At 45.7% G+C, this 144,179-nt stretch overlaps 3 protein-coding genes across 4 annotated transcripts; 1 reads left to right on the top strand and 2 right to left on the bottom strand.

Annotated features, from left to right (window-relative positions):
• Positions 1 to 4,564: 4,564 nt before the first annotated feature.
• Positions 4,565 to 11,616, top strand: cdca7l (cell division cycle associated 7 like). The gene is made up of 10 exons (XM_088600399.1): positions 4,565 to 4,892; positions 5,566 to 5,688; positions 6,890 to 7,024; positions 7,894 to 8,172; positions 8,270 to 8,332; positions 9,045 to 9,227; positions 9,598 to 9,744; positions 9,991 to 10,140; positions 10,330 to 10,466; positions 10,844 to 11,616. Exons 1-10 carry the CDS (start codon positions 4,875 to 4,877, stop codon positions 10,872 to 10,874), a joined length of 1,266 nt encoding a protein of 421 aa, XP_088456525.1. The 5' UTR covers positions 4,565 to 4,874; the 3' UTR covers positions 10,875 to 11,616.
• Positions 11,569 to 89,584, bottom strand: LOC148650830 (dynein axonemal heavy chain 11). Of its 2 annotated transcripts, XM_088600396.1 has the most exons (82): positions 88,847 to 89,584; positions 88,418 to 88,561; positions 87,426 to 87,622; positions 86,937 to 87,126; positions 86,307 to 86,406; positions 85,685 to 85,896; positions 84,892 to 85,125; positions 84,295 to 84,462; positions 80,772 to 80,888; positions 79,628 to 79,765; positions 79,036 to 79,160; positions 78,413 to 78,605; positions 77,523 to 77,627; positions 76,634 to 77,029; positions 75,934 to 76,266; positions 74,942 to 75,196; positions 74,458 to 74,627; positions 73,789 to 74,011; positions 72,757 to 72,873; positions 72,571 to 72,657; positions 72,038 to 72,196; positions 71,562 to 71,645; positions 70,204 to 70,362; positions 69,229 to 69,351; positions 66,421 to 66,543; positions 65,217 to 65,441; positions 64,530 to 64,621; positions 64,296 to 64,422; positions 63,721 to 63,867; positions 62,826 to 63,059; positions 61,432 to 61,563; positions 60,024 to 60,184; positions 59,765 to 59,921; positions 58,444 to 58,589; positions 58,244 to 58,360; positions 57,834 to 57,972; positions 56,219 to 56,311; positions 55,701 to 55,895; positions 54,709 to 54,786; positions 53,274 to 53,406; positions 53,034 to 53,161; positions 52,590 to 52,738; positions 51,200 to 51,350; positions 50,131 to 50,262; positions 49,593 to 49,766; positions 48,687 to 48,891; positions 48,432 to 48,597; positions 47,980 to 48,082; positions 47,659 to 47,898; positions 47,022 to 47,183; positions 46,275 to 46,468; positions 45,602 to 45,764; positions 43,843 to 43,966; positions 43,185 to 43,327; positions 41,006 to 41,167; positions 38,584 to 38,817; positions 37,405 to 37,551; positions 36,289 to 36,402; positions 35,259 to 35,402; positions 34,696 to 34,878; positions 34,373 to 34,474; positions 33,531 to 33,665; positions 31,995 to 32,165; positions 31,666 to 31,901; positions 30,589 to 30,711; positions 28,022 to 28,226; positions 27,484 to 27,648; positions 27,057 to 27,197; positions 26,445 to 26,615; positions 25,748 to 25,870; positions 24,054 to 24,247; positions 22,681 to 22,829; positions 22,344 to 22,471; positions 21,206 to 21,433; positions 19,857 to 20,048; positions 17,066 to 17,185; positions 15,308 to 15,550; positions 14,657 to 14,843; positions 13,787 to 13,898; positions 12,819 to 12,931; positions 12,413 to 12,553; positions 11,569 to 11,945 (listed from the first exon to the last, which is right to left on the bottom strand). In XM_088600396.1, exons 1-82 carry the CDS (start codon positions 89,078 to 89,080, stop codon positions 11,698 to 11,700), a joined length of 13,407 nt encoding a protein of 4,468 aa, XP_088456522.1. In that variant the 5' UTR covers positions 89,081 to 89,584; the 3' UTR covers positions 11,569 to 11,697. The 2 variants fall into 2 exon arrangements, with proteins under 2 accessions (XP_088456522.1, XP_088456523.1); XM_088600397.1 differs by lacking the exons at positions 88,418 to 88,561; positions 88,847 to 89,584 and adding an exon at positions 88,002 to 88,102.
• Positions 89,585 to 91,568: 1,984 nt separating this feature from the next.
• Positions 91,569 to 106,523, bottom strand: sp4 (sp4 transcription factor). Its single transcript, XM_088600398.1, has 6 exons — positions 105,867 to 106,523; positions 105,384 to 105,469; positions 103,261 to 104,803; positions 94,964 to 95,183; positions 94,315 to 94,514; positions 91,569 to 93,773 (listed from the first exon to the last, which is right to left on the bottom strand). Exons 1-6 carry the CDS (start codon positions 105,871 to 105,873, stop codon positions 93,529 to 93,531), a joined length of 2,301 nt encoding a protein of 766 aa, XP_088456524.1. The 5' UTR covers positions 105,874 to 106,523; the 3' UTR covers positions 91,569 to 93,528.
• Positions 106,524 to 144,179: the final 37,656 nt, after the last annotated feature.

The raw sequence follows: 144,179 nt of genomic DNA on the forward strand, positions 1-144,179 counted from the left end.
GAAGCTGTGCGAAACATCTAAATCTTAGTTCATGAGCAACTGCTGTTCTCCTGTTCTGCACGAGTAGCAAAAAAGCCTGTCTGTTCAGCGGAACAGATTGTAGAATGCATGCAGATAAATGAATGCACGTTGTTAAAATGCAGTATATGTATATGATTTCACCTGTCTAAAATCTATATACTGTATTTGGTGGTGACCTGTGAGACTGATAATGGTTCTGTGCGGAGCTGCATGTGACTGGTGCTGTGATAACTGTGAGCCAAGGCAGTGTGAGGACCACTGTTTATTCTCAGATTACCACTGAAGGACGTTTTCATTCAAGCACAGGGGAGTTTAAATGGGTTATATTTAGAAATCCGTTTGTGTATTTAAACAATCGAGAAAACTGTAGAAATCTCTGAACCAGCCCACCTTCACATTTTGCCGAATTGTAAGAGAGCAGCACAGCAGAGGAAGCTGCAGCCTGGGGTTTCTGCCTCTGCGGTGCAGTTTCTATAACGCACAGTAGATGGCAGTCACGTCCTCTTTAAAGACAGAATCTCCGGCTGCTGCTCCTGCGTCAGAGACGTCTCAAACACCGGCCTTCTGAAAGAGGGGTCTGCACAGACAGGCAGAGAAATAGAGGATTAGACTGATAGCGAGCCCCCAGTCCTTGCAGGGGAGTGGGAGAAATCTCAATGGAGCTGCGACCCAGTACATGAACCTCTGAGCCTGAGGTACAGAGAGGGAGCCTGTCTCTCAGTGATGTTTTAGGTAGAGGTATGTAAATGTCCAATAATATGTTTGTACTGTAGACGATGTGGTAATTGTATCTGTTTTGGCAACACTGTAATTCATTAGACATGCAAATAAAGCCCTTTGAATTGAACTGAAATTGACACACAGCTAGTTCAGGCAGGGAGCAGTGTAGGACCATGAGCCAGAGAGAGTTTAATCTCAGAGGCTCCAGTTACTCAAATCACAGTGATTGAAGACAATTTTTCTTTACCCCGGGGGTGTGGTGCGCTAGGAGCCCTGACCTTGAAAACCTGTGTAATATTTCAGAGTGAAACTGATGAATGAGAGTTTCCTTGACATGAATCATCCTTTGCAGCCTGATGTCGAGGGACTTTACATCGCATGTCTGTATCTGAAGTGTTTTTCAATCCGGCATTTCTATACAACATCTACATTTCTAGATTGCACTTGTAGTGGGGTACAGAACACCCTCAGCACCTGCGGTGAATAGATGAAGCCACGCCACCAGCTGGCCTTCTCTCTTCAGGTGGTAAGATGACGTCACAGCTGCACTGCCGCCCTCAGCACTGTGAGCCAGCTGCCAGTCTGCTCAGATACGACAACATTGCAGATTTGTGACAATGTAGCTGTCCATTTCAACGTACCTAATGTACCTGCATCTCCTTTCTGGAACCCTCTGTTAATTATCCTCCTGAGTGACTGTCTCTAAAACACAAACGTGCTGCACATTCTGCTGAGGGAGAAACCTTCTTATGAGGGAGGAGTAACTTCAACCTCTTCTCCTTTCATGGAGAGAGAGAGAAAAAACACACTGCAGTGCAAAACACTGATGGACCTGCTGTGCCCTTGATCAGATTGCCTCTGTCTGTGCTGGACACTGAATACCCTAGGAATTAGCATAGCTCTGTTGGCGTCCAGTGTGGTCTGTGCTGGACAATGCTTTAAACTGTACCATCTATTAAATGGGTTTCTCCAGTAGCATACTGCCTGCTATAGCGGAGTGTATTATTATTCAGCTGTACAAAAGGTCAATGTCAGGCCTACCTCATTTAAAAGTCAATAGTCAGATGTACACACAGTCCCTAAGGAATAACAAATGTATCTCTTCTTCAGCATGTTTGATATCATTCTATTAGCAGACCGAGTGCATCTCCCTTTAATCTCAAACCTGCTTAATATATACAGTACATCTCCCCCTACCCCACTTGCTCTCACACAGACCCCAAACTCAGGCACGAACAATTCCAGACTGAAATACTCCCTCTGAAATAATAAAAACAGTAAAATAAGGAGGGTTAAAGAGCTGTTGTATTTGAAAACACAAATAGAGGATATGTAGTGGTTGGAGTAGAAGGAGTGACTGCTGGGTGGAAGAGTGTGAGAGTGATATCTGTGCACAGGTTAGTCACACCGGGAGAAGGCAGCAGCAGCTCTCTCAGGACAGTAACACTGTGTGCCTGTGCATGAGTGCACCAGTGTGTGTGCATGTGTCTGGGGTGTAGACATGCCTGCCCTCTCCGGCTCTGGCTGACCCGATAGCCACAGCCCTCTAAGGACGATGCCATGGGGTGGGCGGACCTCGTTCACGGACAGTAGGAGCGGTGCAGTGGTCAGGGAAGGTTGTGGGTTCGAATCCCACGTGAGGCACCGCACACCGTACCCTTGAGCAGTCTCCTTCACTGCAACTGCCCCAGTCAAATACAAACCTGCTGGGAGCACACGTCAGTCTCTTCGAGTGGAAACGTCCGCCGAGTAACGCGAGTGAAAGGTCACAGCGCTCCGGGTCCTTAGACACACACAAGCCCCGTTAAACACGTCCATTCCCGTCTGAACCCGCCCCTCTGCCACGGCTCACGGGGCGGGAAGGGGTTGCATTCCTTTAGGTTATAAAAACCGCTTTCAGAGCTGCTCGTTTTGTATGGCGACGGGGGTTTTTAAAAATGTATAAGCAGCATTGTAAAATTGAGTATAATTAAAAATGCCGGGACCGCGACACCGCTGTCAAATCGCGTATACCGCACAACTGTGGTCGTGATAATAGTAGGCCTGACAAAATATTCATATTTAATTAGTGATGTGGGATTTTTTTTTGTAGCTGGGAATATGTTAAAGTCGCTGTTAATTTTCATTTAACGGATAATAAAAACGACCGCGGCGATCATATCAACTATTCAAAGATATCAAGAGTGGCACTTCAGCCAATCGTACGGTTTAAGAAGCATTTTCAAAATCGTCTCGGAATTAATACAGAATAAGGCGATAGAACGAAATAAAGCTACAGCATCCTCATCAGCTCAGTTAAGCGTTTCTTTTGACTTGAAAAGTGCATCCGATAAGCGTTTATAAATTTATAAAGCATTCAGGTCCCGTCTGGATGAACGATTTTCACACACACATACGCACACGGTGACTAACGACGGGTAAAGCTATATTAAAAAAATACTCGTTTATCCTCAGCTTATTGAACAAGCTACCTAACTCAAACATTGAAAGGATTTTGGTCTACATCTGAACTACAGGATAGATGTGCAATGGTATCCATGTCTTCATTTGCGGTTATTCACAGCTTTGAAAGTCGGAAAGTTAGAAAGAAGAGCCTAGCCCTAGGGCATAAGAACAGTTTGTTTTCAACCCCTTTCCTCTGTCCAAAGTCAGAATTTTAAAGCAAAGTGTATTTGTGGACCGGTATTTTATGCGAGACAGTAACAACAGTGTCACCACACAGTTCACGGTGAAAGGCTGTGCTTCCTTGTCCCAGGACAGATCATAATTCAAAAGATTTGTTGTTGTTGATTTCTCCGAATGTCTCTTATTTACCGGCCCCCTAATCAAAATCGGCGATACTGACCAAGAGGCACCCTGTTCCAAAACTTTCATACTGATTTCATATGGTAGAAATAAGCCTAATGGAGGCTTGAAGGAGACATTTATGAAGAGTTACTATATAAACAGCCTCCACCCCAACACAGCGCGTTTCCCTACTCTGTACTGTACTACTGTATATCTGCATTCAGATTCGACTGTGTCACGCTGTTCGCTGAGAAACTGCCTTCATTGTGCAGCTGTAACAGCAGGCAAACCGCACGGCGGGTTGATACAGGACCAAAACTGAAACTGTGCGCAGCTCACAGACTCGTATGCCGCCTAGTTACACACTGACATGCATGCACACGCACACACGTGTGTCTACAATCGCCTTCAGGCATGCGTAGGCGGCAAAGGAGCGAGACGAGGTTTGTTCCCCGCTGAAGAGAGAAGAAAAGACAACACAACGTTTCGGTGGTGGAGCCTCCTTCAGGTTCTCCATACCCGAAGGAGGCTCCACCGCCGAAACGTTGCTTTTCTTCTCTTTTCAGCAGGCAATAAACCTCGCCTTGCTCCTTGATAGGCAATAAAACTGCTAAATAGCCAACCTGCAGCTCCTTTAGCAAATCACCTGTAATGGCTACATGAACACAGTTTTCACTGCACTGTGCATACTTGGACATAACATATTGCATACACCATGGAGACATAGCATTTATACTGAGTTTCGTCTGTGTTTATTTTATTTCTATTACATTATTATCCATTATTATGAAACCTTATTTTTTGTAACATTAATTTTGTGATTTTTTTTACCCTCCGCTGAACTCGCAGAAAAGACATTTCATGGCCAGCAACTACAGCTGCGTGCTGTATTGCTGTGCATCTGATAAATAAACTTCGATTGACTGATCGATGATCTCCTATTCCACGTGTTACTAGTAGCGAACCCGCAGTTCACGCTGCTGCAGTTCGCTCACTTTCCCGCGAAACCGCGGCTCCCCGCCTCCTGGCCGAGTGCGGACCGGCCCACTCTCCACACGCGTCGAGGGGGAGGGTCATAGCACTACTTTCGTGCCCGAGAGGGTAGCGCCGTCCACGTTCGCAAACGCGTTTCGTGCCCCCCGGGACAGAACCGAGAAATACACCAAAAAAAAGAAAAAGGAGGAAATGGAAGCGGGTCTCGCACAGGTTTTCGGAGGCTGACGACACGCCCGAACCCGCTCCCCCCCCTGCTCCCGCCGGGCGTGCGGCGGCCCGCCGTGTGTGTGTGTGTGAGAGAGAGACGCGTGTCTGGGGCGCTGCGACCGTGTCCGTCTTTAAAGTTTAAAATGCCGGTGTCCGCAACGGTGAGTTTCCTCTTGTACTCCAGCACGGTTAGCTGGCTAAAACGCCCTTGTCTTGTTCTCCTCCGCTTTCGCCGGCTCCAGCCGCGTGTGGCCCGGGTTCACAGAAACTTTCCGTGGGCGCGAAACAGCCCCTCTGCAGAGCGGGTCCGGGTCTGGGTTCGGATCCGGATCAGCTCGGTTTTCGGAGGTTGTTTTTTTTAAATATATATATATACACACGAGCAAGTATGCGCAAAGTGGAAACAAAGGGGGTTGTGGGTTTAGGAAGCATTTTTTTTCCTACCCGTTAAAAAAAAAAACGAATGATTGTACTGTACCTCGATAACAATACATTCCCGCACAGGCACAATTGTAAAGAAAGAAAATGTCTGTAACCGAGCCTGTTGCATTGCTGTCCGAGCGCGTTTGCAGGGCACTTTTGTATCTTTCCAGGAACCCGAGCTGCTGCAATTGCAGAAAGTTTCTCTCTCCCCCCCGTGTGAACGCTTGGACTTTCTTTTAAACTCTCGTACAGCCACAAAAACGCAAAGACCGAGCCGACCGGGCAGCGGGACGCGCGGTACCGTGCGTGCCCGGCGGGCTTTGGAGAGGCGAGCCGGCGTGCCCCTCCCCATCTCTGGGCGAGCCCGGGTTCACGGCCCCGCGGTCTGTTCTCGTCTCCCGCCGACACCAGGTCCCGAGAGCGCTGGCTGACATCTTTGAGACCCCCAGCGACGAGGAGGACTTCGAGGGCTTCCGGGGGTCCCTGCCGAGGGACACCGCCTGCTCCGAGGCCAGCAGGGACAGCCTCCGGGCGGTGAGTGGCGGAGCCCGCTAGCGCAGGGGTGTCCGTGTCCGGTGTCCGGTGTCCGGTCCTGGGGTGGGGGGGCGGTGAGTCTGCAGCTGTAGGGCTGGGAGAAGCTGGTCCAGCTCGTTAAGGGGTGAGATGGAATGGAAGCCCACACCAGTCCTCCAGGACTGGACGCCCCTGGACAAACACCCCACGTCCATTTAAACCTGTTGGTGGAGACAGTCCAAGCTTTCAGTACCCTGACATGCGGCTGATCCGCTCACTGGCTGAGGGTAGGTACCTGCTCGGTCAGTAGGCGAGGGCTGGCCGGTGTCTTGTCCGGATCTAGTGGCCCGGTGCTGCTGAAGCCCGTTCTCTAGGACCTTCAGAGCAGCAGCTGGCTGGCTGGCTGGCATCCTCATGACGGTTAGAGCAGTGGCGCGCCCTTCTCACTCTGGAGCTCGGTTCAGGGTTTTATAATGGGAGAAGCGAGGACGCTGGTAAAAGACAAGAGTCTGGTGGTGAGCGTTTCTCAGGAAGCTCCTGAGCGCTGTTCCGTCTACACGAAAGGCAGCAGAAGCAAAAAAATAAATAATCTTGCAGCGAAGATAAAGGAAGGTCTTTAGGAATGCCTTGAAGTGGGTGACAGTCGGGGAGTCTGCGCTGGCCCTGGGCAGTGAGCCCCACAGACACGGCCCTGCGCAGGACAGGCTCCAGTGCCGCTGTGCGCAGTCGGCTCTTCACAGGGGGAGAGCACCGGAAAGGCACTGGAATGGGAACCAGCCGTCCAGACTCTCAGACACTTAACCCCTCACCTGCCAGGGCGGCGAGCGTCGCTCGTGAAAGTGGAGCAGCGGGGTATCGGGGTATCGGTGTCCGGGGCGCTGCGTTAGTGCAGACCTCTCCAGCACAGCGAAGCCCAGGTCCGTCCACCCCCACCGGTCCGCTTGTCCAGCCCGTTTGTCGGGGTTTTCCGTCCGCGGATTATTGTTTTCCAGAAAGTTGGGGTATCTGTTTCTCGCTTGGAGCTGGTGTGCAACGATGTGTAAACGAAGATGAAATCTCTGTCGGCTGCGTCTCGATCTCGGGCTTTTTCATGAGACTGCAGAACCTGCTGCTGTGGAAAGGCTGTGTCGGCTTTCTGGGGGCTCCGTGTGGAGCGGAGGCAGACCGCCGGAGTCGGGCGCGCGGCTCAGGCCTGGTCTTGACTCGTGACTCTGCTCCCCAGGCCCTGCGGTTCCGGTCCAAGTACATCACCGAGGAGCTGGCGAAGATCTTCGCGGAGGACACCGACCCCGAGGAGGAGGAGTTTGAGGGCTTCACGGAGGCGGAGCTGGAGCTCAACCACAGGATGAAGTCCATGGTACGGAGGTGCTCTCCGGCTTCCCCTGTCCACGCGTGAGGACGGAATGAGGGCCGCTCGCTGTTCTTAAGTCTATGATCTGGCACGTCTGTCCAAAGTGACTCGCGTTTGTACCCGTTTCGACAGCGGGAACAGTCTGCGTGAGGTGCCATGCTCTGGGGGGTACGAGAGCTGTGCCGCGCCTGAGACTCGAACCCGCAACCTCTCAGTTGCAAGTCCAGAGTCCCGACCCCCTCCTCCTCACTGTTGTCGCAGCTCTTATGGGTTGGAGTATTTATGTAAGGACAAAAATGAATGGTGTGCTTTAACCCGTTAAATGTTCTGCTGGCCCCAATTTATTATTTCCTTGAGAAAGCGCCAGATGAGGAATACCGCTTGCGTCATGCTGTCTGTCTGTGGACCGTGTGTGACACGACAGAGGTGCAGGTGGCTGGATTTAACGGTTGAACTCTTCTAGGCCTCTAGCGTAGGGAAAAGGGCCTCTTGCACACCACCCAGGTGTTCACTTATTTACTTATGGTTTTAAAAAAGACGCCCGGCCTTGAGACGGCTGTAGTCCTTTGGCATTCCAGGGGTGATCATGGGAGTTGTAGTTTCTCCTGCTCTCGGCTCGCCAGGCGCCTCTTTCAGTGCAGATTGGATGAAACGTCGATCTTTCTCTTTTCCTTGCTGGAGTTACTTGCCTGGTCCACTGAAGCGCCATCGCGCTCGTGCTGCCCTCCCTGCGCGCAGGGGGGGGGTCTCCTTCAGCTCCCTCCGCTGGCTCCCTGCTGCGTGACGCCGGAGACCCGGGTTCAAGCCCCGGTGTTGCGGGATGAACCGTGGTGGTCAGGACTCGAGAAGCGTGAGCAGGGTGCTGTGTCTTGCAGTCCATGGACTCCAGCGAGGAAGAGGAGGAGGAGGAGGGATTCTGCTCCGAGGGCGAGGTGGAAGCAGAGGCCCCGGCGAGGAGGAGGAGTTCCGGCCTCTGCGTGGCCTTCCGCTTCCCCGTGAAGAAGAGCCGCCCCGGCCGGAAGCCGGCGGAGGGGCGGGGGCGCCGGGACCGGGCTGCGTCGGGCTCCGAGTCCGAGGACGAGGGGGGCCCCGCCGGGGCCCAGCCCAGCGCCTTGCAGAGACGGGCCAAGAACATCAAAGAGAACAAAGAGATGGTAACGCGCCCCCTGAAGCCGCCCCTCCGGCTCGCCCGTCTGTCCCGTGTCGAGCGCCGGCAGCATTCGCACTCTCTCTGTGGTCTCTTTCCTGCAGCTGGCCAAGCTGCTGGCGGAGCTGAACGCGATGCCTGACCTGTTCCCGGTGAAGACGCCCACGGTGAGTGCCCTGGGTCTGACTGCGCCCCTCCTCGGGCGTTATCGCGTGTGGGGTGGTAAACTGTGGTCTGCGAAAGAGGAGGGGAATCCCAGGTTTGAAACTTCCCAAATCTGGGGTCCCCAAGGCCCGGCACCAGGCTCTCATGTACCTGTGGAGCAGCGCCCTGGTGCCCCGCGGTGTGCTCGGGGCTGCGGCGCTCCTGTCCTCTGTCCTCAGCTGTGCTGAGACGGTCCGTCCGTCCCCTTCGAGAGACGTGCAGCAGGCAGCCCTGTTTCCCAGCCTGCAGCACGGACAGGAAGCGTGAAATATCGGAGGACTGTTCGGGAGGACGGGGTGCTCAGATAAGATCAGATCACTTTATTGGTCATATACCAATTTCTTGTATTAGGAATTTGTGTTGTCACAGACCCCAGCTTGCTCGCCATGAGACGCACAGACGGGGAGAGAGAAGCTTGGGGTCAGAGCGCAGGGGCAGATATTTATACGGCGCCCCTGGAGCAGCTGGGGTGAAGGGCCTTGCTCAGGGGCCCAACAGAGTAGGATTCCTCTGCCGGCCGCGGGATACGAACTGATCACCTTCCTGACACAGGCGCAGATCCTGAGCCACAGGGCCACCGTCCCCCCCCCCATCTACTATTGTACTGTTATACTCTTGTTCCCCCCCCCCCCCCCGCCCAAGCAACCTCAGAGTCGTTTCTTCCCTCTTGCCCAGAAAAAAAGGAAGTCTCCGAAGAAGCCGTGCTCGGAGGCGCCCAGCGGCCGGAGGAACCCCTCCCGCAGCGCGCGCCCCCCCGAGCACTTCGGGATCGAGCGCCTCCCCGTGTCCCCGAGCAAGATCCTGGAGCAGCTGCGGGGCGCCAGCCGGGGGGCCGGCCTGCGGAAGAGGCTGCTGGAGGTGAGGGGGCGCTTCTCCGCGGCCTGCGGGCCGAGCCGGGCACGGGTGACCTCGGCTGCTCCTCTTAAGTCGAGGTGTTGGCTTCGCCGACGCAGCGGGGCGGTTTGTTCCACTCTCCCACCAGCCTTTGCGTAGAGACACGCCTCCCGTTCTCGGCTCGAGATGCCCTGCCCCACAGTTCCCACTTGCGTCCCTGTTGGTGGTGAGTAGGTGCCCCTGGGGGCCCAGTGCAGCCAGACGGGCTTCATGGCCTCGGAGGGTCTTGCTTTTTCTGGAGTGCGCGATACGGCACCGCGTTGCGCCCGGCCTCGTGAGGATCAATAGGCACGCGAGTGGCGCCTGATGGGAGCCGTGTTGTTCTGCGCCGCAGGTGAGCGAGGAGCCGGAGCACAGCGGCGGCGCCCCCCGGCGGCGGTCTTCCAAGCACGGCGAGGCCCGCCCCGTGGAGGACATCACGGAGGAGGAGCTGGAGAACGTGGCTTACTCCAGCAAGGACAAAGTCTACGACAAAGAGCACGTGCGTCTCTTAACCGCCCCGTTAATCTGTTCGGCTCACAACGGTTAGAACAGATATCACTCGTTTCCTGCTGGAGGGCGCCGATGGAGTTTCCACGTTCGGTGTGACCGCAGAGCGAGGCGCTGCGTTTCTGTAGGCGTGGCCGTGAACGCGCTTGGGCTGCTGTGATCTGGGACTGGGCTGTCGAATGATTCGGGGGGGCTGTTCCCGAGTGACCCCCCCCCGTGGTCTGTCTGCCGCTCGCAGGGCAGCACCTGCCACCAGTGCAGGCAGAAGACGCTGGACACCAAGACTGTCTGCAGGAACCCGAACTGCTGGGGCGTGAGGGGGCAGTTCTGCGGGCCGTGCCTGCGCAACCGCTACGGGGAGGACGTGCGCGGCGCACTGCGGGACCCGGTGAGTCGCCCCTCCGCCCCGCGCTCCCGGAGCCGGTGGGCGAGTCGCATCCCAGAGGGGCACTCTTTCCATCCGGGATGGAAATTCCAAGCTGGCGTCCCGGCGGGGTGGGGTTCTGAAAGCGACCCGGGGATCAGGAGGGCAGGTTGGTGACCGAGGGTCATGGCCTCCTCTCTCTCTCTCCTGTAGCTCTGGGTGTGTCCTCCCTGCCGGGGGATCTGCAACTGCAGCTTCTGTCGCAAGAGGGATGGGCGCTGTGCCACGGGCATCCTGATCCACATGGCCAAGTTCTACGGGCACAACAACGTGAGGGAGTACCTGGAGAGGTTAGTGACTGTCCCCGTGTTTCCGCACATAAAAGCAGGAACGTGCCCTCAGCCAGTGAACGGATCAGCCTCATGTCAGGGTACTGAAAGCTTGGACTGTCTCCACCAACATGTTTAAATGGACGTGGGGTGTTTGTCCAGGGGCGTCCAGTCCTGGGCCCGGTCCTGGAGGACTGGTGTGGGCATCCATTCCATCTCACCCCTTAACGAGCTGGACCACTGGCCACCGGCTCAGCTGGACCAGCTGGCCAGCTTCTCCCAGCCCTACAGCTACAGCTGTTAAGAGGTCTGGAACGGCTGCCCCCCCCAGGACTGGGACTGGACACCCTTGATGTTTTGCTGCTACTGACATGCTTGCCTACAATTTTGTTTTTCAGTCTTCAGAAACACCTGACAGATGAAAACTGACGATTCTGAAGCACAAGTGGGTGTGACCGGGATGCCACAGCCCAGCAGACTGCTCCACCTGCTGCTCTTGCCTGGCGCCGACTGTCGGAGCAGCGTTCCGTTAGACACAGACAGTCAGCTGCTCTGAGCGTTTCTTTCAAGAGTTCGTTTGCTTTTTTCCCATGTATAGAAAGAACAAACAGTAGGATTCCAATCATTAGCATTTAAAAGCCCAGCAGATGCTATCAAACAGTAGGCAAGTTGTGAATTGATTCTTGTTTTATATACTGTATCTGTGAGTAGAGCCAAGAGCCTATTGCACTTTTATTTTGTTTGGCAAATGTATGACCAGATTCCTGTTATTTCCCTCTGACTTTTGCACTTTAAAACTATAATGCTTCAAGGCTGCGTTTTCCTCCTACTAGGACTGCTAAGTGCTCAAATTTGTTATGGAACAAGTAATAGGTTTATTCCATGCTGAAAAGAGAAGAAAGAGAACACAACGTTTCGGCCGTGGAGCCTTCTTCAGGTGGCTCACACACTGTTTTCTTTCTTCTCTTTTCAGCCTGGAATAAACCCATTACTTGTTCCTTTGCAGCCTGCGCATGCTGATGCAGTTACCCACCTAAAATTTGTTATGGCAGCTTCAGTGGTCCTGAGGATTGTAAATTTATGTGGTCGGACTGTTAGGTAATGTTAATTAAAGACCGCCGTGTTTCTTTGTAAACTTCATTTTATTTCAATAAAAGTCTCTTTAATTCTCCCGGATTTCTCCTGTTTTCTTCACGAAACTGCTTTTCCCCGGCGCCACTGGGATTCCTGCTGCAGGGATGTCCCGCCGGTGTCACACAGACAGCAGCAGCGCCACGCCTCCCAGCACCCACTTGGCGGGCTTCTCTTTGGTCTTGAGGGGGAAGGTCCAGACGTAGGTGGGCCCGCGGGCCCTGGTCCTGTAGACGGGACACTCGTAGGCGGCGGCCGGCTCCTGCCGGTCAGCTGGGCCGGCCCGCAGGAGGAGCACGGGCAGGGCGGGGGCCCGGTCCTTGAGGTGGGCCTCCGCCATCAGGCCGCTCTGACTGTCCCAGCGAGCACCTGGAAGGGCAGCAGGTAACCAGAGCTGTAACAGCCTGCGCTCACAGGACGTTTCAATCAATCAATCACTCGAGGTTTATTCATGAACGCACGAACAGGACAGCGTGCAGCATCGTTGTCGGCAATGAAATGCTTTGGCCGCAAGCTCGTCGAGAGGGTTAGGTGAGTAGAAGGACAGAAGTTTAGGATACAATAAATTCTCATCAAGCGAGCGCTACGTGCAGGTAAGAGTAAGAAAGGCAGCATAAAGTAAAGGAAGAGACAAAGGCGGGCGGGTGTCCTGTTCGCTGAGGCAGTCATTCTTAACTCCTCGCGCTGCGAGTTCAGGCGAGCTTGCCATTGAAGTTCATCAAGGTCAGGATAAGACTGTCCCTGCAGGCTGTAACAAGGTGCTCACGTGCTGCCTTGTGACAACGAGCCCTATCCCCCCCCCCCAGCAGAAGACAGAAAGAGCAGGCCGGACCCACCCTCCATGTACAGGCCGTGAACGTAGGATCCTTCACGCGGCGGGTGGCCGTAGTCTTCCTTCGTCTTCTTGGTCACGTCTACGGTCAGTCGCATCTTATCCAAAGGCCACTCGTTCTTCCGAGCGATGCTCTGCATTATTGCTGCAAGGCAAAGACAAGACAATCTGGCCGGAGCTCTCTTGAACCTCCTCCACCCTTGTCTAAAGCTCTGGAGGGGCCAATCTGAACGGGCGCAGAAACCCTGCTGGACAGTGACCTCGAGTCTGACGCGGTCATCAGTCCACTACCGCACCATGCACTGACCCGTGAAGAGGAAACGGAAGCACTGTGGTCGAACGGCGCTGGCTTCTGGGAGAGTGGCCATGACTTACGTTTAACAGGAAGGAGGCGAAGTGCCGAGACTCACCCGTGAGGAAGGACTGGGGATTGAAGAGACCAGACAGCCACACCACCGCCGGGAGGACCAGGTCCTGCGTCCAGGTGTCCAGCTCTCGGCAGCGCTGCAGGAGGTCACTGAACCTGCGCGACAGCGTCTGTTAGAGCTTCACCTGTGCGACAGCGCCTCCTATAGGTTCACCTGTGCAGGTACGGACTGACCTGCACGCACACGGCCAAACAGCTGCTGAAGGGCTTTCTAGTTAAGACAGATGGCATTTTGCAACTTACCTTTACATGAAAAATTAGGATTCTATACACTGACAGGTACAGTATATACTCAAGGACATGAACACTCCAAAAAAGTGACTAAAATTATGGTTAATTCTGCCCAGATGACTTTACTCTGTACACATGCTAGCTGCTGTCTACTGTTTAAAGTGTAGGGCTCCTGTCAGGGCCTGTTCTTATTAGAGCTCAGATACAGCAAGGCTGGGCCTGGTCAGTACTGGAAGGCAAGAGCTGTAAGGAAACCAGGCTGTAAGTGGCCACTAGGTGGAGCTCTTATCTCTGGAGCAGAATTTCCAGTCCAGTGCCCCAGTAGGGTGACAGGAGACGCTGTGCTGTAGGATGAGCTGTCCTTTGGCTGATGCTTTCCGCTGAGGTCTTGACTATTTGCTTGTTAAATATCCAGTGGGCTTGACTGTAAAGGCGAGAGGGTTTTTCCCTGGGGTTCTCAGGTAAATTTCATTTCAGGATTGCACAGTCTGGCCTCTCTAAACCCTTCCCTTAATGCAGCTGGTGCAGTCATACCTCACTCCTCCACGTGCCCTACTGCAGGAGCAGGGGGGTGACAAGCGACATTTATTAATTACTGTGCATAAAGGTGATCTGTACAACAGAGTAAACAATTTTCGAAACTACATTTTGTTCAAAGCCCGCGCAAGACTTTTTGTACCGACTGGGGCTGGTGGGATTAGGGGAGATGCTGGACGTTACCACTGTGCCAGGCTGTAGGTGGAAGGGTAAGCCAGCCTGGTCCAGGACTCGGGCACATTGTCATAGTACAAGGCCAACTGCAGAACTTCCATCTTGGAGGAAATGGTCAGCTCTCCCTGAAAAGTCAAATAAAATATATTGTGAATATCGTGAGGTCCTGCTTCGACGTGGACAGAGAGTTTAAGACAGCTGCAGGAAGGTTAACCCAGACTGTATCCATACGATGGGTATATATATATATTCCTATCATACAAAAAAAGTTTGGAGCAGCAGCAGTGTGGCTCAGGATCTGCGCCCGTGGCTAGAAGGTTGCTGGTTCAAATCCCCCGGCCGGCAGAGGAATCCTACTGCATTGGCCCCCTGAGCAAGGCCCTTCACCCCAACTGCTCCAGGGGCGCCGTATAAATGGCTGACCCTGCACTCTGACCCCAAGCTTCTCTCTCCCCGTCTCCGAGCTGGGCATTACTGGGGTATGCAAAAAGATAAATTCTTCATGTAAGAAATTGTACATGGCCAATAAAGTGATCTTATCTTCCTATCTGATATCGCAGGGACTGGATACTGGATTGAATAGCAGGTTATTTGCAGGCTGACTGCTAGAGCTGCGCATCTACAGTAAGTGTCCCTGAGCCGCCACAGAAACCACACAGAAGCCTAAGAGCTGCCTGTCTTGAAGGCAAAACATGATTATCTGGCTTTACTTTGGAGTGTGGGGCATTGCTGAACACCCCTACTGTATGATGTAAAAAGCAATACTCTCCTCCTACTTTGACAAGACAGAAAAAAAACGTTCCAGCCCGGTTCCACAAACGGCGCGATACATGATTGATCGAAAGTGCTCATTTCCTGCTCTGGGAATTGTGGAATAACCTGCCTTCAGTCCCAGGTCCAGCTCTTTAAGTGACCTCCTGACCTCCTCGATCAGCAGGTTCATGCGCTCACACTCCTGAAGGCACACCAGGATGTATGGACTGCGCTCCGGTGTCTTCTGCATGATCTCCTGCAGGTTGAATTCTTCCGGGAGCTGCTCCAAAATCCCGTCAAGGGTGTTTTTAACCTGAAAAAAACACAAGGAAGGCATTAAGGCATTTCATGGATTTTAACAACAACAAGCGACAGTTCGATATTAAGCCCATCACAGATACTGTTTATACCCTATTCCACCAGTACGCTGCAACCAATTGGGAGAAGCATTAATTACACCTCAAGTGTGATCTGATCTTCTGAGTCATAATAATAGATAGACACAATCTGATTAAACTAATACACACAGAACTGAGCTTTTTCTCAGCTGTATTGAACACATTAAACATTCCCTGTCTGTGCTGGAAGAAGCATCTGAACCTTTAGATTCAGTAACTCCTTCAGCAGCTGTGTCCTGTAGCACAGGGGCAGGGGGAGTATTTTGGCCCGTTCCTCTTCGGTGAGGGCTCTGCATCAGTGCTGGGGGTCAGTCCAGCCTTTTTACAGGTTACGCAAGCTGCCGGGGAGCCCCCCGCTCTGGAGGGGGTGCGGCCTGACCTGCTCCTCGGCGCTGGGCGCGGCCACCTCGCTGTCCGCGGAGCCAGGGGGCCGCAGCCCCAGCAGGGTCCGGAGCAGCGCGTCCGAGGTCGCGGTCAGGAACTCGATCTCGGCGTTGGGGTGCAGGCCGTACAGCGCTGGGCTCTCGGGGGGCAGCGAGTCGTCGATGTATTCGTGGTAACCGAGGTAATCCAGGTTTGGGGGAGCTGGGAAGCCGGGGCAGAGAAACAGCCCCCCCTCCAGCTGGAAATGGAGGACAGAGACTGTCTACAGGTGCAGCACACAGGCCACCCCGCCACCCTTGTGGAAACAGGCAGGTCAGCGTTCTCAATAATTACACCACAGCAAGTCCTGGCTACTACATGGAAAACAGGACCTTCCCAAGAAGGATTTTTTTATCTACGCACCTGTCTTTAGACTGGGATTAGGCATTAGGCATACTCATAGGTGCACGAGATTAATGTTGTTGTGCTCGACGCTGAGCACATTGATAGATGGCTGCTCAGCTCCTAATCCTTAATGAGATTCTCTGAAGCCTAAACCGAATACCTTGGTATTTAAGGCAATCCTCAAAAGAGGATTCATTCCTTCTGAAGTAGAATCGGACATCCACAGTAAAGTGTTTGAGCGTTTTCTTCATGACATGCTGTGTCCCACAAATACATACATAGGGTTACAATACACTCCTACTTTCCCTAATAAAATTAACAGGAAGGTGCCCGTAGTAAATTCCCAAGAGAAACAGGACGTTTCCATAGAAACTTATTTATAACATTTCCATGTATGATCCTCCAAAAATGATATATCAACCTTTTGTAACCCACAAAAAAAACAAAATAATTCAAATAGAGGAAACAGAAGACAGCCAGGACACAGAACACATCACAAGAGGAGTCTAATTAGTGAAATTAAATCCTAACTGTGTTCAGGCTAGTAGGGACACCAGCAGTACAGTAGCTGAGCCAGAGCACAGAAATCTACTAATACTATGGATCATGGCATGTATCAACCCATTTCAGTGAATGTTAAGGATACCATTATTAGAATAGGAAAGGCAAATTAAATATCAATTTGCTAAATTCAACATATTTGTAAAATATCTAATTTAAATATACAACATTTTATATAAACTAATTTCTGTAAAAGGTTTCCATAAAGGCATTGGTCAGCAGAGGGCGCTGTTATCCTTTGGGAAAACTTGCTGTTAATCATCTGTATTACACATTTTGGGTAAGGAACCTCAAGATATGAAGAGAGAGTATTTTCAGAATATCTGTGCAGTTTGTGCCGTTTGCTGGGTCCAAAATCGACTACTTTCTGATTAAAGCAGGTGGGCTTTCTCAACTCATCTGGGTCGCTGCTCCACCTGCAGGCAGTGGCTTGTAAGTGCAAATAAAGGTCCTTCACGACTGTGAAGTCCTCTGTAGACTGTGAACCTGTCTACAGAGGACACCAGCCCTAAACTCCACCCTGTATTACTGTGAACAGGCAGAGGGGAGACCAGCCTTCCTCTTCCAGACCCCCTCTCAGTTTAACACAGCTTTGTTATGTGGGCTCTCGGGATTGTTTTCTTCTTCCAGAGGCAAGAAAGCCTTTTAAATGACGTGTGATTCTGGTCATTTCTATCACGTTTAAATTATGTTTAAAGATCTTAAGATAAATCTGTTGGCACTGTCGTTAGGACTTCTAACGCAGGACTCAAGGGGAGAGTCTAGGGCTGCGGCCGACGCTCCTGGCTAGGACAGCTCTCATAGTCACCATTGCAGGGTTCATGAACTCCTCCAGATAGGTGCGGCACAGTCGTCTGTCCCAGTCATCCGTGATGTGTCCTCCATACATGATCTCACCAAACAGGTAGCGCAGATCCTCCCAGGGGACCTGCAGAGGCAGACAGGGAGAGCTGACATGTGACCACAGTCTTCTGCGCTTCTGGCCAAAATCTCCTGCTCACGACACTTATAATCACACACGATCGTAGAAGGCTACAAATGAGAGGAGGTTGGGATTTAGTCACCAGCAGCTAACCCATCCAAGGATTCTATCCCTTAGCAAAAAGAAGTGACTCCCGCTCTCAGTTTTAAACCCACATCCCCTTAGTTTGCTCTTGTGTTACTGATACTGAAAACATTGATTGGGTTGACCTTGCGAATGGTTGGATCAGGAAAACCATTCACCTCCTGCAGCCTGACAGTACAAGCCTGGGAATGTACAATATCTGCTTGCTCTTCATGGACTGAATCCACAGCAGCAACATCTATTGTGTTCTGTAGTGACCAAAATTGTACACAACATTATTAAAGGAGTCTGCTACCTAATGAGTGAATATTTATTGACAAATTGGAAGTTTTAAATTAAAAGGTCGAACTAAAATCATCCACTGCTGTAAAAAACCGCAGAACTATAGTCTATCAAAAGAGATAAGCAAATTCTGCACAGTAGGTCAAGCATGGAGCTGCATCGGCACTTGTAGGCTGCAAAGGAACAAGTAAAGCTTAATTCCATGCTGAAAAGAGAAGAAAACACCCGAAGAAGGCTCCACAGCTGAAACTTTGTGTTTCTTTTCTTCTCTTTTCAGCATGGAATAAGTTCTGCGCAGGTTCAGTTCAGTTCTCGCTAACCTTGGCTTCTCCTATATCTGGGCTGCTTTGCTTTCTAGACAGGGTGTTAAGGGAGGCCCAATGTTCATCCCTCTGGCTTTTGTAGAGAAGAGCTGTGATACAGCACACCCACACAGAGCGCCTTGCGTTCCAGAGCAATCCACAGCAAGGGACCGATTCCAGCTTCAGAGGAAAGGCAAATCCTTTCCTCCAAGGCATTTTGTAAACAGAGATACTATGATATTTTCACACAAAGCGCTGTCTTCAAAAGTAACCAAGCTTATTTGCTTGACCTTCATAATAATACCAAAAACATTTGAAAAAGCTGTCTGCTATCAAAATAAATGCTACCAATACATGCGTTTTAGAGGACTGTTGAATCCTTCTGGGTTTACTGGCATTGCAACAAGAATGTTAATTTTTCAGGTTTCAAGAGGAAGCAGGTACCTGAAAGTCAAAGCAATGCAACCGCCTGAATTCGTAACAGTGACAAATCCAAGAAGTCCACGCTCGTTTGTACCTGCATTGTTCTGTAAATTGCTTCCATCATCAACACTAATTGCAGTGATCATTTATGTAATGTTATGAACTGTCACATTTGCTGCATGTAATTACATCTGAGCAAATGCTTCATTGGCTGCCTAATGAATTCTCTGTATATGCACATGCAAGCTACTGTTTTGTTAACATAATGAAGGACATTTATTCTTTGGGAAAAAAATCCTACGTAAAATAATTGGTTGTGACCCAGGTTGTGTCAGTGCTTTGACATGCACACTATTGAATCTCCAGATTCAGGACATTCAGCGTTCTTTCCCAAAAAGTGTCCAGGAGTAACTGTTTTTAAGTGAGTCATTCGGATATTGTGGGTTTTTTTTTACATCGACAAAACATACTTTGATTTTGTAAAGTGTCCTTTGATTCTTATTTATCAAACAAATTGACAGTGATGAATACCAGTTACAGTCAGCTATAATCTAGCTCATCAATTCGCTGCGTCTCATCTCTCAGACGAGTCTTAATTCTCCACGTTCCATGTGATGCTCCTTTCATGTCAGACATTACCAGATCAATATCCGAGATGTTCCTTGCACTAATTATTAAAATCCATGAATTGTCTTAACTAAATTGCATGCGTTTATTTAAATCTAGGCATCCTGGAAATTCTGCAAGTGAGATTTTTTATCACGTCTGCACTATGTAACTGACTTTGGCTGCAGAGACTTTTTAACTATAATGTTTCATTTCATACTATAAATTACGTAGAAGGCCTGCCTGGTGCAGGCAGACACTCGGCCAGCCCGCCTCTGTCTTCTTGGGGAGCTGAGAAATAAGCTGAGAAGCAGTCTGAGTCAGAGGCCCTACAGCCTGACTACTGCAAGAGTAGAGGAAGGAAAATAAGCGACTGCGTGCAAGAAAGACTTTCATCTTCAAACTGACGGGCCATTTCCTTGCTGTGGTTGTTGTTCCAATAGTTCACACTGGAAAGTTTAGATTCAAGCTCACTGGGAGTGGGCTACACCAGCTGTGTCTACGCCCCGGCCCCCCAGAGACGGGGAGGAGGGTGGGGTTCAGACAGGCTCCTCCGGCCGGCTGGGTCTCGGGGGATACCCCACAGGCTCCACAGCGCTGCAGGAGGTGCTCACTGGAGCGCCTGTGGAGCAGGTGGGGCACCGTGCGGCCGGGCACCGAGAGAGCTGGCGGACTAATCTCATCCCAGCTCTGCCACAGCGCAGCTCAGCAGGCAACATCGCCCAGACTCGGACCCTCGCAGGGAGAGCCCTGACCGGTTCCGTCACCTGGGACCGCCCCACGGTGGGAGATCTTACACCAGTGTTCCCCACGTACAGGAAGTACTTTATTTCTCATTTCTTGTACTTGGCCCTTGGCCCCCAGTGCAGCGCTCGCAGTACGATAGTATGAAATGGTATGAAAGCCGGGGTGCAACCCACCTTGCTGTTGGCCTCCAGGTAGTTGTAGAGGACGTTGGCAGATATGGTGAGGTCCCCTGTGTTGAAGGGGTAGCTGAGGTTCCAGCCCTGGGGGCCAAACTTCCGCCTTTCAGCTACGCAGGCATGGAAGTAGCAGAGAGAGAACAGGATACTCTTGAACTCCTGCTCCCTGGCACACATTTCCAGTGTATCCTGCCAACAGGAAAACATTGCTTGTGTATTAAAGGTCATACTTACACTTGCCCTAGCCTGCTGTAGTGATGTAAATCTGAGTGCCTATAATTACATTCCTGTACAGAATGATGCATATAAAATTGCTTTTGACTTATCTGAAATAACATGAAAGGCCAGCAGAAGGATTTATTAAGCAGTTTTTGCTCTTGCACGAGTAATTAACTTTAAGCAATAAAAGCTGTGGGGTCACGAACATGAAAATACAATTGGCTGAGCTGCTTGTTCTGCAAAACTCTGGACACCTGTTCTACAGCAATCAACAGCTTGTGCACCCAGGGCACAATCCTAACAACCTTGTGTCTACACAGGAGCATATGCTGTAAATCGCTCACTTATTACGATTTGTTTGCAATTTTTAGGCAAACAATTATATTTTTTAACTTTAGACAAACATACATTCTCTGAATAAGCACATACCCAAACACCCCAATAGCGCAAAAAAACCTTCTGAAGTTGGTGTCTGAGAGCAATGTAACCCTTCTGTGGTGAATGCTTGTGAGACTGTTTTATTTTATTAGCTTGCTGGCATGTGGATTTATTTAGTTGACAAAACATCATCGATCAGTGAAGGACCACCAGATGGAATAACCGTTTGTTCATTAGAAAAATATCTGATGCCCAAATCATTGCAAGATTTCTGTTCCAAGTCTTTTAGTTCTGGTTATATAGAGTATACAATTCTCCAATAAATGTTGATTTTGTCAGGAATCTAAAGTTGAAGAATACTGACAAATACAGACAGGGACAGAGTTCTACAGCTCGTTAAACGCTAAGGCGTGGGACTGTGGACAAAAATATAAAAAACACAAAAATATGTGAACTGAAAAATATCAGATTGAAAAGAGAAAATGAGACTCTGGTAAAACATCAAATGGGGAAAAACAGGCTAATTCGTTCTCACTGGCTCATGGAACCATGTTTCTGAAGTACTGGTTGTTCTGGGAATAAGTTACCCTGAACACAGGGAGAGAGGCGGACCCTGTGCACCTGATCACGATTTACATGTTTAGGCTTGCTAAGCACATGTGCTTTCTACCTCCTTGCTGAATTTCAACTTCCCTTCTTGCTGCTGAGAAGTGTTTTTCAGATTGGTGTCAGATTCTTGCACTTCTCACCTGGTCAAAGTTGTACAAGGCAGCGTGCAGGTTAGCAAGCAGGCCGGCAGGTGGCTCGTTGGTGATTTTGATGGAGTTCTCCAGGATTCCCTGGGGGATGATGTGCTCCTCGGGGGTAGCTGCTGGCTCAGCACTGATAAACACCCTGTAGTCTGGGTGGCTGTCCTCACTGGTACTCGCCAGTAGTTTCTCCAGAGTCCCTAGCCACCCGGCCACCAAATGTACGTTCTGTTGACAGGTTGGAGTATGGAGAATGAGAATGGATAGTCCATGGGCCCTTAATCTCTTACAGCAATAACAGTAATTTTGCAATCTTAGTGGCTCATATAGTAAAATTGAAATTTAATAGTGACAATGATCTTTATATATAGTATACATTACATTGTTGTAATTCAGGAGTGATAGTGCTTTATAATACTGTCCTGTAGTTGCAATTCAGTATTGAAAGTGGTCATATTGCAGGTACAACTAAGTAGTGATTGGCAGTAATTCTTTACTGTGTGGCATTTTAATTGTAACTGAGTAATCACGGTGGTCTATATCACTGTATTGTGACCATAATTAATTAGTGGTAGAGGTCTGCAATGCTTTGCAGAGATAGCGATCTACACTGTATTGTAAAGTAACTGTAATTCAGTGGTGACAGTCGTTTATTATGTACTTACTGTATTTACAATTCAGTAGTGATAACAGTCTATAGTCTATAAGTATTATAATGCAGGGGTACATGTACTGTGGTGCTGAAGAATAAACCTATATAAAACAACATTTAAAAATATAAAATGTATAATCCAGACATTAAGAATAAAAACTTAAACTGGGTGATAATTATATTTGAGTCCATATCTGAGATGATGATGGATTTACTGAGATTTTCTTGGTAGTGAAATCTCCCAGGCTGTCCTGGGGACTGGGCTCTGGCTCCGAGGCTCCGCAGTGGACAGCAGGTTTTTCAATCGGTGGGATACACTGTTTCACTGGGGCAGGACGGGCATCTTTCTGTCACCTTCTAGTGACGTTTACAGTACGTACAGTTATGAACAGTACTCAACACATAAAATCCAGAAGGCTGAATGGCAACAGTTCTGGAACGACAGTCCCTGTCAGTCCTGTGCCGAGCGAAGATTCTCCGGAATACCTGCAGAATGACCCAGTGCCCCTCTCGGGAGGCCTTCAGCAGCGCCGCCTCTGCCACCACCTCCTGCCCTTGCCCGAGAGACACGTTGTGCAGCTTCCCCAGGTCTATCCTGAAGCCCAGCTTTTTACCTGGACAGGGGAAAGCACAGGCGGCAGCCTTATTCAGCAATCTCCGCCTCACAGAATTATTACAGAATCAACAAGTCCTAACGCCTGTCGCAAAGCAAAGCACAGCTAAGGTTACAGCAGCTGTATAACTAAGGCTGCAGCCCTTATTTCAGCAGGGCACTAGTGACTCACCGAGAGGCTCCACACCTGTCAAAGGGCCAGTGACTCACCGAGAGACTCCACATCGGTCAGAGGGTTGACTCCAGGGGACAGGATGAAGAACACAGGAGTGGCAGGGCTGCTTTCCTCAAAGGACTTCTCAAACTCCACCCGCATCCCCTCAACATACTTTGAGCCCATGCTTTCCTCCACGAAGTTTCTGTATGAGGAGGCAAGTGTAATCCCTGTCTCTTCATCTACAGTACAAATTTTACTAAACATCACAGTCTGTTAATATAGGAAAGCCATCAGTCAACAAAGTTAAAAGTAACTTTTTTTAAAATAGCTCTTAACATTTAACAGCTAGAGATGTGAGTTTATGCACAGCCTACAGAAGAAAAACAAGTTAAGTTAGTCTATAAGCACCCAGTATTGTAGTAATTTTTGTTAAATGGGCTCATGAATTCTTCCCACAGTTCAAACAAATACTGGCAGGTTTATTGGATTCTGGGAAAAGTGGCCTGGTGTGAGTTTGTGCGTCCGCCCGCCCCGTGTCCCGCCCCGTGTCCGCGTCCCGCTGTCACGGACGTCCAAAGGGACTAACCGTGGGGAGTAGGAGAGCGGAAAAAGACCCATATGCGTAGCGGCGAGACGGGAAAAAGGCCCGGGCTCATTAGTGCAAAGAGTTCAGGAATGCCGTATAGAAACCTATGCCCTCAGGGAGCGGACGTGGGGCGCCCTGGTGCTAGGCGGGTCTCAGGACATCCGAACGTCAATGCTGAGCGAGGGCAGAGTGCAAGACCCGGAAATATATAGCCCAAGGGAAAGAGAGGGACAGGAAGGACAGCAGACTGGAAACTAAGGACAGGACAGAGAAGGAGCGCCCTCTGGCTGCAGAGGGCGTGACACTCGCTCTGTGACCCGCCCCGGGTTCCACCCTGTGTCCCGCCCCGTGTCCGTGTCCCGCTCTGTGACCCACCCCGGGTTCCACCCTGTGTCCCGCCCCGTGTTCGTGTCCCGCTGTGTGACCCGCCCCGGGTTCCGCCCCGTGTCTGGATGTCCACCCCATCCAGGCTGTATCCTCCCTTGTGCCTAGTCCTTGCTGTGCTGGGATAGGTTCCAGCTCCCCCACAACCCAGTATTTATCATGTTTATAAGCAGAGAATCCTTTTCGGTCGTGTATCCTTTAATAACTCTCCCAGTTCAGTGGGTGAACGAGCCCTGGGTGTCACCTGTGCAAACCAGGATCTAACTTCATTCACAGGCTGCTGTGCCCCTCTGCTCAGCAACATCTGTTTCTTAGTGCTTTAGGAACTGGTAGTGTTGTTGGCATGCTGGTACTCTATTCATGTGTCTTGCCAAGGCAAACGCTCAGGTCCAGAGCTCTTTGCTTTGTAAATATGTTGTCCCACAGACCTCCCGCCCTCTGTGTGGTACAACTTGCCTGATCGCGTACGTCACTCTGTCCGGCCGCAGGGCTCTCAGCATGATCACCTTCTGCAGGGAGCTCTTATTTTTCCATTCCTGCGGAAACCTCTCCTTCTCCGGACACTCGGACTCCACCAGCTTCTTCCAGCGCTTTGCAGACCCCTCGATATCCTTGTCCAGGCCGCGAAACTCATCCATCGCTGACATCGTCTGCAACACAACAGGCAGTCACTAGCGCTGTATGTTGGAATGCGCCTGTGCTTCACTTTCAAGTACAGATTGTAGAATCAGCTCTGTCTCCTCTTTGGATCTGCTGCTCTTGTCCACTTCAGCTGAATGTTTTATTGTCTGTGGGCCTTGGTGAGGTCTAGGCCAGGTGTGGGCCAGCAAGGGCCGGTGCATCTGCAGGTTTTCATCCCACTCATCTCTTCATGACCAAAATCATTAATGGGATTTAGCAATCAGTTTAACTTCTCCCAGCTCTACAGGCGCTGGTGCTTTGCAGAGACAAGGAAAACCTACAGACACACCTGCCTTCCAGGATCAGGACTGTCCACTCCTGGTCAAACAGTCTTTGAGACACTCAGACCCTCCTTCATACTGCCTTTCTGACACCTCTGGCATATCATCTTCTACAGCTATCAGTGGCAGTTCTCAAACTCTGCAACCCTGGTCTCCTGAGAGAGCAGGCGACCCCTGGTTTGTGGTCACAGCATTGGATTGATTCTGTCTTTTCTTGACCCCTGGGGAGCAAGAGGTCATGCAAGGTCATGCCTTCTAAGCTGAGCTGACCTTGCCAGGCTGCTACAACATCCCACACTGCTGTCAGGGGCCGTTTTCAAATTGGAAATCTGATACAGCTGCTTAATCATCATCAAGCAATTAATGACAATACTCTTAAATATTGTTAATGTCTTCAAATATTATTAATGCTCATCTGTAGGAATTTAACCACTAATGGGGACTGGCATGGATTAACAACACTTCTGAAGCTTGGAACTGAAAATCAAATGGAGTAATGGGATCAGCACAAGCAGATGTCAATATATATTTATCACAAACACGATCACTATTATCATGATAATTAGCCAGGTATTTTCTGGTGGCAGTATTAATCATTAATATTACTACTGTTGTCATAAACAATTTTTCAAATCTTGGGTGGCTTACATCTGATGTTGTCCACAGCGCTTAAGGTGTTCCACCAGGATGTGTGCTAGGACCTTCTCTAGGTCAGCAAGGTCAAAATGGCCAAAATATCATCACCATCTCCCAAGTCAAAATTTAGAATGTTTTTATCAGGGTCTCCTGCTCATATATAAAGCACCGAATGGCCCGTAGCTGTGCTATTTTGAGAACATAGTGCATGAGTGTAGTCCAGCTCTTCAGCTGAGACTTGCTGAAGACCAGGCTGCACACAGTGGGTGATAGAGACTACTTGTGTTCAGCACGTCTGTGGAGCTCACTGCCCAAAGACCTGTAGCTTTTAGGGGCAGGGAAGACAATTGATTATATACTGAAATATTTTCAAGCCCCTGAAATAATATTCTTTTTTTTTTCAAGTTTTCAATACTGTGGAACATACAGACTACAGGCAGAAGAGTAATTTGTCAAAACAGAACAAAACGCCACTGCAAGTGGAAGTAGGACAGCGTTTGAGCAACAGGAGGAAAGAGCTCTGTCTGCACACAGCAGAGAACGAGGGGTCACCTTAATGCCCCCCCAGGACTGTGCGGACAAGAAGTCCACTGGGCTTCTGCTGCTCTGCTCCACGGGGAATCTCAGCAGGAAGTCCAGCTCCTGGGGATCTAGTGTCTTGTTGGTCAGAAGAATCTTGAGAAAAAGCAAAGCAGGAAAATGAAACAAATGCAGAACATTACCACCACCATTGACTAATGACTAATTTGGAAAGCCCACAACCAAAATCAACAATTCAGAAACATTAGGATCAAGGACTAACAGAGACTCATTCACAGGTATGAATGTACATGTTATGTATGCATATATAACCATACAGTGTATATATACTGTATAAGATGGTACATTAAGCTAAGTACAGTGGTCAAAGATACAACATGCTTCCATCATTCTGGAAATGAGAATTTAAATAGTTTTGCCTTTATTTCGAGTAGTTGTTTTTTATACAAAAGAACAAATTCCACAGCAGTCAAATTCATACAAGTTCTTCTGCCATGCAGTGACAGGAGGGTTTCCTTTAGGAATGCATGGTGAGGATTCACCCCAAGATATAGGAGCAGTGTGAAAGGCAAACCAAACATACACTGGCATGTATTACAGCTTTCAAAAACAACCTAAAACGACCAATAAAACCTTTGCTGCATGATGTCCAATACAGGTGAACAGCAGTTCGTCTCAACAGTTCTAAGTTAACAGCTTCGTCCCTCACCTGGAAGGCGGTCTGTGACAGGAAGGTGAGCCTGTCTCGCTCAAAGAGCCCTCGACTGGTGTAGAGGAAAATCGAGTAGGTGACGCACTCCGTCAGGCGGGCGACTCTCTCCGCCACCTCCTCCGACTCCCCGGCCCGCTCGATGGCTTTGTGAAAGACAGCACTGAAGGTCTGGCAGAAGACACACCAGTGGACACGTTACTAGAACTGTGGCTGATGTTGCACTACAGAGTGAAGGCTAACTCATCCAGCATGATGGTGCCTCCCGGGATTGGAGTCTTTCCTTGGAAAGACCGTGTACAATTCATGGTTCCCCTGGTCCTCATCTGTCTTCTCCCCACAGACAGCATGTGGAGCAGCAGGGCACTCGAGTGCGTTAATGACATCAAAGCGCAGAAGATCACAGCAAAGCTGAAGAATCGAGGGAGAAACCCAAAGAAGGCTCTGCAGAGGCATGTGCATAAACATGAAATGAGGTCTTCTTCACATGGACAGTCTGCACGATGTCTCCGGAAACTCTGTGTGCATGCAGACCTGCAAAAACACACAGCTGACAAAACCTCCAGTGGACTAACCAAGGGAAGCGTTACCCTTGTTTTCTCGTGGTCTGACCTTCAGGGAGAACTGGTACATCGGGTTGATCTTGCTCAGGTCGTTGATGATGAAGTAGAGGATTGAGGCTCGTCTTGCAGTTGGGCGGTAGAGTTCCCGTGCCTCGTTGATCTTTCTCTCATTCTCCTGAGATTCCAGCACCTATGGGAGGGACACGGCGAAGCTCCATCAGCTCTGTCTGAACCGAGGTCTTTTAGCTCCTCTGATGAACACAGCGTGGAGTTCACACACTTCTGCACACCGAAACACCAGCTTCAGAAATGCTGAAGGCAGGAAGATGAAAACGCTTTCTCCTATCTTAAAAATAACGGTAGAGCTATAAACCTCAATTACCCGTGCGTCTTGTACTTGGGTTGCCAGCGTTTGAAAGCCAGCAGCGCGAGAGAAATAACTCCAGCGGCCGGACGAGCAGGCCACCTGCGCTCACCTTGGCCTCGATCTCTGTGGCCGTCTGCTTGGTTCTCTCCAGCTTCTCCACCAACACGTTGTCCCCCAGGAAGCTGCCCTCAGCCGTGGACAGGCGGGTCAGAAGCTCGTCCTCCAGTCTCTTCAGCTCGATCTTGAAGTCGTTCTGCTGCTTGGTGAGCTCAGACTGACCCCCCCCACCCCCCACCGAAACACACAGTTTGTGAAGGCTGCTGGATTCTAGTGTTCACCGACGGACAACTACAGCCATCGCTCACCAACTGAACACAAGAAAGAAAAACTGAAGAGCTCAGCATACAATTATCACCTGTATAATTACTGTTTGTATTTTACTGGCAGCAGTAACTTCCTCAGGTAAGTTTGCAGCTGGTGTCCCAGCATTTACTCCTGCCTTCCTAAAGGCTGAAGGGGGAAAGTCATGGTACAGTTCACACACACACACAGCACAAGAGAAAGGAGAATTGTTTCGGACAGATGGAGCTAGGACGGCCAGCCTCTGCTTCTACCTGGGCTGGGCTGTGCGGAGTGCCCTGGCCTACCTTGAGCCTCTCCAGGTCGGGTCTCTCTGCGCTGACCACCCCGGCCAGCAGCTGCTCCTCCAGGCCGTCCCGGGTCACGGTGAAGTTGATGAGGGTGGTCTGGGCCTGCGTCTCCGGCTGAAAGTGGGGGTTGGCCAGCTTGGTGTGCAGAATGAGGCGGAACCCACTGCTGTATTCACACTCCTTGTCTCCTATTTTGATGTACCTGCGGATTCACACACACGACCCGCGTGAACGTCGCACCTCGGTCTCCTGCACACTGCCTGGACGTGACACCCGCCCCTGTCCGCTGAAGGACCTTCCCCTGGGCTCCACGTACAGTAAGCACCTAGAAGGGCCTTAGAGCTTCTTCAGGGCTCAACCCAGTATCCCCAGAAAGCAAGGCAGACACGAAAGAACAGCAAACCGCCGAAGAGGGGATGGAAGAGGGCAGGTGAGGTCTGCACCACATCAGCAAGGTGACCCGGTTCGAACTTTAACGAACAGCAGGTGAACTAACAGCCCATTTGAAATAACGCAGTCTGAAACTATTTGCACAAAGTCAATACTTATGCATTTCATTTGAATTAGGGTTGCCTGAATCCTGATGATTTTATTTTTTTCTAATTACCCGGCAATTGTCAGCAGATGCCCATTTTACGGCAGTGGTGGTTACAGAATGGGTCAGGTTCAACTCTATATCTTCACAACATGGAATTAATGTACTATTGATAGAACCATTACTAGACCAAATTAAAGTCTGTGCTGATGGATTAGCCCATGGGGTTCTGTCAGACATGAAAGGAATAATTAGTATTCATTACTTCACACTCTACAACATTCCAATTATTAATGAACTTCAGCTGTTGGGCTGCACCATATCCATCACTAGCAACTTAGCAGGCTGTATTAATCACAGGAAAAAACAAGGTACTAGGTCATCTACAAGGAATAAACTTATAATCAGATTTACCAGTAGGAATTGTCAAGGTTCGGGGACTATGACTAGTACAAATGCTCAATGAATGAGTGCAGATATTTAATACGCTAACTCATGCATGTCTTTAAGGGGTGCAGCATCAGACCATAATGCTTTTCTGTTACCATGATGAATCACCTATACAAACCAGCTGCATAGGAAGTGGAAGCCATTGGATTACATCAGTTCAGGGTGAGGAAGAAAAAATAAGAGGAATTCTCAGCTTTCCACCTCCCTGACAAAAATATGCACGTTATTTGCATGATCCACGACGAAAGGCACAGAACAGGCATGAAAAGGTACTCAACAGCACTACACCTGAAAACCGCTCCGCCTCGTTTGGCAGATCGGTCAGGTGACAGACAGCCAGGCAGGGTATCCTCAGTGTAAAAGTGTTTCTTGGTTTAGTGGGCTCTGTCTGTTGATGGGCTGTGGCACACAGGCCCCCAGAGGTGCCCAGGAGGCTGCTCCAGTGTCAGATGTGGCCACATGCTACAGGACACTGTGATCGCAGTGGAATGTGCCGAGCAGGAGGACCAAGCGAGTGCAATACTTGTGCAGCAGTGCTAGACGTTTTCTAGCATTTGTCATGATACCAAAACTGCAGAAACACTTACACTTATCACATGGATCTCAATATAAAACCAATAGCCCTACCCCTATGTTTCAGCTCATGTGTTACAAATTCCTCCATAATCTCAAATCTTCCAATCATCAAACCTTAAGTCAAGTGCCTTCGGCTCGACTGTGCTCAGATGCATATTCTCCTTAGCCTAAACAGGAATGGACTCAACCATATTTAACAACTGAAAAACAGCTTAGATTAACTCTGCCTGCAGGTCTGGGAAATTGCTCTACCACAAATGTGATTAGAAACAAATTCCTAGACATTTTAAAAATGTTGTGTGTGACATAAAACAGTCTGAACTGAAACAAGGCAAACTTCTGCTTGACCGAACCCCACAAGAGTCAAACAGGATTAAAGAATACTGTGACACCTCTAGCAGGTACAACAGTAATCTACAAAATGACAGCACGAGTCTCCAGATGCCCTTCTAATAGGGAACCAGTAAGCCAACTGCAGACAGTAAGAACAGAACCATAAACAGGAAAGCAAACAACTGCAGGCTATTCAGTCAATCACACTTGTGTGCTAGCTAGGCGATAGCAATACCTAAAGTTAAACCCGTCTGCAGGTCTAAAATTAATCCTGGCTTAATGATGACTCAACCTTAGTTTAGTTTATTTGTCATATGCACAAGCGCAATGAAACGCTAATTTGCATGTATGCTCCTATACCAAGACATTAAGAAAATACCATGAAACAAAAACACAGAATAGAAGCAGCAACAACAACAACAAGTTAAACAACATACAGTACAGCTTTAAAAAAGCAGTGAGTGACAAGACAAGCAGTGTGAGAAGAGAAAAAAAGAAAAAAACACATCAGTGTGAGTAGTAATGCAGGTGTAGTAAAGTACGGTAGATAAGTTTCCCGCTACACAAAACAGACAAAGGTGTACAGACAAGGAGCAGTATGCAATGCACCCTGCTGGAAACGCCCTGTTCAGGAAGGCCTAACCTGACCAGGAGGCAGGCGGATACTTACCTTCCTTTTTTAATAGTGTTTCTTCCCAGCAGGGGATCTAGAATGGGGTCCACAGTTTCCTCCAGATTTTCAATCAGGACGGTCTCGCCACAGGCCAGCGCTCTCTCAAGCGTATCTAAATACCTAAAAACAATCACGATGACTGCCACAAATTCTCTCATTGACAAGAGGACATAGTGTACTGTAACTGTGATCAACACACAAGGAAAAGGGCGAGTACGCCCCGCACTTAATAAAGATATGCAATATTTACAATATATCATTGACATATACTACTCAGGAAATATAAATATAAAGCTTGTATACAGTATATAAAGACAACCCACTATGAACAATACTAAAACATTAACCTAAAATAATAACCTAAATCTTTCAGTTGCTGGCACTTCATACTTAATGCAAATGCATGAATTATTTCTTGATTATAACTTATGGTTTTATGTTATGTTGTGCCTGACGTCTTTGTGTTACTGTTTTTATTGTTTTATTGTTTAACTGTCATGAGCACACTGAGGCAAATTCCTAACAACTAACAACTAAGTTGGTTTAACAATAAATCTTGTTGAGGCTGGACGGTGTTCAGGCTGTGGCCACTGGCACCCGCCACCCCCACACTCAGGCCCCTTCGGGGGTGAGATGTGGAAAGCAGCCATAGTATCAAAAAGGCAGATCAGATGTCAGTTATTGGTCATTTTTTGTCTTCTATTGGACATTCCTTTTAAGCTGAAAGCTTTATGTATAAAAAGTAAATAAGACCACTACAATATATCTTTTAATAACAGCTGGGATATACGTGGAAGCAATGGGACAGGAAGGGACAATGTACAATCCCCTCTGCTGTTTGACAAGCAGGACTTTCTCAAACACAAGAGCCTCTGACCGAGCGTCTCGGTGGAACAAGTGCTGGACCACTAAAGCAGAATCAACCAAGAAGACTCTCGCAAACATAAAAAGCAGTCAGCACAAGCAATGTGCATGCGGTTTTTTATCCACCTCATCACGCCACAGGTCACAGGCACGTTTGTATTTGCGATTTCTGTACTTGGGTCCTTCCAGGGATAACATGCAAACCCTTACCCTTTCTGGCCAAGACGAACGGCCTTCAGATCGGCGCCGTACTTATTCTGAACCCACTTGATCCCCTGCTGCTGGGGATCAATGAGCAGAGGCCAGCGGGCGCAGCTGGTCAGGATGGCGGCGTTCTCGGCCGACATGCGGTCACCGGGCAGCCCTTCGTTATTCCAGGCCGCCACGGTGGCGTCGTCCGTCAGCATGCCAATCGGATCTAGGCCCTCGGTCAGTGGGATGGGCACCTGAAGCGGGAAGAGTGACCCAGTTCAGCCCGGCAGGAAGGAGCTGGCCCGGAGCGCCGAGGCGGGAAACCGGAGGCGTGACGGGCGGCGTGCCTTCTGGGATTTTAAGAAAGGGATCCACATCCCCAGCAGATCCTCCCGGTAGCGCCTGGTGAAGGAGCCCACGTAGGAGACGAACGCCGCCGTCAGCAGAACGTCCCCACACAGGGTCTTCCGCTGGGCCTCAAGCTGCCCCACGGCCTGAGCCCAGCGAACGTCTTCAGCCTGCGGGACAAACACAGCAGACAGCACCCGCCACACGCGACATCTGGGCCACTTCCTGTACAGAGTCTTCCCGTAGATCAACACAAGAGCTCGGCAATGGCATGGCCTAGAGATCCAGACTTCGCCTCTGCCGTATCCAGCTGTAACTACACCCTCCTAACTTCCAGTTAAAGGCAAACCTGGGATACAGGCCATCCGGTAATGAAACAGCTAAAACTAATCAGGCACATTAGAAGTCATTCAGAAGGTAGTTGCTCGTTAAATACATTTCTCCCAATTTTTACATCATAAAGCATGAAGGAAGTTGTGCCAATGGACCCTCTGAGCAGTCGGAAGAGTATAAACTTGGACAACAAGAATTGCATTGCAAAAGAGAATGAAATCATAACCATTCACATCGAGCATCGTTTCAGATATTTAATGATTATGATAAGATTCAGCCCCCTTTTCTTCTCTTAAATTTGTTTTTGTTTCTTGGCACATGCCAGACAAAGTGCTGACAGGAGTACATCTGATTAATCTCTTTCCTCCCTGACAATCTGGGAACAGCAGGACATAAACAATGAAGTATACAAACACAATCCCCTAAAATCGCATTGAAAGTTTAAGTAAAATTTCAATTAATTTCAAAGCTTCAATTTAGCATCTATTTAAGTCTTCAATAATGTTACCACAACACCTCATGACAATAAATCACCAGTGACATTAGTGTACAAGGGTTTAAGAGCCTCAACTTGTAGCATAATAAATTTCAAGACAGTTAAAAATCACTATCATTTTATCCTAATGCATTATAGATTGCCTGTAATATCATTCTGTCTGGGGTGAACCGTTTTTAATTTTTAACAGCTGCTCAGGTTTTAGAGTAAGTTAATGATTAAATATAAACTGTCTGATTTATTAGTCTGAACACCACTGCTTCCAGGTCAGTGGCATATAGACAAAATCATTTGTCTTGATATGTTTTAGAGTCATACTTTACCACTCTGTGAACAGGAACAGTCTCGAGATTTAAAATGGAACTGTGTAAAGATACCATTCTCATTTGAATCCCTGGCGAACATTTTTATATTTTAACAATGAAAAAAAATATAAATCCTTTGAAAAATGCATTACTATGTATTTTACGGTTATATTTATAATTATTTTACCTAACTTGACGTGCAATTTTATGTTCTATATCTATATCATTTTCCAAGAGTTAAGAAATCGGTGCTCATCGTTCTCTGATATCACTGCATATTATGACACAGTGCGAATGATGTCAGATAATCTAGCTAAAGTAAATGTTAAACGTCAGGTTGGCTGCTGCTCAAGAGAGCAGTTTTTCCCTACGAGACCTGGACCGAGCCCTGTCCCGCGTACCTCCAGCCCCCTGACCAGCCTGTTGGCCAGCTCGATGGTGTGGGTGGTCCTGGTCACTCCCTCCTGGCACTGCAGCTTGTCCGCTGTGGCCTTCTCAAACTGAGCTGTGAGGCGACTCAGGCTGCCATCCAAATCCTTCACAGGCAGAGAACAAGACACACGCCGCATGGGTTCGCACCACTAATTCATCTTTTCTCTACTGTTGCAACTTAATTGTTACGAAGAATGCCAGCTTAACCCTGACCGTGAGATAAAGTACACCCATTTAAAATGAATATAATCGAACAAGGATACGATGGTAGGTGGGTTTCTTGAAAACTCTGAACTGACACCTGCTTGCACTGAAAATCAAGCCCGTCAACAACCTGAAACTGAAAGGCATAGGAACTGAACATAAACCTTAACTTACAGTACCTTCTGTATCTGTATAAATCCTTAGCTTATTTGAGATTTTGCTAGAAGATGTCTGCATCACTGTTACACTAAGTATACGAGTCAAAGTAAGAGCTCAGTTTCTGACTGCCCTGCTTTATTGACTGGCAAAGGCAAGTGAGTCTCCTGATCCACTTAAGTCATTACCACAGTGCCAGCTCTTTAGCTAGAGTACACTCTAAAAACACGGCTATTTCATGTAGTTTCACAAAGTAAACGCAGAAGAGCTTCAAGCCTTCCACTGATACATAAGCCTTGGGTTTTTTTTATTAGGTCATTTGTTAATATGAACAGTTTTGAAGACAGCTTTGACTCATCATCATTCATGGTGCGTGTATACGTCCTGTCTATATCACGGCCAGATTGATGCTCCCCTTGCTGGTTGGCGACAGATCAGGGAAAACCCTTACCAGCAGCCTCTTCCGGATCGCTCCCAGCCTCCCTGTCGCCGTCTCCAGCTCTGTGTTCGCCAGGGACAGGGCTCGTCTCTTGGGCTCCACGTCGCAGTAAACCTGTTCACAAGAGTAATTAACTCCAGGACGAACACGGCCGCGATGAAAGTTCAGACACTGCCGGCCAAGCCAAACACAGACTTGGACCCCGCGCGGAACTGGAGCGGCTTGCATCCTAAGCGACAGGCCTTGTCGCTACTTTCTTACAGAGTGCAGGTTAGAGGCGAGACTCTGCGCAGCTCACAGGAGGCGGATCGGCCCCTCCCTCGGGCGCACGGTACCTCGTAGTACTTGACAATGTTGATGACCCAGGCGCACAGCCCGGCTGCGGCGAAGGACTTGGCGCGGACCCGCTCGGGGCGGAAGTCGGGGCTGCTCAGGTACTCCCCCTTCACCACCCTCAGGCAGCTCTCAGGGATGTGCTCCTTGTCGTAGCTCACCAAGGCCTGCAGGAAGTCGTCCACCTAGGGGGGGGGGGGGGGGGGGGGCGGCGGACACAGGCGTGACGTTCCGCGAAGGAGCCGCGAACGCACCCGAAACAAGAGAGGCCACACACACGGTAACGGAAGGATCAAAAGCACACAGCGTCTGCCTGTGGCCTTATACGCAGACGGCCGAGACGCGTTGTAAGTATAGAGTGAAACTTGGAGTCTGTGTAAGCGGTCCCACCTCCCAACATTATAAAAATGGTAAGAGCCAATTAGCATTCATTCCCATGATTCACTGGCACGCCGCGCTCTCAACACCATCGCGGCACTAACGAGCGTTCCTATCGAAAGGACCCGTGCAGCAGCGAGACGGCGGTGCGCGAGCGGGCTGCGGAGACTCGGCCCCGCCAGCCTACCTTCCCCATGAAGGCCTTGGCGGCCCTCCAGCCGCGGTCCTTGGGCACGCGGCCGCGGGGAGCCAGCAGCACCATCACGGCGGCCGCCACGTCGGTCACGGCCGCCGGCGGGTTGGGGAACGTCTTGAGCTCCGTCAGGTTCACCTGCAACGACACGAGCCGCGGCGCGCGGGTTCAGCCCCGCGGCCCCAAAGGAACGAACCCCGCAGGACCGTGGGCTGGCCAGTGTAACGAACAGTTCTTTCCGGACCCTATGTGGACGACACAGTCCGACGGAGTGGGGAAACACTAGGGAAACGTCATGCAGGAAAACGGGGCTGAAGACAAGGGGGCGTGTCCAAGGTGCGCTGGTGCACGGGGGAGGTGTGGCCGAGGCGAACAATCCGAGAGTAGTCCTTAGGGAAAATCCAAAACGCAAGGGTAAGTCCAAAACCAGGAGATCCATCAGAGGAAGGAATTAAAAACCACGAAGGCCGGGTCGGAACCGGCGGACGGGGAACAGGAACGGGAACAGAGGTTAAAACCTTAACGGGAACAGGCGCTTCCTGGTCCCGGACTCACACGATATGGAAATCAGATGCAGAGCCCGGAAGAGCATCAGCGCCTGGCTTTTAAGGTGGGCAGGGAATAGGGAGCAGGTGCATGGAATAAAGTCTTGAGTGAAAGGGCTGGAGCACCCTTAAGGAGGGGGGACTATAATCGTGACAGCCAGGCTGAGCCGGAAGCAAGCAATGCTTAATACAGAGTGGCACCTGGTCCCAACACCTGTGCTAATCTCCCTGCTTGTGACACTGTACATCATCTAACCGCCTGTGGCCTTTTTAGGCTTCTCCTGACAGCGGTGGCTGAGTGGTCTTCTCTGAGCAGAAAGAACAGAAAACGCAACAAAATACTCACTACACGGGAATCTAGAGCCAGCTCGTCATTCCTTCCTGTACATGAGCACAAACCTCCACATGAATGTCTTTTGTGTGCTGTACTAGTCTCACTCACGGCTCCCATGGGACGACACCAGTCGCTTGAGCATCACCTTGTTCAGGGTGTTCAGTGCTGAGGTGGCCGCCACCAGGGCGGGCTCAGCTTTCGCCAGGTCCGTCTCGCAGTCTTTCTGCTTCGCGGAGACCTCAGCCTGGATCGCAGCCACCTGCAACCAGGCGAGTCAGAAACGACACTCACTGCGTGTTCAAGAGCAGAGTTACCACCCTGTGGCCTGAACTGGGCAGATGTCAGAGGCTCCGCAGGGCTGAGTTTACTCAGTACAGAGATGCAAGAGCTCTAAGAAATCCACGGTGCTGCTTTGAGTGGTATTGGTAGACCAGTAGGTGGTGCTATTCTCTCTGGACTAGCAGTGGTCTGTATGAAATGTTCTGTATGGTGACCCTAAGGATATGCCTAAAATTATGATGTATGAAGATAATGTATGTATGATGTATGGTGACATTGTCCTGAAGGAGGTGCCATTCTTTGGACAAGACATTAAACTGAGGTCCTGGCTACTTATGGTCATTAAAGATCCCACAGAGTAGGGGTATTGTCCATGATGTCCTGGATAAATGCCACCCTGGACATGAACAATCTGGCCTCCCTAAAGTTTCCCCTTGATTCAGGTGGTGAAGCAGTGCTGCAACATGTCCACCAGGTGGCGATGCACTTCAGTGGAGGATGAAGTGAATGTCCCCTCATATACATGAAGTGCTTTGGGGTCATTTTGGAATGGAAAGAGATCCACTAATTTAATCAATGCGCATTTGTTATGTTTGCACACCTCACATCGGCAGGTGGATGTGTGGTATATTTTAGACTTTTAACAGCATCCAGCACCTCTAACAAATGTATGCGAAACAACACCATCTCCTTTCCATTTGACAGCTTACATTTTTGTACGGTCTTTAACTCGCTCAAGGGGAAAATACAGCTTTCTCTAACTCTCTATGAAAAGCTTTTACCATAATACACGTCACTTAGTTGTAAATAGAAGCCTGTTGATATAGGAGAGAGCACATTTCACTGAATTTATCTCAGCATGATAGACATAATGTACATATTAAGAAATACCAATATCATGTTAATAGTCCATTAACTTGATACTCTGAGAAGTCTCTTTTTAAAAAACTCAGGACCCTTTCCTTCTCGTTGGGATTCTTACCCTCTGCTCTTCTGCATCTGCTATGCGTCTCTCTCGGCTCACTTTCTCAGTCTGACGCCCTATCTTACTAATCAAAGCTTCCGCATCTTGGTTCTTCAGATTTAACTCAACCTCCTGAGAAGCAAGTTTGGCCTTCAGGTCCTCCACCTGCGATAAAGAGTTAGAGTCACCTGACCGGTAGAACAGATACACCTCTGAGCAAGACCTTCGTTTCCAGCTGTTCAGCAGAACGGACTGACAGTCCTGAAGAGAGTGGTCAGCGGTCCATTCCTTGCTGTCCCCAGTAGGGGTCAACAAACAGTGCAGGAGGAGTGAATTAAAACAGTCGCACAGAGCATTAATATCGGAGTGACCCAATGACAAATGTGCTCAATTGTGTGAATTGAGGGAGAGTGACCCAGGTCGAAGGTGACCCTGCACATTCAATAGAACAATAATCAAGGCAAAGGTCACGTCAGGCGGTGCTTAATTGTGGCCGTGCTGCTGTCAATATATTCAGGCTGCCAGCAACTACTGGAAAACAGGAATGAGTAGGAAAACCTATTAGTAAAATGAATGAAAGTTCCCTAAAACCCGCTTTAGTTTTGACACTTCTGTCTTTTGAATATACACCTACTGTGGCAAATATGCAAATGAACTTGCTATGAAAGCTTCATATTTTCAGAAAAGAAAACACAAGCTAAACAGACTTTTTAAGTGTGGTGCTCATACATTCAGTTAAGGCCACCAAGAGCTTTTTCTTCTTGTTAGGACTTGCAGGCGAGGTGTGGCCTGATCTCGACTCCTGAACTACCACTAAGATACCAAGATACCGTTAAGATACTAAGACATGAGTGTCCAAAACAGCAAAAGAGCTCTAATTGTTTCTCATAACCAGCATAGTTCTTCTATAGTTCCATATCTGAAGAATGCATCTATTTAAAATGTTACCAATCACCTCTTGCTCATCAGCGCTGAAACCCAGGCACACTTTTTAAAAGAAACCTGGCATTTCCTACTTATTAATCCCAAATATGACTGCATAAACAGGAGTCTCAATCCGTCCTATTGATTAGTCTTGATATAATAAACTGTAATACAATTACCAGCCAGGAGGCAGTACAAAGTACTGTGCAAACAGTGAGCTCATACCAAAGCTCCTTAAAGAAGGGCCAAATGATTTCCAGCTGGGATATGTACCTGGGAAGCGGTTGTCTTTAATTTCTGGATGCCGTTGACAAGACGCTCCATTTGTTGAGAAAGTTCCTGCTGTTTCTTCTGCAGCAGGTTCCTGAAGAGGCTGATTTGCTCCAGAAAGCTCTTGGGGGTGGTGTAGTTGTACCTCTTCTCATTCCGCCAGTATTTTTCACTCATCTCGTTGACACTGGTGTGAACATGGGCCATGAAGAGACTAATGGAATCCTGGATGTGAGGCTGTAAAAGCAGGAGCCCAGCAGAGAGGCAGGATTAAGTGGAGTTTAACACTGGGAGCTGATGGGCCTTGAAATATTATCTTCATAAATTCTGATTTCATCTACAAGTTTTGCCATTTTATTCGGATAGCTTTGACTTACTCAATCTGAGATTTAGGCACTGCAACTAGAAATGATTATACTTTAAAGCCACTGTGAAAATAATGTATTTTAGCCATGACATGCAGATTGCCAAGCTGGGGAGCTGTTTACATTATCCTCTGTGTCCTCCAACTTTTTAAACTTTCCAAGCAGAAGCTCCTGGCATGCTAATGATTATTTATTGCGTGATGTTTAAGCGGAAGCATGTTTAATTAATCAGGAGCTGTTAGGGATCAATTGATAATACAAAAAACAACAACAAATGAACTACCGAAATGGGTATCAAAACCTGGACATAATTTACGAAACACGCAAAAAAAAAAAAGAATCAGGAAATCATTACTAATTAAGCATCGACACAATAGTTCACGAAAGTGCCGGCTTATTTGCCAGCAGCACAAGTACAGACTCTGCATCGACTTCTGCTTGAATCTCCAATTATTAATAACGTGTTTAAATTTCAGAATTAAATTCAGCAACGCGCAGGGGATCCATACATCGATTTGTTTTCACATATGAGCCAAATTAAAATGAACTTTATCTGAAACACTGACAAAGCATCTCATTATCTCCTTCAAGCGGCCCTCGCCGCTCCCCTCCGTGCTGCAGGGAGTGGTGACGGAGCACCGCTGATACGTCAGTGCCTTTATTGCCAGCTCCAGCCATTTGGGCCCTTGTGCTCCTGCATTGTGAAAAGGCTGAAAGTGGCCTGAAAAGGCACATCTCAGAGAGATAAAATAACTATTGTCACTGGGCACAGCATGGAAGAGGCACACTCCACCAGAGAGCAGCTGTCTGTAATTCACAGGGCTTTCAAGCAGTGCTGGAAGCCTTTGATGAGTGGGCTCCCCTTCCCTGGCAATTTGTCACTTCTCTTATGAGAAGGTCAACAGTGACAGCACTTCCTGACTTTAACAGCTGTGGCTTTTACAGGGTCAGCCTGCGATTACTAATTACAGTAATTTCATTAGCATAATTGATTTCTGCTCGAGACCAATCTGCTGCTGTGGAGAAATGAAATGACAACATGGGTTATTTTGCTATTTGTGTACCTAATTACACATTTGTCTCATCATAACGCAGAACTAATTATGAGGAATCTATCGAAAGTTAAAGCGACTAATTCAAACAAATGTTAATTAAAAGTCGAGATGAAGGCAGGGATATTTTTTTTCAGATGGAGCTCCTGCGACAAAAAAAAAAAAAAAAAAAGATTTTTTTTCCAGTACGTACAAAATCTAAAATGGTTCTGTCTTACGAGGCTGTACGGGGAAGGAGATCACCTTGGTGCTGCACGACTGCATTCCTTTGCAGAAATTGCTCTTGTGGGATGAAATAAAGCCAAGTCACACTGGGCAAACCCTGTGATAACCCTGTGCACCGAGAGAGCATTTTTTCAGAGCGTGTTTAGCGAAGTCAAAGCCATGTAGTTTGGGGGTCCTGTAACTGTTTGCCTACAGCATTACAGTATATTTTCAGGGTCCTAAGGTCAGCCCCAGGGAGATGATCTCCTTGTTGATGGGTGTTGAGTGAGATGGGTGAGGCGGGTTTCTGTTATAACATCTTATGTGTGTTGGGAAAAAAAAAAGAAATAAAATGTCACATAAAAAACATTTTAAGCCCCTGCTTTACTACGCGAGATGTGCTTTTGCATTTAGTGCGTTGTTGCATTCACCGTTTAAAACAAATATATTTATCAGCACCTCATGAAGCCATGATCCCCGTGTGAATGCTAAACCACTGACCGCTGACTGCTGACCGCTGACCGCCGGGGACAACAGTAAATCTGCGGAACTAAATGCTGCAATGCATCTGTAATTCCTGCAGATAGCTCCAAACACAAACTCTATTTCACAAACTCTATTTCATCTCAGCAAGACAGAGGGCCGTTTTCTTTCCATTGGAAATGCATGTGGTGAACCCTGGAGTCCAGGGATCCATACCACAGCCCTGACCCGACCAAACCGGGACCGACGAACCCGCTCTGTAAGCTGCAGCGGGCCTGAGGCCCTGCCGTTCGGACCTGCGCTGCTGCGAGTGATACAGACCTCGACCCCCTGGACCCCCTCCAGGAAGCGCCTGCTGACGGACTGCAGCGCCTCCTGTGGCCACTCGTGGAACCAGTCGACGGCTGTGCAGCTCACGATGGCGGGAAACCTACGGGCCCTGACTCGCAGAGTGCTGCCCACGGGGGAGAAGCACAGCGCCACCTGGTGGTCGGGGAAATGGAAACAGGGCTCAGGCAGGCCTACCGTTAGCAACCAGACCACAGAGCAAGTCGGGTGTTCAGCTGCATAAAGCTGAAATGAAGTCACAGCGAGGACAAGGCACCACCTTACAAGCTTTTGGGAAGTTTTTTTTCTTTTTCTTTTTTTGACTCAAGTCTGTTAGGAAAGCCTAAGAATCACAGTGTCTTTGAAAGCTGCCCCACGTTGTAACCAATAAACGGCACACAGAAAAGGTTACCAGCAGGAGGCCGTTCAGCTTGTCTAACTTGTTCAGTTTTCAACAGCTGACTGATCTGAGGATCTCACCCGTAGCCATGTCCTAAACGAAGCCAGCGTATCAGCTCCAGCAACACGGCAGGGCAGCCTGCTCCTCGGGCACCCCTTCCAGTAAGAGAGGGTCTCTGGTCCCGGGTTTGAAATGCACTTCCTTTTTGTTTCCACTGGTGTCCTGTTGTGTGTGTTTCAGGGCATCCAGCGGGCTGACATGTTAAGGAGGATTCCGAAACACCTGGATCAGGTCACCTCCTCGCCTTCTAATGTGTCGATCACTTCTGTCCAGGTGTATCCACTACGCTTTACAAGTTCCACGCGGTTGATTGTGTGTATGCCATGGATACATTCTGCTCAGGCATAACACTCTATTTTGTTACTCAGACGTATCAAATAGTTACTCCCTGCTGGATCGGTAAACCAAAAGGGACGATCTTCTATTCTCTCTAGCAGCTCCACTCTCTTCTGAATCTAGGGTTAGGGGGAGGGAGCCGACGAAGGCTACCAGAAACTACGATTTTGCGGAAGTCTTGTCCCAGCTCTCTGCTCAGGGAGAGGAAGAGCATGAGGAGTAACTGACAGGGAATCTTTGCCTTGTGGATGAATTCTCCCTAGGAAACCCACCGAGGCTGCACCTCCTTGATTTATTTAAAACACCGAAAACCTGCCGACGGCTCACTCAGCCCAGAGATTCCAGCTGGACTAAGATACATGACCTCCTTCTCAGTTTCCCATATTTGTTCATGGCTTTACTAAATGCACTGCGGTGCTGCTCCTGGTTTAAAGTGTAAAATAAGTAAATCTTGGAAATGAGATTACTGTCACTTAAGAAATGTTTGTAACAGTCAGTGAGAAGAAAGCCAGTTCATTATTACTGTCTGTTCATACCCTTTGAGTTCTAGTTCATTTATTTTTTCATTATTCATTTTGAAATTGTTTGGTAAAGGTAGATTTGACTGAACTATTCCCTCTACACTTATAGTGCTTACCACATTCCCACAGTTCCTTTGATAGGAGTTTATTCTCTATCACCACATTTACCAGGCCTTTATTTCAGTGTCATCTGACACATTGTTATCAGAGTGATAATGACATTTTGGCTGGAACGTTAATATTAAGCTTTCGATTCTGTTTTCGCAATGATCTTTTTTCTAATTAAATGACTAAGTTCCTAGAGACAAAATACATTTTACTCGCTGAGAGGTTAGAAACATACTGTACGTGGCTGCACTTTACTTCCAAAAGGGGGCGCAAGATCCTAATAAGTCAAGAGTTTTGTCTTGAGAATATTTGTATTGTGTAGTTTATGTAAAGTGCCTTAAGAATGCTCTGTACTGTAAGGCTCTATATAAGAATACAACTGACTGAACGAAAGGACATGGGCATTCCCTCTCACTGTAGTTATTTTAGGCTCTCTCCTTGTTAGGAGAACAGCAGCAGCATCCGGACAGAAGCTGAATTAAGAGTTTAGGAGCAGGTCTTTAATTGTGTTCGAATACTAGAGGATTTACGAACATCTTTATTTTCGAGGAAGTAATTAAAAATTCATCAAGATGAAATTGAATGGGCTCCTCCGAGTTTAAATTCACTGCTTAGCCTTCTACAGGTTTTACAGCATCTCACCATACTTATCTGATCAATAACTCCAAAGCCAAAACCGCAATTTATTCAGATCATTTCCATGGAGTCAGTGTAAAAAGCCCTACTGAACGGTGTTCATGTGTCTCACCTTCAGCTGCTGTCTGACTCGATCTATGAAGAACTTCCAGCAGCTCTCCCTGCTGTCCGGCAAGCCAAGTCCCCTGACCTCACTCCTGATTCCTGACACGATTCCATCCTCCTCTTCGTCGCTGAACAGCTCTGGGATTTCACCTGCAGCAGGTGTTCAAAGACAAAGCCGTTTTTCAAGCCTCAGAGAAGCAGTTTCAGTCGTTTGTCCTATCTTATATCCTGATATTCTCATTACTCCTGAGTCTAAAAGAGTGTTCATCTATATACTGGCAATATATGTAAAATAATAAGATGCAATATAGCAGAGGCCCTTGTCACTGAAAAAGATAGACTGATACCTCTTCTGGGGTAGTTGAGGAGTAATTGATGACTCATTTGTCTTTACTAATAGCAAAGGCATTGCGGAGAGTAACCAGTCTAATTAAATATGCAGATGACATGGTTCTTCTGGGACTCTGTTTAAAAGACCAACCTTTAAACAGATGTGGTTTTATGTAACTTGCTTGTGTGTTTTGTACTTCTATGGGAGAATCCAAAGACAAATTTCCACAGAAGTGGACAGTAACATATCTATCTGTCTGAGAGACAGGATGCCAGTAGTGGACAGCACACAGCTGTCAGTGGAGGCAGCATGGGAATGTCAGAGCAGCTCTTACCTGTGGCCAGCAAGTCGTTAATGAGCACAAGGAAGCTGTCGCTGGGCACCTGCGCGTCTGTCAGTAGGAACATAGTGGGCATGTTCTTGGCACCCGTCTTGATGTACAAATTGGCCAGGTCCACCTGATGAGACACCAGTGAATCCTTCAAGGCTTGTTAGCGAGCTAGCGAAGGAACACGCAAGAATTATCTACCAATTGTTCCAATCAGCAAGCGTCGCGATTAGGCCTGCTGAAGATCTATTACTATGAGCCACCACCATGCTCCAGATGAGCAGCTGAGTGTCCGAGTGCGCAGAATTCTAAAAACTAAAATACCGAGGCTCTGTACTGAAACACTGAAGAATATACTTTGGGTTTACAGATTTTAATATCTGCTCGATGCCTTGAGCAGCTGGAGAAAAGGGCAGAAATGCCAAGTGCAACACTGCATTGGGATTTAACTGGAGCTAAACCTTACATCTTGAAATCCCAATGCACTATTGTACTAGAGAGCACATTCCAATGCACATTCCCAAACACTTAAAAACGCAGGAATACTATTTAATGTAATAAGAATATTTTTAAGTCAGACCATAAGAATGGTTTCAAAGAAAAGAACTACTTTTTGGCATATTCTAGATTTATTGTCTGCAAGTTGCTAATTGATCTGAGGATCTCTTCCAGACATTTCTTGAACGGAGCCACAGTTTGAGTTTGAACAACCTTGCTGGGTTCCAGAGCCCCAGACTGCCTCCTTGTCTCAGTTTGAAATGCTCTTCATTTCCACTTCACTCTTATCGTGTTTGTCTCACTGTTCACTCTGCAGAAGTCCCTCGGGTTGACTTTGTCAATCATTGTCTTTGAGGATTTTTAATACTTGAATAGTCTAGTCGAGTCTTCCGTGTCCAAATAATAGATTCTGTTCTTTTCACCCACTCTGTGACCGGCACGTAGAAGGATGCTTCAGCCTGTCAGTACTGGACATTTCCTTGAGCACAGAGATGCAGCTGGCTTCTCTACTCTAGACTGACACCAATATCTGTTCTACAATACTGTGACCAAATAACACACAATATTCTTGTGAGGACTTACTAGTTCATTGTAAAATTTTAAGATAACCTCTCTTAATTTACATTCTATGCTTTTAACCACATATTCATGTTATTATCATTTGTTTGCTAATTTTATTGCTTGCCTAATAGATGTAGATGATGCATTAACAAACACCTTAGTCTCTCCCACCAGCAATGCTTGGTCACAAGCTGAGTGGTTCCCGTATTTATAGTTCCTGCTATGTAACTCTATTCTTTTGTACCACTCTGAAATCAGCACTCCTCAGCACTCTTTCCTGTAGTTCTTGGCATTTCTGCCTTTTTCTGCACTTGATGGAAAGAACAGAACACGTCAGACCAAGCAGATATTGAAATACATTTTCTGCAGGTCTTTAATGAGACCTGACAATTATTCTACCCACCCACAGTAATAGAGTAAACTGGACTGAATAAGATCTATATCGTGTGAAAAGCCAAGAAGCTATTGATTTGTAGAACACTGTCTAAAAGGAACCCTGATCCATATTAATTAACTACGAAGGTGTGAACATGTTTTATCCCATTTAGGACCAAAACACCCGACAGACTTCAGCCACACACGCTTGTCCCCTGATCCCATTAAACTGCCGCCAATTAAAACCCGGAATGGGGCCACACTTGTAAGGAAGTGCCCCGTGTCCTTCCCGGGGGGGCGAGCGTTCCCGGCGAGCCGCGGTGCCCGTTACCCGCAGGTCCTGGATGCCGTAGCCCCTGCGGAGAGAGACCTGGAAGACGTCCAGGGCGCTGATGTGGGCGGCCAGCCTGGACAGACTCTGCTTCCCACTGCCGCCCACCCCCACCAGCAGCGCATAGCCCCGGCAGGCCTGCAGGATGCGGCTGATTCGGCAGCTGGAGAGAGAGGGTTTGCGTCAGCGGGGGGTCAGCGGGGGTCAGCGGGGGGTCAGCTACCACTGCTGGGAAGCACTGGGCTGGTGCCCGTAGCCGCGGCAGTATTATCACACCCGTCTCAACTTCCTTCCACACGACTAAAAGGGTGCCACTTCTCTTCTTAATGAAAATTTCCTACAACATGCCGCAGGTTCTGTACACTTGCAGCCCTAACAGCTAAGGTCATTCTGAAAGCACGCCGAACGTCTGTGCATAGAGTTACTAAATCCTTTGATGTGACACAACTTCAGAACACAATTCTGAAAAGGGGTCTGTGAAGACAAATCGATAAAATCTCATGAAGTTAAAAGAAGAGTTCCGGTATCAGTCGTTTGCCTACTGAAGTCAAGCCTCAACTTGTTCAACGTCTTTTTTAAAATGCCTCCTACGTTCCAGAGGCTTTGACCCAGCACGGGCCACACTGTTACACAGCTCGGTGCCATGGCTCAGAGATAAGTCAAATACACCTACACATGCTGCATCGCATCTTCAAACAACACAAGGTTCATTGCTGCGTTGAGCTCGTTGTAGCTCTCCAGAGTCTCCACCAGCACTTTCTTCAGCGTCTCCCAGTCTCTGACTGGCATATAGCGGGATTCTCCAACTCCGTTGGCAAAGTGGCAATAAATCAGAGGCCTCTGCCGTAGGATATGATCCTCCACGCCCTTCCAAACAAAGAAACACTCATTTTAGAAACTCTTCGTCCTAGGAGGCTAAGTCATTCAGCCCCGCTGGCTACAAAGCAGTAAATCACAGGGCGCCAGTGTTTAGTGTGGTCTGCCTTTCTGTACCTTCTGAACCAAAAAAAACCAAAACAAAACAAAACAGCATATTGAGTTCAAACAGAATAATATGCCAAGCCCTTTCCTGCCTGCAGGCCTGCGATAAATCACAAGGCAAGGGGCTATGACTTTGACGTTACTGACAATCTGATAACAATAGAAGTTATATTTCTTCTTAAAAAAAAGCTTTTGGAAAAGGTAAAACCATGCTTATTAAAGACTTACTGTACATACAGTACCTGCTTATTCTGCAAAAGTGGGAACATAAAAGACAGCTTTCAGCGTCTTCTTAGTGAGGATTGTTACTGAACAGGAGAAATGTCAGTACGCTTGTATTGATGGATTATGTCAACACTACAGAGAAAGACTTCACCTGCATCCAAAGACTTCAGTACGACTGAACATACAGGAAGCTGGAGGGGATGGGAATTCTTACCTCAAAGTGTTTGTGTGCGGCGTCCAAAAGTAACTTGTTGAAGAGCTCGCAGTCCTTGGTCTCCACCAGCTTGTCAGAGTACACTCGAGATGCTTCGTGCATCCAGAGCCGCACCAGATCGCTGCTCTGTTTCAGACAGTCAGCCGAGGAGAACAAAATGCCCTGCAAGGCAAACTCTCCGTGAAGGTCACGACAACACCTGCCTCTGCAAACAGATCGGACTGTTTTTTACTGCCTGCGACGGTTCCTGCAGTGCAGTATACAGTCCACAGTAAATCTGACACAGGAATACTGAATACTGTCCAAGTGTAAGAGATTTTCTTTGCTGCTTCGACACTCCAATTTTGTTGTGTTCTGCAAGCTTCACTAGTTTGACCACCATACCAGAGCCTAGATGTAATTAGATTAATCGATCTAAAAATTAGGAGAAGTGTTCCAGGTCAGATCCCTGAGGTACACCACTAATTACATCGCCACAACGATGTACAACAACAACAACATAATATAATAATAATGATAGAGCTCCCCTAATAAGTGCCAGTAATGTACTGCTGTTTCTGCTGTTGCACTGATGCAATGCAAACAGAATGGTGGGACTATGTTCCATGAATGCAAGCAAGCTTGCGAGAAGCTGCACCTGGAAAACGCTGGAGAGGTCCCTGAGGTTGAAGGTGTAGTGGAACTTGACAGCTGTGGGCAGGAAGTTCTGCACCATCCGGAGGTGCAGCCAGATGGCGGCCTGCACCACTGCAGGGCCCGTCCTGACGACCGCGGGGCCGAGCACCAGCCGCCGCAGGTGGGAGCCCAGGATCTGGGAGTAGATGGTGTCCAGAGCCTCCGCACACGGGAAATTGACAGCAAACACTGCAAAATGTCTCTGTGAGGAAAAAGCACAGCACCTTTTACTCCAGAACGAGTCCCACAGATGTGTCCTCCACCCTCTCCCCACCACAAGTACCTGCAGTCTTGAATTCACAGTGAAACTCCCAGCTGTGGGATTCATGCAGGCCACATACTGACAGTTGTGAACTTCTTTAAGAGTTAGTTTCTGTCTGTCGTACCTAGAGGTGGGGAAAGGAAAAAAGATTATTAAGCAGATTATTATTAGTAGTATAAAAATAACACTATTCATTCTGGTAAAAGTGAAACCTTTCCCATAGAGTTTAGCTGGCAGATGTTTTTGAACCTCAGAAGACGTCCAAGCACTGCACAGCCAATGTGCTCCATGTGCTGCAGATACAGTCCTGCTTCCTGAACGACACTGCACTGCTGACAGAGGAAGGAACTGCCAGGAATTACTGCCATCTCGTCACTGCAGGCTAAAAAAATTGGAGAGCAATCTAATCTCCAATTAGTGTTCCACACTTTCAGATGCCTGTGTTTTGATAAACGTCTTCTAAGCAGCCTCACCAGTGCTTGTAATCCAGGTGCTGTCTGATGAGAGTGTGGGGCTGCACTGTGCCATAGGTGTCCACTGCCGGCATGTTGAGGTCATCAATAAAATAGATCAGCCTCTTTTTTCCTGGAGGGCCGTAGTTTCGGCCAGCTTTCTTCTCCAAGGGCTTCTCCAGGACCCCTGAGACAACGAAACACGAAGCTAGCCCGATCTCAATTCTGTTGTCTTACAAAAACAGATTTTCCATGCCTCCCTGCTCCCAGTCTTACTCTGCAGCATGGCGGACGTGGTGTAGTAGTTCAAGGGCACTTTGGAGACCATGTGATCATCGGAGAGTGCTGACAGGGTGTCTCCGACCAGCACGGTCTTCCCCACCCCGCCGTTTCCCACCAGCATCACAGGCTTGCCCCTCCGCAGGAGCAGGTTGACAAAGTACTTGAGCCGCACGGTCTCAGGGGTGTGCACCATCAGCGCCTGGAACGAGACGCACATGCCGTACAGGAGAGAGAGGAGAGAGCACAGGCCGTACAGGAGAGAGAGCAGAGCACAGGGCATACAGGAGAGAGAGAGAGGAGTGTGCACAGGCCGTACAGGAGAGAGAGCAGAGCACAGGCCGTACAGGAGAGAGGAAAGTACAGCACTACAATTAGCTGAATCAAGAGTTAAAGCAGTCAACTCGAAGGGCCACAGTGGGTTAAGATTAGAATTAGGTTTCTGCATTATCCTGTTCCGGAGATGATACAGGATTCCAGGAGTAAAACCTAAAATTACAGGCTCTATCCACTAGATGGAGTCATGTGTTAGAAAACATAAGAACTGGATGTGGTAGTTCTTGTGTTTTTAAAACAAAATGAACAGTATTTACATCATTCTTATGCTGTATATGATCTCATAAAATATGTTTTGCCTACTTAGCAGTCATGAAATTGTTGAATTACAACAGGAATATTCTGTCACCTGTTAAACACTTTTTATCTAACATATGATCTTGCTTTTCTGTGGTGAGCTTCCCCCCAGTTGTTAGAAATATATTCAACACAATAACAACAGTGGATGTCACCGGCCTGAGAAATGGGCTCTGTTCTACTGATGCTCTGTTTGTTGCAGTGACTCATTTGCAAATCTGACACAGCTCGATTATTATTTTTTTAAATTCAGCTTTTCCTTTTATTTACCTGTAAGGGACTTTCTGGCTCCATTTCAAACGTGGGAACCTTGTCACTCCAGGGCAGAAACCTCCTACTCTCTGTGTCCAGGTAATAATCAAATACTGTGCCCTGGGATGGGAATTTGACAGCTTTCATCTCCTTTGTCCACCACTGGCTGAATTCAGCTCGGTAGTCAGTGAGCTAAAAAGGAAAAGGAGCAAATGTTTCAATTCACTGCTTTTCAAAGATGACTGTGGTCATAGTGGTAGTATGACAATGTGAAAAGGGCAGGAGTAGAAACACACTGCAATGCTACACTTGCTGTTTGTTTTCAACACTGACAGCCACCCATCTGAGTTAATGTGAGTCGTGGAGTAATATCCCTCGTGGTTTTAAGAAAACATTTTACCACAAGGTTCATTTTAGGACAAAATGGGAAGTTGAAGAGACTGCGGTCAGCTCTACACAATCTCTCGTGACTGCTGCTAAATCAGAAAGACGCTTTTTGTTTCTGTTTGTCACTTTACCAAATCGACTGCTATCAGCCGGGCGCCCCCTGCCTTACCTGATCCTGATAGACTGCTCCCCCGAAGGCCCAGATACAGGCAAAGACGAAATAAATCTCATAGAGTTCTCGAGGGGAGTCAGGAGGAACATTCTGTGGAGTCAGCAGGCAGCCCAAGAGTGAGCAGAGAGTCTGCAATGAAACACAGCATTGCTATCAGGACACAAGCAGCTGCAGCTCTGAGGACTATGGGCCAACTGGGATATGTCAGTCATCAAACTTCAAAACAAACCAGCACACGACAAAACGTACCACTCTCAATGCCCAGTGAACGCCATCAGTATCGACAGTGAAACACAAACCAGAGGTCGCATACGGAAACTAGGTGGAAGTGCATTTAAATGTGAAAAAAGAGGCAATTCTTTGCTCTAGGGGTTGTAAGAATGTGGCACAAGCTGCCGAGCCATATTGTTGAAGCCAAAACCCTGGTTTACTTCAAGAAACAGCTGGGTGAGATCCTTGGATTAATTACTTATTAACTACCAAACGGGCTGTGCTTGCCAAATTACCTCCTCTCATGCTTTATGCTCTATGAAACCAGGACCGAAGAACTAATTTTAATCTCCAGCAAAACACCCCTGCAACAACACAAATGACTGAATTAGGGATTTTCATTTTTTTCCTGTAACACAACCCACTACTTGCTTGACATTCTGTTCACAGCCCCTCCCTGTGGTTTCTGCAGCAATCGCCTAGGAAGATGTCCCAGTTCCTAGGCGTGAGGACTGAGCTGGGACTTCACCCCGCGTGGAACTGGGCGTCGGTGACCCGCCCAGCAGCTCTGTGCCTGCTAACCCACAAGCCCCTCATACTCCCACTCCTCCTCGAGAACCCTTTTCAACAGCTTTTCATCGACAATACAAGAGTACTGTCAATACACCTGGGCAATACAATAACGGCAAGCCTAGATCTTGTACCGACAAGATCTCCACCTAGACCCGTGTGTTAAAGGAAACGCAGCGAGCGCGGACAGAGAACGGCAAGGAAAGATGCTGCTCTCTCCACGGAGAAACTTCCAGCTACGCCAGTGCGGAGACACGGCCAGCTCAATGGGGAGAGGAGGGCCCACCTGCACCATGCTGCTCTCAGGAATGGGGGTGATGGTTTTAATCGTGCTCCTCAGCTGCTCCAGACACGGGGGGACGTATTTCTCAAACAGGATGGTCAGATTGGCCTTCTCCGACTGCTGGCTCCTCGTGTCAATCCAGCTAGCTACGTACCTGGCCAGCAGAGACAGCCCCCTCAACACAGCAAACACAAAAGAGCAACGCAAACACACACTCTGCACAGCTCCTGTGAGGCCAGCAGCTTTTTCTCCCAGTGTCCCTGATTGTCGGCTACTTCACAATCTACAGTAGCTGCTTATTCAAATGTGTCCGTAACGTATTTGCTGCTTTAGAAAGAAAATTCCATAGCTGAGATTCTAATTAACCACACAGTGCATTCCTGCTACTGAAACAATCTCAAACTGCATCAGTTTAAAGTTTCCTTTTACAAAACAGTCACCTCTTTAATTGAGCTTAAAATGTTTACATCTCGACACTGACTTAAAATGTAAAATTAAACTTCAGCATAAAAAAACATCAAAACATTTTCAAATGACACAAGTTTAATCGACAAGAGACACCTAAGCCAATTCTTTAAAGTACTTTTTAAATCAGGCTTAATTAAAACAAACCACTTTGTGCAATCAGAACCGGACTTTAAAAATGACTATTTTAGAGACAAATACAAATGGTGCCGGGATGATTAATCACATGAACAATCCCTCTAGTGAATGAAGTTTCAGCTGCTGGTGAGCTGCTAATATGTTTATGTTCTGTGATCTTTGTGAGCAAAGCCCCCAGCGATTTATATTCTATTAGTGTCATTGTTGCTGTGGGTTCAATTCTTCAAAGCAACTGCAACATTTATCATATCTAATATGTGCTGTGAGTGACTTTTCTGTTTCAGGAGTGTAATTCACTTTTGCCCTGAGAGCATCAGTGCGCCTGTGCGAGACACAGAAGGTGGAAATGCATCTGCCTACATTTCCCGTCAAACAGGAAAATAAATCATAGAGTTTGAAAATCTTTTTAGTCGAGATGCACATAACCCTTTGATGGTTGTGTTGAGTTTTAGCACGTGTTGCCTTTAGAATTGATGAGTATCAAGCTGGTGTTTTTCAGAGAATCACAAAAGTGATTCCTGCAAAGATTGTTGCCCATTAATGTAGGTGAGATTCTCAATGGAAAATAGCCCTAATTTCAAATACATTTCCACCAGCGCTCACTAAGCTGGTCTCTAATTCCTCGTGCTGCAGACCCGGAGCGCCACTAATTCAGATCCACCCGGAGTCACTGCTGTGCAGGGAATGCGGCTCTAATGTCTGATGTGGTGCAGCAGGAAGCAGCAGAAAGCAGCAGGAAGCTGGTGTCGTGCACACCGGAGGGCTGTGCAGATTTCGAGGACGGACTCACGGGTTCCAGCCCAGATCCTGGGGGTTGACGTAGAGGATTCCCGCTCGGGACACGGTGGCCGGCGTGGCCGTCCTTAGATGGCTGATTTCAAAGAGCAGCCGCATGGAGGGAGTGAGAGGCACCCGTTCGTTGCTGGCCAGCGTCAGCACCTTGGGGAAAAAACGTGGAGAGGGTTGAGGTGCGGCGCTTCTCTCTAGACCAACCCCTTCGGCCTGAACCCTTGCAATTTCTCTATCCCGTGACTGGGTTCATGAACCCATTCGTCGTTCACTTACAGCCCGCTACTGACAGCGTCCAATTCCAATTTCTCAACTCACTGAAATCACTGCTTTGAACTGTAAAAAAGAACCGAGCAGAGAGGCGTTTCTCGCCCCAAACCAGGACCGCTGATGTAGCCTCATTCAGAATTCCTGTCACGGCCAAGTCACAGGAGCAATCTGCCACCTTATTGTCGTCCATGACAGTGTTGAGGGACTCGATCCACATGGGGTCTATGTCTCCGTCCAGCACGATCCACTTCGGCCCGCCGTGAGGGAGGTTGGCCTGCTCGCGCAGCAGACACGACAGGAGCCCTGAAACGGGAAAGGCTCGCGCTGACGTCGGGAGTGGGAGCGACGGACAACAAAACGAGGGCAGGCTGGCCCCCTGACACACGTGCTGCTCGCCCGCCCCGAGTCCACTTACCGTCTTTCCACTCGCGCGTGGCGGGGTGGACGAAGCCGAACAGCTCGTCGGTGGTGACGGCCTTCGGGTTCAAGTCGCTCCACACAGGCTTCTTCCTCAGCGTGGAGTAGGTTCTGTTCAAGGTTTTCAAAACCTGCGAAGCGAGATGGAGGGTCTGTCATCGAGCAGTAGGCACAGCGGGGGGGATGTGTTGCCTGAATGCCTGAGTGATTGGATTGGGCATTGGAAGGCAGGTTTAAAAGGACCTTGGAGACACTTTGCTCTCAAGCATGATCAAAATAAAAAATAAAAACACCAAACCAGTGCTTCAGTAGTTTTAACAACAGTGCAGACCTGGCTTGACTATAAATCCACCGCGTCGAATACTAATTGCATTGGGAAATTGCATTCCCAATAGCACTGTCAGATCTGGGCAGTGCAGCTACTGTAGGCTGGGCTGAGACACTGTTAGCATGGGAAAGCTCCAAGGAAAACCAGGTTCCTGCTGGAAGTGGACCAGTAGGTGGTGCTCTTCCCTCTGGGCCATGTATGGTGACTGAAGACCTTGTGCTTTAGGATGTATAACCTCAGTGTCCTGTCTGAATGTCGTTTGGGCTTGAAATGGCCTCCCTGAAGTTCTGCTTTAATTTAACTGGTACGGCTATTTCCTACTCCTCCATCTGATCTGCTGGTATCTAATGGCTGCCAAGGACCATCCAGGTGGGGAGGCTCTTCAGTGATGGATAAAGTGTGACCCCTCTTCTATATGAAATCCTTAGGAATCCTTCAGGATGACAAACGCTATATACTGTAAATGCAGTGAGTACCCTTGAATAAACCAGTTCAGAAACCAATTTATTTGCGTGCATTGGTTTTGCCTCTTAAAATCAATGTCACGCTCCTTCTCTGTCCTGTCTCATTTCCGGTTCTTTGCTGTCCTTCCGGTGTTTCTCTCTCTCTGGGACTATATATTTCCGGGTCTTTCAGTCTGCCTTGGCTCAGCATTGACGTTTGGATGTCCTGAAACCTGCCTAGCACCAGGTCGCCCCACGTCCGCTACCTGAGGGCACAGGTTTCTATACGGCGTTCCCTGAACAGCTGAGCCCGGGCTGACCCCTGTCTCGCAGCTACGCATAGGGTCTTTTCGCTCTCCTGCCATTCCACAGTTCGTCCTCTCCGACATCCGTGACAATCAAGATTTAAGCATTACTTTTTTCTTGGATTTTCTTTGTATTTGAGAGAGTTGACTGGTATGCTGTGATGTCAGCCATCTGTTGCCCACTCTAATGACCTGCTAGTTACAGCAGAATGTGACCTAAAAGACTGTACAGTACATCTTCCACTGTAATGGAATGGTTGAACTACTTGCGCAAAACTTTGGAAAAGATCATACAATGCTCTCGAGGAGTAAAAGAGATGTTTTTTTTTTCTTAAAAGGGAGAGCAACGGAACCTACCTGGCTTTTTCCTGTTCCTGCATTTCCAACCACAAACACTGAATGACGAACAGCCAGGAGCTCCTCCAGCTGAATCACCTGGAAAGCAAAAAATTAACACTCTGATCGCCTCGATGAGTACAATTATTAGCGGCGTCACTATTAATCAGTTTCTCCATAGATCATTACCTGTAGTTAAATAGTTTGTATTTTGCATTTCATGGTCCTGAGCAGCAACTAACATGCCATATATATACTGTATATTTCCATTCTTAAACACTTTTCAAATTCAGGCTGATTTGAACTTTTTCTGGTGAGTTAACCTCTATTTGCACAAAGTAAACAAGACAAATCCTCACTCTAACAAGCAGAGAAAAACTAAAAGGCAGATCAATAAGACGTTAATAGTCTTGTAAAAGAAACAGAGGCTCCTATGAAAGCATAGGGAACTGTGGTTCTATCTCAGCAGAAATGGGTTCCTGAGTCTAACAGGACCTGGTGAGGGTAAGACAGACACAGACACAGGAGAGAGAGCATAAAAAGGCACATTATGGGAATGTAAAAATTGATTATCTCTTTTTAGGCTGTTCTGCTTTCTAGAATTGTGCAACATGCCAGGTCTAATTAATATTCACCTACTTACGTCATGTATGGGTTACATGACTTACGTCATGTACGTAATGTACAGCAACTTGTTTATGCATGACACTGTAACCCTGAAAATGTGTTCCTAGCAAAATATATAATTCCAACTTCATGGTTGTCACAACACTTGAAATACTCCATGGAATCTGAGTGAATGATAATGGGACAAGGGTTCAACATCAGACGTATTTTGTTGGAGGATTTCCTTATCAGCCCAAAGAAACGTTAATCACCATGATGCAAAGGCAGGCCCCAACACCAGGAATGTGCTGGGCCCTTCTCTGCAGACACCAGCCAGCGGGCCTGTAATTAGAGCCATAGTGAATGCAGTGATAGCATCAGGGGCTTCACTGTGATGGATCTCTTACTTTGAGGACAAAGCTCTCCTCAGGCTGCAGGCAGAGGTCCAGGGTGGACTGTCTCACCATCTGCTCGAACTCCAGGTCTCTCTGCCTGGGCACCTCCAGGGCTGGGAACAGGTCCCTGATGAGGCCCATGAAAATGGGGACATCATCTGCGATGATCTTGGGCAGGTTGAAGTCTCTCAGGGCGCGCATCAGTACCTTGGGAACAGAGACGACGCTTCAGGAGCTACTGCACAAGAGTAGGTGTCTGCTTGTGGTGCAGTTGAAGCTTTTATGCATCAGCTAATTTGACACAGTGACAGTGACAAGACAGCAGTCAAAACATTTAGGCTCTTGTAGTTCATAAGAAGGGTTCCTGCCAAGGAAACACGGCATATTTCATAGTTTATCACAAGATGCACTATTTTGAGCATCAAACATTAACATACTTAAAAGATGCCAGATGATGTTTAACTTAGTGGTGAGTTTGAGCTGATCCACCGTCCACCGTCCAGCAGAGTGGAAAGTATGAGGCGGTTTACCTGATCTTCGGGTCTGTTCTTGTCTCCTCTCTTCAGGGAGCCTGCAACCACCAGAACCGACTTGACTGCTCGCAGGCCCCAGTCGTAATGGTCCTAAGAGAGCAGCAAGGAGAAGGACCAGCGGCACAAATGTGAAGCTGAAGGAGGAGGTCGTCAAAGTCATCGATAAGACTGAGCCCTCCAGGAGGAGACGGAAGGAGTAACTGTATCACATTTTCATTAAGATGTTACAAATTCCCTCAATAGTTCAGAAATTCCAATTAAACAAAAAAACAATCAGGTTCTTAAATGCCACATAGTGACCACACTGATTTTAAAGCATACAAGGCACAAATACCTTATTGTTTAGACAGTGTTCATCCACTGTACAATCATTACCCGCTTCAAAACACCTGTATAAAGGTGACTGCCAATGTGCTAAATAACCATCAGGAGTGCAGCCTTCAGACGTGTGTTTTGGTGGACCTCAAAAAAGGGCATTCGGCTCATCTTGCACATTGGGCTGCTGGTAGCTACTGTAATAGATCCCCCGGTGACAAAGGAGAATTGGAACGAGACCATGACATCTGCTTGCCTTTAGCGGTCCAGCAGCACACACACAATACAGAATTCTCTTTGTGTTGTATTTAAGGAAATGTAATTGGGAAGTTCATTCCTTTTTTTCCACTGGAATTATAGTCCATGCAGCAGCAAGCTCATTAAATAGCATTTAACAGCTGGTTCATTACAGCTCATTACTGCAGAGTAGTAGACTGAGCTGGGATGCATGAATTATGCTTCTGAAGTTTAATTGATCTTGTTTTGTGTTACTTGCACGGTCTATATGACTAAAACTTTATATAATTTATCAGTTTATGTTCTCACGACTGTGGATAATTACTGCCTTGTAGGCTACAAGAGCCTTTCCCCCTTGTTGTACGACAGTCCCTCCCTGTTGTTACACGACACACCTTCATTAGACTACAAACAGAACACAGGTCCTTGTCAAGACAATAGCGACAACTGACTGACAGCTGGTATTCATGATACCAGAGCAGCTCACCATGCAAATAATACCAGCCCAAAAAACAATTTGCTGCTGTACAAACAGACTTAGAGTTACTTTTTTTAGATTAGCTAAAAAAGCTAACAATTTGCCCTTTCAAATTGTCATATAATAAACACAAAAAATGAAAATCAAGTAGCTGGTGAAAGGCAGTGTCGAATGGCAGTCAAAAGAACCTTTAGCACTCTGCTTACATTCTATGTTTAGAGGTCGGTCTCCTAAAGTGAGATGACTTGAACAGTGAAGTTACAAGGGAGGAGTGCTACTGAAGCAGCACTTTTCGAAATGCATGACCTCATACAGAGGGACTAGAAATAGGAATGTCTTAAGTCTGTATGTCTTGTATGTAAGAAACCCTGTTTATAAAGCAGGCTATTCTAGAAGGAGTATGTCTCTCATGGTGACCATAATTAAGCTGGGTAATCTTTTAACAACTGCCTGCCGTACTGAGGGCATCTCTAGACACGTCACCGTAATCGGCTACGCGCAAACACCCCGAGATGCACCTCTGTAAACCTGCACGTGCATGAAAGCCATGTGTGGCAACATCACATCCGAATCCCCCGGTACCTGTTTCGAGAGCAGTTCTCGGCAGAGAGTGTATAAAGTAATGAACTTTCTGGCCAGCAGCCGTGCGGAAAGGAAGCCTTCAGCAACAAGCATGATCTCGCAGATCAGCTCGATGTCCGGCACCACCATGGCACAGGGCCTGCAAGTGGATACAGATGGTGACACACCGTCAGAGAAATACAGGAACACAAACTCCCGGCATCCCACCACGACAGCAAGATGCCCAGGTAAAGATCTTAAACCCTTTTATCCTCTGAAATTTGCAGTCAAAGACAGCTACTTAAAAATAAACTTCAACCACTGTACAATGATGAACGGTGCAAGGTAAGCTGTCCATGAGGCTGTGCGCAGGAATCTCCAGAGCTATATATAGTGTGGATTGTACACTTGAAAACACTGTGGGAGCGTGCCTGAATAAAGCTTTGAGGTTTTCCGGGAGCTCTGTTCTCCCTGCATAGCCAGGATTCATTGTGATGAATATCCCCACGGACGGCTTCAGAGCAATGTCCTCCCCGAGGAAGAGAAACCTGCAGAGAACAACAGGGCTTGAGGGAGACACTTGGTGAGGGAAAACTACAGTAATCGGGCAAATGAAGACAAATGGACCTACCTCTTTCTCTTGTTTCTTATCGAATCCTGTATGGTTTTAACTTGCACAGCAACTACAGACAGCACCTCCACGGAGATTCGGTTAAACTCATCAAAACAGCCCCAGGCACCCGTCTGCGCCAGGCCTTTATAGATGTTCCCGATGGACTAAAGCGCAGGAAGGCACAGACAAACATGACAGCTTCAGTACATTGTTGAACAAGGAGTCATGGTCCCACAAGAAGAGGACATCGTAATGAGCCGTCTGCATATTTCTTCTGTCACTCGAGTTTGGTTTTACACACCTATTCTAGCCACTGCATTTTCATTTTCATAAACCTGAAACATTTGAAATGGGACACAAGGAAACCTTCAAAACAGACATGCAAGACAAAGCCCATGCACAATGTCTGAAATGCATACCAGGTCCTCCAACCTGCGTCTATCAGGAACCAGAGTCGCCTTGGGTTTCTGGTTTCTTCCTTTCAAGTCCATAAAATAATTTCAGTAGTTCATAATTCTGACGAGTTGAGACAACAAATATAAAGGTACTTATGTTTCAGTATTTTAACTCACCTGGATGAGGAAATAACAGTGCTAGTCAGAGAGCAGTGCTGTCACAGCCCCCTCATTTACAGGGAATGAAGCAGGGAGCCAGCTATTAGGGTGAAGCTGGATTGGAGGGAGGGGGGCTAAAAAAGATGCGCTCAGAGTGGTGGACAGTCTGCGAGTATTTATACACAGGAGAGCATAAGTGTGAGATTAGAATCTGACCTCCTCTCAAACTTCTGTTTAACAGCTCCATAAACTATAGCTATGAAACACTTCTTTTGCACCCACTTCATGCTGTTTTTAATTGAGACTTGGCAATTCTTTTTTTATGCCCACAAGCTCTGCAATCACAAGTGAGTTTTTCATGTCTTAGCTCTAAGCAACCACACAGAGGGGAGAAAGAGGAAGTGTAGGCAGACTCCTCCCACCTGCCTGTCTTCAAGCCAATCATCTTTTAACACATCACAGGCTGCACAGGCCAGTGTTGCAAGTTAAGTGCTTGTAAAGGGCAGGTGTGTGTGTCACCAACAGCATCACATGGCGACAAGCGCCTGCAGGTGACTGGGGGGCCACAGGGGTCGCTGTTGCACCAAGAACTAAGGAGAGCCCTGAGCGAACATCGAATCCCAGCCCATCATGCGCAACTGCTCGAGGTCAGCTAGTGACATGACCCAGCCTCCATCACTCAAAGGACTCAACCTGCTCTATTTAAAAATGTAATTCCTGCCTGAGGACAGGGGCTGGAGTGTGCGTGAGCTGTAACAGAGTGGTGCCTCTGCGCGGTGCGCTACCTTGTAGTCCATCTGCTCGGAGCAGTTGAAGACATAGACCATGATGCCCAGCGCTCGGCCCAGGTCCTTCGTGGTCTCTGTCTTGCCTGTGCCGGCTGGGCCTGCAGGAGCCCCACTCATGGTCAGGTGCAGGGACTGCGTCAGCGTGATGTAACACCTGCGCCATCACCGGAGGAAGCACAGGACACGGGATCTGTACCGTCACTGCCTTTCCCGTGGGATAATAATGCTCAGGGCTCAATTCTCCTCTCTTCCTTACCTGTCCGTGAGCGGCGTGATGACCAGGCGGGAGGTGTTGCCCAGATACTCGTAGGAATACCGGAACTGCGCATCGCAGATGTTGGCGAAACAGTGGCCCTGCTCCTCGTCCCAGCGGGGGCGCAACTGAGACAGCCAGGCAAAGGCTTGAGAGCTGCCGACCTGTGGGACAGCCAGGGCGTCACCCTCTGAGCGGAGGACAATTTGATATCCAACTGAAATCGAGGTATGACTAAGAACGCAGAGGACTGTGCATATCAACTATGAAATGCAGAAACTGTGAACAGGACAAGAGCAGCTCTCCTCCCGCTGCCTGGATGTGATCCCAACGATCACAGGCTCTGAGCGTGGAGAGTGGAGAGAGCAGGGACCCTCAGAACACGGCGCTGTAACTGCACGATCACAAATATTTATCCAACGGCGCAAAAGAGGGACAAAACAAAGCCAGGCAACTAGAATCGGTCTTACCTCCGTTAAACAACTAACAACTGCAACCTCCAAAATATTGTGAAAATTACCAGCTTATGCATTGCAGCTCTTCCTAGGTTATATCAATGCTCACTGCAAATTAAGAGGCATTGCACACATTATATAAGCAGTAAAGACAATCCAAAAATCTAAAAACATTATGAAAACACTGGGCAGACACCGGGCACCTGGTATAGCACAGGCAAGTGCAGAGGAACAGAGGGTAGTAAAAATGTCCTCTATAAATGCTAGATGAAGCAGAAGCCTATGAAAGGGACTTCAAGTTGACAATGTGCAGAAGCAAAAAAAAAAGCACACAAAATGCTATGGTATGAAATTAATAATTAAAGTTAAAATAAAGTAGTTAGTGTTGTACTAGTCAGACCTCACTCCTATACTGCACTATAAAAGGACTTGAGCCTCCTGCACAGTTGTGTTAAAAGACTTGAATGTCTTTATCAACCTCATGGGTGATTTTATGCCTGGCAGTGAAACAAGAACACATGGGTACGACTGTGAGCTACTGTACGTCACTAAAAGCGCAGATTGGAACTGTGAAAAGAAGGTGCGTCAATACACAAAGTGTGGTGGGTGTGTGGAACAAGCTGTCGGGCCACATTGTGTATGTTGATTCCCTGGGAACCTTCAAGAAGCATCTGAATGAGATTCTTGAGTCGATAAAGCCATTAGCAACCAAACAAGCTAGTTGGGTCAAATGACCTTCAACTCAATGTTTCAAAACATCAAATTTATGTTCTTATCTGCTCCAGGTCACTTCAAACTGTCTTTTGACAAAGGAGAAGGCTGAAGGAATTTTAGATTATTGCATTCTGTACACAGACATGCCTTGTGTAAACTTCTAAAACAAACTGTTTTATCTATGGGGAACTGAATTCTAACCACAAATGGTGTCAGCAGTGTATGTTCAAAGCCCAGCTTACCTTCTGAGCTATGAGCTTTGCTACCACATCCCTGGCGTGAACATCGATGGTACAGATAGTCATGACTTTCTGCCTGTCTCCTGGAGCCAGCTCTCCCAGCAGCATGTTAATGAGAGCGTTCAGCTGTGCGATCTGTGCATAGCAACAACAACGCATACTGCAAATTAACAAACGCTGTACTGTACTTTACATCAATATTTCTTTCATGCAGCCATTATCTCTAGTTGTTGGCTTACAATAAGAGAATCATTATCTCTGTTACTTGCCTTCTTGCAGATGACCCTCTCTTGCAATAGCAAGTTTCAAATTAACAGAGAACCGAGTTCTCCTGACAGTTCTACATTTACTATATATACTGAATTGTAATAATATAATTAACATCCCCTTACATCCTTGGCTTTTTAGTTCACTATTACAGTGGCACTGAAGAATCCTGCTACTGTACTGTTGCTGTAATAATTCTTCCTGCACTGGATTTGCGAGTGTGTGTGGGTTTGAGATTGATCTAATATAAGAAGGTCACACATGTTGCTTCAGGCTGATGGGGCTACATGTCATTGATCAATCTCCCCAAGCAGAGTGGGCAAAATGTGTTTGCTTGTGGAGTGGAGACAGTCCTTCTGTAGGTGCTTGTGAATGAGCTGTAACACTGGGACTAGAGACATCCTCCACCCAAAGACATGTTGGCTGAGTTGATTGTCTATGCTGCACTTGGTGTCTCCAAATTGTTGCTGTATGCATGTGTGTGAGTGTGTGCATGTGAGCATTCCTGTGTGTGCCGTGTCTGTCGGAGCGTGCATCATGCATGTGCTGTGCATGTGCGTGAGTGTCCGACCATGTGTGTGTGTGTCTGCGTGTCCAGCAATGGACTGGTGTTCACTCGGGGCTGTAGTTTTCAGGGCTAGGTTCCGAGCTGTTGCGATCCTCAATGGGATTAATCATCTTTCTGATAATAGATTCTGTATATAGGTGAATAAACAATGTATTATTGTTTGCTTTTGTGAAGCACTATAATCCCCACCATACTTTTCAGAAAGGCAGTAGACTAGGTTTGTTACCAATGGTCACCCGAAGACGGACATTGTTGGCCTTTGGAGTCTGAACAGATACAGTAGCCGAGTCCCAAAAAGAGACGTTACTAAGGCATGTTATTTAAGTTGTGCAAGTACAGACTCTGCCGGCGATACTTTTTCTTCAGAATTATCTCCTCACATCTTACATCATGAAACCCTTCACAAACACGAGGCACGGACGAGTATGTCGCCTGCCAGTGTGTGCTAATACGACCAGAGCTCCTCCTCAGCTGGAGCAACATGTCACAACATTCCACCCCACGCTCACTGAAATCACGAGGCACAGGCGGCCGCAGTGCTGCGACCAACTGGCCTTGTCACCTGTTTCTTGTTGTAATCTCTCAGGGCCGTTTCAAAGCCCTCCTCCAGCCTCTCGAACGCTATCCCCACGTCGGCGGTCCACCAGATCTGGGAGCCGGTGAGGGAGACCTGCGCTGGCCAGTCCAGGACCCACTGCTCCCGGGGCTTGTCCTCGTAGGCACCCAGGGCCTCGGCCAGCTGGCCGCGGACGGTCCGGCGCATCGCCTCCTCCAGGCGGTTCAGCCACACCTCCACCTGCGCAGAGCACAGCGCGCACTCAGACCCGCCAGCAGGGCGGCCCCCTGCTCGCTGCCGCTGATCACATCGAACTGCAACAGGGGTCGTGCGCACGTCGGCTGCAGAGATGATGAATGAATAGGCCAGAGCGCGGCAGCAGCGCTGTTGTGGTCTAAACCCAGCACTGCGCTGTAGCCGCCGACGCTCTCTCGCTCGGGCTAAAGTCACACTCTGACTGAGACACCTGGAAAACACGCCAGTGACGGGTCTGCAAGGAAACGCGGCTCAACTTGACACAAAGTTTCTGTGCTGCAGCTGTATAGTTTTTTGCCATTAAGGACTGTGCTGGGAGCAATGCTAAAACTTCATTAAAAGCACTAAAACTTCAAGTAAAAGAATAAACACTAAAAGTATAAGTAAAAGCATTAATTATTCCAATATATAAAAAATAACTCCTAATACCGGGATACACCAAACCCAACTGGCCAACATGCCATTTTAATATGTAAAGATGTCTTTTCCTCACTCATACTCCAGGTGGCGCTGTGCTACAGTCAGACCTCAACAGCGGTTATCAGTCACTCCGGCACGAGCAGTAATCAATGCTCCCTGATCTTGGGAAGCCTGCCTTTCTTTTTAGTGGTTTAAGGCTGCGAGATGGAAACAAAACCAATCTTACCTGACCGATACAATTGCAGTGCGTGTGGAAGGGAACATATTCTTTTTCTTTGCTGAACATTCCCACTGCCACTGAACTTTGCCTTTCACTGCTCTCAAACTGTAAGTCGGCCATATTGTCAAACAGTTTGGCAAGGTGCCGTGTGACCTATTAAAGAAATAGACCTAGGGATTAGGTGATCATTTTACATATGATGTTACAGAACGTTTATGAGATCGTTGGCCAGGAGAAGAGACCAGTTGGCCAGCCAAGCTCGTTTGGTCTGAGGAGCTTACCGATCCCAGGATCTCGTCGAGTAGCTTCTTGGAAGACACATCAGCTTCAACAACAATGCTGGACGCCCTGCTTCACGCTCCCACAACTCTTTGTGTAAAGAAGTGCTTCTTCTTCTACGTTTTAAATACATCTGTTTTACACATCCCCCCCCCCCACCCTTAGAACCCTTAAAAAAATAGTTGCAAAAGGCTGAAATCAGTGTGCAATCCAGAAAAAAAGCTTCAACATAATTATCACAATATACTTTTCTCCCCCAGAACCTGTAGCAGCCTTCCACTTTCCTGCAGGGTCCTCCTCACCTCTTTAGGCTGCGTGCCTTTGGAAAGGATATCCAGCAAGTCCGCAGAGGAGACGAAGTAGAAACGGGGGAAGGCCAGCCGCTTGGTTTCCAGATAGTCGGCTAAAGCCTTCTCGCACACCGCCAGCCTGGGAGGGAAGAGCAGTGCCGTTGCTACCTGGGCCTGTCTGCCGAACACCCGGGCATTCCACAGCTGGCCGACACCCCTTGTCAAAGAAGACGATTCAGCACAAACCTTTTCTGCAGATCCTCGAGCCTTTCAAACAAATGGGGCTTGTTGGTGGCTTCTATTACGTTCTTTGTTTTGGTGCTTTCAAACATGAGTTCCTTCACACAGACAGGGAGAAGCAGATAGTTAAACTGCACCACAGCGTGATGACCGTTTGAGGGCAGTCAGGAACAACTACTGTTCTGCGAGAGTCTGACTGTCAGGTGTGTGCTGACCCATTTACTGTGCTGAAGAGGAACTGCATTTCAGGTTCTCGTGTCAGCATCACAGAGTTATCTACACTACCAAACCCAGATGCACTCTCAGGAATAATTTAGCCTGCTTCTTAAATCACTTTCTTCTTCACCTTTTCAAATCTACCGACATTCGCAAAGCAATATCTTGAGCAGAAAGAGCCAAGAACTTTGTGACAGAGGTACAGTGAATGAAGTCAGCCTGATGTGATACACAAATGGGACCACCTTTAACATCACAAGAACAAGAATTTTACTTCAAGATCACAGATTATTCACAGATGTAAAGAAAAGGCATATAATACAAATTTTCATATTGTTTTATCATTAATTCTAATCAGTCTATTAAAAACAGCAGGAATATTGTTTCAATAGAATGAAATTATGTTTAATCTTAATTACAGTTTGCAAAAGGGACTTTTAGAAAATTCATTTGTAAGCCACTGTCCGCTCTAGCTACCTTAAAATCCGCATCTATGCCGTCGAACCTCCCGGCGTCCTGGGGCAGCTGCCCCCGGATGTCCTCGGAGCCGATGAAGATGCTCTCCAGGTGCGCCCAGGTGCGCTGCACCTCCAGCCAGATGAGGATGACCGAGTCGGCCACCGTCAGCCTCCTCTGCCAGCCGGACACCTGCTCCAGGAAGTGCTCCACGTGCTTGCTCTGCAGGATGGCCTGCAGCTGCACCTGAGAGCAACAGGGAGGACACCACAGCTGCACTGTCTGCGAGTGGAAGCCCATGCAGATCAACTGTCCTACTAATAATAACATGAATACGTCCCGCTAATAATAATGAGTCAAGTAACTCCGGAGTTAAAGTGGAATCCCAAAAAAGGAATTATCTCAAAACAAAACAACCAATAATTTCCAAAAAATCATATTAGTTCACTTTAATGCTCTTGTTTTGGCATTTTAGTATTTTTTCTGATTTCCCTCATGGACAAATTATCCATCTAATGAATTTGTAAGGGAGATATTACCAGGGGTAGTGAAGGCCAATGCATGAATACTTCCTCTGACAGTACAGGATTGTCCAAGGGTGAATATGCTGCACTGTCTAGAAACAGGTTTTATTTGTAGGCCAGTTTCACACCTGTTTTCAACTCATTACCCAAATCTACACAGCGCAGGAATGTCAGACCATGCACAGATGTGTCTGGGAACTCAAACAGCTGCCCTACAGAGACAGTTTTCTTCTCTGCTCATCAGAGTTGCAGACTAGACCGCGCTTGCCATACAAAAACAACAGACTCAGTCCAGCCCCAGTCCCAGCGCAGTGCACTGAGAGCATTAGTTCACCACTTCCATTCAAATTGTCATGACTAGGAATAGACAGGCCATATTTTGCACTGTTGCAGCCTCAGAGATCTAAAAAAAACATTGGAATGTTTCATGCCTCCACTAATCTTGCAGCTCTGTACTCCAGTAATCCTCCCCATTCAGAGACTGCTCTGTGTTTGCTTAGTCTTGTCCATAGCTGACACATGGACACGGGGACAAAATGTGTAATGAAATGTGTACTGAAATTTGAAAAAAACGATAAAAGCTATACAGAACAGAAATTAAAAAAATAATTCTAACACAGATTGAGGAGTCTATTTCAGATTAAAATTCTTAAAATGATTCAGCTCTACCAAACTGTCGCGTTTATGTTTCCAAGCAATACCTGGTTGTCTTCTAAAGCATCAATTAGTTCTTCATCCGATTTTAAAAGTGGAGTTGATGTCCGGTAGTGGTCTACGTAGCAGAATTCCATGGCTGTCCATGTCTGAGTGATCTCTGTGAGAACCTGTGGTGACACATCTGAGTATAGACAATACTGGCAGACTGAACCCTTCTTTTAAAGAACATCAGCAGGTTAGGACTGGGGCTGAAGCATAAGGAATGGAATAGGACTGGGGCTGAAGTATAAGGAACGGATTAGGACTGGGGCTGAAGCATAAGGAATGGATTAGGACTGGGGCTGAAGTATAAGGAACAGATTAGGACCGGGGCTGAAGTACTGTATAAGGAATGGATTAGGACTGGGGCTGAAGTACTGTATAAGGAATGGGTTAGGACTGGGTCTGAAGTATAAGGAACGGATTAGGACTGGGGCTGAAGTACTGTATAAGGAATGGATTAGGACTGGGTCTGAAGTATAAGGAACGGATTAGGACTGGGGCTGAAGTACTGTATAAGGAATGGGTTAGGACTGGGTCTGAAGTATAAGGAACGGATTAGGACTGGGGCTGAAGTATAAGGAACAGATTAGGACTGGGGTTGAAGTACTGTATAAGGAATGGATTAGGACTGGGTCTGAAGTATAAGGAACAGATTAGGACTGGGGCTGAAGTACTGTATAAGGAACGGATTAGGACTGGGGCTGAAGTACTGTATAAGGAACGGATTAGGACTGGGGCTGAAGCATAAGGAATGGATTAGGACTGGGGCTGAAGTATAAGGAACAGATTAGGACTGGGGCTGAAGTACTGTATAAGGAACGGATTAGGACTGGGGCTGAAGTATAAGGAACAGATTAGGACTGGGGCTGAAGTACTGTATAAGGAACGGATTAGGACTGGGGCTGAAGCATAAGGAATGGATTAGGACTGGGGCTGAAGTATAAGGAACAGATTAGGACTGGGGCTGAAGTACTGTATAAGGAACGGATTAGGACTGGGGCTGAAGTATAAGGAACAGATTAGGACTGGGGCTGAAGTACTGTATAAGGAACGGATTAGGACTGGGGCTGAAGCATAAGGAATGGATTAGGACTGGGGCTGAAGTATAAGGAACAGATTAGGACCGGGGCTGAAGTACTGTATAAGGAATGGATTAGGACTGGGGCTGAAGTACTGTATAAGGAATGGATTAGGACTGGGTCTGAAGTATAAGGAACGGATTAGGACTGGGGCTGAAGCATAAGGAACAGATTAGGACTGGGGCTGAAGCATAAGGAACAGATTAGGACTGGGGCTGAAGTATAAGGAACAGATTAGGACTGGGGCTGAAGTACTGTATAAGGAATGGATTAGGACTGGGTCTGAAGTATAAGGAACGGATTAGGACTGGGTCTGAAGTATAAGGAACGGATTAGGACTGGGGCTGAAGTACTGTATAAGGAATGGGTTAGGACTGGGTCTGAAGTATAAGGAACGGATTAGGACTGGGGCTGAAGTATAAGGAACAGATTAGGACTGGGGCTGAAGTACTGTATAAGGAATGGATTAGGACTGGGTCTGAAGTATAAGGAACGGATTAGGACTGGGGTTGAAGTACTGTATAAGGAATGGATTAGGACTGGGGCTGAAGTATAAGGAACAGATTAGGACTGGGGTTGAAGTACTGTATAAGGAATGGATTAGGACTGGGGCTGAAGCATAAGGAACAGATTAGGACTGGGGCTGAAGTACTGTATAAGGAACGGATTAGGACTGGGTCTGAAGTATAAGGAACGGATTAGGACTGGGGTTGAAGTACTGTATAAGGAATGGATTAGGACTGGGTCTGAAGTATAAGGAACAGATTAGGACTGGGGCTGAAGTACTGTATAAGGAACGGATTAGGACTGGGTCTGAAGCATAAGGAACGGATTAGGACTGGGGCTGAAGCATAAGGAACGGATTAGGACTGGGGCTGAAGTATAAGGAACAGATTAGGACTGGGGCTGAAGTACTGTATAAGGAACGGATTAGGACTGGGTCTGAAGTATAAGGAACGGATTAGGACTGGGGCTGAAGTATAAGGAACAGATTAGGACTGGGGCTGAAGCATAAGGAACGGATTAGGACTGGGGCTGAAGTATAAGGAACAGATTAGGACTGGGGCTGAAGCATAAGGAACGGATTAGGACTGGGGCTGAAGCATAAGGAACGGATTAGGACTGGGGCTGAAGTATAAGGAACAGATTAGGACTGGGGCTGAAGTACTGTATAAGGAACGGATTAGGACTGGGTCTGAAGTATAAGGAACGGATTAGGACTGGGGCTGAAGTATAAGGAACAGATTAGGACTGGGGCTGAAGCATAAGGAACAGATTAGGACTGGGGCTGAAGCATAAGGAACGGATTAGGACTGGGGCTGAAGTATAAGGAACAGATTAGGACTGGGGCTGAAGTACTGTATAAGGAACGGATTAGGACTGGGTCTGAAGTATAAGGAACGGATTAGGACTGGGGCTGAAGTACTGTATAAGGAATGGATTAAGACTGGGTCTGAAGTATAAGGAACAGATTAGGACTGGGGCTGAAGTACTGTATAAGGAACGGATTAGGACTGGGTCTGAAGCATAAGGAACGGATTAGGACTGGGGCTGAAGTATAAGGAACAGATTAGGACTGGGGCTGAAGCATAAGGAACGGATTAGGACTGGGGCTGAAGTATAAGGAACAGATTAGGACTGGGGCTGAAGTACTGTATAAGGAACAGATTAGGACTGGGGCTGAAGCATAAGGAACAAAGCTACTGAAGTGTGCTGGAAATGAGGGTTGACCTTCTCGATGCCCATCTCCTTCACTGCCTTGTCCACGATGCTCCGCACATCCTCCTCCACCCTGTGCAGCTGCAGGGCCAGCAGCTCGGCCAGCGTGGTGTCCCCAGTCATGGCGAACTGCACCTGCAGGCAGAGAGGCCACACACACAGGCTACAGGACCCCCGCACCTCGCACACTGCCGCCGAAGCCAGCCGGACGCCCCGCTAAACCTATAGCTTAGGACAATGACACGTAATGCAGGGGTTCGAGAGGGAGACTGCGTCAGTGCGGGAGCTGCAGAGGAATAAGCAGAGGTTAATTCCACACATTGTTCTGCTTCCCCACCTTGTGTCCCAATTCTTATTGTTTCTGTGTGGAATGAGCTCCTACTTGTACTCTTGTCATGTAATGACATTTGTGTAAAAAAAATAAATAATAAAGGACGGTAAATAATGCAACAGGACTAGTTCAGGACAAAAAAAAATCAAGCAGCAGCTGAAAGTAGTGTTGGTGGACCAATAGGTGGTGCTCTTCTCTCTGCACCAGAATTGCACCAGTATGCTGGCAGACGTACAATGCTCTAGGAGGTGCTGTCTCTTAGACAGAAGTTACTTGGTCATGAAGGCCCCATGGCACTGTTCAGGAGAGCAGGGGTATCAGCCCTGGAGCCCTGAACTGAATTCCACCCTGGACTTGAACAGTCTGCTCTCCCTAATGTGCCCATGTATCTGAACTGGTGAAGCCACTCCTCCCCAATGTCCCCCCCAGTCTGTGTGCGACGGGACCGCTGGTGCTACACTCCTTTGCTGGAGCACTGGTTCCTCTTCCACAGGTGCTTTCAGTTAAAAAGCGCTGTATAAACGAAATGTGTGATTATGAGACAGAAGGATGTGCTCCAACGATGTAGCTAAATACTGAAGCACCTGCTCTACATTCACAGGGGTTCCCTCAAGGCTCCTGGGCTCTCGCCGCTCGAGACCCTGCGGCTCGCTCACCCCCGTGGTGCTGACCAGCTGGGCCCAGTGGCGCTCTCTGATGGCCGGGCTCTGCAGCTCGGTCACGGCGCGCAGGGAGGCCAGCAGGTTCCTCACGGTGGAGTCCAGGCCGCTGTAGGCACCCCAGGCCCGCGCCGCCTTGTCCAGCTGCCACATGTCCTGCGCAAATCGTCACGGCGACAACACGTCAGCGGTTCCCTGTGGCTCGGGGGGAACGTACGGCACAAGCAGGCCCGGACGGCACCTCCCAGCTCCCTCAACACGAAGCGAGAAGCGAACTGAACCGGACAACCTGAAATAATAAGACTGGTCTCCTATCAGAAGCAGAAGCATTCGCTAAAAATGTTAAAAATGTGTTACAGGAGAACAGCCCTGGTTACCGGGGACACTTACTCATAAGGCGTAAATGAGAAGAAAACAGGCAGAAGCCTGGTACAAGTGGAAACTACGTGAAAGTGTATTTAAAATGGAGAACAGGGCAACTTCTTTCCTCAAAGGCTTGAGGACAAGCTTTCATGAAACCACTGAATGAGATCAACTAACTCATAACCTCCTCTCAGCTGCAGTTTCTCCTGTGTTCTATATGATTTTAAAATGTGAAGATGATTGGGGATTACAAGTATGGTAAGACATGCTAAGAAAATAAAATATCCAATCCAATAAAATATCCTAGGAAGATAGCTCCTAATGGCCCCTTCAAGTTTGTAAACATTCTGAGGTTCTTAAAGCCACTTAAAAATGGGAAATGCTTATATGTGAAATAAGTAGTGTTTTTAATTTTAAGTACATGTGTGCTTATAAAAGATCACTATAGTCTTTGATCAAAAAAGAGAGGTTTTGATTGTGTGGCCTGTCACAAGACACTGAACACGTTCAAACCCACCCAAAGCCTCTGCTGCGAGCTGTGTATCGATTCAGTGGAGCGCGCCAGGCGTGATGCACTGAATCACCTCCAAGTGCAGAGGAACAATTCTGGCCTCTGTTTCTCCTCCCTGAGCATTAGCACAAATTATATGTCATGTTCCATTACGCCACAGCTAAACTGCCTCCTTCCTTGTAAACAGCCGAAGTCTCTTTGATCCAATCAAGTCTGACATTCATGTCTCTCCCGTGATTGAGGGAAAATTACTGCAGAAAGGCTTTTACTGCCAGCTGACAGGGGAGAAAGCAGCTCTTGATAGTGCTTGCGCAGAAGCAGTCAGGTGTAACAATATTTAGTAGCATGAGAGCATAAGAAAGGTTACAAACAAGAGGCCCTTCGTCCCATCAAGCCTGCTTGGGCTGAATTCTGACTGTTCTGGGCTCTGGACCGGCGAGACTTTAGTCAGCAGCGCCAAGAAATTTTCTGTGGCCCCTACCTTGGCAAACCTCCGCAACTCCACCTCCATCTGCTCCACACTGACTTCTCTCCAGCGGGTCTTTGTCCAGGCATCTACACTGGTCTGCAAGACAAGCCCAAAAACGACACCCTTCACGAAGAGCAAGATCTGAGGCTCTTTGAAACGCAATGCTGCACCCCACCACCCTTGGCTGCAGCTGATTAAGTAACAAAGCTGTCATTTCTTGTGCAATTCTGCAATGCATAAGCAGGGCGCGTGTTTTTTTTTTCTGCAGAACAGCTTTTCTTATTCTACAGGAGGGTCAGAGGTCACTGCAATGAAGGCCTCGAAACCATTACAATATCTGAGCTGCAAACTGGCAAAAAGGTGACTGTGTGTGCCTGTATGACTGAGAAGAAAGTATACAGTAGCTCACTCCTAAAAGTTGTTTTTTATTTGATACAAAAAAAATGCACACATGTTCGAGAATATCCTGTGTCAGAAGAAAAGCATACCCGAACATATATAATGATGTCCCACAGGTCTTTGAGGATCACAATTTCCTGACGGCACAGCTCGAGTTGCCTGTACTCCAGAGTGCTCACTTCAAACAGGTTACTGGACTCCTGCAAGCTGGCCATCTCTTCTTCCAGCTGCTGGATCTCTCTGTTTGCCTGGAAGGAAACCTCTGTCTGACAGTGGCTTGTATCTAGTGGCTGTATTACATGTTCCCACCATGTAAAATATCACACATTTCTTCAGAATCACTCAACGTTACCCGGTGCTACTGTGCTCCAAAAGCTCAGCACAACCACTGATACTGGGGCCAACCATGTACTGATACATGTATGTTTCTGATTAATAAGGAACCTCCCAAAATTGGAGACATTGTAAGAAAAATGAATACTGTGGGGAAAAGAGGAAGTTAATGTTACTTGTAAAGAGATTATACAAAGCTGCAGTCTTCAGAACACTTTAATTAATCATTTCACATAACAATTACACAGTGTTACCAGTGAGTCTAAAAACTTAAAAAATATATATTTACTTTTTGTAGTAGGCCGTAAGGTTTTTCGGAATTATAGGCAAAAGGTGCTTCCAGTCTAAATCTTTCTCTAAATTCGCACTGCTTCATCTGAGGAAGAAAGAGAAAAGTATGTCAGTTCTGACAACAGGAGTATGTCAAGGCACCAGAATCTCAGTAACAGAGGGATCTGTGGAGGAATTCACTTACTTCAAATGCCACACACTTCCTTCTAATTACTGACAACTCAGCTGTCTGGAGAGGAGCAACTTCGTGTTTCACAGACACAGCAATTTTCTTGGTATTGTTCCATTTCTCCGGCAGCTCCTGAAGGGATTAAAAGGAGCAACACTGAAGGGATTAAAAATTTGTTCTTCAGAGACAGTGATCAGCTCAAACAAACCGATAAATCCCTAAACTACAGAAAACACCTTTATATTGGAGGTCAGTAGAATTTGAGAAATGAGCAAGTGAGTGGGTCAACATGCTTACATGCATTTCTTGCAGATCAGGTGCTGTGGAGACAAAATTAGTGTATGGAAAACACTCAATTTATAAACATGAGAACTGTGTTCTCTTAGATTAGATGAAAATGAATCACAGTTCCCAACTTGTTATGACACAGAGTAAACACAGTGTTTACTATGGTGATCCAGAAGTGCAAAACACTATAACACAAATGAGAGCACAAACAGAAAAGACTGCACGAAAAACCTACACAACACAAACAAAAATAAATGCACAAACAGAAAAGAATGCACAAATAAAAATGTGTTCTCACCACCGACATGACATCTGTTGTAAGGTGAGAGGGGAGGCTACAGACCAGTGTGAAGTCAACGAAATAATTGTAAATAATTAAAATAAACCTACAATTTAATGTTATATACTTTAGACTTCATATTTACATTTGTAATTTAAAATCCTAAAGGATTCAGAGTGGGGAAACTCGCATAAGAAGCCATATAAAGTATATGAACGTCTTATAAAAAACAGAGCCCTGGAAAGGTTAGAGAACTTGATAGCACACTGTCATGACCGTTGTGAGAGCCCATGTCTGTTTTGAACACATTTGCTTGCACATTCTTTTTTGTCTGTGTTGTGTAGATTTATTTTAGTGCAGTCTTATTGGTTTGTGCACTCTTTTTTGTTTCTGTGTTTTGTTTCTTCTGGGCCAACGTAGGTTACTGCTAGATTCCACACGGTACAAGATGCACTTGTGGTCAAGGCCCGTGGCCTCACCTCCAGCTGTGTGCACACATGATCCGGCATGCGGTGCCCATAGCCTTCCAGCAGGACAATGGTCTCCTTCAGGGGGTGGAAGAACTCATCAGTGGTCGCCTGGCGGTCTCTCACTGCCAGAAGATAGCCCATGACCTCCACCAGACCACTGTAGTCACCTTCCTTCAAAGGCCTCTGAAGGCCTTCGTCTGCCTCTTTTATAAATTCTTCCAATTCGTTGAGACTGAAAAGGAAAATAAATAAGAATCGGAATAACACACTGTACATCAAGGCCATAGTTCTCACTATATGATACACATGATACATATGATACACATGCTTTAATCACAATCCTTCTTTCTTTTCCAGTCACGATTTCCAATAGAAAAGTCCAAATCACCATTTGTCACCATTTCAAAGAAAAAAAACAATTTGTAATTCTGTGGGGAATAAAAACCAGTTGTCCCCTGCAGGATACAGTCTCGGGCAGGAGAGGCTCTGGGCTGCTGTGTGAGGAATAAATGGCTCTCTAATAATGGACAGAAGAAATCTTTTACAAGGCTCATGCTAAAACGTTTGTGGACTCTTCAAAGGTTATGAGATATGCGTAGGCGAATGGGCAAGGAGAAGGTCCTGACTGTTGCTCTCTGACACGCCGAAGCCACCGAGACAGCGGGACCAGCCTCTCACCTCTCCGTGACGTAGGTCATGAGGTGCTCTTTGAACATCCAGCTCCATTTCTTGATCGTATTTAAAAGACTGCTTTTAAATGACCTAATGTCCACTCTAAACCAGCTTTCAAACACCTTGGCGTCTTCAAGCGCGCTGATGTGAGCGTACATGTTCTCATAAACATCAATCTGTAAAAGAACAAAACAGTGAAGCACATGGGATGTGTAGCGAAAAAGCTTAACATTGTGCTTAAAACATTAACAAGAAAATTAAAAACAGCTTTAATAGTAAGGCAATTATTCAATGTACACATTTTCTTTGCAATACAATAAAATGAACACAAGAAAATGAAGAGTTAGTTAATTATATTTTTTCCTCTTGCTTTGTCAGTTCGTTTGTGGCATTTGTAAAACACTGGGATTTTGTTCTGAACCAGACTTCTGCACAGAACTGAAATCTTGCGGAGCTGAATCACTTCCACAGAAGGCTGCCGTGCACCCACCTGTGCTTTAAACTGATCGACGGAAGGAGGATTCTCAGGGATCGGGTCTTCACCATAAGCCTCGATCTCCTCCGTGGTCAACACGTGGCCATAGAGGAGGAACTGCTTCATGAACTCGCCTCGGTCGTCCACCCACAGGTGGCGGTAGGGCTCAAACACACTCTTGTACTCCACTGCCTTTCTGATGACATCGTCCACTCTGTCCAGAACTTCCCGCCGCAGGTCAGACAGGTCCAGCATGTCCTCCATGTCATGCTGTCCAGAGGACCCAGAGCAGAAGACACTCAACACACACCAAAACCTCTCAGCCTTCTGTTCCAGCAAACGGTCCTCATTCCCATTCTAGAGTACACTGAGGCGAGGATGCCTTCACAAGGATTTTATGTTCTTTTAAAATGTGCAATTAATATGCACGACAATACAAGTTCCACCTCAGGCAGCATTAAACACTCATCCTGTACAGGATGTCAAACTATGTTCATTCTAGTACTATGTGGTGAAAAAATATAGAAAATAATTGTTTTATATTTAATAAAATATGGAATATCCCAGATAGGAGTGAAGTAGGACATACTATATATACACATCTTGCACATATTGAAGGTTACAATATTACTGCTTCATTACACTGTGGTGAGTATTAGAGCAACAGCTGAAATCTGTTAATATACCTTTGTGCTGCCTGTACCACAAAGTATGTTATAACAAACTAAAACTAATTTGTATTAACAACCGCAGCAACTAACTTCCTCCTACAAAGGGTTAAGAGGCCATTAACTTCAAATAACAGGTTTAAACCTATCTAAAGTGAGAAACAACCTCTGTCACATACCGCACAAAGCTGTTTTGTATAAAACAGAGCTGTCTGGCTGCTCTCCGGGGTCAACTCAACGATGCATTGCTAAAAGTATTGAGCTCAATAAAGGCTGAAACTGTACTAGCAAGTCTCCTGCTTTCCTACAACATGACCATGAATTCCCTGGAAACTGTACCTGGTAGTCTTCCATGCCCAAGTGCCCAGCGACTCTCTTCACCTGCGCTGACACTTTAAAAACGTCACTCAGCAGCTCGTCCACTAGATCATAGAAGCCATCTGCAGCATCTTTGTCCAGAGAGGGCTGGAAGGTGATTTCCGGGGCTCTGAGGATCATCTGTGCTTCAAACAGAGGCGCCGGCCTGAAGGTGCTCTCCGTGTTCTCGATGAAGAAATCCAGAGAGCGCCTGATGGAGCAGAAGAGCCCATCGACCACCATCTCGTCCACGTACTCCAGGTACACCTTCCACGCGCCAGAGGACGGATCCGCACGGAAAAGGCCGCAGTTCTCCTGGCGCCGGCCAGCAGTGGGGATAAAACCGGGGGAAGGGGGTCAAAGACAGATCTTCTAAACGGCAAACACTGTACACAGGTCATACAGCAACAGGCTGTACAAAGAGCCAGTGAAAAATGACCACCGTTTCTAAGAAAGAAGAAGATAACCTGATTGTATTACTGAAACACTGCCTAAGGGGTTCAGCGTGAAAAACCCCGATTTATGATTTGAGTATTGATGAAAATGAGCCAGACTGGCATGTCTCTCTACACATATACCCTGTTCGTGATGAAAACTGTGCTCTGATGAGCGGATAACTCCAGACGACCTGCGTCGGCGCCCATGGCGACAGCCTCCCTCGCGCGGGCGCGCTCTCGCTCACCTCCACGAGCCCGTGGATCCGCTCGCCATCCCGCCGCACGGAGCTGCAGCTCCTCGCCGCCCTGTCGGCCCTGTCCTCCAGGCAGAGCAGGGCGTCCGGCTTGCCGTCTCTTCTGCAGAACGGGGCCCGCCCGCCCCAGCCCTTCGCGAGGGTCTGGAGCCCCCCCACGTTGCCCTTCGCTGCCTGGACGCGGCGCCCCAGTTCGCACACCGCGTCCTTCACCGCGCTGACCCGCTCCCAGCAGCCCTGCTGCGTCCACCTCAGGGTCTCCTCGGCGGCACGCAGACGCCCGTCAATGGCCGTCACCTCCTGCCTGACCAGAGGGAGCTCCACCCCCAGGACAGACTGCTTGAGCTTGTTGTACTCCTGCACCAGCAGCTCCAGGCCCCCCACATACTGCCAGGAGAAATGAGGGCAACGGGGGGGGGGGGGGGGGATTTGGGGGGTATGTACAGAGGTCAAAGGTCACTTCCACCCTGAATCGTGTCGGGGCAGCAGCTGAGAGGGGATCGAACGAGAATCAGGAAACGCTACAGCTCGGCAGTAGAAGGGCTGGAGAAACGTGTGAGCAAACGCTGTCCAGCTGTAGACTGTGCTCTGGTCAAAAGGGAAATACACGTCCTGGGAACATAACTTAGGGTCCAAAATTAAAATCAAAAGATCTTTAAGGACATGTTGTCACATGGTCTGCCTTCACTATTTATTATTTCAGGAATAGAATAATAACAGCAAATAATACACATCCACTACCTGTAACAGTAAGACTTTTGCTTTGAGTTATGGAAAAAAACTCTAGGAACACTTTCTGGAGCTTGTGATCAAATGCTTCAATTTGTAACATGTCTGCAGTACATACAATGAAGAATTTCAGATATGCTAAACTACGTACCTTAATAAACATTTCTTTCTTTTCATACATCGCCAGTGCAGCCTCGGGAATATTGGTCTGGTTTAGCATTTGGAGATATTTCACTTCTCGAAGAACAGCCACCAGCTGCAAGAGTAGAAAGACACTTTTCAAAGCTTCAACAAAGCCTCACCAGCAGATATCAATGCCACCACCAACCAGTTGATTCTACATAGTAGTAAAATAATTATTTTCATCTTGCAAAGAATACATAAGTCTGTGCCTATGACATACAGAAGAACACAAGCAAACATACTGATAGAATATTCACTGGCTTACCTACTGCACATCTATCTGATCGACTTTCCAAACTGAGGAATACGGCTGCTGATTAATAGACCAGTGAATTGCTCAGACATCTCAGACAGACAACAGGTATCAGTGTTGTAGTTACTACCTCCATCATGATAGTTATTATAAACCTCTATCCTGAATAAGTTGAAGTAGGCGGCTGCATCAGCATGTATAGGCTGCAAAGGAACAGGTAAAGGTTAATTCCATGCTGAAAGGAGAAGACACAATGGTTCAGCTGTGGAGCTTTCTTCAGTTCTGAGGAAGGCTGATGAAGGCTCCACAGCTGAAACATCATGTCTCTTTTTTTTTCCTTTCAGCATGGAATAAACCTTTACAAGTTCCTTTATTCTGAAAGACAGGCCATCAAACCATGTCTCTCTTTTCTGGTCTGTTTTTTAGAATTGGCATGATTCTGCACACCATGTGTGCATTTGCAAGTATATATGTATGTCTGCCTCTCTCCTGTTTGAAAAGTATTGAATATTATGAACATTAATGAACACTAAATAAAAGCAGCAGTGTAATTCACTTCCCAATTCAACAGGCATTAAATGATACAAGCATGATGTTCGTGTTACCTGAGGGTCAAAATTCACAGAGAGGAGGCCACTGAGGGAATCACGCTTAATGAGAGGCTGATCCAGGTTGAACTGGCAAACTCCCTCCACCCCTGCCGACCAGTCTGAGTACACCTGCTCCTCGTACCGGCCCAGCAAGGACAGCATCTCCACGAACTTCCGACAGACCAGCTCTGCTTCTGGAGCTCCGGAGCTTCAGCAACATTGGGAATGACAACGATGAGCTTGTTCAAGAGCAACTGCTGGCCAAGCAAACCACCAGCGACGGACCTGCTCATCGGTAGGAGTTCACCAATCTGAACATCACCGGAGAGATGAAGAATCAGGACCAGCTGCACGCCAGGGTGCCTGTGATGCCACTCTTGTTTCCTGATTCACCTCTGCCTCGTGGTGCGTTTTTGAAACTTTTTGCCCAAACGCATGTCAAAGTCTGTGAACTGTGACCACCACAGGCTGTCATCACCTTCCGTTTCTGCTACAATCTAAACTCAAGTGCTGCTGTATCCCTAAGTATAGGAGTTGGGATAGCAGTTATATCCCTAAACTGCACAATCATTAACTTTATTATTTGTAGAGGATTGTAGCGTAAAACATCACAGAACACAGAGGCGGAAAACACTTACAGGTTGTAGACAAGCTTTAGGTTTTTCCAAGGGGACTGAATTCTTTCCTTGAGCTCATTTGCCCACTTGAGGGATCCTGCTGTTAAAGGCATATTCTTGTTTACCATGTTCTTACAGTTCTGCACCTAAAACAACACAAGCCTCTGTGAGACCTTATTAATAAGCACATGCAAAATGGAATTTCATTTTCAGATTCACCTATAAAACATAAGCAAAATTTGGTTCTGCATTTTTACATCATAACATAAGAAAGTTACTAATAAAAAGGCCAATCAACACATTTAGATCATATGGTTGCTATTACCATAACTAATCTGAGTATTTCAGGGTACGAGGTTCTGCAAACTTTGTGTGCAATTGAAAGATCTCCATAAATAACCTAGGCAGTGTTGTAAATATGACTTGTGTGCTTGTAGGGTAGTGGGACTTTGGAACCCGCTATATTCTTGAAGGCAATATCAAGGCTTCTTTAAAAAATAAAAGGCTGATGAGATCCTGGAATTAATTAGTTACGAACTACCAAAGGAATGAGAAAGGACCAACAGGCTTCTTCTCATCTGTAACTATTCTGAAGTTCTTAAAATCCAAATACCTGTTTAATATTGGAGTCATACAGCTGTTTACACCTTTCCAACTCCTGGTTGAAGAGCTGCAGCACCTTCGGAAAACTGGAACTAAAAATCTCCTTGACAGCAGGTCTTTCCAGGAAGCATCCGAATACAATAAGCAGCTGTATCACATCAGATTTTTTAAACCAGGATTAAATGACATGAGCTCAGTAAGCTTTACTTTCGCTCTTCACATTTCTTTTAAATATTATATGAAACACCATAACTTTAGAAGTAGTTCTGATAAATTATAACATAAAAAATGTAACATATTTCAACAAATTCAGATATGAAACAGATATTTCAGTAAGTATATTTCACAAGTCATACGTATGAAGCCGAAACCGACAATGTAGTAAATAACATTTTAACTGCACAATTTTATTAAAACATTAAAAGAGAAAAGAAACATTAACTTTCAAACTAACACACACATATATACGCGTCAAATACAGACACAAAGAGAGGCAGAATCAAGATGACAGGAATCCAGGCACAAAGCTCTGCAGATCTTTCTTGAAAACCCAGAACTGGTACTTGGCCCATAGGGTCTTTGCAATGGAAATACGGCGAACACAGTCAGTAAGAATGTTTTTATTTCGGCAGTCTCTCACAAGCAATTCCAAAACAATCAATTCCTTTCCCCACAGAATCCTTCCCAAGCTGACTGCATGCTGTTTTGGGATTACAATGTGGCTTTAGGAACAAACAAGCCAGTTTCATTCTTGCTCTTCGTGGTCCTATTGACTTATTTTCTCAGGAGAGCATTATCGTAGTCCCACCAAATAAATGCCAGCACTTAACCCACTCCATATGTGCAACAAAGCTATCATTGAAATAATAAAGCTATTTCTGTAGCTTGATTATTTCAATGATTTCCCAAAAGTTGTATCAGGTAGACTTAACAAAGGCAGGCCAGAAAAACTCTAAATTAGAACACGCATAAACCATATTGATTGCAAAACACTTCAAGTGTGCAAATTTAGTGCTTGATTGTGATAGCTACTGCTTATTTAGGAATCTTATTACATCTAATATATTTCATTTGAACAGAGACAAAGACCTATAAAGATAGCACTGGGGCTCCAAGAAAGCATGTGCTCTCTGCCAAGGAATCTAACAGCATACCTTCAGTGCAGATTCCAAACCGGAGCAGTCATTGAATGCCATGTACAGGATAGTGGCAAGGCGTCTATCAAAATCCAAGACTTTCCTTTTAAACATTTCATAATGCCGTTCGAATTCCTTAAGGATAAACAAAAATTAAACACTCAGCAGAGAAATACATTAATAAGAAAAACGAAAGCAGATTGGAAACAGAAAAGCAAACACGAACAATATATATAAGCAAAGTGACCGGATACACTCTAAGGCTCAAAGTAATGTCCTTCAAAGAACCAAGTCTTGAACAGAGTGTACAAGGGGATCCGGATCTAGTATTCAGTAGGTCCCCCAAAGTACTGACAATGTCAACCCAGTGGATCCCTTCAGAATCAACAGTGAAACACGAACCAGAAGAAGAAACTACACAGAAGTGTTTGTAAAACACTCTTTCACACAAAGGGTGGGGTCTTGAAGACGCTGCCCAGTCATGTTCTTTCAAACACAGCTGGATGAGACTCTCAGAACAGAGAATGGGTTGAATACCCTTCATCCTTGTCTGTGTGGGACAAGACCCTCCTTGTCCGACATCAAACCTTTCAGAAATTCACCACTTTTCTGAAAACAGGAAAATAAAAATGAAATGAATTAACTATGGTACTTTAAACCGCTTCAGTGTAGAACCGTTTTAGCTACAGTGAATGCTAGTTCTCCTCTAATAGAAACAGTTCACCTCACTTAGTCTTTCCTGGAAACACCGAGGGTCCTGTTAACTTGTGTAGCTCACTGGATTAATCACAGTCACCTACAGCAGGGGATAATCCCCTGATTGACAGCAGTGCAAACCACGACTGGTCTGAGATCACAGTGGTCTTTTTCACAGTGTGACTCAATCAGCTCTCAGCAACTGTTAGCTAAAGGAAAATAAAACCACTGATAAAAACTTACAAGGCACTGGGATTTTGGAATAAAAGTCACATAACAACCAAAGTCAAATAATAACAAACCACTAACTAACTACTGTAACTGTTTGGCATAGTCACGTCAAGTCAGATTCTGGCTGTAATGAAATAACCGTTTTCAAATTACTTAGACATATTAGCTAATTGCTGCAAGATATATTAATTGATTGAAGGAGATAGTCATTTTATACAATCCTGATTCACAACACTAGAAAGGATATCATCTGTAGGAATGTCCAAACCCAACTGATTGTTGACAAAGGCAGTAACGAGTGTTTAATGAAATTAAACATTTGATTTTATTAAACAGACCTTACTGTACCTTACTGTAGCTGAAAACAAAAAAAAAATCCAACCTTAAAAATCACAAGAAAATAATTACATTTATTAACTGAAGCCAGGATTATAAGACATCTTGGTAAAAACAACCCAGATCAATTTTTTATCACATGAATGTATTTATCAACTGTTTCAAATGTTAACATCCATTCTTATACCATCACAAAGCATTTACTATCGCTTCCTTAGAAATGCCCTGGTATACACTAAAGGTGCATTATTTTATTTATATTCAGATAAAAAGCCTCAAATGATATGGCAGTGTAAAACCCTTTACTAACCTAAGCGATGTCAAGGAAATAATTGTATGTGTTTTAAAAGCTATGGTTCATGGCCATAGATTATTGAGCCAACTTTACAATGTAGTGCAGTTTGAACCATCACTGCCAGTGCATAACGTATAAACTGTATGTACATATACTAAACAAGTGCGTATCTACGTCACTAGGCAAGTTTTAACAAGCCCCAATCTTTATCAAACTGATTAGTCTCATGTTGAGACATTTATCTACTAAACCATTTACATTTTTTTCTAAATTCTGGAATTATTTTTGAGTCTAATATAAACATGTAGCATTCTCTGACTGAAGAAATTACTGCATATAACAGCCGAGAAAATTAATCGGACACAGTACAGAAAGCCTGGTCACTTGGTTTGTGGAACAGAGGTCCTTTAGGTCATTGTGCAAACACAAATGTGGTCAAAGTCTGCCACTAACCAGATTTTTCACTGCTAACAGGATCAGTTACTGTAGCTATGTTTCTGCTCTCACAAACAAGGCATTGTGACTAAGTATCTTGTATAAAGTCTCATTTATAATAATAATTATTATAATTGCTTACACTTATATAGTGCTTTTCTGGACACTCCACTCAAAGCGCTTTACAGGTAATGGGGACTCCCCTCCACCACCAATGGTGGTTTATGGTTTATTCACAAAAATAATAATATAATAACACAATATTAATTGCAAAATATATTCATATAGGAAAGTAATATTTTTCATTTAAAAAATGAGAAGTAATTAAATGCATTTCAGTTGTTGCTTTCATCCCAAAATATCTGAGAGCTGCTTGCATAAGGAAGGTGCACCACTCCAATCATCACTGAAGTTCAACTTCACCTCGGTGACTGTGTGGGAGACACACAGGGGCCACTCTGCACCAGCAGCCCCACCTGGGAGATACACAGCACCAATTCTGCATCAGCAGCCCCACCTGGGAGATACACAGCAGCCATTCTGCACCAGAAACCCCATCCAGCACTACTGAGCTTCCAAAATCTTATAGCTTGATCGTAGTAGTGAAGTTTGTTATTTACAGAAGTGGTGTATAAATACAGTTAAACTACAACATATGACATATGCACTAGAGAGACAGGGTGTTTTTATTAATTTGACTGACAAGAATTTTTACTCTCCAGAACCTCCTGTTTGATTTGGCAGCTGACCTGCCACCTGCCTTGATGCCAGGGGAGATCAAAGGCACGCACACTCCCTCACAGTTGCGTTACCGGGCCAGCAGTACTCTGCTTTCTGCACTGCAGTCCTTTACTGCACTAAAAGTCAGTGCAGTATGACTTTTTGAATCGGGACTTCTTGCATGGCGAACCACTAGGAATCACCGTGAAGGTGGTGTTCACCTAGGTATCGCCATCCCACTCGATTTCCACTGTACCTGCTTACATTCCCATGGCTTTCTGGCTGTGACCACAGAAGGCTGGATTCTAACTCAAGACCTCCAAGGTCCTGCATTCTGAGAGGAGATAGCTGATGCTCTGGCTATTCAGGAGGCTTTTTAGAACAGCCTGTCCAGCCAGGTCCACTGCCTGGGCCATCAACACCACTTATAGCAGCAACCTGGTTTTCAATAGAGGTCTCCCATCCCAGTGCTGGCTGAGCTGCTGTTGCTATGTCTTTCTTGCAACTTTTGCAGACCAGAAATATTGTGCATGAGGTCTTTTTAGCATACTGTACAAAGGTAACATATCTCGCAATTGAAATTCTATGTTTAACTATATATCTTCACATTCCATTGTTTTTTTAATGGCTTTCCCAGATGATGGAAATCTTCCTCGAAGATGGAAGCGATGTTAACACTTTTGGTGTTACTTTTTTTAAAGTAGGTTCTTTGAGATCGATTTTTCTCATCATCTGACGCCATGTTTGTAGTTTGTTTTTCTGCTGTTTGCATGTAACACTCTGCACCACCAGTAGAATCATAACAGAACTTCAAATATTTCTCATTACCTGACTGTTATAGTCTAGAGGGTTGTAGTCACCGTCCTTAAATACTCTGCAGGACTCCAAAAACTCATCACGCATCTTACAAATGCCGTCACTGAACACTTTCCCTTTGCTTCCTCCAAACTCCAGCTTCTCCAGCTTCTGAAACTCCAGCATGATGAGTAATAGGTCCTACAAGTGCGGAAACAGCATTGTTAACAGGCCGTGCATCCAGGCGGTGCAGTTCGCACAGTACCTAGTGTCAACACAAAATGATTTGCTTTTTTACAGTACAAGTGCTTTCTGCTCTCACTTATGTAAATGAAAATGCAAAAACCATTTCTGGTTAAGAGCTGATTGCATGTTTTAGAAACTCCATTTAGCAACAATCTATCAGTAGCGTTCCATGTAGGTTTTTTTTTTAAATAAGCAAATACTTAGGATTTGCTATCCTCAGTGAGGACGACTAATTGTCAGTATTAGGATTAGCATCCTTCATTAAGAAGGAAACCAGTCACTTCATCACCAATATTCCTCAAAGACGCCACATGGGCAGTTGGTGTCTTGCTGGGCGTGAGCTGCCTGCACTAACCCTAAGCCTAACTCCAGCGCTACAGTTACCTCCACTTCAAGAAGACGTGCGAGGAGCCTGTCACATCGCGTGAACACCATCTGGGAGGGGAAGTCCCAGGGCTTGAATGTCTCTCCACTGCGGATGAAGCCTGCAAGCTTCTCTCTGCAGCTCACAAAAGTCTCCCTGAAACACCTGAAGACCTTCAGAGACGCCTGGACCTGCTCCAGTGCTTCCTCTGGTTCTCCTTTGAGGAGGTCTTCAGGTGACAAGTAATCTATAGCCTGGAATACAAATACCATGCAGTAAGACTGTCTTACTCCACGTTTTGCACTGACCTCTCATTTGCACAATGTGCCATACAAACACCTGCATTCATATTTAAATTCAGATTATTAATCCAACAATCAAGATAAATAAAAATGTTTTTCTGCAAAGTGTTCAACGTACAGTTAGGTACTTGATTTAAAGAATGTGTATGTCATTCCATGTTTTGCAAATAAAATGAAAGGAAAATAAATGTTTTGTATTGTTCTAAGATACAATAAATCACTGAATACAATAATTAAGGTGCTCTTAGACAGTCCTGATGTGTTTCTAACGTTAGTCAATAAATTTGCTATTAATAAGGAGCATTCATGTGTGAGTACAGTTCTTAACACGATCACATTGTATAAACCCTTTCAAAACTGTTTTTCTTCTCCTTGCAGAGAAGCTACTGGCAAGTGTCAGGACTGCGGCACAGCATGAACGGACTCTTCCTCAGCCAGTACTGTGTGCGACCCGTGATTATTTCTTCTGGTCTGGCGCCGTGCACGCAGACCCGTCAGAAACACCCGTTACCTGCTCGATGAGCAGGTTGCAGAATTCCTGGAGGAGGACGACGATCCGCGCGGGGGTGTGGAAGGACTTGCAGCGGGTCCAGAGGAGGCCCAGGGTGTGAAAGAGAGGAGGCAGGAGAGGCCGAAGCTGAGGGAACAGCGTGTCCTGCAGCAGAGCCAGGTGCCTGTGCAGTGGCTGCAGGTGCAGCTCCACATCCTGGGCCTCTGCCAGAGCTGGGGAGCAACAATTCCTTTAACATCCCTGATGACATTACAACATTAACATTACTCAAAACGGCTCGCTTTCTGTAGTTTGCACAATCAAGCTATAGGGTAAGAAAATCAGATTTGGCCGGTTGGTCAATTCAGCTTCTGGGCCTTGACGGCACCTTACACCAGCTGCTTAACAAGAGCTGAGCTGCAAAAAACATCTGAGCTTTTATTTCATTATTTTTATCAGGGGTGAGAGGGGTGCTGTGCTTGGTTTAGTCCATGTCTTTACTGAGCTTAAACGGAGAAGTAAATAAAAAAGAAACTGAAATGAAAACTAAACAAACAGGTCAAGCTTAACGAACAACAGGTTTTCTGATTTAGTTAAAGCTGAACTGCATTTAAGAAAGTAAGCACCTCTAAACAATTCTTACCATCAGCTACATCCATAACAGTAGTCCTGAATGTGGGATAATAGCTGCTGTCAGTCATTTTCAAAATCTTCCCCATTTTTTGGACAACAGGGCTTTGAAGCTGGAATGAAACAGGTGTAATTAGGCAGCATGGTCATGAATTGCAAGATCATGGTAGTGAAGGTGGACGTTACTGTCCCCATCTGACTAGCCTGAGCTGGAACTGGACTGTAAAATCACAGACCTGCAACGAGTATTTCTGACTGAGTGAGGACCCGACGCCTCTGTGAATTCTGTCTCTTTTGCCACTTTCTGCCTCCCCCCTACCCATTCTCACGTGTTCCTTAATAATAATAATAATAATAATAATAATAATAATAATAATAATAATAATAATAAATAACTCCTCACACTTATATAGCGCTTTCCTGCACACTCCACTCCATGGAAATCCTTCTTCCATCCTCACCACTCCACCCCTTTGCCTCATATCTCTGCCCTCTCCTCTTCGCACCTCTCGGACAAAACTTAGTTTTTTTTCTTCTTTTTACTTGTCGGAATGGACAAGTGTTCCCCATTCGCTCGCTCCCGTCCTCCCTGCTTTCCGAGCTGTCCGTCTCCGGAGCGGCGGGAGAGCCCGACGAGACTCACCTGCGTGTGAATGCTCAGCAGATTCTCTCTTCTAGAGCTCCAGAAGTCCAGCTCAGCGCTGGGGCCTGGGTTGAACCCCTCCAGGAGAAGCCTGGCAGAGTCTTCCTTCAGCACGTCTCTGATCTGGTGTGTCCAGCTTATCACCATGGACTCTGTGGCATGTATCACCGTCCTGTCCCTGTAATCTCGCCTGAAGGTAACAAAAACTAAATGGTAAAGGAAAGCCAGTTTGGAGACCCAACTTTATATTATCAATAGATTGAATCTTCCCCCTTTGTCATGTGGGACTGTTCATTTTAGGCTTTATATATATATATTTAGAAACAAATGTTTATAAAAGACAAAGCCAAGCAGCTTTGGTATTTATTTCATGATGCACTTCTTAGAAATAACTTCTTGATTTTTTTGTCTTTCCAAAGCAAGGCAAAACAGGCAACTAAAAAACAACTGGGAATGGTCATCGCAGTGCAGGGTAGTGGTGTGTCGTACACATTGCCGCTGTCCGGCTGCGCTCCTCCGATCCTGGCTGTCGCAGCCGGGATAGGCAGGGTGGTCCGACCGGAGCGCTGCCCTTCCACCACGGACACCTTGTTCCTCAGACTCTCCACATGGTGAGAGACGTCCTGGGACGTGAAATTAGGCCACCCCTGGTGGTTTCTTCTGTTGGAAAGAACTGGAACAAAAATCTAGAGAAGGCAGAGAGACAAATGACGACAAATCTTCCGAAACACTGCTAGATCTTCGCTGATACTGTTACAATGAACTGCTATGAATTTCAGACCCAAACATGACCTTTTTCCTTTCTTATCTTTTTCTGAGCTGATAACTAGAATTGGAAAGCAACTTAAGAATGCACTGCAAATATTGTATCGTTCCTCTGTCTTTGTAATGATCCATTTCACTGACTGCTAGTTTAAATAGCTTTGTCCTTGTGAGGTATCTTGTAATTGTTACTTCTGAAGGAGCTGTATATTATCTAGTACACTATTACGAACACTTCCCCAGGAAAAGACAGAGGGAGTTGCGGGAGATCTCCCAACACATGCTGCCTCTCAGTGTTAATACCTCTGAGCTTTGGTCCATTGTGATCCTGCCTCTCACTAGATTGATTAGATGAATAGCAAAGTGCTGGAGAGAACCATACAGTACATCTGCTAGCATACTGTTAGCAGTGGAGTCATTTCAGTTGTTCCCTTTTTTACAGCAGTGTACCTTCAGCGAGGACTAGGAAGACAGTCTTTAATGAGTCACTTTTTTCCCCCAAAGGTATTAGTGCTTTTACTTCTGGGAAGAATGCATACACTGCACCACAAGACACTGGAGTATTAGTGAATATCCCTTATGATGTCACACAGAGTCCTCTTCAGACTGCTCCAGCCTTTCCTGCTGAGGGCTCAGGGAACTGCAGTACATGCACCCCAGTTTTGCACACAGGTGATAACCCCTGGAAGAGTGAAGGAACACAGCTGAAGTGCTCTTACCTTTTCAACAGTGCTGGACACCTGCTCCAGCAGCGACAGAGACACAGTCCCGAACAGCAGCGATGTCTTGTAATTGTCAGAATGAATGCAGCCGGCCCTCTTCTTAAGAACATACACTCCCCTGTGTTTACAATCTGCCGAGACCTAAGCCGAAGCACACCGCTCATTAGTTTGACATTAAACGCTTCGTTGGAATCTTCTAAATATATTTTAGGTAATCTGAATTCGCAGGTAAAACCCCAGCCACAAAGGTTAAAGTATTCCTGGGGTAAATATTTCGGTGTAAAGGGTCGTGTGAGGGGTCTCTTTTTACTGCTTTGCTAAAGTAAGACATTTAACTGCGTAAAGTGGGAAGAAGTCATTAAACGCATTTCCATTATCGTTAACATAAAGGCAGACAGCAACAGCCTTACAGCATCTTAAATTTACCTCACGAGTAGCAGCCAAAAGGCCGGCCGATGTGATGTAAAATACCAACATCCTGTTGGTGTCCCTCTCCAGAAAGTCGCTGAGAACTGCCTGATTCTCCTCCAGGGCGATATAGCTGTCCCATTTCTCCGACTTCACTTTTAGTGACTGGCAGAGTTTGTTGGCGACAAATTGCACCCTTTCATCTTCTGCGAAACTGGGGACCTGTTCCTCCTCATCGTCGTCGTCTGCCATTGTTGGGGTTCAGGCAGTAGTGGGAACTTGAAAACACTCGAAGTTCAATTTTATGGGCGAATCTTCGGGAAGGACTGGGAGTCTGGGTAGAGCTGGGGCCTCGTGTGGCTACAGTCACACGGGGCCAGTCAGGATAGGTAGGGACCCACGCTTTCGTTAACAGTGTGTAGTTCTGCGTCTTTTATGCTCCTTGAATCGGTGCAATCTGTGCAGCCGACTGATAGATGCGTCCGCTGAAATCTGCTTATGCGTCGTTCTTTAGGTCTTAAAGGAGTAACAGGCCGGTCCGTTCAACTGTGTTGAAGCCATGGGACTGGCAAGCGGGCAGGAACTGCTGGATGCAAGTATGAGCTCTAATGAAAGGGAAAGGATCGGTGGGCGGGGTAGCGTCTTGTTTCCCTGGAAATAGTGTAACTATTTCAGCTGTATCTGGCCCTGCCTAGCTGCGCGCCCCATTCACGGAGATCGGCCCCCGGGGGGGTGGTTATCTCTACAAGCTCGAAAAAAAAACAACTGCAATGCTTCGCCGAAGTTCCTGTACTGACGCACAATGTAAACGTTTAGATTTTTTACATCAATTAAAAGCGTTCGTACATAATGTTAGTCCCAGTTTAACTACTGTGGTGAGCGGAGAGGTATGTCGATCGTTTTGAGCAGAATTGTGAGTGCTCCAATTTCATTGCGTTAGAGGGAGTGTCGTGAAAATAATTGTTTCGTATTATTAAATATAGACGCTAAGGAAGTGCTGGTTTGAGTTGATATTGTATGCAGTATACACATTCCGTAGAAATGTTATAATCAATTCACCGTTTGCATAATGCAGGCAATAAGGGGAGTTCTGGTTTAGACCCCGGGACGCAAGAAGGTGGGATGTCTCGGGTTTAAACACCCGGCTCTCGGGTGTTTTCAGCACAATATTCGGTATACACAGGTTCATAAATTATTTCATGCTAATAACTGTGTGGTATTTAAAATTATAATCAGGAGATACAGTAAAGTAGTAGGTTGTGTAGCCTACTATGCTAATTGTATTTCTTCACAGAAGAAGGTAAAAATAGGTTTACTCTTTTAAAACTCTTTTTTAATTTTTTCATTAATTTACTCTTTTTAATGTCCCTGCTCCAAAAACCCTCAGACCTCAGACTGCAGAGTAACCTCATCTAGTCCTGGACAGTAATTAGGCTTTTTGGTGGTATATCCTCCCTGTGATTTCCACATCCATTAAATTTAATTTCTTCCACATAAGGGAGTCGTTTATTTCCTGTAAACTAACAGGGTTCTGTTCAAAGGAATGAGCTAAGGCAATCTGCAGGAGACTTACAGCACTGCTACTGTAACGATGCTGCAAATAGATTGACTGTAATCATCAATTTAGGATATTTCATTAATTGCACATTCCACTGCATCTAGACCCCCTTGCAAGATAGAAAATGGTGTGCATGCTCAGTGACCATTCAAGAGTAACATGAACAGGTGAACTCTGGGGGCCAGCAAACATCTGAGGTGGCAGAAAAAGAGTCGGAGAGTGTTTTTATTCACTGATGAACGCTGCTTTGCCTTTGACAGACTTCATGGGAAGTTAAGTGTGGAGGTGAGCGTTACGTGCCCGTCACATCGATCAACTCAGCCTGCTGTGCATTGGAACTGTGTTGATGTGAAAGCAGAGTCTCCCCACACAGGTTCAGTTCAGTTTATTTGTCATATGCACAAGGGCAATGAAATGCTTATTTACGTGTCTGCTCCTATACAAAGACATTAAGGAATCGCCTAAACAAACACAGAACAGCAGCAGCAACAGCAACAACACATTAAATAACATACAACTTAAAAAAAACAAGTCAGCACAAGCAGTGTGAGAAGAGGAAAAAACACACCAGTGTGAGCAGTAATGTAGGTGTAGTAATGCAGATGAGTTTAGTCAGTGGCAGGGGTAGAGTTCAGTAATCTTGACAGCTTGCGGGAAGAAACTCTCTGAATCTGGAGGTTCGTGCCTTTGATGCAGAATCAGTGACACACTGATGAAGCATGTGAGCCAGGAGCATTTCTTTTCCATCCCAGAACTGTTTTCCAGCAGGGCAATGAAGACCACCACCGTCCTAGGATTACAACGGCACAACCGAAAGCTGTGGGCTTTTCTCCTGACCCAAGAGCGACAGAGCGTCTGTGGCGGCGGCTGACCAGTGCCATCATCACGACACTATCCACGGCCATCCAGCCGGTCATCGCCAGCTGGCGGCACCTGTGCAGGAAGAGTGGTGAAGTGGGGGAGCAGCAAACGGCAGTAGGTCTGGAGGCAGATCCAGTGTCTAAAAAGGCAAGTGTCAGAAGGTGTCCACAGTGGGAAGACGTTCAGTATTTCTTACCTTCTTGACTGATGTGTAATTGTAAGGAAAGATATTTATTCTAATCCTGTCAACAATTTGGTATTTTATGAGTAAACTACAAGATCTACAAACCCTAATGACCAAACACACACACACACAAAATATAAGATTTTATTTTAAAGTTTTATTTAGTCACTTGCAAATATTATGCAGGCAACTTTTTTTTTTTAACTTTTTTGTCCACAAATCACTTTTGTACAAATCGTTTTTAAAAAAATGTCAATAAACCAAAGCCTTTAAGGCTTATCTGGCAAAATCTGTTATTAAACGTCATGATGACACAAACAAAAGTTTTAGAAAAAGATTTACAAATGAGATGCTGCTAGAAAATATTAAGGAAAATTATCTGTCACACAAAATCTTACCCAAAAACATTGCAATTGTTTGGTATCAATTATCCTGTTTTAAACAGTTTTGACATTTTTATTTTTTTACACATACTTGTGTAAGAGAAAAGCAGGTTAAATTAAGATGGCATTATTACATATATAATAAGACCACAAGGTTAAAAATTATCAGTACAATACCTGAATATATAAACATAAATAAAACATGCTGCTCATTATATCCTGAATAGGAAAACTTACAATACACTACAGCTTTGTTTTTCAATTTGCAAAAGGCAAATAAGAACATAAGGATAAATAAACCAGAAGGTACACAGTCACCTAATGCTGCCATTATATATATATATGAATATAACTGAAATAAGATCTCCATAAACTAACATCTATAACGGCACTGGCACAACTTATTTTAACATCATAATTGCTAATTGGGCCTGCTCTAAGACAATGCGAGACAGAGGCATCAACATTACAACAGGAAAAGGAATGGAAAAAAAACAAAGCACAAAAGGTCATTTCATTCAAAGCTATTGCACACCTGTGCCCGCCTTCTCCTGTGCCTGCAGCAGCTGCTGCCCGCATGGGAATTGGGCACCGTCTTACATCCCTTTGAAGACACACTAGTGGACTTGGAACACAACCTCACAATGAACATCAGATTCTTCACAGGGGAACCAAAGTAGGTATCTGCAGGCCCCTCTGGTTATCTGGAGCTGGAGAGTGGGTCTCCATCTTCTCTACATATTAAGGCGATTTAGTCCCTAATGTGTTACTTTAGTATCTTCAAATGAACAGAAAAGCAAAACATACTTTTAAATTCTATTGAAAATGAGGTGAGTGTAACAAACTGCCTTTAATATAAAAGATCAAAGCGTGACCTTTGTTTTCTAATGTAAACATGGTTTCAGAAAGATTGTCTTCAGAGTATCACCTCCTTGGTAAAGCACAATTAAGGAGGCAGCTTACATCTTTTTGTTAAAAAAGTCAGCATCTAACATTGTCCGTTTCTAAAAAAAAACGTATGCGATATTTATAAATTTGTCAGTCTGTGCTTTTTTTCCTCTCAAACTAATATCATTTTTCCCAAGTTAATGGAAAGAGCCAACTGATCAGTTCTTCAGGAAAAAGATTTAATGAGACACCGTCGTATGCCTCTGCTCTAAGGGCTTCTACATGCTGCTCATGTACGGACAGATGGACCCTTTCACTGTGACCCCTCCCTGGTTTTCCCAAGTGAATGAAAAGAACCCCCCCGGGCTTCAGCGTGGGGGGGTCACTCAGCTCTTCTGCAGCTGAGGTGAGTTTGAAATGAAGACTCTCCTGTCTTCCTCTGTCTGTACCCTTGGTCGCGTCCGAAGACTGAAGCCTGTTACGAAAGACACACCAGTAAACTAAAACTAATGCGTGCTTTAACTAATGAGGTCAAGCTAGAAATCCTTTTTTGTGCATAGAAATAGATTTCCCCCCCAAAAGAACGACCCTTCCTAGTGGCACACTTCATTACCCTCACACTGGCATTACCCAGTCATTGTGCTTATCGGACTCTCGATATAGACATCTTTTTTAAAGATTTTTTTACTAGACTTTTCTCAGTACATATTCTTTCTCTCTCATAAAAAATCTGATGTGCATGAACATTTTTTTCTTCAGTCCACTTTCATATCTCGAAAGGCATGTGACCTTGGGTGCGAGCGACGCCCAGACCCGACTCCGCGGGCTAGAACTCCTCCATGCCACTGGAGGCGGTGGGCGTGGTGGGATTGGAGTCCTGGGAGAGCGAGGCCACAGTGAGAATCCTGGGGGAGCCCAGCACCTCGTTGACTGTGGCCTCCATGTCCTCTGTGGTGACAATGGTCAGGGCTGCTCCACCCTTCTTGTTCTGGTGCGTCTTGATGTGCTTGGAAAGGTGATCGCTCCTCATGAACCTTTTGGAACATTCCGGACATTCAAATCTTTTTTCACCTGGGCACGGGAAAAAAAAAAAAAACAGGGGACTGCGATGAGAAACAGGAAGCTATTGAGATTTCCTTCTTGCGGTATCAGAAAACCAGAAGATGTGTTAGTATGTCCAGAATGAATTTCCTCCCCAAGTATCATGCTGACCACTATCAAGTCGTTTTCGTATTTTGCAGAACAAACGCTTCAGCATCGCTGTATTGGTGAATTATCGAGGCCCTTCATGATTTGTCACACCAGAAAAATGCTGCTCAAAATGACACTTAAAAAATAAATTTCAGAAGACTATGATAAGTATTCCTAGAAATAAACGTAAAATGTAAAAGGCCCTGATCTTATGTTATTACATGAAATATTCAGAACACATCTCAAAATGACTTATTCTGTTTAATATTTTCCGTACTGCACTGAAGCAGTCATGGCACTAAGCGTGCAGAGCTAGGCCCCAGTCAGGGCAGTGGGGGGCCCCAGTCAGGGCAGTGGGGGGCCGCAGGAGCAGCAAGCATGCAACAGTGAAGTACTTCACTGGTCTCCGTTCCCCTCTTACCTGTGTGTGTCCTGCGGTGTCTCTGCAACTCATCACTCCTGGTGAACCTCTTCCCACAGAAGATCCAGTTGCACACGAAGGGTCTCTCCCCCGTGTGCCAGCGCAGGTGAGCGCGCAGGTGCGACGTCTTCCCATAGACCTTCCCACAGCCCTCGATGTGGCAGATGTGTTGCTTCTTCTTCCCGGGTTCGCTGTTATTCCTGGGGGGGGGGAGACATCAACAGCAGAGAGAAAACAAATGATCCAGCGTCCCTGAGATCAACAGTCTCTTCGGTTCTCCGCTGATTCTCTTGGGTAGTGCCGTGAATTACGGGTGTGGACAGGACAGATGGAGGTAACCCAGCCATGCTGTTGAAGCCGATACCCTGGTTTCTTGTAGGAAACAGCCGGGCGAGGCGCTGGGATCAATTAACTACCAACACCCTAATTGACCAAATGGGCTGAATAACCTCCTCTGGTCTGTTACTGTTCTCCCATCACCCGACAGGCACTTTATCGACACAATGTGTTCATGCAGCCGGGGTGCTCGGGGTGGCCACAGCGGCTGTCGGAGAAGCCTGGCCCTTCGCTCACGTGCCTGCCCGTGTCCTCCGAGCGCCCCCTGCGGGCCGGAGCGAGGACAGAGCGGGGGCGGGCCGGCCGCACTTGCCTGCCCTCGCCGTCTCGACAGTTGGGGCAGGAGCAGGCCACCCTGCGCAGCCGCTTGCTGGGCTGGCCCTCCTGGTCCGAGGCGGTCTGGCCCTGCTGGATCTGCACCTGCGCGATCTGGTCGGGGCTGACGGCGCTCAGGGCCGCGTTGGTGATGTTGCCCACGGCCACCGTCACCGGCGCGGGCTGCACCTTCACGCCGTCCTGGCTCTGCGGCTGGCCTGGGGTGGGGGGGGTAGACAAGGACACGGGTGAGCACCGCACTCCCTCTCCTCCGTCGCACACTTTAACACGCTCCTCTCTTCTTTACAGCTGTCAGTGCAGGGACCCGAATTCATGACAGGACTGCAAAAGCATCAGTCTGAGAGCAGTGGGCTGATGGTTCTTAAACCGTGATGTCACAGCCTGCACATGCTTTTCCTCAGCTTGGCTACACAAGCAGTAAGTCCTGGGCGTTTATGGGAAATGCACAGTTCTGATGTTGGGGACTGTGCGTATTTCACATATAATCCATTCTCACATCCCAGTTTTGACTGCATTTGAAAATCTGCAGCGTATGAACTGTATAATATAATACTGTAGCTCCCAAAATGCTACCAGAAATACAGACCCCGGTTCCAGACAGGAACCTCCATAACCAACCCCCAGCTCTGCGCTGTACTCTGGGACTATGATGTACTGCTGAAGGTCAGACAGTTCAGAGGCACAGATGCCAGCTCACACTCAGTTCTCTTACTGGAAAGGCGCAGGACAGCTGAGCCAGCGCAGAAGAAGAGTCAAAGTGCTGCTTTGAGCAACGCTGCTGACTGAACTCTTGAAGTGCCAGACTCCCAAGTACTGGTCAAATCCAACATCTGGGGAAAAGGTGTGCCACATGAAATATTACATTTGGTCTCTCTGCGATCCGCTCACAGTGCAACTGGATCAGTAAGGTATTTAGCCTAATGGACTGCACCGTGCAATCTGGGCTCTTTGTTTGATCTAATTTACACTACATTTTGGAATTTGTTGTTGCCTGTTGTCGCAACTAATGGACAGAAACTGAAGTTGGTCTACCCAGCCAAACAGAAAAGGCGCAAAGAACAGAGCTATTTGTTTTAGCTGATGTAAGATGCAAGACTGCACATTCATAACAAATATGCGATTTCTCATTGTAAGAATTTTTTAAAGAACTGTATTTTCAGTATTTGGAAGGTGTTTTCAAAGCTGCTCGTCTTTATAATTACAATCCTAGCTAGTACTAGGTTGAAAAATGTTCAGTTTATAAAGAAGATAGAAAAGGGTTTTTACAACTGTTCAACACAAGCACCTTTTCAATAACAATGGATGAGTCAAGCATCTTGTACCTGAATACAGATACATACTACTAAATATAAGGGGTATTACTCCGGCACAATTTATTGAATATATTCAGTTTGAAAAGCAGTTGTTTTGTGACTACAGAAGCAAGACTATCACAATTGTGTAGTTTTTCCACTTCAATTCAATAACAAAAAACTACAAAATTACTACAAAGAACATGCCATTGACAAGCAGTTCAAATGTGCCTGAATGCCTGCAGTCTTAAAGCTTGTAAACAGGTTTGGAATCCTCAAGCATATTCATCAGTGACAAAACCATAAAACACAACAGAATAATGTCTTGTGTTTGCTGTTATCACTATCGCCCCTATCCGTCTGCTGCTATTTGCCCAACACTAAACACAGTTTGAGGGGTAAAACGTTGTCAGGGTGAATTTAAGCCAAGCAATTGCACAATCAGAGAGTCAAGCTTTCCTTTAGCAGCTGCACTGCACACAGTAGATAAGCGCTACAATGAAACTGAATGGCCAGGTCATGATTTACATGGTTACCATAACCCGAGGAACAGAATGGATTCACATGAAATCCCTCAGCCATGCACAACTAGAATGGATGTTTAAGTTAATGCCCACTCCTGTCTCAAGTGTCACTATATACACAAAGAAATGACCTGATGACCTCTTCACAAAACATAACAGTTTTAAATGAAGGGGGACGTGAGGACCATCTAGCCTGTTTGCCATTGAATTTATCCAAGGATCTCACACAGAGAGACGTTAGGGTGCCCGATTAAACAACACGGCTGGGCAGCTTGTTCCCCCCTCCCACAACCCTTGGGGTAAAGAGGCATCTCCTGTTCTCAGTCTTTAAACACCTCTGGCTTGAGATTCACTTGGATTGTGATTCCTCTGATTGGCTTTGCCAGGCCACCTCTGTCTTCTCTGTTTGAAACTCATGTGGTCCAGCTGCTTCAGCCTGTCAGTGTAGCACACTCCTTTCAAACCACAGAAGCTACTACGCTGCTCTTCACTGGACTGATTCCAAAGTAGCAATATCTTTTATCTAACATCATAACCAAAATTGTATACTAAATTCACAATGAGATCATACCTGTTCTAACTACTAATTGTTTTAGTTTAACATCCAGCAATTTGAATTCTTCACTTTAACTATATATTCAAATGTTATATTTGTTTGTAAATGTTGCATATTAATTTATTCTAAATGTAAACAAACACCTAAACCATCCTCGTGCTGTAAGTAGTCTCTTCCAGGTTAGACTTTCCCCTTTTCGTATTTATAAACATTTCTGCTACCTGCGTATATATCCCTGCACTTTTTTCAGTAAACACTATTTGCAACACATTTCCCCAGCCTTGGGGTTCATCTAAATCCCTTTGTATTTAGTTTGTGGTTTCTACAGTGTTCAAACATCATCTTCCAGGTGTTGGCCCAGTCTTGAAGTCTTTTACTGCTACTACAACTATATCATTGATATAATTTAAGAACAATAGTTGTCCTAGTACAGATCCTTGTGGTACACCACTAATTACACCACATCAACTTGAATTTATGTCTCAGCTGTACCAGCTGAACCAATTCTCACTCCAAACACACGTTGCAATGGGTACCTACTGCCTCTAAGTTTGAGTATTAATCTTTCAGGAGGAACAGCTGCTGTTATGAAATGATTATGATTGTACGACTCATACATGTAACCCACAATATTACACAATATCACCCTGTAACTCACAACTGGCAGTCCACTGGAGGAGCTCAGGAGATGTGAGCGTGGTCAGTACCTGGATGGGAGACTTCTGGGAAAGCTAAGAGGTGCTGCTGGAAGAGGTGTTAGCAGGGCCAGTAGGGGGCGCTCACCCTGCAGTATGTGTGGATCCTGATGCCCCAGTATAGTGACGGGGACACAGTGCTGTACCCAAGGTGTTTCTCGTAAAGTGTAGAGGTGTCAACTCTGATATGCTAAACAAATTTCCCCCTGGCCTTTACCAGTCATGGCCTCTTAATAATCCCCATCTCTGAACTGGCTTCATCACTCTGCTCTTCTCCCCACTGTGAGCTGGTGTGTGGGGAGTGTACTGGTGCACTCTGGCTGCTGTCGCATCATCCAGGTGGGGCTGCACACTAGGGGTGGTGAAGGGGGTCCCCATTACCTGTGAAGCACTTTGAGTGGAGTGTCTAGGAAAGCGCTATATAAGTCTAAGGAATTATTATGATTTCAAAAACCTTTTCTTCATTAGCCCTCATCAACATTGTCATTACCAAACATGGAGTGTTGGTAGCCCTCACAAAGGATTTGTCAAGAAACCATGGCTTCAGTGACCTGACCTTTAACAAAAATTGTGTTAAGCGATGGTTTATAATTAAAGTGTGACTTTAAATTAATAATAACATGAACTTCACTTTCCTTATTAGTCAGACCTCTTAAAACCCCAAAACTCAGGGCCTCTCTAGGGTTTCAAGAATTGTGCTGCTACTATCAAGCAATAATCATCCAGTATCAGAAAAACACTTACTCCGGGTGAGGGTTATGGCATCAAAGAGGGCACAGAGCACAAGATAGGATTACACCCTGGATGGGTGTCACAAGCCACGTGCGCACAAACATATGCAGTATATTCACACACCACACACACACATATATACACAGGCATGGAGATACAGGTCAGAGACACCAACCAACCCTACCACTGTGTGTTTGTGAGGTGGAGATGCATTTCTGACTGAGTGGAAAACCAGCATGAAAAATGGATCCATCAGAATCTGAGCTGACACTTGCCTTTGGGTATTTTAATGAGAAAAGGCAGGGTTAAAGAACAGCACCCACACTCACAGTACATCTGTACAGCATGTGATCAGCTCTACAAGCAGCAGACTCTTCTAAGATATTTCTCAACACTGTTTCTTTCATCTTAACGGTTAAAATAAAGGAGACCTTTTACAGTGCAATAAAAATGTCTTCATGTCTTGAAGGTACAAGCGAAGAGGGCATCACTGGTATATTCACAGCTACGGTGCAATGCATTGTAAAGATATTTACAATGTTTTTAAATCCAGAAAATCTGCCAATCTTGAAATTAGCTTCGAGGATGTATTCAATGTATTTTTATAGAAATACAGATGATCTATTTTTCTGCTTCTACTGAAGACTTATGGCCTAAACCATAAATCTCAAAATGTTTCATAACCAACTGATTTTCTACTTTCTTGGTGATGTTTTTCTTAAAAATGCACATTCTTTTCTACATGGACTGATGGACTTTTGTATGCTATGCTTGGTTATTAAAAACAGATGTGTATTTTGAAGTCACTTTTTGGGACAGTACTTACGAATTGACTCCATTACAAAAGAGTAGGTACCCCTGGAGTAATATGCCACAATAAACATTTATGTGATTTTAAATATGTTTCATTTTTAAATAAATATTGTGTCATTTTGCTGAACTTTGTTAGAGCCATACAATGGGACAATGCTTAGGTAACTGTTTTTTGAAACAATAATATTTGTAGGTTCATTTAAAATCAAAAGTAAAAAACTATAAAACACCTATCCTGCAAGATTTTAATGCTGCATTGGAGCTGCAGCACACAGGATGTTTCAGAATGACAAGGCTCAGGACTTCCTCTTTTCAGTTCAGTGTCACTTGCACATGATTAAATCCTATATGTGATTATAAAACCTTCAATTTGTTCAGAAAAGTAACCAAAGGCAATGTATCATATGGACTTACACTGTCTGCTTTTATGTGACTGGATACAACAATCTCAACTTGATTACTTCTTCCTTCTGGAATTACTACAGCCCAAATCTGCTTTATAAAAGTCATGACGCTGCTACACTTCCTGCTTATAAAATTCCAAAATTGCTTGTATTTTTCTTGGATTCAGAAAATGCCATCCTGAACATAACATCTCACTGCTTACTTGCTCCACCCGCAGTCAAAAACACATACAGGCAGGACACCAATCTGGACATCTGCAATTGCTTTAAAATGCTGTGGGAGTCTGCGCCCTGTCCGGGTCTCTCATGTGGCTGCTAGACTCTACTGCTTCAGTCTGCGACATCACATCCAGGAGGGCGTTACTCCGCTGACTAAAGCTGCTTTGCGTCACAGACGCAGGATGGAGAGAAGGCGCAGCAGCGTCGAGAGCGCAGCAGCTGGTGTCTTTCATGTGTTAGAAGAGAGCTGTCCATCGGAAGAGTCATTTTGTCCCACTTTGGCTTTGCGATTACAAGACTATGAAGCGCACGAACTGAACGGGAATTAGCAGAGGGTTGCCGATGTGCTCAACAGCAACTGCGCATGACACTAAGGTAGCTTTTAGTCTTTTCCTTTCAAGTACTAGCAAGGTGTCATTTAAAATAACAAGCACAGTTCTAGTCACCACATTGTAGAAAAGATACGACTCAGATAGATCAAGTAGGGGTGGCGCGATGACTGGGGTACCACAGGGATCTGTATTTGGACCACAGCTGTCAGGAAATTCAATCGATGGTCTAGAGTCCAGATTTGCAGGTGACACAAATTAGGATGACCAGCAAAACATTGTAGAAGCAGCGAAGTAAATTAAATCAAATCAATTAAAAAAATAATTAAACAAAATCAAAGACCAGGCAAACCTCTGGCAGGTGATACTTCATATAGACAAGTGCAGAGCAAAAATATAAAATATAAATACAAAATTGGAAATGCTGAGCTAGAAGAGGCTACTTACGACAACGCTTTACGTGTGACACTATATACTAGAATATATAGTTAGACACACATCATTTTAATTAAGGGATGTTATGTTAAAACTGCATAACGCACTACTTAGGTCACATTTAGAGAATTGTACACTTTGGAAAACATACTGCTGCTCTGGTAAATCCCAGAGAAAGGCAGCCAGACAGCTTCCAGTCCTTTAGGGGAATCTCCAACACCAACAGGCTGAACGTTTCTAGTCTTGGGCGGAGAAGACTACGGGGAGACTGAGTATACTGAAATACACAAGTTCACAATCCTCACAGTCAACCCCACGGATCTCTCCGGAATGAACGCTGAAACACAAACCAGAGGGCGCAAGCGGAAACCACAGGGGACTGTATTTACAGCTGGGAAACCAACCCACACATCAGGGCTGTGGGAGTCTGGAACAAGCTGCCCAGCCATGCTGTCGAAGCAAATAACCCGAAACAGCTGAAGGAGACCCTGGGATCTGTTAACGACTCACTACCAAACGAACGAGACGAGCCAAAAGGCCCCCTCTGGTCTAGAACCTCTTACATTCTTCAAGCTGTCATAGGTGACAAGCACTAAGACGAGGAAAAACAGCTAGTAGAGACGTAAGAAATCTTAGAAAATAAAAATTAAGAGAAAAACCTCCCTTTGCTGTCCCTCATACTGCCCCCACCAGTGCAGCAAGTGTAGCACAGGAAACACTTGTCCTCTGATGTCTGGATGTGTTTGCAATCACTTCCTTTGCCCACATATCAAACATTAATCATTTCTGTTACAAACAATGGACTTTTGCATAGTCAAATTCATGCTGTTCTGATGCAGTGGTACCCATTCACCTAAAAGACATGATCCGAGACAAAGCTGTAATTGGAGCAGTGCCTCTTTGAAAACTGGCTGAGCTCTTCATGTGGAAAATACTATTGTCAGCAATAGTCATGTGCAATTCAAGGTCTTGGTTTGGATGCCAAACAACGCAAACATTGCAGCCAACTTGTGCAAACCGAATAGAAACAGGTTGTGAGAGTCTGGAACAAGCTGCCCAGCTCTGCTGCTGGAGCTGACACCCTGGTTTCTTCTTTGAACAGGTGAATGAGATCCTCCTACCAGGACAGGACGTGCTACTTTACATAAAGGGCTGTGGGAGTCTGGAACAAGCTGCCTGGCAGTGTTGTAGAAACTGATACCCTAGTAAGACAGTAACAACTGGAAGTGATCCTTGGATTAATTAAACACTAAATAACAGGATCTGGGCCAGACTAACTTTTCTTATGTTCCTGTGAGAAATTAATGTTTGAACCAGCCGATGACATTTTGAAGGAGCGTTAATCAGGGCCCACAGTGCATTTAAAAAGCTTTCAGCAAGGAGCATGGTGGGACATCTACACGTCACAGGGTGTAGATCCTCTCAAGTCCACACCCTACAGTCTCCTCCTCACAATGACTATGCTTTGGCGATGCTTCAGGAAAAACAAGGGTTTAACGCATCAAAGTAATTTCCCCAAACGGCCATAATACATCATAATAAACTGAAAACTGACTGACTGCAGTGATAAAATAATAAGGGAGAGACAAGTTTTAAGTTTATTTTTAAATGACTATCTAATATGTGTACTGATCAACTAAATCCTGGTATGCGGGCAGGTTTATCTGGGCTTGCTGCAACCCTAACTAAAGTCATTATTCCTTCTGAATAGGGGGAATCTGGATCAGACATTTCTGGGCAGACATCAACTTGGTGCTGTAGATCTGTGACGCTGCACAGAGGAAATTCCAGACTGAGCGTTTTGACTGGCTTTCCAGCTGGATGCTGCTGCACGGCTCAAAACTGACGGAAAGCCAGCTGGAGACCCGCCTCACGACCTCTTGAATTTCCTTCTCCCACGGATAAAGATAGGTTACCAGCTTCCAGCCACCCAACGGCCAACACGAAACATGTCAAATTTAACACCGCAGCGGTCTCCGTCCCCGGGGGGGACACCAAAGCGCCGTTTTCCCTGGTTTGCCTGACTGCTCTCAGAAGGAAAGCCATCACCCCAGGGCGGCTGCACGGACAGCAACTTCTGCACCAGCCAGAACCGGCCAGCGCCAAGACACGTGGACCGGCGACGCGCTAAACCAATCCTCGTGCACGCCAACACCAGAAATTAACTCGATCTACCCCCCCCCACACACACACACACACACCCCCCCTACTCGAGCACGCTGGTGCCTCGACGGGACCCGTGCAGCTCACGCCCGCTGCGGTGGTCGCGCCTTACCTTGCACGCCGGTGATGGTGACGGGGACTCCCTGCACCTGCACGCCGGCGGCGCCCAGGTTGGCGATATTCACGGTCTGGATGTTGGGCACCGACGTCAGCTGCGCCGCGCTCAGCGTGATGGGGGTCCCGCTGAGGGCCAGCGGGGTGATCTGCGCGAAGGAGCCCCCGCTGGCGCTGGTGGTCACGGGCGTCAGGGTGAGCTGCGGCGCCACGCCGGCGCTCTGCACCTGCACGCCGGGCGAGAGGCCCTGGATGTTCTGCAGCTGCACCGTCTGCCAGCTGATCTGGCCGGACGGGGTGAGGGTCGGCGCCCGGATGAGCACCTGGGCCGGGCTCTGCACCGCCTGGAGCTGCAAGCTCTGCAGGGCCTGTCCGGGCTGCAGCTGGATGGCCTGCGGCGAGAGTCCCTGGATGAGCTGCTGCTGGGGCTGCTGGGGCTGCTGGATCTGGATCTGCTGTAGCACGGGCTGCCCCACGATCTGCACCTGCTGGATCTGACCCGGCGGCTCCGGCTGCAGCCCGTTGGACTGGACCGGGCCCGGGGGGTCCGGCTCGGCCGGCGGGGCGCTCGGGGGCTCCGGCTCCGAGGACGCGCCCTCGGGAGCGGCGGTGTCCTGTCCGCCCTCCGCCGGGGCCGCGGCCAGGGTGTCGCTGCTGGGCAGGGCGGCGGAGGTGGCCGTGCAGGTGGGAGTGGCGGGGGATTCCTGCATGGTGCTGACAGCCGTGGACAGGGGCGTGGAAACCAGCTGGCTCCCATTGGAGACCCCGGCGTCGGGGGGCTGGACCAGCTGGACAGACCCTCCCCCGGCGGCCACGTTGTTGATCACCGGCAGAGCCAGAGTGACGCCGCCGATGTTGATGGGCACCGTGGTCACCACTTGCGTCTGCGCGCCGGGGATGGTCTGCAGCTGCAGCGGGAAGGACATGCCCGGCCGCAGCTGGAACGGGACGGCCGGGCCGGACGCGCTCTGGGCCACCAGCCCGGCCGAGGGCGCCCTGCTGGGCGCCGCGATGATCGCCTGGCCGCCGGCGGCCGGGATGAGCTGGATCTGCTCCTGCGGCACGCCGAGAGCCGCGGGGTGGCCGGAGCTGATGTGGATCTGCTGGCCGTCCACGGTCTGGATCTGCGGGATCACCTGATACTGGATGCCTCCGGAGGGGCTCTGCATGTTCTGCACCTGTATGACCTGGAGCTGCTGCTGCTGCCCGGCCGCTTTAACCTTCCTCCCGTCATTGCTGCTGCTGCTGCTGCTGCTCGCTGCGCTGCCGGCTCCGGCGGCGCTCGCCTGGGCGATGCTCTCCTTCGGGACGGCGGGGGAGGCTGCCACTATCTGCCAGCCGCTGCCCAGCTGCGTGGTGACCAGGTCCAGATGCTGGGGCGGGCTCTGCAGCTGGACGAGCCCCTGGTTCGGGTCGAGGATGAACTGCTGCTGGTGCTGCTGCTGCTGGTGCTGCTGCTGCTGCGCCGGCGCTTCTCCCGGAGCCCCTCCTATCTTACTGCATGTGGCGGCCAGCAGGGCGAGGGGAGACGGCTGCGCCTCCTATAACCACACAGGAGAGAGAGAGGGGGGAAAAGCCAAGAAGTGTGGGCGGGTTTAAGGGACGGGAGGGGGTGTGAATTAAGAATTTGCACCGAGGGGTAAGAGAAAAAAAGACGCAAAAATGCATGCAGTTGAGATAACTGGGGAGACGGAGGATAGATCAGTCCAGCGGACCAGGAAGGTGACGAACAGCAGACGGACACAGTCGGCTCCTCTATTACCAGAGCTGCGCCTCCACATAACGGGACTGTTTGACGGGGTTTTTTTTTTTAATCTTCCGTGGAATCAAACCCCCGTTCGCCAAGAATAACAACGGATGCGTTTTTTAAAAACTGGTTTATTGTTCCCAAACCAAGACGGGGGAGGGGGAGGAATCTCCGATATATTTTTTGTTTTCTTTTCTTCAACAGAGCGCTGACAGGCAACAGCAGTAACACTGTAGCGACACACAAGACACACATGTAGCGCCTAAACGAAAGCAAAGAGAGTAAATCGTGCAGGAAGTGGTTTTTGCTTAATTGCAATGAAAAAAAAGCGAGACAGCTCGCTAGAAGCCTCCCTGCGATATTAATCTTATTACCTGGGATCCCGAAGTTTTGCCTTTATTAGCATAATCACCGCCAGATGATTTCCCTCCTTCTGACGACATTGTTTCCTTCTTTTGATCTGAAAAAATAAAACATGTTTTTTTTTTAAAAAAACAATCGCTATTATTCTATCGTAGCCTTTCTTACGACAGCGGAAAAAAAGGAAGAGAACGCAAAAACTTTTCACTGCAATCAATCAAGGTATTTCTCATGCCATGGTCATCTTCCTTTTTTTTTGGGGAAATAAATAAATAAACGTGTTTCGAAACCCGACCCAATAGATATAAAGTAACACCCTAAAAGAGGTTGTCTCTTGCAGACATTTAAAAAAAAAAGGCGAGCAGGTCAATCCGAGCTGCTGTTAAAACAGTAAATACATAAATATATTTTTAAAAAAGCTTTGGAAAAAAAAAAAGGATGAGAGGGGAGCAGGAAGGAGGGAGGGGAAAAAGGAGGAGGGGAGGAGGGGAACGTACCGCTCATCCCGCATTAATAAAAACACAAGAGAGGAGTTGTTTAAGAAAAAAGGCCGGACGCTGTGGATCAGAGGCTGGCTGAAGCCCGGAGAAGGACGGCCTATTTTCCACGAATGAGTGCTGTGGGGCTGTGGCGTCGCTCCGCGGCCGCGGCAATCGGCAGGCCCGGCTGCTCACAGACACTCCCGCCGGGAAGGGCGGCGCTTAGCTCGCCCGAGAGGAGGCCAGGCTCCGGACACCCATCTGTCACCCACGGGGGTCCCGGCCCGCTAACGGCCCGCGAAGCACTCCGTGTCGGGATCCGCTCGTCTCATTCCGGGCTGCTCCACCCCCCCCCGTCCCTGCGTAATTAATATTTAATACGTCCGAGTGCAAGTTTTCAATTACGGCGGCCGCGCACGGGGCCCACCCACTCGCCAGGGCCGCGCACAGCCGAACCTGAAGGCCCCCGGAGGGCGACGCCCCCGCTCGCAGAGCCCAGCTCAGCAGGCGGCGGGCCCCGTCGTCGGCCCGTACCGCCGCCCGCACGTCTACTGCCAGCCCGCCCTCCTGCCCCTTACAGCAGAGCCGCCAGCCCCCGGTCCGGCAAATTAGCGCTGTTTTCTGAAACAGAAGAGAGGAGCGGTCTTCTCTGATGGGCGGACGTCCCGCCCCCCTTCCCCTCCCCGCCGCATTCAGATTGGCTGTGGGGGGGGGGAGCCGCCGCTCGCGAAGGGAGAGCCGGGAGTTGTATTTTTTAACGGGCGAGGTTGCGCCGGCTTTCACAGCTCAATGGACTACAGATCCCGACATGCAGAGCGTTGGGAGGGGGGGGGGGGAGGTGGTACGTGGAATCAAGCTTGGTTGAGGGGAGAGGGGAAGGGAGGGATCGGTGTTTATTGTGGGGGTTGGGCAAAAGTGACAGGGGAGGTGGGGAGGGACGGGTGTCTGGTTTTCTCCCAGCCTCTGGGTGACTCCTTCAGGATTGTGCCATGTGGAGAGAGCGGGACCTGTTGCTTCAGGTCTCTGGTTTCTTAGTGCTTCGCGAAGACGCCGAGTGTCTATAGACCGTCAAAGCAGAGTCTGTCTGGTTTAAATCACAGTCCTCGCCTATTCTGCTCTTCTTTTATAGAAAATATAATCAGGATGTTCTTATTTCTTATTTAAGTGTTAAGGCATGATGGTAGTGGAATGTCTTTTGCACTCATCTGAGTAAAATACAAACTTCTAGTTCCACATTTTAGGTCGAATGCGTAGTTGTGAGATGAAATAAACATGAAAACGTCTTGCATTGTTTTGCTTTAAGGGAAAAAAGTATAAAAAACGATAAATTCTCATAAAAAGATATATTTTTTTAATTGCACGCTTCTGTGTCCCCTGTGTCACGGGAATAGATTTAGGAAATCTTTCACTACCTCTGCAATCTCTCTCTCAACATAAAGGAACTCCCTTATCTTCTGAAACACTGCTGTACTGTATCTGTTGATGATGTTGTTGATGTATTGCTGTATTTGACTTTGACATAAAACATTTTTCCCCAGAAGATAATAAAGCTTGAATTGGATTATTATACAACTATCACATAAATTCAGCCCCCTACCTGAATGTCTGGCTTACCTAAATTTGGTGCTTGATTCAACTTTGATTTAACCTCCTAATCTCATGGACTGCCTCTATTATAGAACAAAAAGTGTCCTAATGACACCTGAAAAAGGCTACATAGCAGAAAAGTTGTGTCTCTTTTCTTCTCTTTTCAGCAGGGAATACACCTTTAAATGTTCCTTTGCAGCCTAAGCATTCTGACCCAGCTGCCTGCTTGAACTTCTTGTGCCACTATTGGCATTTTCTGGAGAATGCGTGTGCTAGGAAATTTTAAAATATCTAAGAATGCTAGATAAGAAGAAATGCAGTTTGTCCAGCATTTTGTAAAAACAAAAATCATATTAAATACTATCCCGGACGAACTCAACTCGGGTATAGGACTGTTACAGGACATTGTTTTCTAGCTTGAAGTGGACACCAGAAAGGTTGGCCCTGTGTAGCCTCTCGTCCAGCCTGGCTGGTGACGTCTCTGAGAGACTGCCCAGACAGAACCTGTCTTTAAGCTGTTAAACCCGGCCAGCTCACTCCGAGACACACTGAGTTCTGCTTTTCCCTCTGCCCATCTATCACTCAGGCCTGTCCAGGGTCAAGACATCCCAGAGTTCACCCACAAGGTGGGGCTGCACTCCCTTCTCAAGACGCCAGGGCCCACACAGACACACACATACTGTGCTCAAACGTGCAAGAAGAACTTGGAGAAGCATATTCATCTAGTCCGCATGAACGTGAGGGATGTGGGAATAAAGCAGAGCACTTGGAAAACACTCCCACATGCACAGGGAGGGGGCAGCAAACTCCATAGCAGAAGTCACCCCAGTCTGAAGTCAAGCCCAGGGTTCAAGAGGCAGGAGACAGCAGATCCCGATCTCAACCACATGGAGGTTAATTTAAGACACGGAATCAATCTGCTGTTTGATCTCATGTCCCAGAGAGAAAAAACGTGCATGGAGCCCACAGGTGTCAGGGACCACAGTGACCTTAATGTTGCATTGAATGGCCAGTGTCTCCATAAGGGTGGTCTGTCCTTGTTCTTGAGCTTCCCATTGATCAAAGGTCCTTCTTGCCCAGGTGTATGTGCGTGTATGTATGTGTATCTGCATGAGGACGTGCAATTATGTGTATGTGCCTATGTGCATGTGCGTGTCTATGTACATGTATGTGTGTGCGCGTGTGTATGTGTGTATTTGTACAGTGAGCCCTGGTTAAGGGCTCTGGAAATGCAGTCTACACCACAGCTCTTGGGGGTCTGGGGGTTCTTGTACTGCTCTGTGAGAAAGTGCCACTGGTGGTTCTGCGTGTTGGGTGGGCAGTTATAGAAACGGGTCCTGTGTGATGGGTAGAGTGATGAACTCTAATAAAAAGTGTAATTATGCAGGATGACTGCATGACTGCAGTCTGCTCTGTGAGTGCACTGGTGGTCCAGGGAGATATAGAGATATATAGAGCCTGTTATGTGGGGAAAAGGGTCCTAGTATGCTGAAAATTGCTAGGCGGCGTAGTCGGCTACAAAAGCTTAAATTATCCAGCGCTAAGGGGGTCAACATCTGTGGCAGTTATTTGTGTACCCTGTTTCTATAAAATAGACTTCATTCAATCCAGTTCAACAATCCTATAAGGAAGTATTCTTGTATAGTGCTCTTCATGCCTAGGTATCCCAGAGCTCTTTAAAAAATATTTTAAAAAAACATATGCAAGATTTCATTAAATAAGAGACTAAGAAACAGAGCACCTGTAAAGACAGTGCTGCTGTCTAAGAGTGTCTGAAGCATACTGGGGGGGTGCAGCAGGTTAAAGATGTCTGTGTATCAGACTTCACGGAGTGTAGTCAGTAACCTTTGATGTGGGGCTGGTCCCGACCCATGGAGGACCTTACCTGTTATACTGTAGTTGTTACCTTGATGTCTGATAAAAAAACCACACGGGTAACCAGTGCCAAGACTCCAGCACTGCGGTGAGGGGCTCAGAGACCAGGCCCGGCTTCGGGAACCCCCTGCAGCCAGCTGAGCGAGCCGCGTGGCTCTCCGGCAAGTAAGGATCCACGGCAGCCAAGTGACAAAGACATGAGCAACGTCCTGCTCAGCCTGCCACGGAAATCTAATTACAGATGGACAACGCCCATCAAATGGAAGTCCGACGTCCCCGGGACAGGGAGACGGAATTATTGTTATTGGTTTGATTAAGAGACTTTTGATCATCTGGGTTTAAGCACAGCCTCAATCTTGTCACTGTTCATCTTTAGAAGGTTGTAGTGCATCCATATCTTAATATCTGATAGACACGTGTCAAGTGAAGAAACCGTAGTCTTGCAGTGCCTGACGTGATCTGGAACTGAATGCGAGTGTCCTCAAATTCAAATTCAACACACTTAATTAGAATGTCCGATAAATTACAGTTTTGACAAAGCAGATGCAATTAACACAACATTTTTCGGAAGTTTATAAATGTTATTGAACAGTTACATACATCACATAAAACATTATTGCGGGACAGGCTCGCTGTCTGCTCCTCAGGCTGGGACAGGAGAGAAGATCCCAAGCAGCCAGCTCTATCGAGTTCCCACCCCCCTCCCCCAGTAGGACTGGGAGCTGTTCTGGTTCTGGCAGGTGTGGGGATTCTGGGATTAGATTTGTTATTTTAGGGAAGAATGTTTGTCTAGTGCCAGAGTATTTCTCACACTGCAGCAGAAAGTGCATCTACGTCTCTGCTTCTCCTAGCTGGTAGAGGGAGCACAACCTGATCTCTCTGGACATCCAAGTGTGCCTGTCTCCAGTTTCTATGCCCAAAATGGTGTCATTCAGCCTGTACTTTGTCAGGGACTGTTTCTCCTTGCTGTCTCTTACTCAGCTAGTGTTTAGGGTCCTGTAGCATTCAGGTTTGTGTTGTGTTTGTGTGTGTGTCCCAGTGGGTAAGGCAGTGTTGTCTGGCTTGTGCTGTGATTTGGTTGACTGGGATCTGTGTTGTTCTTGTTGGCCTGGGGTTAGCCAGTGTCTCAGGAGCTCTTCTGTGGGCTACATTCTTGGCTTAGCAGGGCCTTGCCATGTAGGAATTCTTATCACTGTTTCTCAGGTGTGGCCAATATTGTATTGTGATTGGCCCCCACACTTCATTGTCATACAGGACTATGGTTTGAAAATATATTGTTACAAATGGGTGGTTACTAAAATGTTGAAAATCAAGAATTGACTGAGCGGTTTAGTCAATGAGTGAAATAATTATTCATAACCCCCAACTTGAAAGTGATTTCTATTAATAAACCCGGCTGGTATAATTAGAGGCACATGAATTCTTTGTTCTCTGGCTCAGCTGTGGTGAGAGGAGTAACAATCCAGACACACTAGGTTAAACAAATATTTATTAAAATGACTATAATACAAACTACACTACACACTACAAAACATATAACACACAAGTTAGTCTACTGTATGTACAGTATTTACAAACAAGGCATTCTGGTCACCCAAAAAACTCCAGACTGCATGGAAAAAACTTCCATGCAGACTAAGCATTAAACTCCTAATGCCTACAGAGGCCACATAAGAGATAAGCTGCCTTCTAACTACAATGCAACCTGCAGTTAAATCTCTCTCTCTCTCTGCACCCTGGATGCCACAAAATAAATAGGAGCCTATATCCCTATCCATAAAAATGCACCCTAAGCAGGAAAGACATTTCTAACTGAGGTATCTTTTACCCAGGAAACCCAAGTTCCCTAAAAACACAGAATAGCAACCTTTCTCTTTAGTAAGGTTCCGGTCAGGTTTGGTTTGCATGACCATGAAGTAGGGGCTCTCGCTGGGCACAATCTGCAAGTCCCCACTCCTCTCTCCTCTCTCGTCTTCCCTTCTTATTGTTTCTTCTTTTACTTTTGTGTTCTTCATGTGGTCTTATATTGTGTGTTTCTGTACTGCTCGTTGACAATCATTAAGCCAGAACTTACCTAGGTACAGTATACAAAGATAATCTTTACAATTGTTTCTGCTCATCGGACCCCCCAGACATCAGCAGATATCCTTTCAGCTTTGAATCTAGAAGTATTTTCTCTTCCAAGTCTCACAACCTTTATCCAAAATCTAAGAGACACTTCTCAGTCACCTAAAGCTGTAATAATACTTTCAAGTGTTGGCAGCCAGATTTTTATGAATGAGGGGGTCAATATTGTAGAACTTCCTCCTAATGGCGTAGAAGGACCCGTGTGTCCTCTTCTTATTGTCTTCATAGCAGTGAAACCAAAATTCATGATGAGCCATTAGCTTATTTTAATCATGTCCACTAATTTATCTGTAACTCGGACTTGTGTATACTGTAATTATGGGGTTTGGATTTGACACATACAAACACAGATAGCAAACCCAGCGCCAGAATCGAACCCAGGGCCCCAACACTGCAAGGCAGCCATATTAGCCACTAAGCCATCCACCATTGCTACCAATTCAGTCGATTATTTTTTCCTTCACCACATCCTATTCCTTTTGATAATTTAATAAAATTATCATTAAACCAATTCATTAAACCATTAGGGCTCCGGCTTCCTCGCCTTTGATGTACTAACTCCTGGGATAAATCTGTTCTGCGCCTCAGGCAGTATTTCTTCAAACTGTTGCCATCCATTCTGTCCTGATTCCATATCTGTCCTGTTCCCTTCGTCACCCTACTGAGCTCTGCCTCATTCCTGCACCGTCTGCTTTCCTGAACCGGAAACCTCTGTTCCGGGCTCCACCTGTAGCGTTTCCAAGTGTATTTCAACATCATACCACCATACGACCACTGCGCCCCAGTGGGGCTCTCACCTCTGCTGTCCTTACCCTGTAGATAACTGACAGGACAAACCAGGTGCGCAATCATTAAGCATATCTGCTATTTCAGTTGTACCCAAAGATGGCCCTGATTCTTCCCAATCACAATATGTAAGGGCAACTAATATCTTAAAATTGTGTTCAATTACCACTTCTTTCTTTCAAAGTACATACTGTACTGGACTGCATTATGCAGTATAAGACTGCATTGCAATTGCGATGTGAATTTGGTAGTCTCTAGCATACACCTCATACTATGCCCTTTCATATGGATTCCGAGAGCCTTGATTCACCTGTGTGTATGTCCTGGTGCCTGAGGCTGTTTTTGATAGACCTTCATCTTACTTTCGCTCAGCCACGTTTCTGTGATTCCTGTAACATCACAATCATCTGCAAATGTGAAGTGATGGTTTCTAATACTCCTTGCATTTAGGTGTAAGTATTCAATCACCTGGTTCTTTGTGTTTTTTTTCCTTTTGACATCACTCCCCATGTATCCTCTTTTGAGATATTCTTTGGCCTTTCTCATCTCCCCTTCTAAATATTTTTTTAATCCCCTTATGTTGTATCCTTCACCATCGGTCTCTGTCGGACACGTTTCAGTGATTCCAATCATGTCATTATCATCCACTTATGTGGCGTCTACTGTTTTGTATGGTATGTTCCTCATAATGTTGGTATTAAGGTCTAAGTACTTAATTATCTCGCCTTTGCAAGTTTTGTTTCGTTTGTTCAGCTGGGGTCTCATTTTTCTGTGCCATGTCCTCTGGGTTCTCCTCTCTTCCATTCCTGCTGAGTTTTTGTTCTGCAGATCCCTGGCACAGGGCAGCTGGGGCACCATCCCACCTCAGACGGTCTCCTTCGTGCGTCTACAGCTGTTCTTTGCCCTGTAAAGGTTTCCAGTGGCCGAGACAGTTGCAGCCTTCCTCTGCACAACCACTATACTCCTCATGCTACACATGTGTTGTGTTGACAAGTCAACACTCCTCGCTATTCAGCTTTATCTGGTCCAGGAGGGATTCTGGGAAGAATGCGCCCTGCTTTTCAGTTCAGTTTTTGTCCAAGGTCTTTGAATTGATTTCGTCATGAAAAGTGCTGCTTATGCCAGGGTTATTTGTCCTGGTACGGTATGTACACAGCCTCTGGCCCCCGATGGCAGCCACCTAAGGTGCAGGGAGACGACACACTGCTGCCGACTCAGGGTCTGCCTGGCAGTGCTTCTGAGAGTAGAGTCTCACGCCAACACCTCTGTTATTCTCGTGCTCCGTTTCTTCTAGGTGCGATTGCTAGTCTTGTCTAGTTCACTGCTGCCTCCATTCTCTCTCCCTGCCATCACATTCCTGCTCCCTGGACAGAGGCTAACGCCACTCCCAGACCAAAGACACAGACTTCAGAGAGAGTGACGTCACGTCTGCATCTGGCTGTTCACCATCCAGACTGTTCGGAGGTGAGAGCCGAGTGCAGAGCCAGGCAAGCACTGTCCTTCTCCACCGCGCAAGGTGTGGTGCAGGATACAGGGCACTGGGAGCGCGAGCACCTTCTTTAAAAAGGAGAAGAAAACTGCAGCAGATTGTGTGCAGCATACAGCACAATTTCAATTTCAGGTGTACATTGTCAATTTGAGATTATAGTAATTATACATCTGGATTGTAATTACAGTGGGTTCTGAATAATAGTATATTTGAGTACAATGCAAAGGAAAAAAAGAAATATAAAATAACAAATCCAAATAATGAATCACGCTGGTCAAACAGCTGTCTTCGTATTTCTGCACCCTTCTTTCTTTGTGTGTGTAATTGTATAATACAGATGGACACATCTGTAAGACTGTTTGCATTGCATTTCAATGTTTCTGTGGGTTTTAGAGAAACTTTACAGCATGACTAAATTAAATCAAATTCTAAACTGTGTGTATGCAAAATAAAATGCTGTCATCTGGGGAAAATGTGGTGCCTTCTATTTCTGTAAACCCATGATTAAAATTCAAGTTTACAAAAACATTTGGACACTTGCTTGTTTCACCAGGTCTGCAGATGGGCAAACACAAGCAGAGTAAGTGAGCAGTGGATGTAGCAGTCCTCTGTCTGTGCCTCTTTGATCTGCCATATTGCTTGACTATAGGGCCAGCCTCTTTCCATGCAGATTGATGGTTCAAACACACCTCGGTGTCAGACCCAGTTCCTAGAGAGGCTGGTGTCCTCTGGGTTTATACAGTGGGTCTAATTATTTAATTAACCACAAAATTGCAGTACTAAGACTCTGGGGTGTCATCTGAGCAACCGTACCTTAAATAAAGTCAGTGTCAAGAGAGATCAACTGGAAAAATCTCTTATATAACACCGTATATGTGTATCAGAAAATAAACTGGTTAATAGTTTATTTGACTACTCACTAAAACAGCAAACACCAGGCCCTCCAGGATGTAATGTTGACAACCTGGACTCACATCATTTCCAGGGCCGCACAAAAACATTATTTCCTAGATCTCAAAGGAATACATTGTTCTGAGGGCTGTTTATTGCATTGCATTGCACTACCGTTCATCTATTGTCCTGATATTTAAGTGATCATAATGGTTTCATTCAGTTTAGGCTAGCTCCTTTAGACTCAACGGGCTCCTAGGTAGGGCAGACAATGACCCAGTTGTGGGCACATGAGATTGGAATAGGCAGCACATTCAAACAGCTCATCCAGAAACCGCAGAACACGACCCGATCCACTGTTTTCTCAGGAGCCCCACCAGCACCGGGGAAAGGTGAACAATCCCACAAATATCAACCCGTCAGCACAGCACACGGATGAGGACACTGTGTGCAGAAGACTCCAGCCTACCGGGCCTCCAGGAGCCTTTCCATGGAGCAGGGCAGCAGCGCGGCCCCGACGGCTCACGTCTGTCTGAGAAGGGCTCCTGCTGTCTGGGCAGGAGGAGCCACTGAAACATCCAGCACCACGTGAGCTAGAAAATACGGGAGGAGAAGCTAACAAACTCGAAAGGAAGTTGCACTGGAGACCCAAAGGGGAAAACAAATGAGCAGGTAATTGAGCGCGCAAAAACATAAATCCTATGAGAATGCTAAATAAAATGCATGAGGCATTTAGATAGTGATGATATAACTGGGGCCCAAGAAACACAGCTGACCCAGAATGATGGAGTATCGTTCGAGGATACACAGAGGATCGGAGGAGAAATGGCAGACGGCGGAGGAGGGAGGAGCAGTGCTACAGTGTGTATCGAAAAGAGTGTTCAAGTCCAGGAACTAAAATTAGTGGAATCAAGAGCGTGTAGGGGTCAGAAACATCAACGGTCCCATGGCGTGGGGCTCAGATTATACATTACAACAACCAAATCTGAGCATCATCAACAACGTATGGTGACGTGAAGACTTCATATGCATAAAAGAAATAGTTATAGTGGGAGACTTCAGCTTTCCCTGAATATACCTAGAAAAAAACAAACTATAGGAATGTCATCATTACCCAGGTTATTGGCACACCTACTGGAGGACAATTGTTCTGTTCTCATTGTTATTGTTCTTGTTTCAAGCAATGAAGACAGAGCGAGGCAAACAGAGAAGAAAGGAGAACTATGCAGTTTGATATTGATAGAGACTGAGTTTCAGTCCAAAGTTCACAATTTCAAGACACTGGACTTTGAATGAAGACAAACTTTAAGAGAGGTGGAGTGGCACAGAACAGAACAGTTCTGGAGAATGAGTTTCTGCTCTGAGGACAAAATAACTTTATTTATAAACTACTTAATAAACAACATGATCCACTTAAAAAGAGTACAATGGACTGCAAGCGCAAGTTAGAAATTATATTAGAAAGGTCAAGAGAGAGAGATAGAAAGGACTATTGGCATGGAGGACGGAATAAATAATAAAACATTGGATTAGAACTACAACAGAAAACGAGCCATAAAGAGGAAGTAAAATGCATCCATGACATTGACAACAAAGGTACGGAATAAATAAATGAGTTTTTTGCTCAGGTGAGTATAATACTAAATGAGTTATTTGCTCAGGTGTTTACAGAGAAAGAAGCCAACAACATGCCTCAGGCAGCAGAAGGGAAAAGGTCTGGATTAAACAGTATTTGTGCAGAAGAGGCAGAAGTGTTTCAGTGACAGGAGGCACTCAGAATTAATAAACCATGAGAGATGTTATTCAGAAGCCACTGACACAGCTTTTCAATGAATCAGTGACAGACAGGGATAGTGCACATCCATGAGAAGAGTGAGAAAAATGAACCAAGGAACTATAAAGCAATCACTCTGGCTTCTATTACATGTAATGGATAATGGTCACAATTATAAGAACTGAACTATACGTTTGCCTTCACAGAAATAAAATATTTAGGATATTGACTTAGGAAATCCTAGGAAATAGTCAACATGAATTTAGAAAAGATAGGTCTTGGCTAAAGAAAGTTAGAGTTCTTTAAACAAGCAACAAACGTTATGGATACACACAGAGCGTATGATGTATTTAGTTTTGGAGAGTATTTGAATGAAGTTCTTCATAACAGGTTAATTCTCAAACTACAGATGGTAGACATTCTGACAACTGCTGTTTGGATGGGGAATTGGTTAATAAAAAGGAAGGAGTACAGTATAAGGTGTGAATGTTCAATTTGTGATGATGTAATTAGTGGAGTACCACAAGGATCTGTATTGGTACCTGATTCCCAATTTATATCCAAAAACAAGATTCGTTAGTAAATAAGTCACATTGGCAAGTGAGGATAGCAAATTAGGAAGTAGCCAACACTGAAGAGTCAGTGAATGAAACTCAACCTATGGTTTAACTAGACAAGTGTAGGGTTTTGTATAAGGATAGCATGAACATAACAAAATGGGAAACACCGAGCTAGGCTACTTTTCAAAACGATTTAGGTTTTTGACATCTTTTGCCTCTCCCAGACAACATGAGGAAGCAATAAAAAAGGAAAACAAAATGTTTGGATATATCCTCATGAAATCAGAAGACGTTATGCTAAAATTGTACAGTAGACTATGGCCTCATCTAGAATATTGTGTATGGAGCCTTTTTAAGGGTAGGAGGGTAGGTTACAAGTACTCAACATCCTCAAAGCCACTCACAAACTCCAACCAGGGGACGTCGTCAGAATAAGCTGTGTGACACAACGTAGAGGACGTGAAAGTGCCTTTAAAACTGAGGACAGGAAGAACTTATTCGGCCATAAACATTGTGGGAGTGCGAAACAAGTGATGCTGTTGAACAGCCATGCTGTTGAAACTGATACTCTGGCTTCCGTCTCGAAACAGCAGGATCTGGTCCTGGGATACCAACTGCCTAATAGGCCAGATGAGCCAAATGAGTCCTCTTGTTTCGGAACTCTTGCCTTCCAGTCGATGGATACACCCGGTTTTATTTCCCGGATCAACCTGGTAAATGCCTCTGCATTGCACCACCTAACTGGAAAAACATGAGGACTGGGACTATACATATATGTTTGCTATACATACTCTAATTTTGGGTACTATTTTAGTTCCATTATGCGCATATTGTTTAATGAAGAGTAAGAGTTACAGTGTACAGTTCGGTGTATATTGTTGATACTGACACCGCAATCAGAGGTCACAGTTGGACATAAACTAATGCACGAATACAGGATACAATCCAGATTAATCTGGGCCTTAGACATTGTAGATGATGATGGGGCTGTTTAATAGGTTTCTGCCTGCACCCAAGTGCTAAACTGTGTGGGAATGCCTGAAGCCCTAATCTAAGTCTAAAACCACTTTCTTTCATTTCCCAACTTGAACACCAAGTCTGGCCATCATCACATTCCCCTCTGACTATTCATTCAACCATTTTCTCACTGCTTTCCCCAGTACATGGCCATGGGAGAGCAATGGGCACAAGGCAGGACACAGTGCACACACAGACACAGACACCAGGGCCAAATGAACCTGCCAGGATGTCTTTGAACTGTGGGAGGAAACCTAGTGACACTAACCCCTTTCATGCCAGGAGATCACATATTTAACTATATATGTGCGTTCGCCGATACTGCTGGTCAGTAGGGATAGAGGCAGTGAGCGGTTGTGCTCTTGGTCGTGTGCAGTTTGTTCTCACACGGAGGGCTTTGGGCAGAGACCTGATTGTATCGGTACCAGTGTAGCATCATTGGAGGCGCTTGGCCACCCCATGTACCTACAGGATGTGTGCATACACGTAGCGTTGAGAGACGATGGGGTGAAATGGGCTTGATGTGGCTCAGATGCCCTTTCTGCACTGTAGGCAACGTGTAAACAATGAGGACTTGTGATCGGCGAGTGCACAGAATTACCATCTTCTAGCCAGATCCTCTTCTCACCCTCTGCCCCTCAACAGAGGATGTTGCTAAGCAACTGCCTCCTGGAGGACAGCTGTGCCGCGCCAACAGTCTGCTCCAAGCGGAAGACTGGAACGGTGTGAGGAAAGCCGGCTCGGCTCATTCTCCCCCCCCGATGGGCCGGAATGCAGAAGACAACATTCCTAACGGACAAGATCATTCCACCAGCAGGTGTCGAGCCAATAAAGATAGCATTATCTTCCCATCTATAAGCCAACTGTACGCCATATTGAAGTTACCAGGCCCGGAGAGTTCTTGATTTTTGGAGCATCTTGCTCCTGGAAGGGTATGGGAATGTTTCCTGAAAGTGTGTTCCTGGTGCTTGAGTCTCAGAAATGTATATTGTTGCACACAGAACATTACCTTTTCTAAAATAACAAAAAAAAAACATTTTTATAAAGAGCCTTGCAAAGAGGTTTCTCAAAGTGCTTAATAGAAAAAGAGTGGAGGAGGTAGCAGAATTAAACAGCTACTGTAGATGGAATACAGAAGGAAAGCAGAGAGGCAGACTAACACAGCTGATAAATAAAACCCCTTCTAAAGAAGTAGGTTTTGAGTCTAGATTTGAGCTCAAGGAAGGCTATTCTCCAATATCCTTAGGGATAGAATTCCAGAGCTTTGGGACATAACAGGAGAAGGGCCTGTCACCAATGGAGTGTAGTTGGGCTTGGGGGACAGACAGGAGACCAGAGTCGGAGGAACAAGAGATGTGAGGTGGGAAGTAGGATGATAGTAACTCAGGAAGGTATTCAGATGCCAAGCCATGTAGAGAATTATAGATGAGCATGAGGACTTTGAAGTCGCCAATACCTGAAAGGAAGCCAGTGCAAGGACTCCAGGATAGGTGTTATGTGATCACTTGCACTAAACCTTGTTAGGATTTTGGCTTCAAGATTCTGGACATACTGAAGTTTCTCCAGCAAAACAATGCCTTTTCTAAAAAGACAAAGTTTTCACATTGTTTCCAGCATAAATATATCTGTCTTATAATTCAGCACCTCATAAAAACCATCACTCTCTGAGAAAGAAATCTGTGGCATGATTGTTTTACTCTCCCATTGACCTTGTCTTGAAGAGGTGGCAAGAGGATCTACTGCACACTACTGATAGTGATGCTTCACAGATACAAGTAGCAATATCAGGCATCTCCACAAAACTATGCTAGGATAAGAATTAAACAGAGACCACTGCTCAATATGAACACTGCAGGTGGCAGGCATCAGCTACCCCACAGAAGATGAGGAGGGAAACCAATCATTATTAAAACTCCAAGAAGACACAGAAAGAACAACTTGTGTGTATTTCTACTTTATTCGGCCGACAGTTTTATCCAAAGTAACCTACAGCTGTCCAAGTGGTATTTTACTGGAACAGTTCGGCTGCTAAACCTTGGTCAAGGCTACAACTGCACTGATCTATGTGGGATTTGAATTCACAGCCTTCTATTTAGGAGTCCAGAGCCTTAGCCACTGCTCCCCACAGTGCTGCCCGGTCTTGATGAAGGTGAACCCAAACAAAAACTCATGTATGTGCTCAAGAGGAAGGTCCACTATACAGATCTAGAAATAAAAACAGTGATAAACTCACTTGTTTCCCTCCAATGGCCTTATCATGTCAGCTCAACAGAACCTTTCGTCTGCAAGAAATGACCCCCCAAAAAATGTCAGCTCAGGTCAGCGAGCAGCTGCATGCTGCTCTTTACGATGCTCATTATGCAATTACAAACAGAGGTTTGATTCCGGATGGCATGATGGTGCGTGGTTAACATTGCTGCCTCACAGTGGTGTGGGACAGGAGGTTCAGCTCCTGGGGTGCATGTTCTTATGTTCACGCAGGTTTCCTCCAGGTGCGCTGGATTCCTCCCACAGCTCAAAGACATGCTGGGGGTGGGTTAATCGGCTCTTGGCCCTGGTGCATGTGTCTGTGTGGCCCCGAGATGGTGAGGTGTCCCATCCAGGGTGAACCCCACCTTCAGCCCATTTCTACCCCTGTACTGGATAAACCTGTGAAAGATGGATGCTCCGATTCACCACTGTCACGCAACATGATTTCCCTTAGTTCACTCTCTGGAGCCTATCTTGTGTTCGCTTCTGTAATCTTAATATATACGATTGAAGGACCAGCATTTGCAACATACGGTACGTGCCACAAAAGGCTCAATTCATTCAGTTTGACGACTTTGTCAGCTCTCCCATTTCTCAAAAATAACTAAAAAGGACTTGGCATTCAAACATTTAGAACCCTTTTGCATTTTACAATTTAATGATAAACAACTTCACCGTTAAAAGGCGTTGCAAAGAGATGACCATGTGTCCACTTTTCAGTTCGGAAATTATGTGTAAAGATTGTAGGCGTTACAATGGCGCCCCCTAACGGCCACAGCGGAGAACTACAAACTTTTTTTTCCCCGTCCTGGAGCTCCCCGGTTCTTAAACACGTCCTCCATCCAATTAGGATATCCACTTGTTACCGGCCAAGGTCGCGGCCCCTACCGTGTGTCACTGTATTAATTAAATGTTGCGATTCATAATTTAAATTTTCGACCGTGTTGTTAATTTCGCACATTTGTTTTAAGTAAACTTATATAAAGGTTTATTGCCATTAAAAGAACGGAGGTCTGATAGGAGTAAAACACTGTTGAAGTTTCCAACTAGCTCCTGTAATATATGGTTTCTAAAAATAACGAAACATTACGAGTATAACTGCATTTTGTGGAGCAGGTGAGAATTAGTTCGTCTTGAGCTATAAACACGTGGAGAGATAACTGTGCTGGTTTGCGATCACATTAATGAGATTAATTCACTTGGATTACAACCAGTAATCAACTCCGTCTCTGAGCCCCTAGAACAGATCAAGAGGAGGATTCTTGAGTCTGTACTGTATGTACAGTTCCAGCGTCGTGCTAAAGAGCTTTTCCACAAACGGCATTCGGGCACGGAATTTTATTAAAATATTTACCCTTTAAAAATGTTTAAATCCAAGAACCTTCCGTCACTATTTGGCCCGTTTCGTGACGGAGCGCTATATTCTACGGAGACACGGTTAACCTCAAAAGTTGCGTTTTTAGGTGAAAGGTTTTGTAGAAAATTAAATAAAATGTCAAATGCTACAAATCGCTAAGCTTCTTACGGTCCGCTTAATGCAAGAGGAGACCGACGAAGGACAGAGCCGGGCTACAGCTGTCATGTTTTTCTGAATTACTGCTTTGTCGTTTATTAAGATGACTATTTCGCCGGACTTACCGGAACATAGGTTGATGAGAATACTAATAAAGGACCCAGCCATTTTCTTTAACCCAGTAGAACTAGATGTATATCGACGCATAAATTCATATCGGTCAGTGTCTGAATTAACACTTGTTTAGCTAAATGTTTTCTGAATAACCGGACGGTGCCTCTTGTAGGTAAAAAAAAAGATAAGGTGTATAATGTGCCTTATTTTCCTACGTTTTATTGTGGGTGTTACGTTGTCTTCAAGTTATAGCTTTTACTTAATTCCTTTTGGTAAAAAAGAAAAATCGGTTTGTAACTTAGGGGGAAAAAAATAAATCAGACCGGATTTCAGACGCACACTAGCGGAATGGAGCCCTCGGGCCGCGGGTACAGTAACAGTCAGGCTTCTCTCGCCTTTGTATATCCTTATTTTAAAAGGAAAGTGCGGTAAGTTTATCCCCCCACCTGTAGTACTTAATTGTGTTAAAGCCTTACTAATAGAAGACGGTTCTGCAAGAGCGTCAGTTTGCGCGCCGCGCTGGCCTTCGGTCCAGGGGAGGATAGTTCCAGCGCTGGCCTGCAGAGGGCGACCCACCCTGCCAAGCGACCTGTCGAGGTGCGAAGCGTCGAAAAACAATGCGCAGCAATTAGCAGAGGTGCGTGGACGTGCTCATTAAGACACCCCAGCCATCGTTAATTCTCTCCTCGATCCGGGGATCCGGGCACGCTGGCAGAAAAACCCCCGTCATATATCCTGTACAGTACCCAGGAGGGAAACTGTTGTAAAGTCGAGTAGTTTGCGTGTTGTATCGGCTTTATTATGCCATCAATATATAAATTTGATTTTAAACTTAAAAGGGAAATGGATTTGTTCTTACTACTAGCACTTTCAAATGTCTTCAATAATAAATCTCTACACTTACTACTTCAATGAATGCGATGGGGAAAAATGAGTGTTTATACACGGGCTCTGTGCAAGGTAACCGGCCTACAGATTCAGGCGCAATGGGCTTTAATTCTATGCCATTTTAAGATCCAAAACAAAATCTAAATTAGTCAAAAAGTTTTTTAAAAATCATACAGTACAGAACCTCTATAAATAAATAAAAGTCTAGTTATTAACCGAGTTAATTAGTGCAATATTTAAATCATCCGAGATATTACATCTCGTTTGACACAATTCTTTGGTTTACGAGACAGAATCCAGCCCCTTTTTCTACGATTATAATCTCTTTTAGAAATATAAACAACGCAGCAAAAAAAATTAATAAGTTACATAAAATGGGGAAAAAAGTAACTAGAAAACCACACCATGTGGGTAATTAAAATTGGTCGTATTTAGCCCCCCCTCTCAATTTCAGACCTTTAAAAACATTAAAACCCTTTTTAAAAAAAAAATGTTGAGATATTACCGAAAGCCTTCTTCCCAGATTTCCTAACACGCCAGGTGCTTCCTAACCTGCAACGAGGCGCTCTCTCCCACTCTGCTGCCGAGCTAACCCGCTTGATAGCGAGTTTGCTAACGGCCCCTTCTCCGTCTAATTAAATAGGCACCGAGAACCCGGCTCGCCGCTAATTTAATTGTTGCGCCGAGGCCGAAAAATTGAAATCATCCGGGGGTCTTAATTACTTCAGACAGTACCTCCGAGACAGGCGTAGCGCGTCACCTGAGACAGCTCAGAGTAATCCCGCGGAAATGTTCTGACAAAGGAATGCATGAAAATGATGTTAGGGCAGAGCGGCATGTTAAAGCCCAGCGCTCACAGGTTTGTTATGAAGGCTCCCGCAGTGTTGTGTAAAGCTACAGAAAGAACAAATTTGTTAGCACACCCCCAAGGCATTTGTTGACGGATCCGCGCTCCTGTGGGACTGGAGAGAACGAGTGCGCACCAGAAGGCTCTCATGTTATTACGCCTCGGCTGCGACGGTTTCCGAGACTTTTTCTTGTTAAATTACACCCCTGTGTTACGAGGCACTCATCAAATTAAAAACACACTTTAAATCAACGGCAACGCTGTTTCTCAGCACAGCGCATCTGAGCAAAAGCCACTCTTGACAGGAACTAACGCCGGGGCAAACATGTAAGATGTACACGTACATTTCCCTGCTACAGCTACCTCTAATACACCATTAATGCTCATTATAAAGTCGTGTAAGAGTCTCATAAAAGCAATAAACCCGTCAAGTCGCCTCCTTCTTCATAGTTTGCTGATAAATAATTAGAAAACTAGAAATAAACATCAAAATTATCTGATTTTTAAATCATTATTGTTGCCAGGCACCTTACAGTACTAAATGCCGTTCAGTATTTAAACAGAAGCTGAGAACGCAAGGTTGTATTCGACAGTAATGGAAGTTTTTTGACCTGGAAAATCACTGTTCGGCTTTTCCACTGGGTAAACGCGTTTTACGACTCCCAGAAACTTGGCCAAACCCGTTAAACATTCAGAACCCACGCGTGACAAAAAGAATAGCTTTCAAAACGCCCTTAAATAATTTCTTTATATAGTACTAGGTATCATATATAATAATAGTCATAATAATAATCTGTACATCATCACAACGATTTATTTTCTATAGGATTTTCATAAGTGATCATCCCAATACTAAATATTCTATTTATCTACTAAAAAAGTATGTTTGTAATTCACAATACAGCTCCGAAATCCCCTTCCCTCGTTCTTCTTATTTTTTTTTTTAGAACAACACTGGTTGAACGCGTCCAGGGGTCGTCAACCAGCGTCGCCCCAAGAGCCCCGTCAGGCACACCTCGCTGCCCGGTCCATAAGAGCGCTGAGGCTCGGCACAGAGCGGGCCGTCCGAGCTGAAGGACGATCAAACCGGCACTGTACGGGAAGAGCCCAACGGAGCACGCCTGAGCCCCAGGATGGGGAGTCTGTCTTTCGATGGGGACAGAAACCGTCGCTGAACGGGCGGCGGGCTCCGGACGTTAAGAAGCAGACGCCCAGGAATGTCTCTCCGGACAGGCGATTAGTCTGACGCTTCAGACCACCGGCATCTCGCTCCCGTGTGGTCAACGTGAGCGCGGAATCTATTTTTTAAATGACACACACATCCAAAAAAAAAAAAAACTGTCCCTGGCAGAAAACAAAAAACAAAAAAAAAAACCCCACTCAATTCAGAGAAGGTGAAAAATAAAAGATACCATCCAAATGGCAAGCACGTTAACACTGGTGCCATTGTGTCATTGGTGGGCCCTGCACACAGCTGGGTGTGAGAGGCTAGACTGGGCCCTACAGGAGCTCCTTGGGGCCAGCCGGCCACTTGTCTCTGGAGGGCAGGTTAATCCCACTTCATAAATGTCCATAGAGACTGGTCCTACTCTGTCAGCTTTAATGCCTCTGGCTGCAAAGCATAAAGACTCAACCTCTTCCCAATGAAGTGCAGTGAAACTCCGGCATAATACGTCTGTCAATCAGTCTTACTCTAGAGCTGTCCCATTATTTAATATCTTTCTGATTATCCATAATCTTATTTTTTGTTTACGACACCCAATTTGACCTGTTTGAGGAAGAGCATCTTGATCACACACACACACATGCAAATCTTTTAACGGTTAGAGCTTCATAAAAAATGAACATTAAAAAATAATTAAAAAATGGAAATTTGTACTGATGGTAAGATTATGTACAGTCTCATAAATGGGCGATCTTCTGCATTTTGGTAAACTATGACTATTCACAGCTGTAATACAGAAATTTATACTGTATGTGGGTTTAACTGGTGAAGCATAAGGCTCAGCTTTAAATAGCAAAGATGACTGTGCGAAGCAAATGCTGTCAATGGGTTAAACACCCCATGCTCCTGCCAGCACTGTGCTCAGTGTCGGTCCGTTCATACGCTAGCCTTTCCGATTGTTAATCCCAGCGCAGGCCTCGGAGAGCCGCCTTCCTTCAACAAGACCTGCTGCTCACAAGCCTTGATTTATGTGCCTGTGTTTCTGAGCAGAATGTCACAGGGCCTGCAGGTGTTCTCCAGCCCAGTGAAGAAGTTTTAGTATGTGCTCCCCACGGTGTTAATCTTGGGCGGGTGCGTGTGGGGGTCACCGCGCACGCAGCCTGGGGAAAGGGTCAATAGTCATGTGTTAGAACAAAAACAGGCCCTTACGGACAGAATGGCACTTCACTTTTTTGGTGTTTCAGACTTCATTCAATTAAGGCTTTTGTTCTTTAACAGGACAGCATGCAAAGTCAATTGAGTATTGAGCAAATAATGAACAATTATTTGATTTTTTGCATTAAAGTACTCTCATATTGACTATGCTTTTGGCTTATCACTAAAAACATTTTCATTTAAATAAATGCAAATAATATAATATTATGTACAGGTTTATTAAATTATAGTATATATAATCTCTCTTTATAAGTAATACATACTTTTCAGCAGTTTTTCTGAGCCACTCTGTGAACTTTGTAGCCATCATCAAAAGTCCTGTTATTACTTCGTGGCACATCATACAAATTAACACAACACTTTTTACTTGTATAAATAATATTATGAATTGCATCAAATTGCATGAGTTTAACAATCACCTAAGGGAACAGAAATACACCCGATAAGACATATTGCATCTAAATATGATCCTCTTTTTCACATCTTCCTTTTTATTACTTTTTAAAAACATTTTGAAATGAAAAAAGAAAGAGCACAAGAACCACGAATTGATCATATCTCATTTAAAAGCCTTTTTTCACACTGTACAATTTTGAGAGTATGCTGCATTTTCAATGACAAAATAAAGATTATCTGCAGAATTAGAGGATGTTTAGTTAACTTAAGGGAGCATAAAACATAAAATGTACTTATAATGTTGATGAGATTGGAGCACGTTTCTGAAAAATTAAATGAACATATAAAAGTGGACATAATAAATGCTGCAGAGAAGGTCTGGTACCATTATTTGAATTGTACAAACCAGGGAGGTGAAATCATTTCTAAATCATTCTGTTACTCAGTGTTTGTTTTAAAAAGCTAATTTCTTTGGTGAGCATAATCTCGATGTCCCAGTACATTTGAATTGTACCATAGTCAAAGCACATGAATTATATTAATTCCTTTTTTATTCTTAAATATGAATTCTGATATATGTTAAGAAAAACAATATTATTGTTTTAGGGATTTAAGTCTTGCTTTAAAAAGACACAGTGTTGTTAATTTGTCCTTCATTTCATGACTGATAATTGAACAAGAAGTTAATTTATGTAATGATAAGGTCCTGAAATAGTTTACTTATCTCACTGCTTGTGGTTATTTAAAGCTGAAGTCAGTAAAACAGTAAAGCTATGATGTAAACATATACATATCAGCAGAAGCAATGACAAGTTTAGAATCTGAAGAGTCACTGATCAATGTGACCAGTAGTGTTTATTTTCCATCAGTGTTATAACACTGTGGACAATAAGTTGAATATCCTATGGTATATATACTGTACAGTATACACTTGTTACATACTGTATGCTATATTATATATTCAGGAATGATTCAAGCATATGCAGATGCAAAATGCAGAATGACATGGATCCATCACCATGTCTGTTGATCTGATGAGCACCTGTGTCAGCCGGAGCCGTACCCCGATAACCACATGAGCACCTGTGTCAGCCGGAGCCGTACCCCGATAATTACGTGAGCACCTGTGTCAGCCGAAGGCGTACCCCGATAATCACATGAGCACCTGTGTCAGCCGAAGCCGTACCCCGATAATCACATGAGCACCTCTGTCAGCAGGAGCCGTACCTCGATAATCACATGAGCACCTGTGTCAGCCGGAGCCGTACCCCGATAATGACATGAGCACCCCTGTCAGCAGGAGCCGTACCCCGATAATCACATGAGCACCTGTGTCAGCCGGAGCCGTACCCCGATAATCACATGAGCACCTGTGTCAGCAGGAGCCGTACCCCGATAATGACATGAGCACCTGTGTCAGCCGAAGCCATACCCCGATAATCACATGAGCACCTGTGTCAGCCGGAGCCGTACCCCGATAACCACATGAGCACCTGTGTCAGCCGGAGCCGTACCCCGATAGTGACATGAGCACCTGTGTCAGCCGAAGCCGTACCCCGATAATCACATGAGCACCTCTGTCAGCAGGAGCCGTACCCCGATAATGACATGAGCACCTGTGTCAGCCGGAGCCGTACCCCGATAATGACATGAGCACCTCTGTCAGCAGGAGCCGTACCCCGATAGTGACATGAGCACCTCTGTCAGCAGGAGCCGTACCCCGATAGTGACATGAGCACCTGTTCAACAGGGCGGCTGGCAGTCTCAGGCTGCGGAGCTGGACAGGAAAGACTCCCCCTCCACCTTGCATAAGTAGATGGTTCCGCTTTCAATGAAAACCGTAATTACGTTCAGTCCAACTATCCTATTATGCACTTGATGTGGTCCAGAAAGACGAGGCTGCTGCCCCGCTTTTCGGGGGGCCCCTCTCCCTTTGCACGTGGTGGGATCTGCACGTGTAGGGTTGTGGTGTGAGTTCCGTCTGCATGGGAGAAAAGAGTGAACCAGGCGGAGCTCACAGCCCTGAACGCGAGGAGTGCTGTGCTACCGGTCTTGTTCCTGACAGGTACTGTACACCTCTCCTTCACGAGCTGCCCATGTGATGATCTGCTTGATTTCTTTTTACTCTACCTTCCCCGTAGTGTGTGCAGACTGTCAAGCTCCTCTCCCTTCAATTGTCAGGCCCTCTCGCCTGCTGCTTCGCTAGGGTCAGACGTGGTCAGTGACACACTCATCTCACTCTGCACATAGAGATCATCCAACATTAACTGATTATTACTAGCTGCTGCTGGTTTATTTAGCTGGATATTTGATCCAAAGTGACTTACATTCATACCCATTTGTACAGCTGAGTGTATCCCTGGAGCACCCCAGTCTTCCGAGTGCCCACACATCTTCCTGGTCTTTCACTTACATTTCGTGTACCGTGCGTAGCTTTCTGTTTTAAATCGACGGAAAAGACGTCAACTGATACAAACGTGCATTCTGAGGAGGAGGTGCAGGCAGCTGGGAGACTGGTTTCGATGCATACTGAAACATTCAGACAAGCGTTGCAGAGTGCCTGGCAAAGTAACCATTTCATTCTCCGTGCGTAGCGACTCACCAAAATGAGTCGCTGCTAATTACATAAAGCATGTTTTGTATCCATTAACAAATACAAATAATTTGATTGCTTTGATATGAAACCAGGAAAATAAGTTCATTACTTTTTAAGCCTTTGTGAAGTATACATTTAGGGTTATTTTTCAAACTCCCTCTGTTTTATCTGCTAAATTTTTGTGAATGCAAATTTGTGATTTAAGATTTAAGAATTCCATTTTTGGGCTGATTCATTCGTACTGTATGTGCTTCTGCCCAACTGCATTAGAAGAAAAAAAAACTGCTTCAAATATTCTGAGAAAAAAGCCTCTAAAATATTTAAAGGTCTTGTTCCTTCAGTATAGGGTATGTGGATGTGTGGATGTGAAACAGCTTGTCATTCCATTGCTAAATGCCCAGAAACATGTTAAGTCAGGTTTAAACTGCCTTGGCTGCCTGACTCATGCTGAATAAAACCTGCACCTTTAGGAGAGGTCTGTTTCTCCAAAACCCCTACCAGCTTTCCAGGAGACGTTAATGTTTTGCTTGACGATGGGAATTTTCAGCAGCAGTGAAACATTGCCACACACATTCACCTCTTCTCATTTCTTTCTCATCTTCGAGGAGTTCGAGGGCTTGGAACAGTCTAACAGTTGCATGCTAATTTTAAGAGATAATTGGGGACACTATCATTATCCTGAGCGCTATTCAGAACACCAGGTTGATTTGATGAAATGCAAAAATGTATATTAAACTTTAACCTGCATCACCAGTGAGTGAAATAAAGGAGGTATTGTACTTCTGGCACACTGGGCTTGGGCACAAGATTTACTGCTGCTGTTGAGACAATGCTGGTAAACATTTTGGCAGCAGACAGTGTTATTAATACAGTAAGTTGTGTGAATGAAATAGGAAGTCTTGTGTTAAAACGGAAACCGGATCATCAAGTTGTAGTTAACCCAACAAATGCCAGATATTTGTTAACATACTCTGATCTTAAATCTGTCGACAAAAAATAAGTGTGTGTCAGTAAAAGAAGCTCTAAGTTTCTGAAACAAATAAAAAGTGTTATCTATATACAATTTATAAAGGTAAACATCCAATCAATTTATATCTTCCAATATACAAAAGAAAAATACATTTAAAGAGAGGTGTGATCTTTTCATCCTTCAAAAGCATCAACAAAATGAAAGAGGGTTTTTTTTGCTTCAAACTAAATTACTGTCATTTACCTTAAAAAATGCAGCTTAAGTTTATATTAAAACTTAATATAAACTTTAGCTGCCAAGTGTGAAAGGGCAAACTCAAAAACTGGAGGAGCTGAATGTGTGAAAGATAGCTTTTCAGATGTGAAGAAACCCTTTCATATACCCCATCTATGTGCTGTTTTTCAATATTTTAATTTGTGTGGCTGGGAGCCCCAGAGCCCCACACTAGGACAGTGTGATAAAGTGTCTTGATCAATGATCTCCTTTGAGCTGGTCATGGTCCTGATCAGCAGGTCTGCTGATGAAACACTGAAAAATTGGTTTAAGTTTTGCTCTTGGTTTTACAGAGTTTTTCACTTTCTTTTTTACTTCTGTTATGTGTATTATATGTGCGTTACTGTTCAGCACTTTGAATTTCCTGAAAAGAGTGCATGAAAAAAAAAACCTGCACTGTTATTATAAGAACACCCACCTACGGCTAAATGTGAAGATAACAGTTCTGAGGTGCTTTTCTTTAAGGCAAAATGCATCAGAAATCACATAGTTATTTTGAACAAAAAGGGGAAAAAAATCAGACACCCCTAAAATTCAAATACTAGACACTGACTACTGATTTACATTGAAAAAACATACAGAGTAATTAAAGGGTAAGTAAAATAAAAATTTCCCTGATTTTGCCTTTTGTTATAAACACTGCTAGTATCTTTGAATTGTATTGCGAAGTTACTTTATCCCAGGCTGCTCATGTCCCTAAACACAAAATCCCAAAATGAGGTACATTCTTTGTGAAATTCATATATATTTCTAATATATTAATATAATATTAATATTAGGCCGTTAATACTGGGAGGAGTAGGCCTAAAGTTAAACGCTTTGACAGACCCAGCAGAGCTGCGGTAATAGTGCCTGAAAACAATGTTGCACCTCTTAGTTATGTACAGAAGTATCTCTCCAGAAATCTATGCAAAATAAAACAAATCATATACCAAATAAAATGTTAAAACATTTTAAGATAAATGCAAGTGTTGAATGTTTGACTCTGCCACTATTGTAATGACATGCTAATACATCATTTGAACATTAGGTGGTACTTCTTTGTGTAATTATAAATCCATTGAATGTTTTAAAATACATAGTGAGCCACAGTAAATGTATCACTATTTTCAAGCATTTATACTGATATATGTACAGTACTGATATACGTACTGTATCATCTCATAACTCTCCTTGTATACTCAGGGCCTGCAGAGCTGAACCGGGGTGCAGGCGATCCTGTTCAATTAAAAAAAATATAAACACAAGTAAGTGTCATACAGCACAGTTTTGTAAAGTGCAGAGCTTCACTGGGGTGTCCGCTGAGAAAGTAAAAAACAAGAGTTGTTTAAAAACTGTGATGATACACAGTAGCTGGGAGGTCCTCTGGAATGTCCTGACAAAGTACACCTGAAGCTGTCTGACACAGATTATCATGAGGTAATGATGCAACAGCTCTGCTATGTGTGCTGCTATGCTTGTTTCCTGATGTCATGTACTGTATAGAATCATTTATATTAATTGGACATTTCGAAAATTTGCTTTGGGGCTGCAGTCTTTTGGGGAAAGAAGGAGCTGAAAGAGTGTTAAAAGATGAGGCTGGTGGCATTGCTCTGGAATGTGATGATATGATTTAAGAACACAAAATACCAGAACTTGTAAATGAAGAGCATTTTTTTATGTCACCATACCTGCTCCTCCCACCAGTTTATGCTTTAGTCTGCTTATTCTTTGCTTCAGCTTTGCGATAATAAAGCTTAAAAATAATAAATGTCCTTTTTTTCACATTTTAGAAGCAAGCCAGAGATACCACTATTGTAACAACACTTAAGCAATGTACACTATTAAATGGAGTTTGAATGGTGAAGAAATTAATTTAAAATGGGTAACCGCAGGTACACAGAAGGTGGGGAGAGTGTGAAACAAACTATTGGGGTATGTATTAAAAACCGATATCCTTCAGGAAACAGCTGGATGAGATCCTTGGATCAATTAGCAACTAGCAACCAAATACTCTAGATGGACTGAATAGCTTTCTCTCAGTAGAGACCTTTCGTATGTCCTTAAAACAGATGTGAATTCAGCTACTGTCCTTCCTGTTCATACCACACTTCTGGAACATCTTCTAGATCGGATTGAAGGATGTATTCCTGTGCACTTTTCTAGGAACCAGAGCTCCCTCCATTCAATAGCCTTCCTGTTTTCCTTGATTTTTAATTCCTTATTCCTTAGTTTACTATGTGTTGTGGTGTTTCAGTTCTGCGAGAAGATAAATTTGTGTTTTCTGTGCTGTGCAGCTCTTTCTGTGCTGAATCATGAGATACACAATGAAGCTGACCTCACCACAAAAAATAAAGAAGAAGGTGTCAAAATGTTTGGCCTTTCTCTTCTTGCAGAATTTATTTCTAATACATACTGTGCATATATATGGTCACCTTTTTCTGCACATCCCAATACGAAATAAGTCTCCAGCAGCACAATTCAATCTGTTCAAATTGAAAAAGGTCTAGTAGATATGAGCAAAGGCACAAACAGAACTAGTACACCATAAGCTATTTGAATACAAACTAATCATTACATATTTTTTTATTTCATTAATAAAAGACAATTATTCGGCTTCAGCTTTTAGAAGTCACAAGCATGACAGAGCAGAATTTAAGGGCAGGCATGTAATTAATATATACACAGAAATTAAATAAAAAACACATAATGGTTTGTTGTTGAATACAGCTGACTGCATTATGAAAGGCAAGGTCAGAGCTGAAGTAATTTTCCCATCACTAGCACTGGAGGCTGAAGAAAACCCTTTGTGTAGAGCAGACCATCAAGGACTCGGTTATTTTGTTAAACTCGCTATTTTCGATTTACAGAGAAATGCCCCTGCTGACTTTCAGATGCCTTCAGAAAATAAAATTGGATACAGAACAAAAAAGTTTCAAGATTTTTGCTTTAGAAAACTTAACAGTAGAGGAGAAATCTCCTGATGGGATTAAACCCACTGAAGCTTCTGCACTCTGCAGAAGGTAAGATAACATATTAGAGGACTGTGATTTTTCATTGTCTGAAAATATACAAAATATCATATTTATAACATTTGTTTCAGCTGTCATTCGGACATTTCCTTGAAATGAGGGCTTTGTTTACACTGGTGCTTACTTGCTGATGTTAAGTATGTCCACTAAAGCCGTTAATATTGCAAATAGCATTTTTGTCCCTGCTGGCTGTTACAATGAGAGTTTTGCAATGCACTTATAAGCCAGTGATTTGGTATTAAACTGAGTGCTACAGGAATTGCTCTCCCCTTCAGTCCAGAGAGGAGTTTACAGCAAGCAGGAGACGTCACGGAGCCCCGAAGACTGAACAGGACAAAAAAACAAAGCAAAAGTTCACACAGGACGACTCTGGTAGACAGGAAAGCCCCAGAAATACATCTTAAGATACAGGCAGGATACCAGAAGAAGAATGGCATGAAATTACAAAAATATAAAAAGGGTATCGAAGAGAATAAGGTTTTAAAAAGAAACAAGCTTGCATTCAACCATGTGTTCTGTTATTCCTCTATTAATTTATTTAATTTGCTTTACAGGACAGAGGAGATGTCTGTCATTATTTCTGCCCAGAACCACTCTGTAATAAACAGAACTCAGGTAAGCAGGTGAAAATGTCTCCATATATCAATCTACAACTTGTGAAGAACGCACCAAAGCACACGGATCCTGACTCTCCTGTTCCTACTTTGTCTTTCATTTTTTTCCACAAGCAAGTTATCAAGAAAAGGCGATAATTCCTATATGCTTATTTTGCTTAGAATTCACTGTGATATTTATGAAGAATCTGTACAATCTGTCAGGCAAAACAGTACTTCTACATGTATTTAGAGATGTTTGGGGAAGTTTTAAAAAATCCACGTTCAAACATTCAAATCAGACACTGCAAAATATGAAGTCACATCAGTGCTGTGTAAATTCCCAAATAGAAGATCATACTTCATCTTATTGCTTGTATCATTTGTTCTTCAATTTGTCTTTTTCTGTATCTATTCTACAACTTTACCTCTCTGTAAAGTAGTTTATCATAGTGCTGTCTCCTTTTACCTGAGGAGTCCCCACAGTGCAGCGAGCCCCTAGCTGTGTCAGCCTGAAGTACAGAGAAGGCAGAACAATGGTACTAGATATTTCAGTATTACGTGCTTCTCAAAATTTACAAAAGAAAAGTGCTGTACATATTGGTCTGCAGTAGTAGAACCAATTACAATTTTAAGCTTATAATTGGGAGATTCATTCTCAGACCACCACTGAGAAGCATGTATCAAGCACACTGGCTGTAGGGGTGTAGTATAAAACACAGTAAAACAGATTTACAGCTCCATGCACTTCAAGAAACTGGAAATGAAAAAGAGGATTATGGTTTAAATTAATCTCCACGTTAGTGAAAAACTAATGGTGGGGAATCATTGTGATTTAAACCCTAGGGAACTGGAGATCACAAGAGTCACAGCTCCTGCTTAACTTGATAGGAATTTAATTGAAAGAATAGCCTGAACACATCAGTCACACCCCAGCAACGATCTAACAGAAATGATCGTGGTTAAAAAAAAAACAGAAGACTTTGTCTGATCCCAACAAATCTTCCATCTTCGCTTGGCTGAGAGATTGCTGCAAACTGCATCAATTTACTGCTCCCCAACTGTCTGATAATGGACACTTTGCTGTGCACTCTCTCTTCATTATGGCAGAGGTCAGTGCTGAGAAGAACAGCTCTTGGCTCTTATGACAGATAGTTAGTTACTTGTTGTTGGGAAGAATGGCTCTGACCACATGACCACTTAAACTTATCATTTTCTTTTCTCCAGCAGCCCACCCCCCCTCAAGTCTTTTTCAGATTTTTTTTCAGCAGGTCTCAGTTAACCCCTTCTGACAGCTGTCCATTCAGACTGTACATTAGGCTCTCGCTCCACATCGCGCGTTTTCCAGCAGCTGATCAGCTCCTGCACTTGAAATTCTGCTTTTGTCAAGCGTTTTTTTTTTCAGTCCTGTATTTAATCAGGTAGGTCTAGTCATTTCCAATGAGGACCTGGAGACACGTTTATACACAGCAGGGTGTTCACTGGAGCTAATCTGTGTACCTTCCTCTCGAGTAAGACTGCAGTGCCGACCCAGGATTTGAACCCACAGCCTTCCTTTGGAGCTCAGGCCCCCACTCCCTACTGCTACCAAGACCAAGTGCTTGGCTGGAGTTTCTATTATTCTGTTTTTTAAAAGAAAAAAAATGAGATGCTGCATTTCTCACTGTGATTTTTAAAATTATTTTGTGTATGTGACGCATTCAAAAATGGATTTGTCAAGATCAGTGAACTACTTCCAAGAATAAATAACGTCTGCGTTTGATTTTACAACAGAGGTGTTTTCTGAGAGCTCCCAGCAACACTCTGTCCGCATGTCTGTATACAGTATGTGTATGGGTTAGGCCAGATGTCAGGTACGTTGGGACTTCAACTGCTGCGGATACCTAAATGGCATATTTTAAACAGAAAACCAACAAGTAACAGAATCCTGTTTGATGTAACAGAATCTTGATGTTCAGGAGCATTACTGAGCAAGACATACTGTTAAGCATGGTTGAAGGTTAAATTACAGTGTTTTAATTTTTCTATTATGTCATCCACTGTGACTTAAACATGGAGTCAAATTAGGCAGACGCCACTGTTATTGCAATTATGTGGTGCTCTTAATTCAATTTGCCTTGTGAAATTAAATGAGTACTAAACTTCCCCATTAAACTTAATTGCCGTTCATTCATTTCCATAAACCAGAGAATTGTCACGGAAATTCTGATAATAAATTTCACTGTTTTAATAATGGTGATGCAGGGATGGCTGATATACCCCCTTACCACAGTAATGAATCCTCTTTAGAAAGCTAAAAACAAACCTTAAGCAGTGTCTCTCACACACAGAGAAGGACAGACAGATACAGAAATAAATGTCAGCCCAGGAGAAAGTTAACTGCTATCTTACTCTTTACAGCAGAGGCAAGATGGACACTGGGAGGTGTTGATCTTCAAAGAAGGTAAAAAACACAGGAAGAAAAGAAACTGAGGGAAAATAATTGCAGTATTTGATTATGTTTCTAATTACGTCCAAAATTACGTCCAAAATAATTTGGTAATCAATATTTTGAAAGGAAATAGCTAATTGTTCAGCCAAAGACTGGTATCTTGTGAACGGTGCAGGACTCTGGCTTAGTGGAATTGTGCCTGGCTAAGTAGCACAGGTTTGGACTAATGGGTTCTCTTTGGACATATGACTCTGATAACAGCTCGGCCTTCAATAACAGGCTCTCCAGCTTCACCTCTCCAGCGCCCGCTGTGGATCAGAAGCCTCTAACCTGCAGACAGACATCACTGCGCCAACTCGGCTGCAGGGCTTAAATTCAACACAGCTCTTCGATTATCAAGAAAATGCACTTTTCTATTTTATTTTCTTTGTTTACTTTGTGATCAGTAGCTATGCTTTTTTATTTTCCGAAGACACATGCTTAACGTTTCCGTAAGAACGTTTCCTTTTTTTTCTTAATTGGACAATCGTATCATTAAAACTTTCCAAGCCTGGCCTCCCCCGGTCTTCATGACATTCAAATGTAAATACCGACAGCCATGGTGCGTGTGTACCATCCTTATACTTCCTTGGGCATTTAAAAGCTTTTCAGTTGCTACCTCGCAAATCAAAAATTTCATCCCTCTGCAAAGCATGTCTCATTATGCTGTTAGTAAATTTGTGCTCCCCCACAATCAGAAAGTGCTGCTGTTTAGTCCTGTGCGTACCTTTTCCATTGAGCGCTCTGTTCCCATGTCCATTAGACCTTACAGCCTAATCGAGCAGTGCCAATTGCTCCCATGGTGAGATCATTAAGTAAATTATTTTAAGATCAAACAGCCAGCAGTGACAATGAAGTCCCATGTAAGGTAAATGCTTCAAAAGGTCCCCCCTTTCAAATTAAATCTCCACAGGCTATTCATCAGCTCTCGGGTGGTTTGCCCTGCCATTAGCTGGCTTTTAGCTGCAGGCTAAGGTGGCACCACTAATTGGCCTTTGTAACAAAACTGACCTGTGGACAGGATAAAACTTGCATGGAGCTTAAAAGAAGAAAATTATTTCAGGTTAAAAACACACCAATGCCATCAGCACGTCATCACAAATAAAGAGTGAATGAATTTCTTCCTCCTCGCTTCTCAGGGTGAGAGAAAACAGCTGTCTTGTTTTTGCGCCAGTGCTAAACAAGTGATATTAGTCTGTCTGGCGTTTTGTTCAGGGACAAGGAGGTTTTTTGTTAGGATTATTTCTCACTGGTTTCGCTGCTCTTTCTTTCCTTGAGGGAAAGGCAGAAATACCAGCTGACCTGTCTTCTCCGGGAGAAGGTAGTCTGTTCTGACTGGACAGACAGCTGACCTGTGTTCTCCAGGAGAAGGTAGTCTGTTCTGACTGGACAGACAGCTGACCTGTCTTCTCCGGGAGAAGGTAGTTTGTTCTGACTGGACAGACGGCTGACCTGTCTTCTTCAGCTGCAGGTAGTTGGAGTTCTGTGTGGACAGACAGCTGACCTGTCTTCTCCAGGAGCAGGTAGTCGGAGTTCTGTGTGGACAGACAGCTGACCTGTCTTCTCCAGGAGCAGGTAGTTGGAGTTCTGTGTGGACAGACAGCTGACCTGTCTTCTCCAGGAGCAGGTAGTTGGAGTTCTGACTGGACAGACAGCTGACCTGTCTTCTCCAGGAGCAGGTAGTTGGAGTTCTGACTGGACAGACAGCTGACCTGTCTTCTCCAGGAGCAGGTAGTCGGAGTTCTGTGTGGACAGACAGCTGACCTGTCTTCTCCAGGAGCAGGTAGTCGGAGTTCTGTGTGGACAGACAGCTGACCTGTCTTCTCCAGGAGCAGGTAGTTGGAGTTCTGACTGGACAGACAGCTGACCTGTCTTCTCCAGGAGCAGGTAGTTGTTCTGTGTGGACAGACAGCTGACCTGTCTTCTCCAGGAGCAGGTAGTCGGAGTTCTGTGTGGACAGACAGCTGACCTGTCTTCTCCAGGAGCAGGTAGTCGGAGTTCTGTGTGGACAGACAGCTGACCTGTCTTCTCCAGGAGAAGGTAGTCGGAGTTCTGTGTGGACAGACAGCTGACCTGTCTTCTCCAGCTGCAGGTAGTCGGAGTTCTGACTGGACAGACAGCTGACCTGTCTTCTCCAGCTGCAGGTAGTCGGAGTTCTGACTGGACAGACAGCTGACCTGTCTTCTCCAGCTGCAGGTAGTCGGAGTTCTGACTGGACAGACAGCTGACCTGTCTTCTCCAGGAGCAGGTAGTCGGAGTTCTGTGTGGACAGACAGCTGACCTGTCTTCTCCAGGAGCAGGTAGTCGGAGTTCTGTGTGGACAGACAGCTGACCTGTCTTCTCCGGGAGCAGGTAGTCGGAGTTCTGTGTGGACAGACAGCTGACCTGTCTTCTCCAGGAGCAGGTAGTCGGAGTTCTGTGTGGACAGACAGCTGACCTGTCTTCTCCAGGAGCAGGTAGTTGGAGTTCTGTGTGGACAGACAGCTGACCTGTCTTCTCCAGGAGAAGGTAGTTGGAGTTCTGTGTGGACAGACAGCTGACCTGTCTTCTCCAGGAGCAGGTAGTCGGAGTTCTGTGTGGACAGACGGCTGACCTGTCTTCTCCAGCTGCAGGTAGTCGGAGTTCTGTGTGGACAGACGGCTGACCTGTCTTCTCCAGGAGCAGGTAGTCGGAGTTCTGTGTGGACAGACAGCTGACCTGTCTTCTCCAGGAGCAGGTAGTTGGAGTTCTGTGTGGACAGACGGCTGACCTGTCTTCTCCAGCTGCAGGTAGTCGGAGTTCTGTGTGGACAGACAGCTGACCTGTCTTCTCCAGGAGCAGGTAGTTGGAGTTCTGTGTGGACAGACAGCTGACCTGTCTTCTCCAGGAGCAGGTAGTTGGAGTTCTGACTGGACAGACAGCTGACCTGTCTTCTCCAGGAGCAGGTAGTTGGAGTTCTGTGTGGACAGACAGCTGACCTGTCTTCTCCAGGAGCAGGTAGTCGGAGTTCTGTGTGGACAGACAGCTGACCTGTCTTCTCCAGGAGCAGGTAGTCGGAGTTCTGTGTGGACAGACAGCTGACCTGTCTTCTCCAGGAGCAGGTAGTTGGAGTTCTGACTGGACAGACAGCTGACCTGTCTTCTCCAGGAGCAGGTAGTTGTTCTGTGTGGACAGACAGCTGACCTGTCTTCCCCAGGAGCAGGCAGTCTGAGCTGCAGGCTGATTGTCCTTCATGGTATTTTTGTTTTATATCTTGTATATCAATGGACTCTTGCCTGAAAACAGCATGCTGAACAGAAGCAGATTGACAACAAAAGGCAGGTGACACCTACAGGTATGGCACACACAAGGTACCGAAATCACAGGAAAGAGATTCAGTGCCCTGCTGTGAGTTTTGTGGGTTTAGGAAAGGCAACAGCTTTGTGCGCCATGGGCCTCAGACTTCACTGTATCACCTACTATATATAACTCTACACAGAGGGTTAAAGGTTTCAAAGGTTTGTTTTTTTGCATCTTGCATCTTTTATAATTTAATGTTTCAAGAAATATGTGTGGGTTCATACTGCTCGTTTCAAGCTGGTGGGCAGACATTTCAAACACACCGTTTTCACTTCTCATTCTTCTGTGTGATGGGCCAAACGTTTTCATCTTTTTCTTTATAGCATCTTTACCTTTGCACTTGAAGTACATCACATTTCCTGTAATTTATGGAAAAGATCTACAATACATAAAATCATGTATAGAAAAAGAGAGGGATAATACTTTATGGACAGCTGCTACACACTGCCATGCCTCATGTCTCAGACACTTTGGACAAAGCCAAGAGTTACAATATTCTGATGTGTAAACTGTGTTAGGAACATCACAATATAATAAAAGCCTCTTCTAGTGTCTATACTATAATCACTTTGATTCTTATTAATACTGCTTGGTTTGGGTGAGAAGAAACAAGTCTGTCATTTAACATCATTATTTCAAATTGACCACATTTTCAGAATCCCAATCACAGCTCGTGGTTAACTATACATCAGGAACAATATAAACTGTTGTAGCGGCTCATGCGTCATATTTATCTTTCAGGTTTAATTGAATTAACCCATGTTTCTTTCTACGCATCCACAAAGTTAAAAGATAACATTTGTACCACACAACTTTTTTTAACTGCAAAATACAGATCTATGGTATCAAATGAAATGGCCAACATTTCAGGGGAAGATTGTCATTGGCCAATGCCTTCATAAGGGAAGAAAACTATTCAATAGAAATACTATTCCAGATGTTCCAAGACTTTTCTACAGCACTGTGTGACATTTTAAGAAGAAAAAAAGTTATTTTAAGAAAAGAAAAAAAAATCAGATTGAAATTCCCATTTTTCCCAGGTATGGGAAATGGAATGCTGACTTTTTCCTCTGGGTTGTGCAAAGCTGGGCCTTTGATTCAGGTTCGTCCAATCACTATTAGAATGCAGTTTACCGAAGGCCTGTCTCATAATAATGACTAACAGCGATCGTTTCCCCCAAAGTATGTCTGCACTCAGCTTTGATGTTAGTAAGTTAGAAGAAACACTAAAACATCCTTGTAATTAATAGAGACGTGCTGCAGGTATAGTGCAGTAACTCTTGTGGTTCCTGATCTATCAGGTCAGTTCACAAGCCATTAGTCAGTGATTACACATGCGCCGCTTCCCCCGGTCAGACTCTTTGAAAGCAGGTCTTATCTGCTGAGGGTCGTGAGTGCAGCAAGGTGTCACCTAATTACAGTACTGAGATGAAATACATCATACTTTAACACGAGGAGCCTTGATTTACATGCGTTTAGGTTTTTATTCCCCACTGGCAAGCCACAACAGGGCAAAAACGCACTGTATTTCCTCACTGTGCGGATTTGTTTGACGTGTAATTGAATTCACAGCACTTGTGCGACTTCTTTTACACTTTCCTGTTCTCCTTGGACGTGCTACGCTTTGATTCGAATGTGTATTCAACTTTTTTAGCGTCATATCCTATTAAACTAATTAAGAAAGAACACAAAGCTAATGTGGCCAGGGATCCACCAGGATATTTCTCCAAACCCATGATTGAGCCACTGTCAATAACAATAACATTTTTATATGATTATGGCCAGCAGTTAATTATATGATACCTAACCGCACAATTGTTGAAATTTAATTTAAGCGAAAATGTACAGTATATTTAAAAAATACATTGTTGTAAAATGTCTTTGAGATGTGGAATAAGGTGAGCCAGACCAGGCCTATATCTGTCAGGAATCCTCAATGAAAAGGTATACAGATCCTGTGCAGATGCTGGAGTAGGTAGGTGACGAGTCAGGCGAACAATCCGGTACATCAGGCGAGTCTGTGGTCAAGAGGAGAAAGGTGGTTCGAAATCCAGGAAGTACAAATAGTGGCAAACAATCCGAGACGAGAGGTGAGGTCCAAAGTTGAAAGGCAAAAGGGAAGTCCAGAATCCAGACGAATGTGAGGTACAGAATAAACGCCAGGTAGAGCTCTCAAGCAGTAGACTCAATACTGAGCAGCAGGAAGCGGGTTCGGATGGTTTAAGTGCTGCTGTTATTACAGACTCGCTGCTGGTACTGGTTAGTTCTTTCCTGAGATGATCTCCACTTTGCTGGTGGTTGTGACAATATCCTCCGGGAGGTAAAGAGAGGCCTGAGCGCTTCAGAGTCCTGTGGCATCCCCGACCACATGACGGACCCTTGGCCGAAGAAATTCAGCTGTAACGGCCACAGGAATGAAGATCCGTGCAAAGGCCAGAGCAGTCCATCTCTGTCTGTTCAGCACACCGGTGCCTCAGCTCTGGACTTCCTGCAACCTCAGAAGGGGAGACTCTACAGGCACCGGAACATGACCCGCGGAGCCGCGCTCTCCCCTAGATCCTGACCGGGCAGGTCCAGTGGCAGGAGCAGTCCAGCCTACTGGAGCACTGGAGCAGCAGCCCAGATCCGATTCATTCCGCACAGATGGAAAGGAGAGTGAAGCACACACAGTAGTTCTAACCACTACACTCAAATGAACACATTTAGATTTAGAGTTCGATACGCACACATACCACTACCTCTTATTCAAATATACTTCATTCATTGCCAGTATTTTTTATTTGAAAGTATTCCCTATTCACCCCCAGACCAATATAAAAATATTTCACACAAAAAGGATAATAAATATCGGAATTATATTTATTGACTGAAGCCTGGAGCCATAAAGTGGGATTCCACCCGTGGGTAACGCAAAAGACTCAACCTTAGTGACCATTGGAGCAAAGTATAGAATTTGATTGATCCTTGCTCTGGGCTGCACAGCAACGCCATCAATCACATGGTTTTAATTAGTGATGGCTGCTCTTTGTTGGGGAGAAGTGTGCATGTAATTCAATTGAAGGCTTTTTGCACCTCACATTTGAAAAATAGAAGCGAGTTTTTGTCAAGGAATTTTTTTAAGTAAATTCCTGGACAATTTTAAGAGTGGTTGGAACATGAATAGATTTGTTCTGGACTGTCATTTGTGACACACTATAACGAGCAGTATCATAGAATATTCGTAGGAGGTATGAATGAAATCTGGCAGGTGACAGATGAGCTCTGTAAAATGCCAAAAACAACCCTCACAAGATACAAAATCTAAGCGCAACGTCAGAATATGTGTAAAACGATGTGTACAGATCGAAACGCCCGTGTGCACGAACTACGTCGGCTCTTCATATTCAAAATTGTGAAATTTTAAGTTCAAAATGATCACAATGTTAAGTTTTGGACCTGTGTAATAAAAAAAACACAACCTTTCCTCTAGGTTTGGGCAGCGGAATCAAATAAATCACGCCTTTCCCTTTTAAGATGAATGCGATGCTGTTCTTGTGTTAAAATTCAAATATTTACCACAAGGCAGTGGTGTCGGGGTGCGTTGCACTTGCAGTGGGGTATGGATATAGATTATTGCATAACGTGGTATGAAGTTTAGTTCTGACTGCGCTTGAACTCGCACAAAGATGTTTTCCTTTGAATCTCTAGGTTTCAAACTTCACCTCCTTGTCTAGACTATGGCGCGTCGGGGTTGAGACTTTGTGCGCCACCTCTAACTAAACGCGCTTTCCTTTTAATATGCAAGGACGATCGCCGACTGACCTGTATGAGATTCAGGCTTTTGCACTCCCGTTTGAAGCGAGCACCGTGGAAGGAACACGAACAGCAAAGAGATTACTTCAAGCGCTTCTTCCACGCTATTCAAAACCATATAAACATTAGGCCAGGAGTTTTAAAAATGTCGCAATCATCGCTGTCACACGTCTTAATGTTCAATATAAAACGAAAAAAGCCACCACTAAAATTGCCCACATTGGACCACATGGAGAGACAGCGATGGAAGATGGTCGAGATGAATGTATTCTAAAAATACCAACAGATGGTGCTTATCAAAACCTCTTTTCCAAATGAAAGTGCATGCCACTTGCTGTATGGATGTTACTTCACAGAAAAACATGTGTATATGTGTGCTTCTGGATCAGTTTGCCTTTGTTTCACTTCCTCTGGGTTCTATTAGAAAACAAAAGCAGAGAAATGGCCACACAACAAGCACACTTTGTGTTAACAGAAAAATCATATTTTTATGCATAGTATAAAAAAAAACAGGGTTTAGGGAGTTTTTTAAAACAATCTACAGTCTTTTTTAATGTAAATCTGCACGGCCAGGTCTTGTAAATGAAAGTCACATATATCTATCAGATATTGACATGCCTACATACATATTAAACACTCAGGACAAAAACACTTTCTATTATCACAAAAAAAAAACTTAATAGGAATTAATAATTAATAGGAAGCCAGTCACAACATGGACTTGAAAAAAGGTAAATTAACTCACCATACTGTAATCTCAGACTAAACCTAAAAGTATTATCTGTAGAGTATGCTATGAGACAGAGCTGATTAC

The sequence above is a fragment of the Lepisosteus platostomus genome, chromosome 12, assembly GCF_059453375.1.
Source record: "Lepisosteus platostomus isolate fLepPlt1 chromosome 12, fLepPlt1.hap1, whole genome shotgun sequence".
Taxonomy (NCBI): domain Eukaryota; kingdom Metazoa; phylum Chordata; class Actinopteri; order Semionotiformes; family Lepisosteidae; genus Lepisosteus; species Lepisosteus platostomus.

Bases quoted from the DNA above. Each gene is read 5' to 3' on its own strand.
- cdca7l (XM_088600399.1), top strand. The intron at 8,173-8,269 runs GTAACGCGCCCC...TCTTTCCTGCAG, and splicing joins TCAAAGAGAACAAAGAGATG to CTGGCCAAGCTGCTGGCGGA. The intron at 10,467-10,843 runs GTTAGTGACTGT...TTTGTTTTTCAG, and splicing joins GTGAGGGAGTACCTGGAGAG to TCTTCAGAAACACCTGACAG.
- LOC148650830 (XM_088600396.1), bottom strand. From the start codon at position 89,080: ATGGCAGACGACGACGATGAGGAGGAACAGGTCCCCAGTTTCGCAGAA. The intron at 77,628-78,412 runs GTAACACGAACA...CTACTCTTGCAG, and splicing joins CTGTGAATTTTGACCCTCAG to CTGGTGGCTGTTCTTCGAGA. The intron at 11,946-12,412 runs GTGGGTCCGGCC...CTGCCCTTCCAG, and splicing joins TCACGGCCTGTACATGGAGG to GTGCTCGCTGGGACAGTCAG.
- sp4 (XM_088600398.1), bottom strand. The intron at 94,515-94,963 runs GCAAGTGCGGCC...CCCCCCCCCCAG, and splicing joins TGTCGAGACGGCGAGGGCAG to GAATAACAGCGAACCCGGGA. The intron at 93,774-94,314 runs GTAAGAGGGGAA...TCCCGTGCCCAG, and splicing joins ACACCGCAGGACACACACAG to GTGAAAAAAGATTTGAATGT.